The sequence below is a fragment of the Cyrtonyx montezumae genome, unplaced genomic scaffold (assembly GCF_038088225.1).
Source record: "Cyrtonyx montezumae isolate F1298 unplaced genomic scaffold, pur_monq_1.0 scaffold_3, whole genome shotgun sequence".
NCBI lineage: Eukaryota > Metazoa > Chordata > Aves > Galliformes > Odontophoridae > Cyrtonyx > Cyrtonyx montezumae.
This window is the reverse complement of record NW_027072034.1, coordinates 62082015-62226193: the sequence shown is the minus strand read 5'-3', so window position 1 is coordinate 62226193 and position 144179 is coordinate 62082015. Positions and strand designations below refer to the sequence as shown.

At 41.0% G+C, this 144179-nt stretch overlaps 1 protein-coding gene across 1 annotated transcript; it reads right to left on the bottom strand.

The window, feature by feature from the left end:
- Window positions 1–45027: 45027 nt before the first annotated feature.
- Window positions 45028–99217, bottom strand: CYYR1 (cysteine and tyrosine rich 1). The gene is made up of 4 exons (XM_065741823.1): window positions 99112–99217; window positions 97356–97461; window positions 48438–48595; window positions 45028–45899 (listed from the first exon to the last, which is right to left on the bottom strand). The coding sequence occupies exons 1-4, from the start codon at window positions 99185–99187 to the stop codon at window positions 45766–45768; spliced, it is 474 nt and encodes a 157-aa protein (XP_065597895.1). The 5' UTR covers window positions 99188–99217; the 3' UTR covers window positions 45028–45765.
- Window positions 99218–144179: the final 44962 nt, after the last annotated feature.

Genomic DNA, 144179 nt, shown 5'->3' with positions numbered 1-144179 from the left:
GTGCTTATTCTTCAACTACTTATCCTCAGAAGAAATATTCCTGTTTCAATAAATAATATTGGCTGATTTTTTAATGAGAAAGCACCAGTTAGCCTAAATTCTCTCTAATTTGGTTGGGCATATAGACTGAGTTTTCTGTAAAAGGAATAAAACAAAGAGTAACTCTATGCCTTGAGGCAGTAAGGATTATAATGGCATTTTATACCTTGCACATTTTTTTCTGATTTAAGATTATTCATTAGCATATTCAATCAGTAGTACATCTGGAACACAACCGTCTTCCTTCACTTCTATTCTCAGCACTTCTTACCTCTTGACTGGCTGGTTTAGAAACTTTAAGCATGCAGATGACCAAGTAAGATCTGCAAGTGCTTAGCTAACATTGTCCTGTGTCAAGAACAACACAAGTTTAGGTGGTGATACAGTGTACAATAAAGAAAGATTAATCTTTCTCTATGGAGATGACAGCTGGGACAAATTGGAGAACATGGTGTCCTGCCTCTCTAGGTCTGGAATACCAATACTCCCTTACTCCTCTTCTGCAGCTTTCTTGCTCAGGACCAGCTCAGACAACTCCACCCCACATATCATTACAGAGCGTCTGTACCTCAGTACTCAGATCTGTTGTTGAACAATATGCACACAGTACATTTCTTCTCCTGTTCTTGGAGTTCACAACCTAAGAGCTGGTGTCATCCTCATACTTCTTCTTAACTTGCTCTGCTGTAGGAAATTTATCCTGACATGTAGCAGAGTTGCCTAAGTCAATGCTTTAGCCTTTCAGTTGTAGAATCAGAATCATTAAGGCTGGAAAAGACCATTAGGATCACCTAGTCCAACTGTCAGCCCATCCCCACCATCAGTATCACATCCACATGGTTCTTTAACACCTCCAGGGACGGAGACTCCACCACTTCCCTGGGCAGCCTCTGCCACTGCCTCACTGCTCTTGCTGAGAAGAAATTGCTCCTAATACACAACCTGAACCTCCCCTGGCACAACTTGAGGCCATTACCTCTCATCCTTTCACTGTTTTATGGGAGAAGAGACCAACCCCCGCCTTGCTACAACCTTCAGGTGGCTGTAGAGGGCAGTGAGGTCACCCTGAGCCTCTTCTCACACTGAGGTGAGCCATATCCAAGACCTATGTGGAACAGAGCTTTTGCCCAGGTATTTTCACTGTAATTCCACATGTATTCCTTTTTTTTTATTTATTGTTTTTTTTTTCCTTGCTGGCTTACAGCATTTTTGCCAATAGCTTACAACATTTACTGCCATTTGACTCCAAGGACAGCTTATCAAATATTTATGTCATCTGTAGCTCCTCAGATTTCTAGTTTATGAACATATTTAATTAAGTTACTAAAAAGTAGGCTCAATACAATTTGCATGATAAAAAGGACATTACTGCATTAATGAAAACATTTTAATTGACATCTGACAGATGTTAGAGGAAATGCATTCCAAGGCTATATTAACTGCATTATCTTTTCTGAACTACAGAGAGACCAGTCATCAAATTATCTGCCTTGTGACAGCAGTAACAATCTCATTCTTTACAATATTTACATCAAAATCTTTCTTCGTTAAAAATCTATGGTCAATTTTGGAAGTCTAAAGAAAACTCTAGAAAAAGTTCTAAAAAATAACTTTTGTAGTAAGTTGGAAAGAAGTCTTATCAAAACCGGTTAGTGAAGAAATGTGAAATAGATAAAGACAAAACCTGCTCTATATCAGTGCTTTATGAATATTTAATCTCAGACTTGTGAGAACAGCTTTTATTGATTTGTCTTCTCTCTGGTGTGCCTTCCAAACCAAGCATCCACACACATGTACAAGGTTAGAAAAACAATTGCTGTATTGGGTAAACTCAGTGTCTTCCTCACCCTTTGCTTCCTGTTCTTCCTGTGTCTCTCCCTGTCTGCTGCTTTCCCTGTGATGAGGGAATTAAAACCAACCAGAATGAAAGGCAGATGGATTTTTCCATCCGAGTTAAAAACAAACTGTTAGAGTGATCCCAAAGGAGAACCGAAATCCATACGAAAAGCAATCTTTTCTCCCTTGATGTTTCACACAATGAACATTTTCAGTCAGGTTCAGTACTGGCATATTTGTGTATTTAGAAATGAAATCAATTCTTGTTCTCCTGCTTCTGCCCGCTCTCTAGAGCTTCACATTTAGTTTAGAGAGGTGTATTTAGCATCAGGTGCAACGCTTGCGAACAGGTAGGAGCTGCAATGATCATAATCATTAGATAAATGAAAATGAACATTTTATTCTCAGTTTAATGGGATGGTGGAATTTTTACTCCTAAATTTTGACTAGTATTCTGAAGATATCCACTTGTACCTACTTTCTTTTTTTTTTTTAGTTTGTATTTTTGTAATGGTAGTTTGAGAATTCAAGATTCATACTTATTTTCATCAGAATAGAAAAGGCTGCCACTGAAATCTTCTCCACATCTTCATTCTTCTAGAACTGGGGCAAAGTTGGACTTGTTTGCTTGATGTTCAGTACACACAGTATGTGCCCATATTCACTGATTTACCTGACTAACATTTCTCATTTCTTATGCAAAGATCAGACTAAATCCTCTTTCCCTTGGGACAACTTATAAACAGAAGTGCAACTAGGATGCTTCTGTAGTCAACCAGTGAAAATAAGTTTTCTTCAGAATCCTAATGTTTATGGAAGCCTTAACGAGGTTATACTCAAAGATCTGCATCTTTTTCTGCTTGTAATTTCACGTATATCAAAGGATCTAGGGCCTTTCTAGCCATATCTCTTCTATTCTGTCCATAACAGAGATGTATCTGTTTTCCTTCCGTTGGGTAGTGAGAGAAAAAGGAAGGTTATGCATGCATGTATAATTCAGAAACAAAGTTAAGATCTCTAGAGCTTTGTTTGACAGGGCAGAAAATCTTCCATAGAACCTTTAGTATCACTCCAAACAGATCTGGTTTGAACCCTATCTGTGTTGTCAAACTGTGGAGGGTGGTATTCCTGAGTCTGTACTTCCCAGAAGGAGGGAGCTGGGGCAGTCAGGCAGGGATTTGAACCATGGGGTATGAAGAAAACACTACTACTGCATTCAAGCTTTCTAATGTAGTTCCTTAGTTTTCATTTCTATTCCTTTCCTCTCTTGTCCCCAGTCACAACAGCATGCTGACTATGTGACGGCAGGTCTGCCAGCCAGTGCTAGAAGGGTGCTCCACATAGGCTGAGGATCTTGCTGATAGGGAACAGCAGCACATATCCACGCATATGCAGAGACTGATGATTTCCTGTTAGGGGCTGCGAGGAGCCATGTAGCCAAGCATGATTTTTCTTACACAAACCATCCACTCTCACAGAGGTTCATGAGTTTTTCACAGTGGCATTCTGTTTTGGACAGGAATTTTCTCCTGAAACTCAGCTTCAGCTTGCTGGAAGCAGTCATGACAGCTTGGGTCTCCCTCAGTGCTTGCTGCCTCCAGCACAGGACACATACAATTTGGAGGCAACCATGGGATGCAATGCCTTTGGGGTTGCAATCCTGTGGGGTGCAGTCGTGTTGGGGTCCTGCTGTTAGGCTGCACGACTGGTGGGGAATAAACATGAAAGCAGGAAGAGCAGCACAAGACTCGGAGCCTTTCTGGAGGCAACTTTGGGGACTTTGGGGCATAGATGGAGGACTGAGGGTGCTCCTCTGGGGTGGGTCTGGAGCTCTCTGAACAGTGGGTAGTATACAACCAGAGCATTCAGCACAGTAATAAAATAATTCAGATATTATAAAAATTCTCTATCTAAATCCATTGCTTTTTGCTCTTCAGATGCATAGATAAGCATACATAGCCCTCCACATGATCGCAAAGCGATTAGTGTCTGTCCATCAATGGAAGCAAAACACCGGCGTGTAAAGCATTTATGTCATATCTTGTCAACTAGACGTCTTGGACTATTACATGCCTAGAGTGCTTTGCTGAGCACACTGATGAGATGAATGTCCTAGCTGAGGTTTTCTAGAGGAAAAACAAAGATCTTCCCTGTTTTTCAAGGAAAATGTATTGTATACCTAGTCTGAAAAGCTGAGCACCAGCAGTTGTGCTACAAGGCAGCAGTTTTGGACCTCCTTGAAGTGTTGGCAATAAATGGAAGGCTACTTACAAGGCCGGAGCAATAGCCACAGTACTGTAAATATAGGGCTAGACTGATGAAAACAGATTGCTATGTACAATTTAAGTTTGCAGTTGCTAGCTAGCTTACAACTTTCCAAAAGTTTTTCTTACATTAAAGAAGGAAAAATAGTTAAAAACAAAAGTCTACAGCGACATTTTTCTCCACTTCAAAGACCAGTGCACTTATAGAGTTTATCAAGTAAAGCCTTTCTTTTGTGGGCAGCATTTACCTGTTATGACTCCTCCCTGTTATGTGGTAGTAGTGTAAAAACATCACTTCTTCCTGTATCACCTTTCATCATGCTGAATTAAGAAATAATTCAGGGTTGTTTGTTTCTCTTTCTATTTTCTTTTCTCTCCCCTTTTTCCTTTTCTTTTTTTTCTTTTTTTTTCCCCCAGAATTGTCCCTTTTTAGATACATCTCTATCCTCAAAAGTGAGTATATTATATATTTATCAGACTACCCCTGGAAAAATACCAGTATTATTTGTAGCATTTATGACATGAACATTTTGTGCATCTCAGCACACAGGTGCTCTTGCTGCAAGCTCATCAGCTTTCACTGAGAATGTCAGCATGGGGACTACCAAATTCAAAAGCTGACTTGGGCCCATGGAAACTATGTCACAAAAGATTTTAAGGCAGTTTTGGTCTCTGATGTTTAAAGCAGATGATTTAATCATGTCATATAAACCACTTGAGGCAAACTATAATGGCAATGGAGCAGGGAAATGTCTGCTAACAAATCAGTGCCTTCATTCACACACATGAAAGAAAGGAAAATGTTTTTTTTCTTGATAGCATGGTGAAACTTAAATAAATACTTACTCAGAAGATTAAAGATAATGAACTACTTATGGGTAATAATTACAGCCTCATTGCAATCAGGATATTTATTAGTATCTAGTAAATAAAACATCCTGAAGCACACGAAGAAAAATATCAATGTGTATAGGTTGCTCCAAAAGTAATGCATACTATTAATTTTTCAACATAATTGCCACCACTAGGTGATTCACGCAGTGTGAAAGCAGTGCATGGCCATCCAGAACATGGCTTGCCTATTGTATTCCTGTCAACACTGCTGAAACGCATGGCCCACCACCTCTCTGTGCTCACATCCACTGTCTGGTCTCCAGAAACATTTTTTGAGTGTTGATGAATGTTACTGGGTGCCATTTTTTCCACATGGAGGAATTCAGTGACACACCTTTGTTTCATACACAATTGCATGTCAGATGCTGTTCTGTCAAACTGCCCCTCTGCTGCCATCTGTTGCACGGCAGCAACAATTGATGGAATATTGGTGGGAAGGTTCAATTTCTACTGCCATACCACCAACATCACAGGCCAATGTAATGAAATAGGAGACATTAATCTCAGAGCAGCTCTTATACTGAAAATACAAAATAGGAATGCTACCACTTTAATAACTGCAGGAATAAAATAAAAAGAAACAAGTGAGGAAAGGAAAAAAGTCAACTGAAACTGTGTAATAAATATATTTCTGGTATGACTGTTAAGATCAGCTGAGCCACATCAGCTCACTGAACACAAATGAAGATGAAAAATCTCTCTCTCTCTTTTTTTTTTTTTTGGTAGAAGGAGGAAACAGACTATCCTTGGTAAAAAAATACAAAAAGTGAATTGAATGAAACATTCAGAGAGGGAAGAACTCATCTCCTTTATTGGATACATAGGGAAACAGATTAGTTCTAGGAGTTGGCAATTGTAGAATCTGCTTGTGTAAATTTCACAGTCTCCACAGCCATGGTACCCAGATCTCCACTCCTATGTATTCCATCAGCGAAGCAAAACAGAGGCTGTTGCTTGCAGTGAAGCTACGCTGTGAAGTTACTCAACTAGAAACCACCCTCCTCCACTGTCAGAAGTTATAATCTATAATTAATAGTTTCAGTAATGACAGCAACTCTTCCAATTTTTACTAGCTAGCAGGCTAGGAAAATATTTACAGTTATCATGAATTGCATCATAACAATTCTTTGACCAACAACAGACTTATAATTTAGGCTATAAGAAAATTAAATGAAAGTGAAGTGGAAAAGGCTGGAGCTGAACACCTACTTGAACTTACTTCCGCTTCTTAAAGCAAAAACAAACAGCTTTTTGAATGTTGGGAGGATCTAGCATAACAAGTCATTGTGTGAATCATCATTATATGATGTTCATCACAAGTGTGAATAATTTCATAACAAGCAGTAACAAATCAGAGCAATACCAGCAAGATTCCAACAGCTGCATGAAGTATAAAATTCCTGTACCTTACATAGTATACAATTTGAAGAACAAATTCTAATGTCATGCAGTCCTTACATCTACTATGCCTCATCGAATCTGCTAGGGCAAGGGCATACAGTGGGGACCTGAGACACTTTTCTTCTTCCTAGAATACACTAGTTACTCAGACAGGAGCACACATGGTATGTAGGAGTGTCTTCTGAGCTGTTTCATCCCTGTCCCACACACAGAATTTGAATATTATTACGCTAAAGTTATCATGTGGCCTGTGCTGATTCAACTCTCAAGCAATGGGACGATAAGGGCAAGCTGGGAAAATCACATTGCACAGGTAATAGCATCTTTCCAACAGACCTCCAACCTTCAATTCCTAAACTATTAATATTAAACACTTATCAGCTGTGTAACAAATGAAATTGTTATTTGCAGAGTCTTTTTTTTTCCAGTTAGTTTAATAAGCCAATGAACTAGCAAACAGAGGGAAACGGAAAATAAATTAGAACATCATACTTGTGTTTACATTAAATGGTCACTTGTATTAATGTTTATAGTTGGCTTATCATAGGGCAACATCCTAGTGATTCATTATTCATAAATACTAATGAAACTTTTGTCCTTTAATTTCTATAAAGAGGTTTGCTCATAATGGAACTTCAGTGCAATTCTTGAAGGATGTCTTGAGAACATCAAGGAGCTGAAATGGGAGAAGAGCACGGATGAGAAGGGAAGAGTACATTACAAAGATGACAAGGTTCCTACATCTGTAAATACAACTACCCCTGTTAAATATCAATGATGTTATTTTATCTACTGCCATTATATCAGCTACAAATCAATCCTTACCAGTGTCTCCTTCAACTCTTCCTCCAGCAGACTCTCAGATGGCACCAGACAGCCACTGACAGATTTGGGTGTGTTAAGAGCCTGCAGATTGTTAAGATTACAGGATTGGTAGAAGGAATGCTGCTACAACTCTCCGTAATACAAACTAACAGAATACAAAATATTTGATTCTGGTAGGGCCTGTTCATCTTGTTTGCTTCCCAAGAAAAAGGTCTAATCAACAGTCTGTCATGTATGGGAGAAGAAAAGAAAGCTCAATTTGTGGGATTTTCCAGAACTGTCTGAAGACAGCCCTGAGCAGCCCAGTCTGATCCTAGAGGTCGCTCTTCTTTGTGCTGGAGGTCAGACTGGTGAAACAGACCTCCTGTGGCCCTTCCATCCAAAAGGTTCCATGATGAAGAAAGCATAAAGATGAGGAGCCATAATCTCTATCCCTTTTGCTGGAGCTGTTAATGATCTGAGAAATGCAAATCTATGTAACTTTGCGTACAAAATATTTGTCTCTCAGAAAAATAGGATGACCCATGTTCCAATGTACAGGAGCAAAAACTTTCACACTTGCCTGTTAAAGCTTACAAAAAATAGACAAAAATAGTTTTGGGGCAGTTCTTTTAAAGATAAAAGAATCTTTGTTCTATTTTCTGCAAGGAAACAAAGAGAGCAACCATCAGATGCTGATCTGGGTCTTGGGATCCTAACTGGAGGAAGACATGTAGCCACAGATAAGCCCCAAAGCCCTAAAGAAAGATGGAATTTTTGAGGTGTCCATGTCCTCACTATTTTAAGTTCACATTTAGACAAAACACAGACTGAGAAGCTGTATAAGTTTTGGATCCCTTCTGTAATACCCAGCTCTTCTTACAGAAGGAAATGAAAAGCACTTCTGCACTGAGGCAAGGGTCTGGTAGTCCACTGTGGCAATATCCAACTTATGGGGACACTGCAGTCTCAGTGCTTAACAACAACAACAACAAAAGACCAAAACAAACAAAAATAAAAATCCCAACCCCACAAAATTATGTTCCACCCTCTCATTTGCAAAACTATGTTTTTAATGCAAAGCAGTGTTATTCTCTAGTCTGCATAGATAAATAGGAATAGGAGCTTAATAACCTCAATTTTATGTTGCACAGAACACCTTTTAGTTAGCTGAAGTATGTTCTGCTTGCTGAATATAGTTTGTTTTTTCTCATGGAGAGGCAGTTTAATTGGATTCCCTGTACTGCAGTAGACTAGCTCTAGAGTCAGAGGTGACTACTGTTAGAACATCAGTGGGTAAAGTAGTTTTCCTATGTAATATAAAGCACCTCACTGATATTTTCTCATGGAATAAGGTATAAAAAAGCCTGTTAAACTGACTCATGTGATAGCTGGTAGATGAAGCTAGAGAAATTCAGGAAGAAAATAACATCTCAGTATGTAAGGGGTGTTTATTCTTCATCCAAGTAAGTTTGTAAATCAGCATTATATGCTTAGAAGATATCTTCAGACAGAAGGTAGGGTTTGATGCAAAAACTGGTTAAGTTGTGGACTGAGCTGTGCAAGACAGAAAATTATTCCAGTAATGCCTCCGAGTGCATTAGTCATTTTGCTAGTAGCAGTGTTAATGCCACTGGGCTCCTACCATTAAAGCCTGCATGAAACAGAATATCACTGGAAACCAATGATCAGACTTTTTCTTTACAGACTGATCTGTTTTTCCAAACCTATGCAGTGAAACAAATAGATCTTTCCATCTCATTTGATCTTTCTTTAAACCTCTTTTCCTCATGAGGGATCCTTTTCCATTCACTCGGTGTCTTCAAGTAGGTCTTCTGGCCAAGCAATACATACATTCCTGGTGGATGACAGGCTGACCAGGAGCCAGCAGTGTGCCCTGGTGGCCAAGAAAGCCAACGGGATCCTGGAGTGCATTAAAAAGAGCGTGGCCAGCAGGCCGAGGGAGGTGATCCTTCCCCTCTACTCTGCCCTGGTGAGGCCTCATCTGGAGTACTGTGTCCAATTCTGGGTTCCCCAGTACAAAAAATCTGAGATATCCTCGAAAGAGTCCAGCAGAGGGCTACAAAGATGATAAAGGGCGTGGAACACCTCCCCTATGAGGAAAGGCCGAGAGACCTGGGTCTGTTCAGCCTTGAGAAAAGAAGACTCAGAGGGGATCTGATCCACATCTGTAAATATCTAAGGAGCGGGAGGCAAAGGGATGAGGCTGAACTCTTCTCAGCAGTGTGTGGCAATAGGACAAGGGGAAATGGTCACAAACTGAGGCAAAGGACGTTTCAAACAAATGAGCATGGGAACTTCTTCACAGTGCAGTGACGGAGCAGTGGCACAGCTGCACAGAGAGGTGGTGGAGTCTCCTTTTCTGGACAGATTCAAGACCCACCTGGATGCCTACCTGTGCAACCTGGGCTAGGGAGCTGCTTTGGGAGGGGGTTGGACTCGATGATCTCTACAGGTCCCTTCCAACCCCTACAACTCCATGATTCTGTGATAACACTCCTCTGTTCTCTTTACGTCTACAATTTATAGGGCTACATGCACTGGCTTTCTAATTGAGATCCAGGTCCCTGCAGATTGTCACCATGTTGCATGTTTTTTCTCTGGGCAGCCTCTTGTTACCCACAGCTTCCAATTACGTCCATCTCCATTAGCGGATGTTAAGTCACAAAAAGAACTTTAACTGTTGCATGAATTTCCTGTTTCTAAGAGAGTCTTTATGTGTATTATAACTCTATTTAAGTGCTTTTTGTGTGTGTTTGATTGTGTTAAGATTTGACTTTAGGGCTACAGTTTGTTCTCACCTGCCCTATTGTAGAGAATTTTGATTGTGAGTTTGTTTTCGAAAAATTTACACAAAGTACCAAATATGCAAACTTTGAAAGCTCTTTGATGCTATGGACAAATCACTGTGACAGTAACAAGAACTCTACAATTATTACACCATCAGGCTTCATAGAAATCGTTCACTGTACTTAACTCTGAAGAATGTAGTGTTTGCTTCTGTTTCTAATGGTGAAAATTAGAGGTACCTGATACAGACTTCCAAATTCTGCTACAGAAGTTAGTGTGGAATGCTTCATTTCATTCTTTTCTTCAGTGTTCCCAGTTTCTTCAAGAATAATTCTCGTTGTTCCATTGCTTCTGAATGTAGGGAGAGCTTTGTTTAAAACTGGTAAAATGACTGGTCCTAGGAATTATGCAAGGTTTGGATAGAAACCACAGCAGAGTTCTCAGGATGCAGACGTTTTTCTTCAGGAGTGCAATATACCGAGGTGGCTACAGTCTTCCTGTCTTCCTCATCTGCTCCTGTTCATATTTCATGGTTTATCACCATCTCAGATATATCCATGTGATACAAGAGCATGTTGCAATTCTGAAAAACACAGTGATCCATCTCCATGTAAAATGCCCTTCCTGGTGCAGGTCTGCCACATGTCTCAATGGCAAGTCTGAAAAGACAATCAGTTTAAAGAGGGCAAGAAAGGGCCTGAGCCTCTCAAAATTGCTTTGCCTCTAGAGAAATGGTAGTTTTGAAAGAAGTGATTCAATCTGAATACCACACATATGGATCCAGCTCCAATACTATGATTCTGCTGAGAACATTTAAAATATGATGGTAAAAATAGAGCTTTCAAGTATCCAGTTCAATAACAGCATTAACAGTAGATGCAAACCACCTCCTTTATCCCCATCTCTGTATTGTAGTATAGCTGCTGATTTAGTGAAGGGATAAAACTATGCCTAATTTTAAGGATATGAGGAGTCCCATTGGGTTCAAAGAGATCATTCATATGCTCAAGTACATTGCTGATTCAGTGCTGAAATGAAAATAGTTACATGCAGTAGCAAATGGGATGTTTAAAAAGAGAAAAGCTAATTGACAGGATGATAGGAACATTTAATTAGAGTGTATAGATGGAAGGAAATCCACAACCATAAATGATTATACAAAACACAGCACGTCTCTTGCAATCACTGTGGTGTCTTTAGCTTGTAAAGATTAAACTGAGAACCCAAGCAGGTGTATGAACAGCAGAGCACTGCAAGCATCTTCATGCACAGCTTTTGTGTATTCCATTTTTTACGTATACTTTTAGTGTAGTGTAAAAATATCTGCGTTGCAGTGTTCTTGGTTTTCTACACTAACGCAGCATCAGTTTCCTGGCACTGTACTGCTCAGATGGTAATTCTGAATTATTTGACAAGCCATTCCATTATTCCTGCTCTAGGATCAGAAATCTCTCCTGGACTGCTGAGTTATATTCCTTTCCCTAGTCCAAAAATTGGCAATTGCTGATTAAATCCAGCATCTTTTCTCCATGCCCACAGATATTCAGCCTTTCAGTACCTAGAGGGGGGCTATAAGAAAGAAGAGGACAGACTCTTTAGCAGGGTCTGGTGTGACAGGACAAGGGAAATGCCTTCAAATTCAAGGAGAGAAGATTTGGATTAGATATAAGGAAGTTTTTTTACAATAATGGTAGTGAAGCACTGGAACTGGCTGCCCAGAGAAATGGTGGTGGGTGCCCCGTCCCTGCAGACATCCAAGGTCAGGCTGGCTGGGGCTCTGAGCACCTGATCCAGCTGTAGGTATCCCTGCTCACTGTGGAAGGGTTGGACTAGTTGGCTTTTAAGGGTCCTTTCAAACTTGAATAATTCTATGATTTCAGGGATTTAATCCCAAATCTATCAATTGTAAAAGGCAGCCCTGGCAACCTTGTGAATGGAGGCCATCTTACATTGCAATGAGAGGTGAAATGAATGCCTCCCAATGCACACTGTGCCCTTTGCTCTTAAATTCCCACTTTTTCTCCTACAGGGAAGGGCAATTTGCTCATGAAGCATCTGAGCTTTGTCCACCACAAATTGCAATGTGATGTATTCAGATAAAACCTTTATTGGGAACTGCTTCAGGCCAGCACAGCCTCCATGCAGAGAGGGCAAATATACCATCTACTGTCCTATCAGAAGTTATCCTGTTTGTAGTTCAGATCCTTCAAATATGATCCAAAGATCAGAACAAAAGTACATGGTGTGCTCAAATTCTGTTACCCTCTGGATTTTACATCCCTGAATTATGACTACAGACAGATTTCTTCCTCTCATCTGTTTATAATCCACAGCCAGTGTCTGAAGGGAGAGGTCTACAATTATTCACTGAAAGAATGGGCCTGACCCACCTCCTGAGGTGCTTAGCAGGCCACACACTGCTCTTGGTCGTATCTAGTTGAGTCAGATACAAGGCCCCAATCTGACTTCAGCTGTGCTTTTGTACGTGCCCAGCTTCCTCAGCTGAGTAGCTGGTGGCTGCAGAGGATGTCAGCAATGTCTAACAGCATTAGTGAAGCTGGTTTGTAGCCGTGTATAATAAGGCTGTATGGCTGTGCTTACCTTCCTCTTTAAGTTTCTCACTGCTCCCTGATGCCATCCTATTGCACGTGGCAATCTGTCAGCGGATGGCAGTTCAAAAGTGGATAGGCCATCACTCCATTTTGCAAATCATTGCAGCTTGGAATAAACCTAGATAACATCTGTTTGTGTGAGGGTAGCATAAGTTAAAGCCCACAAGAAAACCTACTGCATTAAGAGGAAGTAATCAAGACACTCCTTATTTTGTTTGGTTAGTAGGCAGAAAAGGTTGGAGGTGGTTTTATGAGGGTGCCTGATGTGAGATACTTATTTTTATTTGCTCTTCAATTCCACTGAGCGCTGGCTCTCAAAAGACCACAGGGCTATCAAGCAGCCCCAAACAGTATAACAGTAACAACTTCACAATAAAGACTTAAAAATCACATCAATATGAAACACACTTGCAGAAATGCTTGGCAGCGTTAAGCTCTTTCATGCCTCACAGAACAGTTTTTCCAAAGAAACTTGCAGAAATACCAGCAGAGATCACCACGATCAATGGAAGTTAAGACAAGTGTTTTCTGTGGTAAAACTGAAACGTTAAAATCTTGTTGACAGATGCAATACATTGTGCCATATCCTTTACCTGTTAGAATAGCATCGTATCAGATTTCCGCTACTTAAAGTTATTGGAGGGCAAAATTCTGTTTTTAGAAGATGGATACTAGTTGCTGAACTTCAGAGTACAGATCTGGCACCGAACATTGATCTTTCACAGCTCGTTAAGCTTTTGCGACTTCTGTACTTGGTGTCCTCAGTTCCCAAATGATGTGGGATCTCATTCAGTTCTGAGAGGCTCTGGAACTAGGGACTGGTGACCCGGTTAGGAGTACACTGCTGCATTTGACACCCACCTTGTGACACTGTATAAGAACAGATGACTGAGAGTTCATTTAATCTAGCCATTTCAATCAAGAATATTTGTTGGCACTTTCTTGCATAAGCACTGCTAAAGAGTATTTTTGCTGAAGGGTGTGTTATAAGGTTTGCTAACTTTTCTTGTCAGACTTTAACTCCTGAAGAATTAGTATGAGAATGTGCACGTAAGTCACATTTTGCTGTTTCTCTTCTCCTGACTTACCTCCTCTAAATGGTGCAAAATGGTTGGTTTTGAGATGAATGAACTTCCTATTATTCCTGGGGGAAAAAAAAATACAAATCAAACCCAGCAGCCAGGGTTTCCCAGCAGGGAGTTCCGTGGCAGAGGGCTGCTCAGACAGAACCCCACAAAGTAGATGACAACTATCTCCAAATCCCCATATGCACAAACTGAGATCTTTATCTGAATGTGAAGAAAGCTCTCCATAAGTTAAAAACTCAAGGCAGTAAATCTTTAAGCAGCCTAATCCTCACAGAAAGAATACCTGGAAAAGTTGAAAGGAAGAGGTTTTTGATTTTAAGGAGTCCCTAATCTTCTGATATTCTCCCCATCAGGAACACAGCAGCAGCACCCTCATCTTGATTACAGGAATTACTGCTCTAGCAGCTGGCAAAAGAAACAGAATGCCTTTGTTTGGTCAGTCAGGAAGGGAGGAAGTTTTGAGATCAATTACATCCAGCCTCCACAGTTCAAGTTTATAACACCGCATAACAGTCCCCTGCAGCCTGAGATTTGCAAGCACTGAACAGATTTAAAGAAAGAAAAATAGCTCAAATGAGTTCATGCAAGCAAGCAATCTCTTTAAAGAAAAATATAAGCACTTAACTTTCATGAAAAAAGAGGAAAACAAAATTTAATGAGCCTTGCTTATAAAGCAAGTTTGATTTTCACAGTGTGAAGCCAAGCAAACTGCATCTTCATAGTGGGCTCTGATGTCAAATATTTCCTTAGGCCAGTGTCACTGCTCTGCTGTCCCAGAAACGTTCATCCCAATGAGAATCTTCGGAGATTCTTGGTGTTTTAAAGGTGAGTTTCTGGTTTTCCTAATTATTTTTTGAAAGTTAAAACATATAGTAAGTTGTCATGGAATAAGAAAGCACACCCCTTTCATCTTTCAATTTGTTCCCAGTGCCACCATTTTTTTTTTGTTTGAAATTGACTAAAGCAGTGTTTTTAATAAGAAAACAGCAAATTAAAAGATCTCTGAAAGACTTCAAGACAAGAGTTTGTACAAACTTCATAACTTTGCAATTTTTGCTTATGCCAGTAAGCTCTGATTAAAAGTTTCTTCCATATTTTTAAGTAATTGGTTAAGCTAAGTGTGGAACAGACAGATATTCTGCAAGCCATTCCTAGGGCAAAAGTGTTAGTTATAGAAAGGAAAGGAAATTCAGCACTTGAAATGTTCTTGCTCTATCCTGGAAATACCCTGGGTGTGTAAATCTATCATCAAATATCAACGATTCAATAACTGAACATCAAAGGTTCAACACAAATTACCTTCCTTCTGTGTATAAATTAGGTTTTCAGCCCTGGGATTAGGATGATTTTGATTTTTATTTTCAAAGAACAAACAAGCTTTTCAAAAACTCCAGTATTTCCATTTTTAGGGAGCTTTCATCACCCTCATGAGAAAGCCCTCATGAGAACAAGCTTTGCAGAATGCCAATTGACTGCAGAAGCATTAAGACGACTATCAGTGAAACCCTTCTAACTTTGCAATTATCTCTGATTAGCAAAAGGCACTTGAAGAAACACGATCAACTTTGCCTAGACATTTTGCTCCAGATTTCAGTGAGATGGAAGTAAGGGAAAGCACTGATAGAAAGGATTAGTTCTTTTAACAGAGTATGCTGTAGGTAGGCCAGTTTTCTCTGTTTCTGCCCATCTCTTTTGAGAGATTAAAATCTCATCAGGTTTTATTTGATGAAGAAATAAATAAAGCCCTTTATCATCTCTAGCTACCTCCTGTCCCCTTAATCATACTTCCATTTCCATTATACATCTGTCAAAGAGCAGCTGCCATCTCAGCAAATCAAAACTAGACCCCCCAAAGCCAGGGCTGATTGTGCAGGTTTTCTGGGTTTGTGGGCTCCAGTGAGTTTTCATCCCCAGCCTCGAGCAGTGGATTAACTGTGATTGCTGTAGGGCAGTGGTAGGCTAGGCATCAGCATCCCAGTGCAAGCACAATCCGAGCAGCTTGTGATAAACTTTCTCTCAGCAAGATGCATCTCAGCAGCCAGGAGCTCTCCCTCTGGCAGTTCACAATGCTTATCTTCCCTTGGTTTTGACAAGCTATCAGCATTCTTCTGGCCTCATATTATATCTGTCTGCCTGGCAGCTTCTGAGAGTTACAGTGAAGCTCTGAGCAAACAAATGGTGCATAAAATACTGTAAATTTTTGTGTGACCACCCAGGTGGGTCCATCTGAGTAGCAGGTGAGAACTGTGAAAGGCCCTGGGATTCTAGCCAGAGGCTGACCAAAGTTGTTCTGTTTGGTCTGTAGACCAAAACCTCTGAGAATCAAAAGGAAGACAAGGGAGAAGGGGAAAGGCTCTTGCTTCTTCCAGCCTCTCTCCAAGCCAGGGGTTCAGCAGTCCAAAGTCCTCTTCTTCAGTCACAGGTGTAAAAATATATACAGTTGGTAGCAAAAATACTGTGACTGTGCTACAAGGATGCCATTCACATCCTTGTATTTCAGGACTAGTAAGATAATTCATACCTAATAGGATACAACCAAAGCAGAGTATACACACTTGTATAATATACTTCCCTTCCAAGTCAGCTGTCTGCAGCCCAGCCACCACCTAAAGCCCAAACTGAGACTCCTCTGAAGCTTTCAAGATGTTCTCCTGATCTCTTACTTCTGTTGGGTCATGCATAAAAGCAGCTTTGTTTTTCAGCAGATAAAGTACCGTTCCTCAATAATCCATTTTACCTTGTATTTCCTTTAGGTACGTCTTCCAACAATATCAAAGTGCTCACTCTTCCATACTCAATTTGAACAGTATTAACATAGAACTGTCCCACAGAAGCCTAGCAGAAATAGGACTACCCTGCAGGATTGGGCAAAAGAAGAAAATTATTTTACAGAAATCCTGCAAAATCCCCGAAGTAAAATTCAGAGAAGTTAAATGAGATTTTTTCTTAAGGTGCAAGATTACAAGACTGGACATCTTTCTTTTCTGGTAAGGGCTTTCCAGGGACAGTAAAATACCCTCTTGTTTCTTGAACTTTCTATAACATATACAGCCAAGAGATCCCACTCACAAATGCAATGAGAAACAGAACTGATCTTTTTGGGCATGCACTGGTCATGGAATAGGGTGAGTTTACAGACTGTACTCAGCTTGTGTCAAGCAATACCATGCAGATCAGATTTTTGTAGTGGCTTGTAAAGAGTTAAGTATTAAACCAAGAGAAACAAGAACTGAGAAAGAATAATGCTGTTATGGCTACAATTACATCCTTTAACGTATGCTTCTGAGTTTACATATTTGGATGGGGAATTTTCAGACCATTAAGTACAATCCCTTCCCGAAGAAGACCTTCTTTACTCATGACATCTAGACATAGCTGATATTTGAGGCTATATATATATATATATATATATAACAGGAGCAAATTGCCTCAGATCAGGTTAAAGTAGGATTTGAAACCAATTCAACTACACTAGTGCAAAAAAAAAAAAACAACCGTGCAATCACCCTCATGCTGAACTGAATTGGATTGATGTTTTTAACAATATAACCGGTTGAAATGTCTCTGCTTCTTAACAAGGATGCAACAACAAATCAGAAATGCCAGAAGCAAAACACTTTTGAATGTATAAAAATAGGTTTTCTGTGTGACACAGTTATCAAGTAATGTATAAAAATCATATCAGCTTGTGCAAGACTGTATGCACTCTGAATTTCTTGGTTTTTTTCTTAATGACATTGTGGGACTTGTGAAAAAAATCCAAGCAGATAAAGAATACACAAAAGGGGTTAACACACTAATCATTAAATTCTTCTTGTAGGTATTTTTTTGTAAACACTACTAGAAAAGAGGGATTATAAAGTGTTTGTTTTCTGCTTCTCCTCAGTGTTCCTCCCTTCTCCCAGGATCATTTGGTAGCAATGAGAATACATGAGAGAAAAACCACCATTTTCCAAGCATACTGTTTTAGATCCTCCAAGGCCTTCAGCAGACACCTACCTCACCTTCCTGCTGAGCTCAGGAGGAAGGCATCAGACACGGTCAGTGGCAAGACTCACATTTCAAAAGACCTCCTTTTATAGAGGTCTGCTTATTTTGTCTATTATGTCTGCTTATTTTACTATTAAGATTAACGAAATAACATTTTACCTTACGCTTATATTAAGGAATTTAATGCTAGGAAAACACATCCATCTCTATTACCCAGCTCCATGTGTACACGCAGGATTCAGGTCTGAGCAGGCTGAAGTCATGCTGTGTCAAATAAACAAGACTATTGCGTTTGTTATTTCCTGGATGCATTTGCCCTGCTTCCTGGGGAGCAACTCATAGCATCAAATAACAAAGGTAAGAAGTTCTCTTTTCTGTGGTCCTACGAACATTCCTTCATAATGACTGAATCTTCCAAAATACAACACTGCTGTGAGTTCAATGGCCAGTTTGATTCTGAATGTGGTTTTGTATCCTAATGGGATAGGTACATCAGTCAAGCTTGTAACAAGGACTGCCTTGAGAATTTAGTGAAGTTGGCTTCATGCTTCCATTAAACAGAAAACATAGTTCTCCAGGTGTCTGACAATCACTTGAAAGGCAGTTTGTAGTTATTTGCACCCAGCTTGCATGGCATCACCCAAAGGGACAGCAGTAACAATGCAGGGCAACAGTGTAGGACAACATTGCAAGTGGGCTGCCAAAGAAAGGTGGTGGGGAAGCTCTTCCACCTGGAACTAGCAATTCTGCATTTCCACTCATCAGGACCCGGACTCACAGAGAACTTCATTTAGAAGCGAGGCAAAAATCACTAAGAGCTGGGTCAGTTTAGGATTCCCTAGAAGATCCTAAAAATAATTTGGTGTCCTGGATTTATTCCTAAAATTCTATTATCCTCCAATACCTATTGAGTTTTAACACTCACAGATTATCCTTATTACTCTTGTCTAGCTACTTCCTTTTTACAGTTCAGGGATTAATTAAGACCAGAAACTCCTCTTCTTCTTCCCCTGCCAGTAAAATAAGACCCCAAACAGTCATAACTATTTTCTTCTGAGTTTTACTCATCATATCCTTTTCATTTTCCAACAAGACACTGCTGTCACAAAGTCTGAGGTGATGCTACATTTGATTCCTGTTATCTTGTGACTTCATACATATAAAATGTACCATGAAATCCATTTTGTTTCTTAACAAAGGAATAAACTCAAAGTTAAAATTACCTATATGTTAGAGTTACATTCCTTGTTTACGTGGTTGTGAAGTAAACCTAAAGTGGAATGGTATAAATATATATGATTTATCCCCAAGTTTAAAAAAACAAGTCAAGTTGACAATTATGAACAAGTTATTCTAGCCTCTTTCCAGGTCATGTTAATCTATTCAGCATTCCTAACTTGCACAGGGCACCAGATGTGTTATCTGTATTTTGTGTCCTCTGACATCATTTGCACAGTCCATTTGGGGCATGATGAAACAGCAACCCTGACAGCAGGAAGGATGGAAAGCGTGCTTCAGAACACCTCAAAATACTACTAAGCACACCTATGGTGGACACTCCTAACCCTCCAATCTAGGTTCCCTATCTGTGGGGCAGATCTCTAAGTTGGGAGGGGGGGGTAAAGAGCATCCGTTGAGCTTCAGGTTTGGGTATATATCCCATTTCCCTTCCATGCACATGAGTTTTAGGCTTCAATCACCAAGAATAGTTTGATGCATTTGAGCAGACAAGCAGAAAAATCCCATGGCAGTCCCTTACCTTCCTCCAACATTTTCCTTGGGGAATGGGATTTGAGGCTGAATTACCAGGTGCAGCTATACCACCACATCCACGTAGCTTTCAACCTGCCTCTAGTTAAAAATGTATGAACACATCAAAGTTACAGAACTTACATTCTCTATCAACTCCCACAAGTAATAAGAATACCTCAGGTAGGTTAACGTGAAGTAGAAGAGCATTTAATGTAGCGGTTTGGTACACAGAATGAAAAAGGAGGCAAAACTGCCATCATTTATTCATTGTTCCTGGAGTCATTATCTAACATCAGTGAAATCCTGGGATAACGGCTCCACAGTATGTTAAGCTAAGTATCGCATACAGTATGCTTAACTTCTCCCCAGTTTGCTCAATACATTAGCTCAGAATCCAGATGTTAGAGTAGCAGACTTCATATCTTTTCCCAGCAACTTAAAGCCTGGCAGCAAATAAAACAGTAGCATTCATTCCTGAGTGAATGGTTATACCCAGGTTAAGGGATACAATCACCATGCTGCCAAAAGTTGGCTTTGGGGAGTATTTGGAAGCAAACCTTCATCTTCAGAAATATACTTGTCCTCCAGCTTGGACTCAGACTATCCAAAACAAACTTCTGCTTTAAATTTGTCTATTGAATATCCACTCCCTAAACTTCTTGTGAGCATTAGAAACAAATGAGAAGCCACATAAGGATAATATTAACCTTTGACTACATCCTTCTTTTGTTTTTAATCTCTATATAAAATGACAATCATAATGAGAATTTGCCGTGGTTAAAAAACAAGGTATTTCAGAAAATTGTTTCTTGATTTTATTAATAGAAATACCACCTCATCTTCTCTGGAAATAAAAATAACACTGCTGGTATCATGGTTTTCATCCATGAAAAATAAACTCTATTAAACTCTGATAGTTATTTTGATCTCCTACTCTCATTTCTCTTAAAAGACATTAAAAAAATGTAGTCTTCGCTCTGATATCTTAAAAACCACTAAGCTTATGGATCAGACAGAGAATGCTAAAGCAGTATTCTGGTGGCTCAGGCAGTTTCAAAGCTAAATTGTGTTCCCACAGAAAGTTCCAAGTGGAACAATCCATTTGATACAAATTCATCTCTGTATTTCCTTTTGCATAAGTTAAATGAGTAATTTCTCATCTTTGGCATCTTATGCCATTTTGACTGCCCTAAAGGGCTGATATTTCCTTCAGGAACTGGAGGAAAAAAAAAGGCTGCATTGGGCCATATGTTGGAAGAGGCTCTACACATGGTGAGAACCTGCTGTAAGAAGGCATCACAGTCCCTCTGTTACAAGGCAAAAAACAAAAAAACAAATAACATGTTCCAGACCTTACCTCATGCCTGACTGAAGTTGGTTAATACAGCCTGCATACCAGATCCCACTTCAGTATGATTTCTGGTTAAAAATAGGAGTGTTTGGACTAATCCCATTTTTTTTTTGTCTATTTAATTCCCAGACAAGTCATTTTCATGGGCTGAAACAAGGAAATACTAAACATAAGGAGATAGAAGTAAAAGGTATCCCAAAACGTAGTGCAGGAAACTCAAGGCATCTCAGAGGGCATTCTGCAGTGCACAACAGCTGAAGCCAGCCAGGTAAGTGACTATCCACTTGGCTTCTGTTGTGCTGCCAGCAGCAGCAAGGGCTGGTGCCAGAGAAAGGCAGCACTGTTGGCAGAGGCAGAAAAAGCAACCAAAGGAAAAACCCTGTAGCACCTAAGTCATGCTTTTTGCTGAATCTCCAGCAAGCAGCAGGGATGAATGTTAACAGGGCTTCAGCAGGTCAGGGTGCTCGCAGACCAGCTTTCTCCTCCTTTGTGTTTTGCTGGACCCTGACCTTGTGCCTTTGCATTTCAGGGTGCTTGCAGTACTCTGACAGTAATAAGATGGATACTCTCAGCTGCTCACACATTTTCCAGAATAACTGCTCATCCCCAAGCAGTATAGAAAACTCAATTAGTAATTCTTACAAGTCTCCGGAACATTTAGTTTCCTCTAATTAAGCTCCATCCCAAACTCAAGTACTCCAGCACTCATTTAGAGAGGCCTCTCCAAACAACTTCTTGTCAGGAACAAGAAGGAAGACAGTTTGTTGTAACAGACAATCTGATGCCTAGGAGATGTTTCATCAATTAGAGGCTTTGCTAACTCTAGGATAGCTTACACTGAGAACTCCTAGCATCTCTAAAGAAGCTCTCAGTATCTGTCTTAACTAAGGTGAACTCGTACTTATGTAACAGAAAATACAAAATACTACTTGTGATGCACGAGTGAAACAGTGCTGCTTAATGCCAGTTGACACAAGGCCACTCATTACTCGCCTTCCACGTGATGCCCCAAAGTACACCATTACCAGAATGCCCTTTTGTTTCCCACTGTGGAAAACCAGTTTTTTCTCCACTAAGAAAGTAAATGAAGTCATCATCTACACCTTTTCTATTTGAATTAACACGCTATTGCCTTCAGAATGATAGGGTTGAAGGATTCAGTCAGAGTTGTTTCCCTCTTCACCTAATACATTCCAGATGAATCAAAACAGTGCTCATCATGCAGTAATTGGCCTCCTGAAATAGTGCCCATCTGGTTTCTTCACACCAGCTCCTGGCTGAATCAAAGAACAACAAAATGGATGAGGTAAGAGTTCTCTCATCACTCGTGCTCATAAACACAATGTCTTAAATATGTACATCTTTGAAGACCTGGCCATGATTTACCTTTGAATCACAAGCAACTTTTCTATTCACCACTACCACTGTCAGGCATTCATGAATCATGAAGTGTCAGGAAAAGAATCCAGAGTTTAATAGTTTCATTGTTACCTGCAGACACAGGCTAAACAAGCACTTCCTTCAGCAATGATGTGAATGCAGCATCTGCAGTGACAGCCTTCTTTGACATCTCAGTTGATAGCTGCTCACCCCATATTAGTTTGTGAAACTGACACCCACACAACAGAGAGCACATTTTTAATCTCCACACTCAAAATGGATGATCAGTTTCCTCACAGTCATGGCTGTAAAGGCAAAGGGATCAGTGCAAACAAGAAGATGTTACAAAAGGAAGGAAAAGGCAATGCTCACCCATCTCCAAGTATCTAGGCTTGCAGGGAAAGAAAATCCAAAGGAGGGATCTCCAACAAGAGGTCCTTCCTCAGTGGCAGTCAACCCTTCAGTAAGGTCTAAGAGGGTTGGAGCATGGCTCCACCCCTTCCTGTTGCACAGGTGAATAGCTCTCACCTTGCTCCCAGGGCTGACCAGGTCTTTCCTTCAGGATCTCAATCATTACTTCAGGCTGTGACTCAGCAGTCTCCATACAATGATACGGAAACTATGTCCAACAAAATGCAGTCAGCAGACAGGGATATGCCTTACCCAGCCCTTCAGAGATCTGTAAGGCAAAAGCTACTAAGGCCTGAGTATTCATCCCTATTTCTGCACACAGTTCCTTGCCACAGCCCACAAAGCTGCATGAAACAGAGACACTGTGTGCAGCTTCTAATGGGCTGCACTAAGTCCACCATGCATTAGACACTGGCTTACATGAAGTGACGTGGGTGCACTGAGGATGTTCAGGGGCAATAATTGGGTAGCTAAACGCTTAAAGAAGGAGGAAGACACTTCACGGCATTCATCTTCCCGCCTCTTTTTTGTGAGATACTACTGGATTTGTTCCACAGTGCTCTCCTCCTCCAGGCTTACTCTCATTTTACTGTTCACATTGTTTACAATGGAAATGCAAAAGCATGAAAAATATGGTATAGAAAATGTCACCAAAAGAAAAATACAATTTTCTTCCTTATTCTTTGAACTTTTCCTTCCCAAGTACACTGGGGAGCAAGCAGACTTCATCTAATCTTCTGGGTTTTATGGGCTGAAGAGTGTGCTGGCAAGCAACTTATCTCCCAAGTATAGGGAAATTGCTGTCCATTTGAGTTAACATACGTAGGGTAAGACAAAAATGAATAATACTGAACGATAGAGTTAACCAAAATAGGTGGTACATCTTAGATGGATTATTCAGATGGTAAATAGACAACTGATAATAAAAGAAACACTCACCTGTCTCTGAAGAGTGAGGCTTGCAGTGGAAACACCACAGGGGAGGGATCTCCAACAGGAAATCCTTCCCCAGTGGTGGTCAGCCCTTAAAAGGGGTCTGGGAGCAGTGGAGTCAGACTGCACACCTTCCAGTCACATAAGTGAGCTGTCTTTACCTGTGCTCCCACAGCTGACTCAGGGCTCACCTCAGGTGATCAATCAGTGGTTCAGATTGTGATTCAACAGTTCCCATACAACATATCACTGTGTTAGAAAACCATTTATTTGTCTGTCTTTCCCCTGCCCCCTTCCAGTTTTCTATACAGGATTTTTACACACTTGCACACAAAGGTACACGGTTGCTCACCTTGCATATGTGGAAATACACATTCACACACCAAGCAGGTCTTCTTTCTGTAACTCTATAGCAAAAAGATTCAGTTGTATATCAGTCAATAAAACACTAACATGCAGTTACAGGTCTAAAACTAAATGGGAGACCAGCTACATTAGCATGTCATTAAAAATATTAATACATACTATTGCGAAAGAGCACATAACAGAGGAACTTCAGAAACAAAACTGTTGGCCAGCAGGATACTACTAGCTTTCTAGCAGAAGATCAGATTTAAAAAAGTATTTAGATTAAAAGAGTATTCTTGCTTTCTTAAAAAAATAAAATAAAAAAACAAAAAAACCTGTGAACTCAATAACTCCATCCACTTAAAGTTCCTGTACTCGTGATAGCACCTAAGAACTACTGCAATTTATAGATTCCTCCCCACAAACCCCTCATCATCTGATTTCAGTGCTGTCACAACAGTAGGGCTCAATGGGTGTTATTAGGACTATACAGCATACTAAGCACAATAATTGAAGTAGCAACAATTCCATGCAGCTTAAAGCGTGGCTTCTATTATGTATTAACAGAGCAAAAAGAGATCCAAATTACCTTCCTTTTCTTTTCAGGAGCTGTAGGTCTCTTATCAAGAGAAGATTTTTTTTCCCAGAGGCATACAGGGAGAAACCAGAGGAATACACACCTCTGCTAACTACTCTATTTCATATGAAAATCAACAGCAAAACCACAAACATTCAAGTACTTCTTATGTACTACGAGCTTAACCCATCTGACCTTCAAAACTACTGCTTCAGAAGAGAGAAAACACCACAGGTTACCCCTACCAGCCCCACACTGCTCTTCCAAGTAACCCCAAAGGGATAAGCTCATCTGAAGCCTTATATTTAAACAAGTGAATTCCCACCCCAGGTGTTGAGACTACACATATCACCCGGGATCTCCCTGTGGGCAATGAAGAGAGCAATATGTTTTCAGCATGTGATTTGTCTAACTTAACAGCTATCACATAATGAGTAGCTCTTTCTTCAGCTGCTCAAAGTTTTAACTAGCCTAAACAGGTGTATTTTAAAGAAGATGTGCCAAAACCTGCCATTTTTAGGAAGATCTGTAAGTTTTACATTTAACCACCTTAAAGATAGTAGTAAGAAAAGGAAAAAAAAAAGTCTAGGCTCTGGAAAAGCAGCATGTACATCCATTTCAGGTAATGCTTTCCTTTTTTATTTTTACATGAAATGTAGGTTGCCTGATATCTGATACGCATCAATAGTTCTATGTTTTCTTTTCTCATCAGTATAGCTTTAACAACATGACAGACACAGATTTTTGTTTTCTTGTTTAATTTAACAGCATGAGCATGACTGAAGGCCGGTTTGTTCGCCTATAAAAATAACATAAACACAAGGTGGTGAATTCACTGTGGTCTGAAGGAGACAATTACTCTGCTATTAAGTGTCAAATTGCATCTCTTGTTATCATACATCCCTGGGTATGTAGGCATCAACTTTTGTTGAAATTCTCAAACAAAGAGAACAAAAATGCCAGCTGTTCACTATGGTGTGTGCATTATATATATATATATATATATATATATATGTATGGTGCTAGGTGTCTCTTTTAAGAGTGGCTGAATATCTGCTCTAGAGACAAAACCACTCACTGGAGCTTGTGTGAAGCTCAGTACCCCCTGACCACCCCACTGAGGGATGGCTGTGGAGGTGAAGAGGACCCAAACTGTTGGTGTTGACCCCTGGTGATCTAAGGGCTGCTCCCCAGGAGAGTGAGGCCCTTGCAGTGGAAGGGATTTTGTGTATCAAGGAATGCATTGTGGGGGCATCTGGAAATAGACAGAGCAGTGAGATTTTCCTGATGTAGGTGAAATTCTAGCTGTGCAAAGGCTACAGCATTGTATGCTGGGAAAACAGGGGGTTCTTTACACCCTGGGACTCAGCAAGGTACTACTCAAAGTCTGAATGAGTATTCAGACATTCAGTAGAGGCTTCAGCAAAGCAAAGATTGTGGCTATTGGATGTGATAATAAATGAGATAAAGCAAATGAAGCTGAGAATGAAATCTGTGACTGCATTGCAGAAAGCACCACATGTTTTTCCTACCATTAATTTCTTAATTTCTGGAAGTTCTAGTATCTCAAGAATTCCTTGGGTTGATTTAAGACTTACAAGAATCTTTCTGCAGCTGCTTTATCTGCTCAACACTAATAATTCCAGGACCCTGTAACTCTTGTTATATGTGAACATGGGGATACTAATCAGGTTGGATGTTAGGAACAATTTCTTCTCAGCAAGAATGGTGAGGCAGTGGCACAGGCTGCCCAGGGAAGTGGTGGAGTCACTGTCCCTGGAGGTGTTCAAGAGCCGTGTGGATGTGGCACAGTGCGATGTGGTCAGTGGGCATGGTGGGGTGGGCTGACTGTTGGATGGAGCAATTTTAGAGATTTTTTCCAATCTTAATGATTCTGTGATACTAATAGGATTCAAAACATGCAAGACTTTTTTGTATTTGACTGAACTTTTTCATTTAAACTGGAGCAAATGTTGGCTAGTAGGACAAAGAAATGCCACAGCTGTTTAGTACAAATGATGTTTCATACAACTAAGAAACTACTGACAAAAAGCCAGTATTATTTTGCAATTATTTATTCCAGAATTCACTGAAGCTTTGTCTTTACCTTCAAACATGGATCAATTCCATGTGTCCCACAAAGTGTCTGCCTCTTCCGCTATAAATGTGAAATCTCATTCAGAAAAGAGGGACAGTTGTTTATTTTAGAGAACAAAGACTCACAATAAGAGCTCTTAGTTCCTCGGGCTGCTTATTTAAAACAAGGCTTACTGTATAAAAGAAGAATATAGAAATACCTATGTTTGAAGTGCAATTTCAAGGAGGACAGAGAGCAGCAGGCTCAATTCTAATAGTGTTACTTCTTTATACATGCCTTTGAAAATGTAATAAAGGCATCCTTTGTTCCCTCCCTATCTTGATCAGTTGAGGGAACTGCTGTGGGTCATAGTTCCTCAGATTTTTGACAAACCATAATCAGGAAGTCAAGAGAGATTTACAGCCATGCTACTCTTTTAGCCTCCAAATGATTTGTTTATTACATAATCACTTATGGCTAAAAAAAATAGATGTTGAAATTAATTCATTTTGTGTGTAGCATTGTGAATATAAATGGACACTTTGATCACTAACTGACACAATGGATTATATCCTTGAGAATAATTTGGGCATTAGACTTATGTGTGCTTGCTTGCCATCATGCCTGTAATAACTTAAGCTGCTTAATATGATTAGCTTCTGAAATGGAATTTACTGAATAAGAGAAGAAGAGAGAAAATGAGGAAATAAAATTTCCCTTATTGCTGAGCACTCCAAATACTGTGTGCTGTTTTGGCTGTACGAATCTGAGCTTTGTGCAGTTCTAATTTGTGGCAGAGGAGTCACACAAACCCTGTCTTCTCATCAGAATACAATTTAAATGATAGGGTATAAGAAGCTGAAATTCCAACTTAGTTTATGAAGAAGTAATTCACACAGTATGCTGGCTCTACCAGAGGCATCACAGAGTGAAGATTACAAGAATCAAGATTGCTGAACTGTTCAACCAAGGTTCATATCCTCTGGATCCACAGGGATAAATCTGAGACCATACTCCTGTCTCTGGTGAAATAGGCCCTTGCTGTTTGCCTTTCTTTCTGTCAAAGATCAGAGGCCACAGATGTTTCTCCAAAGAAGCAACCTTCTCTTCATGAAAAGACGGACCAACTTGTATTGCAGGGTTCAGCTTGATGTAGTTTCAGAGTCCAGATGTGAAATTTCTGTAATTAAATGAAAAGGAAAAAGACTTCCAGGTTTGTTAATCAGAACAGCTACACTGACCACTTCCACTGGCAGCAGTGGTATTAATTACTGTTGCCAAAGCAAGAAGTGGATTTATTTGTCATTAAAATTTTGCCAATAGTAGCTTCAATGCAAGCAACGTTCTGCTCAACTGAGTTCTTAGTGCTTTAACTTCCATGTATTTTTCATAGTAAGCACACTTTCAGGTTAATGAGGATCTAAAAAAGATGGAAGAAATGGGCTGGCCTGGAATACCCAGAAGATAGTCTTTATCCTGGAAAGGGTCAGACAGACCTGCTCTGGGGAGGCATTTAGCTGTACAGACTTCAGTTCAGCTGTGTGTGCCCATGCTGGTCAGTTTCCGGCTCCTGAGGTAAGGAAGTAGGAAGAACAAAATAAAAATAATAAAGAAATAAAAAGGAAACCTATTCTGAGGAGAGGCATACAACTAGCATAAATGCCAACATCTTGAGCCCCAGGGAATAAAGTTTTATGTAAATATAACCCATATTTTCTTAGTATTAAGGTTCTGGAGTTAGTCATTCCCCAGCTAAGCTTGTGAATAATTAGTCTAATTAAATGGAATAGAGTATGAGAGAAAACTTTCTTGCCACAGTCTTTTATATGGGGACAGCTTGTGACAACAGCATTTCAAGTAGTTGCAAACTTTTTGAAAATTTGTATTTGTTAATTCATTCTTTCAATCTCCACACTCTTCAGATGAAGGCAAATGGGGTGTCAGGGACACATGTAAATAACTATCAAGAGCTTCTAGGAAAGCACCAAGTCTTCTGGGAAATGCAGACTAGTAATCTTCTATTTTTGAGACAGAAATAATTATTCCAGTTCTGTTTGTACAGTTTCATATGAGATTCTTTTGAGAAATCATAATAGGAGGGAGAAAAAAAGATGGCCTTTCACCAAAAGCTAGAAGGCTCTGAATAATCTATTACTTATCGCTGCATAAAAGGCATACAGCATTCAAGAGAAGTCTGCAAGCTAGTTTCCCACTGCTTTGAGCCTAGTGTGGTTGGCAAGAAATAGAAAAAAAGTGCAAACATGATGTTGCACTGCAAAAATCTGCTCTAATGTTAACATGGACCTTCAGCTGGCATGGCTAAAGTTAGATGTTTCTAAAGGGCTGACTTGTACTGATGATGCAATGTTGTGAGAGTATTTGTCCAGTGAGTTCCTTGTTGATTTTTTTTTTCAATGTACATTATTTCATCCGTTACAGACCATTTTTCTTTCAGAGAAACCATGCGACATTAGACCGCTGTGAATTAGACTGCTGCCAAATCTCCTTTGTCTCTTCAATATTTAATTACAAGTCAGAAGAATGGCGCAAATGTAGGAAACTGTACTCTGAAAAGCTGTGCTTACTGCAACCCATTTTTCTCAGCAAGGACAACAGCTAAGTCACAGCAAGATTTTTAGGTGAACTGAATGATGAAAACCCTTTTGCAAGGATTTTCATTCACATTTTCTAAGAATTCAGCTGCTTACGCTTATTTTCTTGCCTTCCGTTTATTTCAGATTCCTTGTCAAAATGAATTTCTAAGACAAATGTCAAGAACATTCAAGAACATTCGTCTTGAAAATGAGATCCAGTAGGAATTTTGCTGACCCACGTAGCCAAGTGATCTGCGTGGCACAGCTGCAGATGTGACTACATCTCTGCAGTGTTCCCTCACTTGGGTCTCTCCTCTCCACTGGATTGCCAAGGTCTGCTCCTGTGACAGTCTCACACTTGCCATTACTTTAGCTGCGCTCGTGAATGTTGAGATTCACAGTGCTGCTGATCCAGTGGGTCTATATGAGTTCAGGTGTGTTCTCATCTTCCTTACAAGACCCCATGTACAGTTTGGTATAACTCAAAGAATTATTTTTTTAAACGGAAATGACACATTTTGATACACAAAGAGAAGACCTGAGTACAGATTTGAAGCTCATCGTGAAGGATACACCCATTTGGTTCTATAACTGATAACTTTGAAGGAAGATGAATTTTTAACATGTCACAGCCCACACATTCTTCTTTATTTCTGTTCTCCAGACCATTAAGTAGTAGGTTCCTAAAAGTACAAAGGAGATTCAAATACAATCTGGAAGCCTTTTTGCCCCCTTTCTGCCCATTTCCTCAGATCTTTTGTGCAATTTAATCCCTGGTGTTGCCACTGCAATGCTTCTGCAAATGTAAAACAGCAACTGCTTATGTACGCGTTTATGTCAGAAGTGTTGAGAACAAGAGAGGGGCAATCTGAAGTAACAAATGACCATGTTAATCTCAAGTGAAAGAGGGGACAACTTGCTGTGACGGGGATTTTAGGCCCGTGAATCAGCCTTGCTGGTGAGGCCTAAATACAAGCTTAAGTTTAGCACTGAGGAATCTCAGTTATTCTTCCAACGTTGATATTCACATCTTTCATGTTACTGTCCACATGAACAACATAAGCAAGCCTTTCTAGACCCAGGCCATCCTGGCCTGCTAACGCTCCTTTATGTGAGAAACACCTATTCTAAAGACTAAAGTTTTGGGGGAAGAAGGAGCTTCAAGAGACCTTGTAGAACATGCTACAGTTTTCACTGGGGATCATTATTTCTCCTGCAGAATCCTTCTATCTGTAAGCCAGGACTGGGGAATTCACCTTTTTGAAAAATACATTAAAATTACTCAGAATTATTCCATCTTCATTTGTTCCTACACAGAGATTTCCATGGAAGACAACTCACCACTGTGGTTAAAGACTGGTGGAGGTCCCTTCCACTTTGCATGGACCTCTGTACAGTCTTGCTTCCATTAACAAACACGTGCCCCCCCTTCTCCCTGGTTGTTACAGGTGTTACAAGTGATGTGGCTGGCATTCCCCTGAAATCTTTTTGCCTAGTGGATGGGGGCATGCCACTCCTGTAATCCATTCAAGTTTTTTAGCAGCCTCACCAGTTCCTGTCTCAGGTGATTCTGTTTTACAATAGCCTTGAGTAAGAGGAAAATATCAATCCTACTGTACAGACAGCAAGCTGAGGGACAGCAAAGATTAAAGGCTGAAAAATCACAGCTGTAAGCCAAGTTATGAGCAAAAGCAAAGTACTTCCAAAGTAAGTGTCCTATTCATTGAACCATCATATTAACAGTTATATATATTTGGAAAGAAAAACAAGGTTAAAGTAATGTGGGAAGGACACATCTATTAAGAAAGAGAGGAAATGTGGGAAAGAAAGATTTATCACCAACGTTTTGAAGGAATCAAGCATTTTTTTCTCCATTTTGACTGCTTGAAATCGTCCCTTTTTGCATAACTAAAATGGTATTTTGGACAACTTTTCATATTTCAGTCACTGCCCCCGAGAATGTGGGATGTGCTGAAATGACAAGGGACGATGAATGAGGTGTCCGCTTGGAGCTAGGAACTGAGAAGATGGCAGGAAAGGGAACATAACAACAGTGAGAAGAAAATCTCTGGTTACTTACTGAGAACACATCACACAAATGGGTTAAACCCTGACCACTGTCCGGGTGTTTCTCAGCAACGCAGTGCTAGGCGCTGTCTATTCAAACTGAGGCAATCTGAGGTCAGATTCCTGTTCTGAGGAAATATCTCAGAGCTTCAGGCACCCCAGCTTCAGAAGCTCAGGCCAAACACTTTAAACAGGAGGGAAAAAGAAGAACATGTAAGACAGGAATTCTCCAAAGTGAGCAAAATGAGTTATTGGTTGTCCCTTGGATATCTCATAAGTAGGGTTGTCCATGGACACTCACCTTTGGGAAGCTCTTTGAAACTCAAATGAAGGCTGTATTTAAGTAATTATGCACACTATAAATGTATAAACTACTCACACTCCCATTTTCCTCAAGTCCTCTTCTGCAATAGAGATAAGATTCTAGATATTAAACCACCATTTTCCAAGATAACGTTATTATTATAAATAAAAGCAGCAGGTTTAGGGAATTAATAATAAAATATAGACTGTGTTTTCTTTGGTAGAAAGAATCACTTTGTAATATATTGCTTGCAATAAAGGGTAATCCTCAGATTTGGTGCAGTGATATTAATTACTAAGGAGAGAATGGAAGAAATACATCAGATTAAGGTTCTTCTGAATCACAGAAGAGAAGGAGTGAATCTTCTAACAAAATGGGTTACGTTGCAGAGTTAAATTAGCAGACGATCCTCAGCTCTGCTAACGGCTCTAACAGTTCTCCACATGACTTCTTGTGGGCAGGCCCAGGGGAGAACAGCTGATGGCAGAATGATTATTTCAGCTTCCTCTATTATTGTGCTGTAGTCTCTCTCAGAAAGAGGGGATATTAACTATTCCACCTCTCCCCCGTGCAGCAGAAAAATCTGAGTTCAGATCAGAATGCAAAGCATGTGTAGCGCATCATTATAAAATCTTTTTGATACAAAGAATGGGAAATGTTACACAGAATAGGTGGCTTGCTGCTATATTACTGCTGGAGAAATGATATATTTCAAATAACTGATGTAAGATAAGATAACTATCAATCAAGATACATAATAGCCATGTTCCCATCCATGGAACCTACTTTACATGTTTCTGTGAGACTATTTCCACTGATTTGAGTGGGTTCAGCTATTGTCCAGACCAGGAAGCTGCCCCTCCAGAAGAGCACAGGGCAGTGCAAAGGAGGCTGGGCCCTTCTGCTCTTTTGGTATTGCCCCTTCTTGGGAGCTGTTTTTTTGTTTTTTTTTTAATTAACCTACACATTTCATCCCTAATAGACAAAAAGTTTGGGAATGCCCTGGGCTCTGGAGGCTGTCCCTGAAAAGAGCTCTGCTTCCTGCTGAAGTGACAAAGAAACTATTAATTCCCATTGTGCCTGAGCCTGTCAGTATGCAGACAACTTCCCAAAGCCCCTTCTGAAGCCACAACCCAATAATTACTCCAACCTCATGCCTTCAAATGTTTCAATCTTGTCTTAATGGTCTTTTTCATCCTGCTGAGAAACAGATCAGGAATCCTCAAAGGGGTCCGTGCTGCTGAGATGCATCCAAAGTGTGCTGGAGGACCTGAAGCATTGCTGGCCTTGGCGCTACAGTCCAGCATCAGGGGGTGGAAGGCAGGAGGGATGGTGCACCCCACCACAGGATGCTCTTGGAGCATGAAGTGCCACACAGCGAATGGGTGGGCAATCAGTGGCAGCAGGCTGAGCAAAAGCAGGTTGATGGCCCCGGAGGTAACATGAACTCAGTAGCAGGGAACAGAAAGATTTACCCCAGAGCTGCTGTACAGCAGGGTTGGGGGGGGGATAAGCATCAAGCTGCCAGTCTACTCTGGATGCCAAGAAATTTTGCCTATGTATGTAAATTCAAGAAAGCCTGCTGTTCACAGTGTATGTCTAAGATAGCCTGTGGGGAACTCATATTAAAACAAAACATATTCTGAAATACTAATATTTCCTTAAAATACAGTGAGGTTACACCACCTCATACCAATGCAGTGTTCATGAGAATGTTTGTTCCTCTTTTTCTTAGCTGTGTAGAGACCTTGACCTACACCATTGTTATTTGGTGAAAAGAGCGAGAAGCTGCATAGAAGAAGCTTCTGCTGCAGAGAAGCTCTTCAAGCTCTAAACTTTGGAGATATTTTTTTTAATGGCATGGATTTAACTGTCCCTCTTAAAAGATGAATAAAATGAAAGTACTGTTTTTCTATTCAGAGCTGGTGGGCAGACTATGCTGTACACTGTGCTGTTCTCTCTCTTTCCGAGTGGCAAGATTTGTTTATGCCAATTTGTGACAGAGCTTTTCTGTGAAGAACTATAATTTACCCTAGGTATTCCACGGAGTTTTATGTAACAGAGAAACTGTTACTGCCTAGAGATAATGACACAGCACTTTGCCCTTTAGTAGATGTCATTTAATGAGGATTTAATCAGTCTTTGAAAAATGAATAAAAGAACATTTTGGAGATATTTTAACATTGATGTTTAAATCCTTCCCAAAAGGAAGAGACTGGCTTACATTATCCTTGTAGAGGTGCCTTGCCCTGTATCTGGGTGCAAGAGCTCATCTAGTCTGTATTAAGTCAACTGGAGGCTGATCTGTCTCTGGAGAAGAGAGAGCCATGTAAAACCCCCAAAACAGAAAGCATCCATCCAGACAATGGGGAAATTATGTCTACCTCTCTACTCACTTTGTTCCCAAGCACCACTGTCCCTCAAAAAACTCCTCTCACAGCCCTCTCTGAAAATGATGATCTTCCATGAAGAGAAGGTAAAAGGGAAAGAGAAAACAGAAAGGGAAAGGAAAAGGAAAGAAAATAGTGACAACAAATATTCTGATTTATTTCTGAAGCTCTGATAGTTCTAATAGTTCCCAGTTATTTCTTCACTTTCTTTTCATTAGAAGGGACAAACAACCTATAAAGCAATGATATGGCTTCCGTGCTAGTTTAGAGCCTTTTTTTTTTTTGTCTGAAAGCCCCCAGAAAAGGGCAAGGGCTCTGCCTTGAAGAATAACTTAAAGGAGATGCACAGAGTTTCATTATCTTTTGGAGGTAGCATTTAAAACTAAATGGCACACAATGTATTTGAAGAAGTAGAACTTTCCTTTGATATAACTTACAGTATGAGGTGTTTAATTCCAGTATAGTTGCTCCCACCCAGGAAGAACAGAGTGAAGTAGCCAAATGAGGCATCCTTATGCCAATATAACTGTGTCCTCAAAAATCCTAAACATATGTTGAGGAGTGGAGAAAAGGAGAAAAAAAAATCTAACTTACTAAAGAAGCCATTAAAATAAAATGGGGTTACTTCAGCTCAGATGAAATCAGGAAGGAAATATTTGATGACATGGTGAACTGAACACTGGACTCCAGTCAGCCCCTAAATAACAGGTTAGATCCCATGCTCCACTGAGGGCAGGGCTCTTTGCCGTAGTAAACATGTTGTCTGTCATCATTCCTGGGGATTGACACACTTGAGGCTTGGGCACCCATGAACAGACTACCTGGTGACAGCAAATGTGCCCAGGTCTCATTGTAAAATATATCCAACTGTAAGTTTTCTTCTTGCTTTCCTCCATGTGTTTTGAAGTGAGTTAAAGAATTGATCCTATCTATGGATGGTCCAGACACCTTGTGTTGGATTTCACTAGTCAGGGCATTATTTACTCATAAAAGAGAAACAAAGGGCTTAATGCTGTTCATGTCACTGGAAAGTTAGACTCAAATCAGAAGAGTCGGGTCAAGGGGCTGCTACTTATTTGCTCATGCTTTTGCTCCAGAGGCAGCCTTCAGAGAAAAAAGGAGAGGGCACTGATGTGTGAAATTCAACAATGGACAAAAACAGGTAACTTGCCAAACTACCTGCTGACTTCAGCCTCATTAAACTCTCATTTCCGGCAGTGTTTCATGAAGAGACAGTCATTTTCCAGCAGGGTATGAGGTACCAGGTACGAGGGACAGAGGCAGCCCAAGGAGAGGGGCTTGTGGGGTACCTGATGCACCCCATGGCTGTGTGACAGTGCCACAGAACAACTCCAGGACCCCCAGCCCAGGGCCCCCAGCAAATGGGGATGCTAATGGAGCTGTCATGGAGAGCGAGGCAGGTTGCTGCTGAGGAGCCATTGGGATCCATCCAGTTGGGTGCATAAAAGTTGAACTCACAGCTTCAGCTCAGCTTTAAATAAGAAGAGAGCTTGTCCTTTCTTGAGCTCAACTGATATTATTGAGACTGTATCTTCCCTACGTTAAATGTATATTTGCCTATTATTTTTTTTTTAAACTGTGAGATAGCTAATACCTGGCAATCATCTCACTTAAAAATTTTAGGGGTCTAGACTCCTGTTGTCTGCATAGTAGGGCAGAGGAAAGTGACTGTCAATATTAAAACAGTCACCCAACCCTAACTTTTATTTCCACTTTGTTTTACAATAAGATAACAGTATATAAATTTTCTAGGAATTTCTGTGAGGATTCTTTAAGTCTATTTCGAAGATAAGCTTTATTTACTACAGTGAGCAGGCAATTGGCAGCATCTGATCTGAAGAGCTATCTACCTGCCTATTTCCAGGCCCATCAAGGCTACAGAGGGGTATGAGCAATTGCACAGCAGATGATGGCATCTTCCAAGCAGATGCAGCCTTTCTGCCCAGGACTAAACAGCTCTTGTGCAGTAGCACCAGTAGGTCAACTGTGTGTTCACAGCAAAACTTGGAAAGTCCTCATAGTCTGCCCCAAAAAGCCCCCTAGATGGATAAAGAAGAGACATAAAAAGGCAGGAAAATTTGAAGACAAGGCAGTCTTAGTGCAAGTGGGCTACAGTAATTCTTCCTTTCACTAACAGTCTTAGTGCAGACTTGGTAGTCTGCAGTCATCACAAAAATTAACATTCACAGTAGCCTCACCAAAAGTCTAGGTAGTTAAGTTTCTGCATTCCAGGAAAAAAAATAAAGTTAAAGACCAGTGAGGAGAGCCAATGATGAACTTTAGCCATGCTCAGAAATCCCACACAGGTAACAGAAAACTTGTTAATCACCAGCAAAGGCAAATGCTCCATAGGAGCTTCACCTTTCACGTGAGTGGATGCTCAAACCAAAATGTTTCTTCAAGTAACATTACTTTCATTTTCACATCTACATTTGATGGGATGCAGATCTCATTCAACTCAACATACCAATCACAAATTTACCAGTAATGATATGAATAATGGCAGCAACAGAGGTACAAGAGCAAGGAACTCACAGGAGTGATCCTGGACCACATTACAGCCCCTCCAGAGCCTCTGTATGTGCCCCCAGTGGCTGCTCTGCTTGTCAGATCCTCCCTACTGCCCTTCCAGCTGTGATACAGCACGGGGAAAATCACACCTCCATGTCACCAGTGCAGACTTAACCTGAAGTCTGGCTGGCACATTTCAATCAACAATGCTAGCAACACATTTTAGCTGTTAATCCTGTATTTAATACTTCCGTGGGCAAAACTAAGTATTTTGTTATGCTCTATTACATTTCTAAGTTCAAGTTTTTACTCAGCCCTTGACAAGATGCTGAACAGCCTTCTTCCTGAATTACACAGAGAACAGAAAATCATACATAAAGGAAAAAAAAGAAGAAAGGCTATTTTGTGATTACACTGTCTCTATTAAGCAGGGACTATGAAAAAGAGTTACGCTCAGTATTGGTTATTCATACTTCCTACAATAAACTGTCATATCCTCAAGTAACAACTACTATTCACACTAGCTATAAAATACCATTTTCACTATGACTGGAATGGCTGCTACTGACTGTCAATTAAAATATATATCATGTGCCAGGCAATAGAAGCTGACAACACCAGGAAGAAATAACACTTGACAGCCACTTGGGAAATATACACAAGAAGGCAAGAGAAGACTGAAAATTGCTGAAGATCTTTATCTGCAGCTCCTTACTTCTAAACATTGACCTCCAAATATGAAGAACACAAAGATTTATCTGTACTCAAAGACTTCCCTTACCTCCTGTTGTTCAGTTTCCTTTTCATAACCAGGATGACTGAAATCTTTCCAAATTCCAGATTGCATTAAGTGTCTTTTAAAGAAGCAACACCAAACTCACTCCCACCGCCCAGCATGAGAAATTTTCCTTAACACAAATCTTTGGATGATGTTTTCCAGCTGTTGTATCCAGGATCCACTGGAACTAATTACCTTAAAGTGAGGAAGTGTTCAGGTGAAGCTAATTATCTGGAGCAAGAAAATCTTCAGGTGGAATCCAGGGAAAGTTTAACATTTTGTTTGGCCTTAGAGCCACAAGAATTGGACTATCACAGCACTATGTCATTTGGGCAGCAAGGAGAACTCTACTTCAGAAGCTGAAAATTGGAACAAAATTTTCTCATGTCTCCTGTAGCCACACAAGCGTAAGAAGCATTATACAAAGAAGCTATACTACGTCTCTTAAGTTCACAGTCTAGAAACTGCAGAGCTGTCATGTAATAGTCTAACAGTTCCCATGACTGTACGCAGAGCATCGCTCTCTGGGGATGCTCAGAGCAGCATCCCCTCCCTCTCTCTGTGCTGCTGCTGGGCTCTGCAGGAGGGCAAGGACAGGCAGAGCCACTGCCAGAGGTCAACTCCACTTTCTTACTCTTGAGGCACGGAAGAAGCAAATGGCAAAGACTTAACTGCCCTTTTGCACTTCAAAGGTCAAAAATACCAGCTCATAAAATTGATGTAAAATGAATAAATATATTTCTGGACATAGATCCCACTTTGCTTAATCCATCTTCATCATGCATGCAAGTTGTATGCAAGGGTCATGGTGAACAGGGCACAGGGAAGCCAGACACTTTGTCTAGACCAGCAGAATTATTCTCCTGTTGCAGACAGAATGGATGACTGTTGTCCTATTTCATTTATGAAAACTCTTATCAGATGCCTTGACTATCAGGATCAAAATAAGTCTGACACACACTGATGGGAAAGTGCTTTAAAACTTCTGTGAATCTTGAGCTCCAGCTAGTGGGATGCTTTGCTTTGCCTCACTTCCCACAAGCCAAGATCTACGATCTGAAAAAAAATTCCACTTATTATCCTTATTAGAATCATAAAAATCACTGTCTAAGCTTACCAATGAGCAGATCAGGCTTGGAAAGGAAGATTTTTGCACACACTTGGAGAGAGAAAACATGTTTGGCTCCTGATCTTTTTAAAATGAGTATGATGTGTGTCAGGGATAGGAAGGTTAGGATGCTCCCTTTTGGCTTCAGACACAAGCATTAATAAGCTACATGTTTGTGTTGTGTTTGTGGGTGTGCCCTGGGAAAGTGGAGTCCTTATCTCAATCCATGAGCCTTTTTCATTTTCTCCCTGTTTTTGAGGAATGCGGTGAGAAAGCAGTATGGTGGAGATGAACTCCACATCACTGGAAAACCACCACACCCACAAGGACTCACTGAACTGCTCTATTTTCATTATAATGGTATGGTGATGGCAGGTGCTAACTTTATTTTCTTCTACCAGTGATCCCCCCACCGTTCAACCCAGATGAGGAGCACCACCAAATGAGGAATAGTAAAACAGTTCATCTGCATCAATTTTCATTCCTATTTCTACCTCAATAATTTACCTGATTAGATCATGGCTGAGGCACATTAATGGAGACTGCAGAACCACAGCACTTCTTTGATGAATGCCCACAAGAGCCTTGCCTTGTTTTTTTAAACACAGAACTAATGATGATGATAATTGACAAGGGCAGCCTTGGATGATTTCATAAATTCTTGGTACGTGAGGTAGCAGCTACAGAAGCAACCTTGTCTCTTAGCTGCCAATAAATGGCAGGTACCATGATATCCCTTTATGGCTTGGCATGTAGTCAACCATTCCAAGCTCATTATCCTAACAAAGCAGCTCACTGCTACCAGTCTCTTAAACAGGACCAGTCACAAATATACACATTTATTCCATGTATATGTTCTGCATATCCTGATGTACAGCTCATATAATCTGTAGTTGTTAATATTCAAATTTCAAAGAATTAGGAAATATATATTAAATTTCCGAGTCTCGTTACATAGGTTGACTGGATTCCCATCCATAGATTAACATTTTGTGCAATTAAGCACAGGACAGTCACCAAGTTACCACTTGTATACAACCCAGGGATGTTAGATATATAAAAAATAAAGCCTAGAAGTGTATTGTATTTCAGAAACTACAACAAAAATGAAATTTTCCAGGTTGAGTGTCTGTTCACAGAAATCCAAACGCAAAACAGGGGGCCAGAGGTGCTGAAAATCACAGCATGGTCCAAGGTGATAATTGTGTTTCAGAGCTGTGCGGATTGCTGAAGTACACTCCCCTCATGTTTAGCTGAGCACTGACCAGCATCCCCAGGTCCATTTCCTCTGCACTGTATTCCAACCACTCTGTCCCAAGCCTGCAGCATCTCCTGGGGTTGTTGTAGCCCAAGAGCAGAACCTGGCACTTGGTCTTGGTGAACTTCATCCCACTCCCCTCAGCCCAGCTCTACAGGGAAGGCACTAGATCCCTGTTCAGAAATCAGGAACATCCTGTCAACTGGATACCTGGAAATACACAGAGCAAAAGGCATCTCTGGGAGCTGAGATAATCCTGAAGACAGATGTGGGTATGACTTCTTTTTCCATTTCCATTTACTCTCCCTAAACTTACTGCTCATATTCAAATTTGGGGAAAACCCAGAGAGTGGAGGTTGATCACTACAGCTCAGGATGAGGGTGATCTCAGGATACCAGGCAAACAGCTGATGTTCCTCCCCTGTGGAGGAGGTGATGCTTAAACCTGGGTACAGATTACTCCTGCAGAGCCTGATCCTCCCACACAGCTCCTGAAAAGTGGTAATGCAGTGGGGGCAGGTGAAGGGGCTGCCTGCAAACATCTTCCTATGATCAGCACTCCTCAGAAAGGCTCTTTGGCAAGTGGCAGGAAAATAAGGACACAGCCCAGAGGGATCTTGAGGGAGTGTGTGAAATGAGGTCAGTGAGGTGAGTCACTGGTGAAGGTGCTGTAATAGAAAAAGATGGGTCAATTTGGATAATGGTGAAAGGCAATGCCAGTGCTTAGACTGACCTCTGTAACAGTACTTTCAGTCAACACAGTATGGTATTTCCTGAGAGAAATTTAGAATCATAGAACCATAGAACTGTAAAATCACCAAGGCTGGAAAAGACCTCCAAGATCATCTAGTCAAACTATCCACCCACCAACAATATTTCCCCACTAAACCATGTCCCTCAGTATAACATCTAAATGCTTCTTGAACACTTTCAGGGATGAAAGTAGTCACCTCCCTGGGCAGCCTGTGCCACTGCCTTAACACTCTCTTGGAGAAGAAATTTTTCCTAATACCCAGCCTGAACCACCCCTGGCACAATCTGAAGCCATTCCCTCTTGTCCTATCACTAGTTATGTGGGAGAAGAGACCAACCCCCCCTTTGAAGTTCCCCTTAGCCACTTTACCTAAGGACTTGTTCTCCAGACCCATCACGAGTTTTGTTGCCCTTCCCTGGACACATTCCAGAGTCTCTATGTCTTTCTTGCAGTGAGGGCCCCAAAACTGAATGCAGTAGTCTATGTGTGGCCTCACCAGCACTGAGGACAGGAGGACAATCACTTCCCTGCTCTTGCTGGCTGCACTACTTCTGATACAAGTCAGGATGCCATTGGCCTTCTTGACTACTTGTTCTCACTGCTGGCTCACATTTAGAGGAGCATTGACGAGCATCCCCAGGTCCATTTCCTCTGCACCATCTTTCAACCACTCTACCCCAAGCCTGTAGCATTGCCTGGGGTTGTTGTAGCCAAAGTGCAGGACCTGGCACTTGGTCTTGGTGAGCTACATCCCACTGGTCTAAGCCCAGCTATCCAGCCTGTACAGATCTCTCTGAAATGTCTTCCTATTCTCAGGCAGATTGACACTTCCTCCCAACTTGGTGTCATCTGCAAACTTTCCGAGGGTACACTCAGTATCCTCATCCAGGTTATCAATAAGGATATTAAACAGGAAAGGCCCCAGTACCGGTTCCTCTAGGGAACATCACTCATGACCACTCACCAGCTGGATTTAACTCCAATCATCACCACTATCTGAGCCAGGCAATCCAGTCAGTTCTTTACCCAGCAAAGAGTGTACCTGTCCAAACCATGAGCTGCCAGCTTTTCCAGGAAAAACTGGGGACTGTTTCCTAGCCATGGAAAAATGGCTTTGCCTGTGTTCCTGAAAATGAACACACTTTATATGTGTGGTGAACACATTCTTACAGGCTAGAATGGCCAATCTGGCATTTGTGCAAGAAACAAACACTGCCTTGAGCCCTCACTCAAAGACTGAGGTATTACTCGGCTCCTGCTTCAGTCTCACTCCTTTGGGTACAAGCTGCTTCACACCAGCTGTCTGTGCTGGTGGCAGGTCATCTTGCCCCTCTTAGGAACTAGTTCCATGGTTCAGGTTATCAAAAGGCACTTTGTTCAGAAACACCTCAGCCTTTGCCTTTCCTTTTGTTTTTGTTGATTTAGTTCATTCTTAATAGCAATAGTACCCAAAGGCTGCTCTTTCCAAATCTTCACTAAGGATGCAAAATACTAGTCACACATACAGTATCAGAAGTTAACATTTTTCCTTTCCAGTGCTGTGCAAATACTGACCAACTAGTCTTCACAGCAAACCACACAGACCAACACGACTGCTCTAGGTACCAACTCCAGTCCCTTGAATTACATTATCCCTGAGTGTAGACACCTGAGTCTGAGCTTCCTGGGTTCTTTGGGCTTTCCTCTGGGTTGCATATCAGTTTATTAGCACATATCTCTCAGTGACAATGGCAGTCCACAGCAATAATGATCCATCCTTCACTGGTTGCACAAAGTTAAAATGTCTCAAGGTGTATTTTCCAAGCACTGCCATTCTAGTGAAACTCAAGGAACATATTCAGTATCTTCAAACTGTTTACTTCAACTCTACCATGAGGTGTTCCGTGTGCTGTGAAATACCTGTTGTTTTTTATTCCAAGGTGATCAAGTTACTAAAGCATCCGAGGAGCTTCCAGGATGAAAACGAATACAGAAACACAGAACATTAACTATTATAATAGACAGCTGTCGGTACTTTATGAACTATCATATTACGTCGACAAAGGGACTTGAGAACGTCGGCCTTAAACTGAAGAATGTATTTTTACAATACCAAGAATGCTGCTAGTATCGATTCAAGTGGAGCAATCTAATCTTTTCATTGTGGCACTACTGAAAATCTGGTCTTGTATATCAGTGAAACTATGTCTTTCAAAGCTAGGAGCTCTGAAAATATAAATCCTTACATGTTTCATTAATTAAAAAAGGCTTACAATTGCATTAACAATCTTTTCACTGGAGTGTGTCATTTGGGTAATGGCAGCCTAGCACATTAACTTCCCTTGGCTTTGCCTTGGCCTTGTCACTCCTCCAACTGATTATTACCTAATTTGTAAAGTCTCCCAAATGGGTCATTAGCTCTTAAATACATTTCTCCTCCTTCTTGGTATATACCCTAGAAACAGCAGACTGACAGATAGACTGGCTTGGAGGTAGGGAAGTGGTTTATTCTGGGGGAGAAAAACTTACAAGAAATGCCAGATTAAAATTAAATTTGTGAAATGAATCATGTCTTGAAATATCCTTGATACAGGATAAAATAAGATGCTACACAGATTTTTTTTCCTGCAGGAGAGGACTGGCATCAGAACATATGCAAGTATATGCGTTCTTGCAAGCACGTGCAGTTCTGCTGCTTCATAACAACAGTCCATAACCACGAAACCAGGCAATCATCTAATGTGCTAGGCTATGAAACCCAGAAGATTCACGGGACCAAGTCCTGTGCCCCAGCCACAGTAACCTTCTCTGTCTGTCTTCCCAATCCCAATTAGCAAGTGCTCCCATTTGTTTATGCAGGTCATATGCTCATGTTCTCTTCCTTCACTTCCATGAACCTTTCAAACTCTCAGTTTACTTACTTATTTTCAATGCAATCATTGTTTGTTTTTCAAAAGAGGCATTAGTTTTACCTAATTTGCCTGAAGAATGCCATCTGTATGTTTTATGCACTTAGAAAGGACAAGACCTGACATCCATTGAGAAGTAAGGTCATTGTTTGGCATAGCCCAATACATATGGTTCTACAGAACATATTAGCAGACTGAAATCAACATCCTCACTAGAGTTTTCATGTCAAACGAATAGCTAAATAGCTCTCAGTCACTGTGAAATTTTCAAACTGTTATTTCCATAATTTTCCCCCGGAATACTATGTATACATTCTTGTCAGCTATCTCACCATGACCTTTATGCAGTATCATCTGAGGAAACATACAACCTCAAAGCTGAAAAGCAGGACTCTGTGACCAAACTCTCAGTTGTTTTCCAGAAACACTTTTATTCAAGAAATCTGCTTTGTAACTTGTCCTGACAACTGTCACAGCTGGAGAAATTCTTCCTCTAAGGGGAGATTTATGATTGTTTTCTTTCTCTGTATTTTTTAGCTGACTGGATTCATCACGTACAAACTGCTCTTCGATTGGTGTATCTGAATGCTCGGTTCAAAGAAATGGAATACACATATGGGGGAAATGACAATATTTGTTCTCTATAGGTAACTTTTTGGCACAGAAATACCATCTGGTGCTGAGGTAGAAGTGTAGAATGATGTGGCAGAAGCAGGATTTCCTGAAGAAAAAAAAACATGCTTCTTCTGTTCTTCACACTGACCAATAGCCCAGATGGGAAGGTTGGTAGGCACACTCAACACCACAACAGATGATTCTGAGTAGGGAGTGGCAAAACCTGGTGCACAGAAAGTTGCACTTCACAGGAGGATTTCAACTGAGGAATATCTGTATCATAGGAGAGGTCATATTAGCAGCAGAGATGTCACAGGACGAAGTTCAGAGCAGAAGCAATTGTGAAGAAAACCTAGTTCAGGATTTGTTATCTCTGAACAGCAAAACAGAAATGAGAATGTAACTGTCCTTCCTTGGGGAAATCTCCAAGGGACGCCCAGCAACCAAAACCTGTGACACAGCCTGGGTTTCCTGATCAATTCGAGTCTCTAGTGTGATTTTTAAGGTAAGGATAGTCAGCATGGAAGGGACAAATAAATAGGATTACAAAATCTGAGCAAGAATAGTCACTTAGGTCTTGGATGCAAGAAAGCTACTGAATGGCTTCTTTGCTCAGAGTTAAAAGGCTATCCAACTCAAAATAAGAGAGTTCTAAATATCTTGAAAAGTGCCTTTGTGGTTTGCATATACAACTGAAAACAATGCAAGTTTTATCACTGAAGGATGATGCTTTTGATAACAGGATACTCTATTGCAAAACAGCTGCTGCTGAATAACAGCCCAATATGCATGTGGAATACCTTAAGCACTCAGGTTTGTACTTTTTGCAGTAGAGATTAAATAACTTTGAACAACGTGCATGACAAATGCAAAAAATACTGTTTGGTGAATAAGTTTTAGAATGCCTAAGACAACATTTGAAAGTAATCTGATGTTCACAGTCAGTCTTCTCACATCTTAGGTTAGACTGGATACCATTATTACTAGAAAACAGTGTGGGTTTTTTTTTAAACACCTTCATGCAATCCAATTGAAAGATAAACCTATGATGCTTTAATAATTGATTTATTTTTCTTCTCCCACTTGTGAGTATTCCTGAAACAACATTCTTTTTAAAAAAAATCAGCATACAATTTGGCTTTAGAAAGGCACCGAACCTTGTCTGATGTGCAGAGTTTTTAAATCCAGCTAAAAGTTCATCAGCTATAAATTAGTGTAATTCACATATAAAAATGCTCTTTACGTTTATATTTTAGGCCATAAACTAGTCTCAACTTTCTTAAAAGTAGGCACTTAAAACAACCTGTACTTGGCCAAAAATAACTGCCATCAGTTTTTGGTTGCTAAATAACTCCAACAGCACTTATCAGATCTTATCATACAGCTGATGATCATATATTATCATCCCCAAGTAGAAACTGAAGCTTCAGTCTTCCTTGTTCTTTCTTATTCCCCTTGTTTCACACAAAGGTGTAACACGTTTGAAGATAACAGCTGAAATTTTCCTGCAGAATAAGTCACAGCAGCTGTCTCCTGGGCAATTTGAAACAGACCTTGTGGAACCAACCACCTGAACCATGTGCATGTTCTTAAACAGGAATACCCCAACACCCATCTGCTCTAAGGGGCTGCAGCTAAGGCTAAGCACCAATGCTAAGCACTACTCATCAGGCACTGACTTATAGGAACTGTTTCTTTTGTCACACACAGTTTAGCCAGGAATTGTGATGGTCCAAAATGGACAGTACTTTTCTTTGTCCTGAGCCACAGGAAACCTCCTTGGTTACTTCGATGTCTGACCAGATATGCTGATGCAGAACCCATCCTACGTGTCCCTGAGCCAAAAATATTTGTTCCAATGGTGCTGGCTGTTTCAACAGGCAGTTAACATCGGGGTGAAGCCATGCCATTATTTTCCCGAATAACCAGGGTAAGGAGGGGGTGGGGGGTACTGTATCGAAGTCTGTGGAGTTGGAGTATAAGGTGGAGGTAGATCAACTGGGTACTCCATTTCATGTTCATAGCTGTACGGTGGTGGAGTCACTAAAATGGGAGAAGGAGAAAGAAACATTTAAAAAATAGTACTTGTCACACGCACGCATTTTCTAGTTGCCATTCAGACTTCCATAGAACAGACGTAGAATCTACTGACAGGGATTTACTTCCTTCAGACTCACTATACTTTCGCTTTATGTCAGTGCAAGTCGTTGTTCATTGCCCTTTTTCACTGCTTTATCCTTGTGATCACAGACATGTGCACAGTGTTAGAGTGGCCATATGGCAAATGATACCAGGATGATGTGGCAGAGAAACAAAGTTTTTCAGAGGACAAAGACTGAGTTTTCATCAGATCTTTTCCCACTCAACCTCTTAACTAACACAGATTAATGTTGCCTAAAAATGATGCTGTGTAGCCAGAGCCTTCACTGATCTTTGAAACATCCTTTGAATACCCAGGAGATGCATGACATGCCATGTCAAGCAGAGCAGAAAGCTCCTTGCAGCACAGCAGCATCATACCTTCTGGGGCAAATGTGGACATCTTTCTAGGATGCTCCCAGGCCTCAACGTGAGGAAGAAGAGACCCTTCATTTTCCCCCTGAAGGAGACTTCTGAGGAGAGCCCTGTGTTTGTAAACCAGATTACTCATTCAGGAAAAAAGCCACAAAAATACTTGGAAATGGCTGAAAATCTTTTCCTCAATTACTTCTACTAACCTTAGAGGAGGATTAATTCAGTGATCAAAAAGACAGTAAGTGCTGTGAAATTACAGTGTGGTAGGAACTGAAGGCTCATATAAAAACCCCATTACATTAGTGTATGTATTTTAAGCTTGAGTCTGCCCTTTCTCAGTTCATATCACCATGGAGGCCTTTCAATCCCGGCAGACTGGAATCAAAATATCACTTTAAGAGAAAGAAAACAGAAAGATAGAATGTTTGCACTAGGGAGAAGAGAGTCAAGACTCAGTGCAGCAAGAAAAGCACTCCCTGCTCTCTTAAAACCTGTCTGCTACTGTAGCTGAGGCCAAGGGAAAAGCATCTCCTCACTTGCTGTTCTTGTCCAAAACTGACAATGGCAGGGTGAAATACTGGACACAAACCTTACAGAAAAGCCAGTTTAGTCATTATTACAGAAGTGGTCATGACAATGGGGAATAAATATACCATTTTGCAGCTTGGCCCATCCTCCCTAAAGTGCTGTTGCTGCTGAGATGAAGAACTGCTCAGACAAACTGGGGGAATGCAGAGTCAAACTGCCTGGAGGCGGAGAGATGGGGGTGAGTCACAGAAGGAGCAGACTTGGGGAGGAAAAGGCTACAGCCCCAGAGCTTTCATTTTGCTATCTTTTTTACAGCTTGTGGTGACTGCTAGTTTCTAAAGTGGCTGTTCAGCAATTCATGGCAGGGAATATTGCAGTTTTATTTCATTATTCATCTCTCTATGCAAAATAATGTTGCCATGATAAGGATGATTACAGCTGGTTTTGGTTTAACAGAAAAGAAAGAGGATGAGGGAGAGAACAGACACTAAGAGCAGTGGAAGTAATGAAGGAAGACATATTAAATATTGCTTAGCTTGCCTTTAAGTATACTTAATGCATCTGGGGGTTGCAGCAACCTTTGCAACTGAAGGGAATATAAAAGCAAGGGATCTCTAAGAGTGGGAGGAGGGGACTTCATCTGTGAAAAAACATTGCCTTTTATTACAGTGAACTCTTAGTTGTCCCTAGGCAGTTGCTCCCGGATTTGTAATTAATCATGTCACCAAAGCAGAGGCATAGCTGCATTGCATAAACACTGACAATGCTCCTAGATCAGCTTCGCTCTTCAACAACATAACCATGTTCATATGGTGGGGGTCCCAGAAAAATGACCCTGGTAGCCTGATGGAGAACTATCTTCAGTGCTCCTATACCCAACTCCTCTAGAGCAGTGAGCTAAAAGGTGTGGTGGCAAAGATAGCTCAGAAACTGCCAGATGTACCAGCTCCCACTCAGCAAGGGCACAGCTACACAGGAACAGATGTATAAGGGGACCCTACTGTCCTTCGGGGTGCCTGGCTCCCCTGGTGCTGCCCTACATGTGAAAAACTATTATGTCAAAATTGTGTAATCCACTGACTCGCCTGTGCTGAGCACATCTGGTATTAAGCTAGAGCTGATATGCACTGTCAGACCCCTGCCATTCCACCAAGCACAACAGGCATCTCTGCTGCTAGCTCCAAGTTCCCATTGGTTCAGAACAAGGAAGAAAATCTATCGATTCCTCACTAGAGAGCTCTGGCATGTGGAGAAAGCCTGTGCAACACAACACAATGCTGCACTGAGCAGGGCTTGAGCATGCTTCTGCCATACAGCTGTGCTGATGTGGCATCTGGCCAGACCTCATTAGCACACTGCCCTAACAAACCCTGTGTACACTGAGCTATCTGACGATTCCCCAGCAGGGAGCTGTGCCATTCCCTGCAGATCAGGAAGAGCCCCCTCCTGCACCCACATCCCTGTTCCCTGTGAGGCCAGGACTACCCACAGCTACACCTCACCAGGAGCTCAGGCCCCAGTGGCACCTGGGCTCCTTACCTGGGTAGGTGCTGATGGTGTTGATGTGCGTTGTGCGGATGACCCCCACTCGGGTGCCACGGTTGTTCTTCATGCACGTGCAGATGCAGATGGCAATCCCAGCAATCACTCCCATTATGAATACGATGCCGAAAACAATTCCAGCTATTGCTGTGCCTCTGCAAGGGGAATGGAAATATGCAGTAAGTCTCAGCCAAATAATGTTTAAAAATGAACGGGATTCCTTCCTCAGGAGTGGCCTCCCTTTGAACCAAACAAAAAACAAAGAAGTGCATACTGATTACTGCAAATGCTACAAATTTTGGCTCATGAGGATATCTGAATAGAAGAAATGAAAGATTTCAGAGACCAAAAGGAGAGACTGTTCTGAAGTCACCTTTGTAATTGTGCTAGATCACTCTCCTGACTTACTGTACATGAAATCTAATTCCAGGAGCTTCTGCATTTAAACAATTAAATATTACCAAGAATAATTTCCTCCTTTTCTCCTCATCACAAAATACTTCTTTTTCCAAAAGGCATTGGTATGATTTGGTAGGAAAGTGCAAGCTACTCCCAGTAATATATTCCAGAAGCATCCCAAAGTGCCTGCTGTGCTTCCACAAGAATGTTTTTGTATTTATTTTATCTTGGGTCAAAAAGTCCTTCTGAGCCCAGTGATTAGAGAGCCTGCTCTTTTCAAGGGTGAGCAGCAAAAAGCAAAGCAAGTGCCCACCCTTTTGCACATCTGCTGCTGCAGCCAGCACAAGTATTTGAGGCTTAAATGATTTCTTTTAAAATGGTCCAAGGGAAGGAATTTAGCTCAGTCCCTGAAGCAACAAATCAGACTTTCCTTGAAATCACACAGAGAAAGGACAGGAATCCTCATCACATTGACACACAGGAGAAAAGCCTCACTAAGTGGCATCAAAGAACTCCCAATAACACTGAGGGCAAAATGAGCCTTTCTGATGAACATACAGTTTGCTGGGGTCTGTTGTTAGGCATGGGAAGAGAAACGATATGTGAACAACAGCATGTATAGCCTGTCCTTTTATGAAACAAAGCAGTGACCTGCCAGAAATGTTTTCACTCTGTGAATGACTTCTTCCAGCAAAGACTTCAGGTAGCAGTCTTGGTGGACACTTTATTTACTGTACATTTTATTCAACCCAAATTGACAGTTTAGTCAACAGGAATAAACTTCACTAGGAATTACTGTAGTGCAAAGAATCAAACAGGTACAGCAATACCACAAAGATAAATAATGAAAGGACTCTAAACACAGTTTAGCTTCCCCACACCAACATGGCAGTAAGCAGCAGGCCTCGCTTCCAACATGCTGGTAGCCCATTAGCTTCCACAAAGTCAACAAGAGTCAGGGTACACTCAATATTTGAAAACTCAGGATTGAAAGGTCATTTTATTTAGGTTCCTAAGTAAGGGTTTGTTTTTAGGTATCAGCTATTCAGGAACTTGGAGATGATTTGCAGTACAAATACAGTTGTACAGCACAAGCAAACACAATTTGTTATCTCACTAAGATACACTACTGGGGAACTAAATTGCTCTCTGTTGTTATGTAGCAATAAATGAAGGGTGTGTAGGGACAGTAAGCCTGTTAGTATTTTGCAGAACACATAAAAGTTGAACTTATGAAATGCTAACTCATGGCAGCAAGCACTTGGCCACAAAACCAGCACCTTAAAAGCCATTTTGGAGTACTGCTGAGACTAAGCACTTTGGTGTTCACCAGTATGGACAACTTCTTGCAGACATCTCCACTTCACCTATACCAAGAGCATTGTGGTGACAGGAACTCTTACACCCAAACCACTGCTCTCCCAGGAAGAAGAAACAGAAGCAGCTACCACTGACCACTGGCCTCGGAACCTTACCTGCAACCCAGGTAGGCCATGCCAGGCCAATCTCTGAGAAATCCCAGAAATCACAATGATTTTGTGCACTCCTGACTGGCTGCCCACTGAGGAAAATGTAAGCCTTCCTTGAAGCCCTGCAGGTTCCCCCTTGGGCAGTGCTGGCTGACTGGCCTGTTCTCCCCCTACACAGAGGCAAGGGCAGGGCAGGATGCAGCTGCTGACAGTCCATCCATGTCTGCCCGAGTCTAAAATTCAGAAAGAGCTAGGTTTGACTCCTATGTACATATGCCTGAAATCCATGGGCAAAGTTTCCAAGCCTGAAATGGTCTCTCAGTCTAAACATAACTTCTGCCAAGCAAGAGAGCCTGGATCAGTAAGCAAATTAAGGAGTATCAGCTAATGGCTTCTTGTGCTGGTCTCCAGCTTGGCTTCTGCTGGTACAACTACCAACTGGAACCAAAAATGGTCACCAAAGAAAATATTTATTTGCTTGGCTCTTTTGACAAAGCTGGTAAGTGCCAAGTCTTGTTTGCGGCTCTGAAACCAGGACAGAAAGTGGTTTAAATAGCCAGGCCTACTGCTGCTCCTGGATTCATATTTTCACACCGCAGTGGTAAATTTAGACCATCCATGGGCAGTTGCGCAAAGAGAGCCTGAGATACAGACAAGGAGATGTAGGTCACTTTTTAAATCTGGTTGCAGCCTGAGTATCAGCAGAGAGGCATTTGCTGGCTTTGGTGGGATTCAGATCAGAGCCAGAGTCACACAGGTTGAACTGCTACAGCAACTGAGCGTTCTACTTTAAGGGGCACTGGTGGGGATGACAAAGGGAGATGCGCTCTGACAAGGGAGCACTGGCAGTGATCAAGCAACATGCACACCCTGGTGCAGGGATCTGTGGCACCTGCCCCTCACAACGGCTCTGGTAAAGCCCTGTGATGTTATTTTCCATTTTATCTCCACCAAGGAGCTTTTCAAGGGAACCTGCTTAAGAGATAAAGCACACCATAGTGCAAAAGAAGACCTAGAAACCGCACAGCAGAGTCACGTAGCAACTAGGAAGTTTGAAACAGAGGGAAAACTTTGAAATTGAACCATTTAAGGGAAAACATTATGCAAAGTCATGGAAGCAAAAACATAGAATGAGAGAAAGTGCTAGAGAAGAACGATGCATGGAAAAGAGGGAGAGGGAGAAAACAACTTTAAAGTATGGAAATGTCAAGAGTCAGGGTAAAAATCACATACAAAGAAGCAGCTTTGGGAATGTTTTTAGCAATATCCCACTGGAAAGAATATGAATCTCATTTATGGCTTAATGATGCTGGTCAGAGAGAGCCCTGTGCAGGGGATCAGAGCCACGGGAGGGCTGGAGCCAAGCAGAGGGCATGGCCATGGTGCCCAGGGACAGGCATGCTATTGCATGCAGGGCCTGGTGACCTGGATGTTTCACACAGCTGACAGGGCATCACCAACTGCTGCTCCAGCCTAGCAACCCTGAGTGCTAGGGTTGAGATGACCAGAGAACAGGAGAGAGACTGAAGAGCAGCCTTGTTCCTTCAGGTCATACCGAGCAGGAATTTTATGAGATTTTATGCAACTATTCACCACAATTCCAAGTCTCATTTTTGAGAGGTAACATCAGCTTAGAGCCCATTGTTTTACGTGGGCTGTTTTTTTCCAATATGCATTAGGTAACGTTCATGGGCTCTGGGTTTCCTGCTATGAGGCTTGGATATGTGTCCTCTGCTGGAGAACATATGCTACTAGATCTTGAAAAATCCAGCTCACTACACAGCATTCTGTCAATTTAGAAACTATCACTGCAGAAGTGGTAGAGTGCTGGACACAAGATGCATTGCTATTGGCATAAAGGTCTTTTCATCCTGTAATAGCTTATGTTAGCAACCTTACAGAAATTTGACCGACTATGGCAAGTTGTGAAAAGCATCTGAAGATAAGTATTCCTACTCTGCATTCAGTGTATTTCATTACGCTTTGACTGCAAGAATGATGTGCCATTTTCAGTCTTCACTTTGCTCAGTTGATCTATTCCATCTCATCATCTTTCCTAATTTCCAGTACTTTTTTAGTCCTCTAATTAATTTCTTGCCAATCCTCTATGATTTGCTGGCACTGCATCTCTAGGATAAGAATAATAATGCACGTAATACATTTTGGAATACTATGGCTAATACTAATATACACTTTATTTTTTCTTCCCTTTCAAGCATTCAAAAAGGAATGGATAAGGTTTTTTTTTTTTTTTTTTTTAATTTAAATCATTCTGTGGGATAAAATAAAACATAAAGAAATCAATGATCTTTGATCTTCTGAGCCAGTGATCAACATTTTGAAAAACGTACTCTTCAAACTTTTAATCAGACTTGATGTTTCTTGTAGGGAGGGGGTACTATTTATTTAATTTGGTTGGCAAACCTGTTTACTCTGATAGCAGAAGTGCAGCAGTACCAAATGCAGTCTTCTCTTGAGTGCACTGGAGCAAGCAGACCTGCTCTGGGCTTTTTTCCCATCTTTGCAATTGCTCAATTCTTCTAATAAATGCAGAACCACATAGTGAGTGCTCCTCCAAGAGGCTTTGCTGCCAAGGGCAGTTTGACTTTATGTCCAGGGCACCTCAAGAGACCCTCTGCTAAAAATGAATTACAAATATTCTGTGGATTTTGTACTGGGATGCTGGAAGTCAAAATCTAGTACTAACTATAGCCATATTTAACAGATAAAACCAGCTTCCTGCAACTTACAACACTGCTATCTGGTTGAAGGAAGGGACTGCCCCATTGCTCTGCGCTGGTGCGGCTTCACCTCGAGTAAGGTATGAGACCCTGTGGTGGGTCTCTTCCAACTCAGAGTGTTCTAAGAATCCATGTTTGTTGATGATACTCAGCTAAGTGGTGTACTCAGTATAACAGAAGGAATGGATGCCATCCAGAGGGTCCCGGACAGGCTTCAGAAATGGGCCCATGAGAACCTAACGAGGTTCACTAAGGCCTAGTGCAAAGTGCTGCACTCAGACTGGGGCAATCCTAGACATGAATACAGGCAGGGAGAAGAACTCACTGAGAGCAGCCCTGTGGAGAAGGACTTGGGAGTCCTGGTGGATAAAAAGTTGGACATATACCAGCAATGTGTCCCTGCAGCCCAGAAGGCAATGGTATCCTGGGCTGTAACAAAAAAGGGGTGGCTAGCAGGGAGAGAGAGGAGGTTGTCCACCTCTGCCCTTGTGAGGCCTCATCAGGAATGCAGGGCTGGGGCCCCCAGCACAAGAAGGAGTAGAGCTGTTGGAGTGGGTCACGAAGGTTAGATGTTAGAAAGAGATTCTTCATTCAGAGGGTGAGGAGGCACTGGCACAGGCTGCCCAGAGAAGCTGTGGGTGCCCCAACTCTGAAGGTGTTCAAGGCCAGGCTTGATGGGTTCCTGGGCAGTCTGATCTAGTGGCTGGCAACCCTGCTCATGGCATGGGGATTGAAACTAGATGATTTACGATGTCCCTTCCAATTCAAGCAATTCTATGGTTCTATGATTTCAATGAAGCTATGATATAGCTATCAGTCCCCGGTATCTATGGCTGAGCCTGCAGCCTTCTCACCACAGTTCTATTGCCATAGGAGGAAGAAACCAGGATAACACAGAATGAAAAATCGTGTAATTCAGAAACCAGTGAAACAGCTGGATGCTGCCTCCTGTTTTAAATGAAATAATTAGTTTGCAGAGTAGCAGCTCATATAATCTGTCCTGCCTTTGCAGCTAACTTTGCAAACTGTACATAGACAAAATTCCTACCAGAACTTCCTTTAAAGGCAAGTTTTACAATACTAAGGAAGACAGTGATTGTGTCTGTAAACAAATCTTGTCTATTAAATCTGGGTACAAACTGTATTTGGATGGCATCCCCTTCTTTTGTTCCTATTCAGTTGGGTCTAAGGTGTGCAATTAATGTTTAATTCCTTCAAAGTTTTTTCCTCTTTGTCCATCTCTCTCTGCCTTATTATTTTCACAAGATTACTAACTCAAGCAGCAAAATATCCTGAGTCATAGGTGTACAATGAAAAGGCAGTGTGTAAACATTTTGACCTCTTTCTTTCCAGGTACTGATGACAGGTCACCATTTGAGACTGCTCCATATTGTTAAGCAACATAATCTTGCAAAGGGTTAAAGGCTATTACATTCTGTCTTTTCGTATTACCAATCCATGAGCAATAGGGTACCTTCTACGGCTTGTTAAGAAGCTGCAGAGCTAATGAAGTGTAACTGGTGCACTTGCAAAATCACAGAGAAAGTCATATAAACTGTAAAACAAAAGGCTGTAATTACAGCTTGCTCTGGTTTGGGCTATCCTTGCAGAAACTCTTTGGACAACTTGCCTTTTGAGAAACATGTAGATGTTTCATGCCTACCTCCTTTTTGCCAAACCATAGGCTTTTCTGCTGGAGCTGTTACTTGACCAGGAGGGGTGCAAAGTGCTTAAAATAAGTGATGTAAAGGAGTGTATGGCCCAATGTAGCAGCTAAAGTAATGGAAGAGTAGAGAAAGCAGGCAGAAGCACCCTTTTTCTTGTCACTGTTTCTGAACTTTTTCCTCTGCCTGTGTTCCATGAGACTGACACCCACCCTGCTCTTAAAGTGGAAGGCAGGTATCAAATCACTTCTGTCCATTTTAAGAGTCAGGGCCTGGAGCAGGGCAGACTCAGAAACAATGTCATAGACAGAGGGAACAGATGTATGAAACACATCTGGGAGGTGCACATTGCCATACAGCGACCACAGCACTTAACACACAGTAGTGTTATTAACTGACTGTGGTTAAGCAAATACATTTTGATCAGTCTCAGACTGTCCAGCATTTTCATCAGACTGGTTCTGAAACTCGGAGTCAGTCTGACTGACAGTTCAAAAACTTCAAAATGTTAAAAAAAATATATAAAAATGCACATCTGAATTAAAATGAGATTTAAAAAAAAAAAAAAAAAGAATAGGAGGGCGAAGGGAAAAAGATTTTTTTTAACTTATCTGAAGGAATTCTAATTAAGACGCTGTCAAATTTTCCACCTTCATCTCAATTACAATTTTCCACCCTCATCTCCCCTTGCCTTCCATCACTTCCTCTTGTTCTGCCTTTCCCTGTTCAGATATCCTCTCCTGTTCCCTGCAGTCATGACCTTCCCTCACTCCGTAACGTGCCTCATATGTTTTCCTGGAAAGGAAGCAGAAGCCATAATGCAATTTCCACTTTTCAAAATGTTCCCCATTGTGCTCACAAATTCAAGGTCCAGTCCAGTGTTGTCCTAAATAGAAAATCATGGCACAACTGCACCTAAAGCACCTTTCAGGCGTTTTTATTCTCTTCATGCCTGGACATTGCTGACTGAGCCTGCCTTTAAAAAACTTTCTGAATCAACAACAATGAAAGAGGTTGAAATTGCTGCCCAACTTGCAGTCCTCTGAGAATCAAAGTGCACTATGTCAGGATGATGTGGTAGGTTTCCAAGAAGATCACAAAGTTAGCAAACCCAGTGATAACTCACTTTTGGTACCAACTGGCTTACTGGGTAGAAACACTTCAGGGAAACCCATGAATGTTATATTTCTGGTAATTCCTAACATACTCTTTCTGACAATAATTTTATTTACACCAGATTCTGCAGATGTTTGACTTTGCAAACTCCACGAGCTCAGTGGAGGAGAATCCTGCAGTTCCCCTCTTGGGAAGTTCCCTCTCTTGCTCTATGAGCCCAAATTACTGAACAAGTTAGACATTAGGATGCAATTAATTACTCAGAGGGCAGTGATGTGCTGGCACAGCTGCCCAGAGAAGCTGTGGTGCCCCATCCCTGGAGGCACTCAAGGCCAGGTTGGACGGGGCCGGGAGCAGCCTGAGCTGATGGGGGCAGCCCTGCCCATGGTAGCAGGCTGGGGCTGGGTGGGCTTTGAGCTCTCTTCCAACCCAAACCATACTAAGATTCCACAGCTCCAGACATCTTGCCAGACAGATCCTGAAATCTCTGAGCATTTAACAGTCAGACCTATCTAGTTTTACAGGTTTTTTTTTTACCTAGTTGCCAGGTTTTTTTTTTTTTTTTGTTATTTTTAGCACACTTGCAACATGCTTTGAGCCTGTATCAAACCCTGGAGGCAACCAGTGATCTGCCAGGCAACAACCTGCACAGGGCTAACCAGCTGGTTGGTGGAATAACTGAGAAGTCACCCAGGGCACATAAGGCTCTCTCTTTCTTAGCATCCCTGCATGTGTGACCTAGATGCCAGCCCTGAGCACTGAGACACAAGCCAGAACAACTCTGAGCTAACTGTCCTTTACTGCCCTCTGAACAGAAAATAAGGAAAGACAATAAAGTACTTGTTGGAAAAAAACAACAAAATGAGTAGTGCTCTCCTCTATGTTTCATTTGGGTAGCAGGGTGAAAGAAGGCAGGCATCAGGGTGACCTTCCTCAGCTGCTGAGAGCTGGGACCTGATTCCTGACCATGGCACCATTCAGGCTTTCCCAGAAACACTTATGCCAGCAGAGTAGAGCACGATTGGGTGGTCTAGGAGGGCAGTGCTAGAAAAGCCTTCCCCATTCCCAGTGGCAGCACAAATTCACAACAAACTCAGATGTCCATGTGTTCCCTTGCCAAAACTCTATGACTGAGTCAACTGAGGTAACTGCACTTTTTTTCCTTTACAGCTAAATCCTTTTCAGGATAGAGCTGTTTTTGAGAGGCAAAATGACACCAAATATAACTCTGAGAAAGGGCTATTATTTGGTTTGCTAATGAGAAACCTGTTTGCATTATGTAAATGTGCCTCTTCTAGGCTGTGACCCTGAGGTTTCCAGGTTCCCTTCTGGTGCTCCCACGCAGGCTGTGCTTCATGTATTTCACCTCAAAATACTGTATAAGAGGGAAAAGCTCAAACTTGGTATCTCTCATTCAGTCCATGCTTCATAAAAATAAAATGCATGCTGCTGACTCAAGATCTTCTTCCCAATTATGGAAAAGTTGAGGCCAACTGAAACATTTTTTTCCTTTTTCGTGGTCAGTTTTGAAGACAAAAGTAACCTAGAAAAAAGTCTAGTAGTTCATGTAAATTGCTAAGTAAGACATATTTTAATATTGAAAGATTTCTGCCTAGATGCAGTGTAGCCCCTAAATACATACTTGGTGAATCACTGAAGAGAACTGCACTATCAGCACCCAAGAGAGACAGCAAAATCCAAATGTGAGCTTTCAGGGCAATGAAGACTGCAGTGTGCAGATGGAGAAGCTACCAAACAATTGCCCACAAACCAGATATTACAAAGCTAATGGCAGCTCTTTTCTTGTGCCAACTGGACTGGAAGAGCATTACAGATCTTGTCATCCCTGAAATGCTCCCTGCTCATTCAGCCCATTTTCGGGGAGCTCATCATTGTTCTGGCATTGTATATATATATATGTATAATAAAAAGCTGCATGGGACCTCAGGTTGCCCAGAACATTTCTTTGCAGGGGAGCATTTTTTCATCACAAATTACCTCCCTCTGAAACAAGTACTGTCCGGCGGTGCTGAGAGTGTTATTTTAGCACCCAATGGCTTGAATAATTGATAAGTCTACCAAGTCTCTTTCACTGGCAAGATCTTGAATTTTACCAAAACTGTACTTTAAACTAATGTTCCACCATTTTTGTTACTTCTACTTCTTATTAACAACAGCTCCTGCCTCTCCTCACCCTCCCTCCTTCAAGATCTTGGGATGCTTTTGGGGATGTCCCCCTTGGACTGTCTGTTCCAGTCTCCCCTGCTCTTTGGGCACTACTGCCTGCAGCTTCATCTGGGACAATAACAACCAAGTGAAAATAACATAAAATAAAGTAATAATGTAATTGAAAATGAACAGATGACTCCAAACAGTGCTACTTTCTGGATCTGAAAAAATGCTTCTGACTTTTCAGAAATTTGACTCAGAACAAAAACTGTACCCTCAAAATGCATTTATGATTTACTAAATTTCAACTCAGAATATTTTACTACTTACAGAACTCTGCCTGGTAGACAGACAAATGAAAAAGATGTAGGATTTGTTTGTTTGTTTGTTTTGAAATGAGTAATCTGAAGTAGCTCCTGGAAGATCTGGAAAGAAAAATCTGGATTAAGAGATTAAACTGCTTCATACATTATTTGATTCAATTTTAAAAAGAAAACCATAATTTATGTGCACTGTCTGAATAACAGTGAAATAGCATTTAAAAAAGGCAGTGCTAGCTAGTGTTTTTTGAGTCTGAATAAATCTATCTGGGCTTTGAATTATCCAGCATAGGGGGATTTTTCCCTCATATCTTCCAATAAAAGTAATAAAACACTGAGATTTTAATTTTAGAAATTCTGCAGCAGACAAAGAAAAAAATGTTTTTCATCTTCTCTTTCCATCTCCTTTTTCTAATGCACTTTAATATTCAGCTTTCTTACTCCTGTGAAAGCAATAAAAGAGCCATTTCTGCATTATTTTCTGCATCAGATTTATAGCACCAATTGCATTTTTCTTTCTCATTTTCTCTTTCAGGTGCTCTGTTGGAGGACCACAGAGATACAGGCCAGTGGACATTCTGGATGTACCACAGATCACAGAATCACACAACTGCAGGGGTTGGAAAGGACCTCAAGAGATCGAGTTCAGCTTTCCTGCTAAATCAGGTATCCTACAACAGGTTGCAGAGGTAGGTGTCCAGATGGGTCCTGAATATCTCTGTAAGTGGAGACTTCACAAATTCTCTGGGCAACCTGTTCCAGTGCTCTGTCACCCTTACTGTAAGGAAGTTATTCCTCATGTTAGTATGGAACTTCCTGTGTTCAAGGTTTAGCCCTGTACTCCTTGTCCTATCGCTACACACCACTAGGAAGAGCCTGGCCTATTTGCCTTCAACTTCCCTTCAGATATTTATAAATGTTTATCAGATCCCTCTCAGACTTCTCCCTGAGTAACCCAGGTTACTCAGCCTTTCTTCATATAGGAGATGCTCCAGGCCCTTAATTATCTTTTGTGGCCCTCCACTGGACTCCTTCCAGGAGATCCTTGTCTTTTCTGAACTAGGGAGCCCAGAAATGGACACAGTATTCTAAATGTGGCCTCACCAGGGTAGAGTACAGGGGGAAGGATCACCTCCCTCAACCTGCTGGCCATGCTTTTTTTTAATGCACCCCAGGATACCACTGGCTTTCTTGGGCCACCAGGGCACACTGCTGGCTCATGGCCAACCTGCTGTCCACTAGGACCCACTTTGTACTTCTCCACAGAGCAGCTCTCCAGCAGGTCATATCCCAGCCTGTATTGACGCATGCAATTATTCCTCCCTAGATGCAAGACTGTACACTTGCTCTTGTTAAACCTCATCAGGTTTCTCCCTGACCAACTCTCCAGCCTGTCCAGGTCTTGCTGAATGGTAGCACAGCCTTGAGGTGTGTCAGCCACTCCTCCCAGCTTTGTATCATCAGCATACTTGGCAGAGGATGCACTCTATCCCTTCATCCAGGTAACTGATGAAGATGTTGAACAAGGCCAGGCCCAGGACCAAGCCCTAGGGAACACCACAAGTTACAGGCCTCCAGCCATACTCTGTTGCTGATGAAAACCCTCTGAGCTCTACCAGTCAGTCAGTTCTCAATCCACCTCACCGTCCACTCATCTATCCCACACTTCCTAAGAATAGTAACAAGAATGTTGTAGGAGATGGTGTCAAATGACCTGTTGAAGGTACACAACATCCACTGCTCTCCTCTCACCTACCCATTCACTGATGATATCATAGAAGGCTATCAGATTGGTCAATAATGATTTCCCCTGGGTGCAACGCTGACTACTCCTGATAACCTTCTATTTCAATTGCTTGGAGGTGGCATCCAGAAGAAACTATTCCATCACCTTTCCAGGAATGGAGGTATTGCTGACTGGCCTGTCGTCTGACAGATCCTTCTTGCCCTTTCTGAAGTCTCTGGCTATCCTCCAGTCTTCAGGCACCTCTGTCATTTGACAAGACTTGTCAAAGATAATAGACAGAAGTTCAGCAATTACTCTGCTAGTTCTCTCAGCACACATGCACATGTGCATCCCGTTGGGGCCCATGGATTTGTGTGCAGTGGTTTTGGCTAGATGCTTTCTGACCAGATCCTCCTTGTCCACCAGAAACTCTTCTTTTACCCAGATTCTCTCTCCTACACTCCATGGTCTGGGATTCCTGAGGGTTAGTCTTAGCATTAAAGACTGAAGCTAAGAAGCATTCAGGATCTCTGAATCAGCATCCCCTGTTACCAAGGCATCCACTTCATTTAGTAGGGGACACACATTTTCCCTAGTCCTCCTTTTACTGTTGACATACTTTAAAAAAAAAAGCCTTTCTTGTTATTTTTTACCTCCTTTGCAAGGTTTAATTCCAGGAGGGCCTTAGCCTTCCTCATTGCATCTCTACAGGTCCTGACAACATTCCCATGTTCTTCCCAGGTGGATAGGCCCTTTTTTCACTTTTCATGGACCTTCTTTCCTTTCAGTTTATCCATGAGTTCCTTATTCATGCCACCTTTCCCCAGTTTCTTAGCTTTACAGATGCACCGGTCTTGACCTTGAAAGAAGCGATGTTTAAGAACCAACCAGCTGTCATGGGCCCCCTTACCTTCTACCATTCTAATCCATGAGTCTAAATAGGTCTTTGAAGAAATCAAAGATGGCTCTCCTGAAGTCCAGGGCAGCAATTCTACTTACTACTTTGCTTCTTCCACACAAGATCTTGAACTCCACCATCTCACGACTGCTGCATCCCAACCTTCCCCCAGCCATCACGCCCCTGACCAGCCCTTCCTTGTTAGTAAAAACAAGGTCAAGTAGCACACCCCTCCTTGTTGGCTCCTCCACCACCTGTGTCAGAAAGTTATCATCAAGGCACAGGAGGAACCGTCTGGGCCTTGTGTGCTTGGCCATGTTGCTTATCCAACAAACATCAGGATGGTCGAAATAGGTGAAAAAACCTACAATGAACTTATTTACATAATACTTCCTTTGCAGGATTCAAGCCTTATTATGCACCATAAGCAAATTATGGTTTTAGTGATTTGGAATACCCTTGTTAAGTATGCATGAAGTGCCATTTACAAATTTAAAGCAAGTCAAGTGCTTCGGTATATGAATCATTTTATGCTTCTGAAGAAAAGAACCATGAGTCAGAAAACTGAAAAAAACTGAAAAATAAACTTTAATTACAAAAACGTTCTGTAGCTCTTGCAGGTTCCACAAAGTGGTAAAAGCTGCTGTAGTTGAAGGCTGCTATGCTGAGAATGCAGAATTCACCATGTGATAAAAACGTATGCACATGCTACATTAAGTAATATTGAGTTAGACATGACCTCTTTCACCTCACAAGCTCTTTGGGGGCTGGAGAAGAGCCAGTTCCTGATGCCTCAGCCGTATCTTCCCTTGCAAGCTCAAGAAATCCTTACTCACTTGCCTGCATGAACTCAGCAAAGGACAGGGAAAGCCCCCAGGCAGTGAGGCAGAGCAGACAGAGAACCCTTCCTCTCCTATCCCAGGAGATGAGATATCAGCTATTCTTGTAGAGCCATGCAGCAGACACCCTGTTGCCTCTCTAGTCCCTTCCACCCAGTCCTCAGCATCATTTCACCTTGCTTTTTATGCTAACGAGATGCAGCAAAGTATCCTGATGCCTTCAGGCACAGATCCCAGTGCCTTCTCCCTCCCATACAGGAAGGTGAGAAGCACTCTCCCTGAAGGCCCCACTTGGCAACCTCAGGAATGAACTTAAACATATGCTTAGGTTTAAATATAACTCTCTCAAGGATGTAACAGACTCCATGTACTTTGCAGAATAGAAGCTTAAATCTGCTGTCTGTCAAACAATTAAAATGTTATCCTTCCATTTTTGTTTTCCCTAAGGTAACTGCTTTGATGCTGGCTCAACTATTTGAAAAGAAATGCACTGCTCCCCATCTCTGCAAGGCAAGGCAGCCTGGCAGAGGGCTCTCCCATGCTGTCATCATCACATCTGACAGCAGTTAAACACACCGGGGAACACCGAATGCAGACAACCTTCAGGTGTCCTTTGCCACACTGCACGCTCTAGTAGGTTTGTCTCAAACAGGGCTGGGTGCTCGGTATCACTCTGCGAAACAACAGCATCCGTGAGCCAGAGGTGCTTTTCTCCATGCAAATATTTCTGGCAGCCAAAACAGTGATGTAGTGACAATCTGAGCTATTCTGACAGGATGATCTGTGAACATAACATTTTTTGAAGATTTCCTCAAGGCTTTAAGTACTGCTATGTCATGACCTGTTACTAATCTAAACTCTACACAATTTTGCAACAGTGTGAAAGAAGTAACTGAATACCATTATATGGCTTACAAAGTAGTCAAAATCAAAAGCATTCTCAACCACTAAACCACATATTAATACAGTTTTTATTAAGATATATGTTCATGGGGTAAATTTTTTTTACAAGTGCCACAGCCCATTACAGTTACTTCAGACATATGTGTATCTGTTGGAAGGAGTAGCTTGGTTGATCAACACCATGGTGAGGTAACACAGAGAAATATTTTCCCAGAAAAATGGATTGAATTATGTCTCTAGCCATAAGCAAACCATATGTCACATTGATTAAACAGGAATTATATTGCTTAATGAATAAATTCATATTAGCTTGTACCATTTACTTACGTACATAACAAGAACACTGTGATCCACGCAAGGGCATACACTGACACAGAGCAACTCCCCCAGACCATCCCAGTCTGGAAAACCACCACTCAAGAAGGAATGAAAAGAGCTATTTCAACAATTGCATATCAAAATAGGATATTCAGGGTCAGTTTAGAAATGTATCATCAGAACTAATATATTTGTAGAGGAAGCTTGCAAAATAGATTTCCAAAAGTCAGAAGAGCGCAGCTCTGGAACAGCATTTTGGTAGATGCAGCTGGGGTTAGCTTATGAGGTGTGAATATTGAGCTTGGCACATTTATAACAGCAACTATGTGATGCATTGCCTGAGATGGCAGGAGCCTGGTCACAGTGACCTGTGAGTGCAGAGCAAGCAAAAGTTCTGAATTCAAAGCTAAGCTGCAGCAGGTTTAAAAAAGAAAAAAAAGCAAAGACAGCAAAGACATCAAAAGGACTCATCCCTCTCTGAGTCAGTGCTAAGTCACCAAACCTAGGGGAAAGCTCTGGGCTCAGAGGCTGAGCGAAGGATCTAATTAGCAACCTCCATTTTACACTCTGACAAATTTTCAATACTTCTCTTTCAGAAGCATCTGCACACATCAACTGATTACATGCAAAACATAGGAAAGCTTTAGTATCAAGCAAACATGTAGGCCTGCATGTATGCTTTTACCCTGTCAGGACAAAGCATGGTACTGTCAGATTGGTTTTGTTGTGACATGAGAGAGCCATTCACATTTTCAGCTGCTGGTTGTACCAGAAGCATGGCATGGACCTGCCAACATGACCTGTCCACTCAATTAAACTAACTGTACATTTCATTGTCTGAAGCTCAAAATGGAATTGTACTTCCCAGCTCCGGAGGAGTGGTAAATAAAAGCAGAGTACTGAGAAACAAAAAGGCAGACAACACAATATGGCAGACAAAGCAAAAAATGGGAATCTAAGAGCAACTATATTAAGAAGCCAAAAAGGCTAATAAGAGGAAGTATTAATTGGTACACCGTGCCACTGAGAATCCCTCTATGTGCCTTTTAAACTTCAAAGGATACTTGCACTGAAACAGGCAGAGCTGAATGTGAAGGTCCTGACTCAACGAAACACTTCATCGCTTCAAGCTGAACATATGTTTAAATGCTTTATTGCACCGGGACTCCAGCACTTAAATGGAATGAGGAAAGCAGGAACAGAAAAATAAGCAGCAGTATGTTGGGCTTGGCAGTAGCAGCAGAATGCATCTAATACGTGACATTAACTGTAACAGAAGAAGGCTAGGAATAGAGTTAAGAATTAACAGGCTTTTAAGTACCAGTGGCCTAAATGACATAATGGCCTGGAAGGGCTAACGTGTGGTAAGGGAAACTCACGAGGCACAATGATTTCTCTAAAGCAGGGCTAAGTTTTACGAGCAGCAGTGCTTACTTTTGGTTTGCGCCTTGCTTTTCAAACAGAAACCTTGTCACTTCTTACCCTTTATGTACATAATCAGCACTTGAGCTGGACTGAAGGTTTGCACAGGCGCACCTTAGGGATGTGACAGCACCCTTGCACACAGATCAGGGCAAGGTGTAGGGTGGGAGTGATGGGAATGTCTGGATTCTGGTTGTCTGACATGAGACCATTGGGAAGTAGAAGAAATGCAGCAGAAACCTGTGGATCTATCATCAGATACATACACACTCCTACTGCAGAATGAGATCCCCTGCTAGGCCACGTGACGAAAGTACAGTCAGTCACAAACTGTGGGAAGGGCCATGGAGAATGGGAACAACACCGAGTAAGGTGTCAACTGCATTAATTGGCAAATCAGTCATTTTCCTATTTGAGCAACTTTAATCACTGCACAAAAGCAAGGAACCACCAGGAACACGAAGGAAAATTTTTAAAGTTTGGAAAAAGAGGAAAGCAAAACATTACTGACTATAGTGAAGCAAATAGAAAAAATAAGGGAAAATATGTTTCATGACGCTGTACTCATTTTCAAGCTTCTGCAATGGACAGCTTACACTCTTGAGAGTGTTTGTTTTCCCAGTTCCACAATTTCACATTTTCTTAATGTAATGCCTGAACAAAAACCATGACTTAGCAATCAGGTAAATGCATTTTTATCTGCCTGCCTTTAATGCCACCCTCTTGACTACAGCACTGAGTAGAAGGTGAAATAGATATGAAACCCATAAAGCACGAGAATACGGTGACTGGTATAAATGACTTAATGGTGCAATTTAAGGGAAGTATATCCTGCCATAAAAATGCACTTGCACATTTCTTATCCCCTGTCAACTTATGAGTAACAAAGTATGGGAACTTTAGTTACTTAGTTGTTGTAATGATTCTGTAGGTTGCTTTGCTTAGGAATTCTAACAGCTATTTATTTCAGAACTACTGTTCAGCACATGCCACGCAGTGCAATCATCACAGTAAGAGATAAACACTGCAGCTGCCAAAGAAGTAGCATGAAGCATCCAAGGGATCATTTCGGTTCCTCAGTGCTTTTGCTTTCCTTTTCCAGCAACTTCTCTTGAAAGGTGTTTCATCTATTTCAAAATGTTTTTACAACCTCCTCATTTCTTTAATGGGTTTGAGGATTATGAACAGACTCTCCTATCACTAGGGAATCAAATAATGCTCAGATAAACATCTGTTTCGGAGACTCAAGGTTGTGCTAGACCCATTACCAGATTACGGGTGGTCTGGAGACTCCGTTGTAAAGACTAATTTTTTTGGGGAAGCATAGAAACAAATAAATTAAATCCTTCCATTTCAAAACATCAATTAGGCAAAGTGCTTTTTTTCTATTTTTCCCCTCAAAAATAGGGTTCAGGGGATTTTAGAGGAAAAAGTTTTCACTATTAATGTGCAGCTCAGCCGAAAGCTCTTATGATTTAAACTATGGTGTTCATTTGTTCCTATTTAATTGTCAAAGAGAACAGTCATGTTTTACTTCTGGCTTTTCCTCATTTACCAGTTGCACAGAAAGCTATTTCATTTAGCTTATTACAGAATTTAAACTCTACAAAACCAAAAGGTGAATCAAGCTCAAGTAACAACAGTTCAGAAAACCAGCAGGTAGGCCGGACATGAAGTAAGGGAGAAGTTAAATGCATATCCAGTACTAAAGTCAAGACCAAAACCCCCTCTTTCCCTAGCCTTACAATCATGCTGTGTTTCCAGAGATGACAACCAAGAGACTTTTTTTCTTTTTTTTACATAATTCACTGACATTTTGCACCACAGTCCTGGTCCAACTATTCAACTTTTAGCCTCAGGCAAGCAAGATACCTTGGGGTGAGGCAAAGCAAGAGGCAAAGAGAAAATTTCTTTCTCAGCTTTCTAAGAAGTCTCACCATTAAATGACACAAGTCATATTACACCCATATACCCCGATGACAGAATGTGAAGGAGTGGTGCAAAGCTTTGCTGGGGAGGCTCAGAATGGGCATTAGGAAAAATTTCTTTGTTATGAGTGAGTTCACACTGGAACAGGCTTCCTAGAGAGGTGGTTGATGCCACATGGCTGTTGGTGCTCAGTATGCATTTGGATAACACCCTCATTAATGCACTTTAAGTTTTGGTTAGCACTGAAGTGGTCTGGCAGTTAGACTTGACATTTGAAGGTCCCTTCCAAGCTAACTATTCTATTATATATTTGAAGATATTCACAGTATGGAAAATAGCTTCTCCTTTCTTCTTTCCAAAGGACAAAAGTTCAGATCCCTGGGTGGCAGCAGAGGATACAGGTCTTTGAAGGTTAACAAATACTGCTGCAGATATTCACCAGCTAAGGATCTGCCTCAGAAGGTTTTGGCATACCTTTTTCCTCAGTAGCATCCAAATAACCTTTTCCTCACTTCCTCCATATAAAGTGATGGTAAGTGAGAGCACAAATAGTTCCTCTAATGCCTACAGCACTCTAACTACTGCAACTGTAGGGAAAAGAGGGAACATAACACATGGCAGGGAGAGAGGAGGAATGGTCCTGCAGCGCCCAGGGAAGAGCAGGAGGGAGTAGGAGGGGCTGCAGGTGCTGAACAGAGATTTCCCTATGAACGGAACATGGGAGAGCAGGGGAAATGCGTAGGAAGGAAGAAGCAGCAGATGAGCAGTTAGGTACATGGTCAGTTAAGTACTGAACATGGTCCCCACTCCCCAAGTCCTGAAGGAATGGCACTGGAGTTTTTATCTTTGTTTCTCAACATCCTACTCTACATTTAATTGGCAACAAACTACTATTCAACAAGTCTGTTACGTCCATGACAGTGATCTGTCTGCCTTTATCTTGACCACGAGCCTTACCATTTTATTTAATTCCTCTGTCCTGTTGAAGAGGGAGTGTGAGAATGGCTGAGTGCGCAGCTGACTGCCAGCCAAGGTCAACTCACCACAAGCAGGTAAATAATAGAAAGCTGTAGATCTAATTTTCTTCAGTGACTCAGACTTCCAGACTCACATGGCCTAGGATATCTATGTGCCCTGTTCCTATGCCTGGAGAAGACAGATTTTGAACTCATTAGCAGAGTACACCCAGCACTGGGTTGCTCCACCTGCTCCACAGAGATTCCCATCTTTGCTGCAGGGGCTGTTTCTGCCAATCACTTATCCAACTACCACAGGTAACAGCGTTGTGCATTAAGAAAACATGAAACTGGAGAGAGTTTACCTTAACTGCGCAGAACTTGACTGACATTTTGAGGCAAGGTGCAGTGGTAAGGCTTAGTTTTTCACAGAAAGTTTGTTTCTTTCTTTGTTTTTGGTAACCTTAATATGACCTTCAAATCATGGCGATGTAAAGTTCTGTCCCTTCCAAACATTTCTGCTTGGTGACAGAAAACACAAAGCAGTCCATTACAGAGATAGCAGAACTTGCACAGCCCATCAAAGAATATGCTATATTTAAAAATGTAACACAGGTGCTCTGAGGTTAAGCTCACCTATTCTGGTCTGCAGCTGACATGACATAAAATCAGAGGTAGAAAAGCTTTTGTGAACTGAGCTGAGGGAACAGGCCATTCATTAAAATGCCATACTGAAAAACTGCAGGTAAGTGACAATAGACTAAATAGAAAAAAAAAAAAAGTAGAATGAGGAATAAAATAAAAACCCTACTCGGCAGTTGAATAACTTTTAAAAAGACTTGATAGTAGCTGGTTAACCATCATTTCCAGAAAAACAAAAATCACCATGATTTAATGTGGAAGAAGAAAAGTAAATACTGTCTCAGTAGTACAAAACTAAAGGAAACACAACTCTTAAGACTAAACTTGGAAAACATCTGCATTGGTATCATCATAAAGTCATGAAGATATAGCTAAATCACATTTGTCATAAATAACTGTGCCCACCTTATTAACCTCCCACAGTGAAACCTCAGGCTTTTATTTTAGGATGTGTGCAGCTCTCCTACTATGTAGAGTTGTAAAGAAATTAGTCAGTGCCAGAAGTACAGCTCTGGGAAATGCGGCCAAGAAAATCATAGCATGGAAGCTACTGCGGTGGCAGAAAGATTTGCTCCTGTCCAGGGGCTAACAGGAAGAAGCAGATGATATCTAGACTCTTCCTGCCCTACCAGCCTCCACTCCCGAGGACAGGATCTCCATAAACCTGGCTGAAGCAATCAAATGAAATGGAGATATTATGGTGGAAAGTGCAGCATAGCTGGACAAACTAGAGGTCACAGAGTGAATTTCATTTTCAGTGCATGTCTTCTTGCTATCTGAAAAAAAACAAATGGACTCTTTATACATTCACTCCAATGAAGCAGGTTTTCTTTGCCAAGGTAAACATTAAGTCACTTTTTTTTTTTAAGCTGTGGAAGGTGATGCTGGTGTCCCTAACTGGGTTTTACAAATCTTGACTAGGACAGCAAATTAGCTTTATAAAAGCCCTCCTTTCAGATAACCAAACAACAAGCCTATTTTACAAAAGGAGAAAAGGAGACACAAGAGGTTGAATTGCAATAGTTCCTGAAAAAGAATCTAGGATTTCCAGTCCTCATATCAGCTGTTTCACACTGCGAAACTGCAAAACAAAACTTCACAACTTCCAAGTGTTTTACAGCACATGAAGTAGAGATACTGTGAATACTGAAAAGCTGCGTTCAACAGTTGGAGCACAAAGGCCTGAGGAGGAATGCAGAGTCTGATGCAGCCTGTAGAAACCTTTCCTTTCTCTTCATATATGAGTTCAAAGGATCTAAAGTTTAAAGAATGTGCTCCAGATATTGGTGTTGAGCCAAAGAGCCCTTCAGTGATTCAATCTGATTGCAGGCTTCCATTTCCTTAACTACTCGCAAGGAATTCTCAACCAAGAAGGCCAGAGGTCAAAAATAAAAGTACAGCTATTTGTGCCCACCAGCACATTTCCATGATGAGTCAGTTTCTATCTGGGCTAAATACAAAGCAAAGCTGGAGAAGTTACAGGTCAGGGCACTGATGTATAGGCAAGGCTGGCAATAACAAAGTGCACCCGCAGAACACACTATAAGGCAATTTCAACCTCTTTCAGGCAATCTCCACTCAAAATCAGACTTTGGGTTTCTTGGGTGCTTCTCCTGCTTCAGGTATGGTGGCAAACAGAAAGCTTCCTGAAACCTGGTTGTGCTCAGTACACAAACACCGCGGGCTGCAGACAAAGTGAGCACAACTGATGGAAGTAGTGAACTTCAGGCACTTTCCCTCTGCTTTGTACAGTGACCCTTCAGACTTTTTCTCCTCCTTTGACAGAAGGATGAATGGAGTAATTCCAAGGCGAAGCTATGCTGTAGATTTGCTTGTTGTGGTGAGGGTGAGAAAATCCTCCTGCTTTCCTGCAGTTGAGGTAAACACAGGTTACTGCTCTTATTTGGTAGTAAGCCATAGGGCAAGCAGCTGAGTGGATAGGAGTCATTCACCTCTTCCTGATAAGGAAGAATGGGGAGAAAAAGACAAAACATTTCTTATTCATCTGTTAATAATCAAGAAGAAAATCTGAGCGCATATCTGATAGCTTCACAGTGTTTTGCACTTCAGTGTGGTCATTTACATTCATGTGAAATGACAGTAAAAGGTCTGCAAATAAGAAAGGTGGGAGTTCACTCCATCATGCCCTACGGGCTATGCATGTCCCAAAGCCCCAGTCAAATCCCTGTGAAGCTCCTTCTTTCACACAACTGGTACTGTAGCAGAGGATGAGTTATCTGACAAGCATATATATACTTCACAGATCATTATTACATGCTCTGACCTTAAAAACCAGGCGTGAAATGGTGGTGAAAATGTAATACAAGAAGACAGCATCCATTCCCTGGGGAAATTTAATGGCACCGCTGTGCACTTTTGAACCAGGCAAAAAAGTCAGGAAGGTATGTAATAAAATATGAGTGAGCTTTTGTAGAACAAGTCCCATCCAAACCCCCAACAATGTGTTTTTCCCCCTTCAACATTTCAGTTCTTTTAATCTTTGTTTCAACTTCCCGAGTTTCAAATAAAGCAGAAATTATTACTGCATTTGCTTTGCTTTCATGAGCCAGGCAGGCTCTTGGCTCAAGAACTGGTGACTGGAAAAAATTTTCCCTCAGCATTGAGTCTTCATGAACATTAACATGCTTTGGAAGCCACGATGACGTTGGCAACATAATTCTTTCTGTTATCTACATGGTATAGATCCAATCCTTTTTTGAAATTCACTGCCTGACAGGCAAAACTCTTCATGCATAAAACATATCTTGGAGTTGGACATGAAATTACTCACATTATATTATTCACTATTTCCTTTGTCACGGAAGCTCTGAATTGCTGGTGAACAGAAAAAAAAATCTCTTACATCTTGCCTAAAGAAAGAGCCCTCAACTATTTTTGTATATGCTATTACTACTGAGCACCAACTCAAGGGTTGGCATCAATCATCAAGAGTTGCTCTTGTTCTTTTTTATAAAGTTTTAAATTTGTTTGTCTTGTTCATGAGCTGCCTTTGAAATGATGTTAAGGCAGAGCATGCTTTACAAAAAGCATAATCACAGTACAAGTAACAGCATGTGTTATGAAAAAGGTGCATATCAGTCATTCTTTAGGGTAATTCTAGCTGTAGTAAAGTAAAATGTGAAGCAACTCTGAGCTTAGCTAGTTAGTTCCTTTATAAGTGTACGCTTTGCTAATATTCTTCACACTTTTATAAGGCAACACAGAATCACGCTTGAGCTTTGCTTTGTTGTCTTATTGATCCTAAGTTTCCCGTTAACCACCTTGAAAATAGGCATTTGTTCTCAGGAAGAAATGACTGTGTACACAGTGCTGTCATACATTGGAAGCACAGTGCATACTCGATACAACAGGGCTGCAGAAAAAATGACTTAAAGCCATGCAAAACTAACTGCCTCTCTGTATGTCATTTGGTTTTGAGGCATGAAATTCTTAGCTCTGAGCAGAGATGATCACAGGTTGCCCAGTGTGGTGTTCATGATGGAAATCCTCCTGGTTATACAACATCTCAGGACCTAGCATCAGGTCGGCACTATGATGGCCCATCCCTACTCCTCTCACCCCCGCATCTGTGATAGCAGAATGGTCACAGGTGGATTTGACAGATGACAGTCTTCAAGTTACTTCTAGGGGACAGAACGGGTCAAATCTGAAAGAAATTAAGCTTTTGGAGTTTTTAAGACTACCTGTAAGTGTGTTCATCAAAGTGGTCTCACTGACTACTTGGGAGCGCAACTATTCACCTGATCCAAGTTTTTTTTTTAAGGTGTTTCCAAGAAGGTGTTTTTCAGGAATTCAGTATGATTTAAACTCTTAGCTTTGTTCTAGAAAATATCCTGCTAAATATGCAGAGTTAAATCATGGAGCAGAAGTCAAGCTGGAAACAGCTGCTGGCATGGGCCTACCTCTGACCCAAGTGTATAGGTATTAGTCACATTCGAGTTGGTATTTCTTTGAATATTTGCATGGAATGACATAGCCACATAAAGGAATTAATGACAATATTTATAGTAGCAAATTATGCACAATATAATGTGACAATTTTTTGTCAGTTTCAAAATGAGGAAATAGAGCTAGGAGTTCTTTAGCTTAGCTTTCATTGGGTAGTACAACTGCTGAGGAGATATTTAGCTACTCCATATTACCACAGTGATTTTTTTAAATAGACTTGTCAAAATCCAGTCTACTTCCACCTCAGAATCCCAGATGACAGAGCTCAAAGATCTTGCTGCTTGGCTTAAGTTCTCCTTTACTTCACTACATCTCCTTCCTCCTGATCTATATTCCTATGTATGGAGGTTTATTAGGTTGAATCCTAACATGAAAAGAGGATATTTCATTGGAGCTTCTTGGTGAGAGCAGTCTTGGGTCTGCATAGCACAGTTGTGGCAGGCCTTGTCTGCAGTTGAGTACTAGCATGCAAGGTGAGTTCACAAGACAAGTGCTGCTTCCCTCAGAAGCCCTTGTGCTCAGCTTTGTGGGAGATGTGGGGTTAAACAGGACAGGAGGACAATCAGCACCTGAAAGCACCTATTCCCACATAAAGATGGGCTGCAACAAAGGCCACTGCTGACTGAGGCACCTGGCACCTCTCCAGCATCTGAGAGAACACAGCTAGGTGAAAAGAGAATTTGAAGCTGTGCCAGAAAGTTACAGTTTTTCGAAGGATGAAATAACAGAATGAGCTGCTGCAGTGCCCCAGTCACGTTACCTGAGCTGTGGTTGTGCCCTTTGGCCAGTGGCCATGAACTTTTTGAAGGAAAACAGTCAAATGTGCTGGACTTGTGAAGAAGATCATCCATGCAACCCTGAACAACAACTTGCATTATTGCAGAGTGAACACACAGCTCTACCTGGCACAGCTGTGTTTGCTTCTCACTTAGTCCAGGTCTCAATAGCCTGCCTTGGGAAGCAAGAAGAAAATCAGTGGAGAAGATGGACAGCAGGGCACTATGCAGGAAGGCACAAATATGACTGACAGAAGAAAATAAATTCTTGCATGCCTTAGTTACTTTTAGTTTTATGCAGGAGTAAATTTAGTCCTACATCAGAAATCGCTTTAAATATGTGACACTCCCTTACCATTTTGTCAAAATTGTCTTTTCCCTCTAAGCAGCCTTTCAGGATTATTATTGTCCTGCTGACTTCCACATTTGGCTGGGCTGATCTCCTACTGCTGGGCTGCTGCTAAACTCTGTCTCTCTGATCCTCACAGCACCTCTATGAGCCCTGCCACTCAGCTGAGCATCAGGAGCAAGAAGGTGACCTGGACTAAGTCAGCTCTGAGAGAAGAAGACCACTACATGTGCCAACCAAAGGGAGACACACCATTGCAAGAAGTGCCTGAATTGATTCTCATGTGGGAGCTGTAACCATTTAAAGTCTTCCTACCACACTCACTAGAACATTTCTTGCTAGTGACCCAGGTGGAATAGAACTTCAGGACCAATGCCAGAAGATGAAAATGTAGCAGAAGACACAAACCACGTTTTTCCAGGGATAAAGTGACACAAAGAAAAGAAATTCAAAACCAGAATTTTTCATTAAAACATACACCAGGATTTGCAAACACTATACAAGCTCATGATTTTTACTGTTCTGATTCATAAATCAGTGATTTCCATCCCAGTGGCAAATAAAGGATTTATATTTGAAAGCATATTTAGGATTTATTGGCAGCATTTGTGCTGTAAAGGCAGGGAAGGATCTGTAAATTTAATTTTTCACTCATAAGGGCTTCTGAGGATTTTTGTGTGGTAAATCCAATTAATAAAATTTTAATATGAATAAAAATCAGGCAGCTCTGCTCCCCAAATTTTGAACTATGCCATATCCTCACCATAGCAACCCACTGGAATAGTGAGGAGGCCCTGCAATTGTGACAGCATGTCTGGAAAAGCCTCACGTACCTACTACGGAGATGGGAGACAAAGACCATGGCTTCCAGACAGATGGATACTGATGAAAAAACATTAATGGCAGACAGGTCCTTCACTTTATTCACAGTAACTCCCCTGTTTGCTCACCACCACCTTCTCTAAGACCAGAGAAACAGATGCAGTTCTAGCCCCACAGATATCGATGGGAAACTGTCTCCTCTTGTGCACCCAGCTTGCATCCCAGTTCATCTGGTTGACCCTGGGGGACGGCAGATACCAGGGATGGAACGTATCTGGTGGGTGATCAACCTGTGGTTTGGGACAGCTGTGGGCAGAGCATTTAAAGGAAGGGTTGGCAGATGATCTGTTATGGACTGATTGCAGCCCCTACTGCCCATCCATCGAGCTGTGAGATGGGTGGAAGAGCTGGGAATGAGCACAGATCAGCTTGGGAATAAAAGGGAGGTATGTGGAGGGTGTTTTCAGTTTTTATCTTTGTTTCTCAACCTTCTATTTTTAATTGATAATAAATGATTGCAGGTTGATTCTGTTTTGCCCACGATCATAGAATCACAGAATCATTAAGGCTGGAAAAGACCTTTAAGATCAACAACCAACCCCAACCCATCCCCACCATGCCCACTATGATGGTGATTGGTGAGTGATCTCCCCGTCCTCATCTCAACCCACGAGCTTTTCTGTCTTACTTTTCCATTTCACTTTCTCCACCATCATGTTGGGGAGGGCAGTGAAACAGCAGCTGGGTGGGCAGCTGGCTGCCAGCCATGGTTAGCCCAACATCTGCTACATGAAGGCAGATGCTGGCACAGTTCAGGCAGCTGAGATAGCAGCGCCCATGCTATCTGTCCTTTTTCCACCACCGAGGCTTTGCCAGACTGCCAGTGCTTTTACTTGTTGAGCAAATTATGAGTTAATATTTTTTTAGAGAAAAACAACTGTCACCCTCCTCAAGATGCCTGAAACAGCCGGTGCAAGACAAAAGAATGAATTAGAAATGAGTTGATTACAGTAATGTTAAAAACAACCTGTGTCATGTATGCACTTGGATTTCAACTCGTGTCTGTTTTCTGCATTCAGATTTGCCCATTGGTTTCAAAGTCTCGTGGGTCAGCAGCTAAAATGGCTTGTTTCTTTTCAAACAATGAAAGTGACTTATAAAGAAATAAAATTCCAGCTTTAGGACCAGCTGTCTAGAGGGTAAGATCATGGACTGAGTACATTTACAGTGTCAGAGCCTGGCAATTTGCATCTGGTAAAGATTTGCACAGAAATGCAGTTATTGCAGCAAGGGACCAGATATCAGGAGAACTGGATTATGTGCGGTGATATAATTCCACCCTTTGTTCAGTTAAAATATTTAGACAACTCACTTCATCTCACAGTGCCTCACTGGAAACACTGGGGGAAAAAATGATTTTCTGTTACCTCCAAAAGGAGCTGTAAAGCAGTATCTGGTTCCCAGCAGCTTTGGGATAGCAAGCAGTATAAAATGTGGAGGTAATTCTGATTTAATTTCACTCCTAAATTCTGTCAACGTGCATCTAGTAAACAGGGAGTATGCTTTATTATGACTAACAATACCACAGGGTTTCAACTGAGGCTATGAACTCACTGAGCCAGTAAAAAAAAATAGAAAAGGATACACACACACATGCTCATAGAATTGGGAACACTTGATTCCTTTAAGGCACTTGCAGGCCAAACTGACAACAGACTGCCCAAGGCTGCCCAGGACACCAGTGTCAGAGCCAAGCTTTCACCTACACTTTTCACTAGTTGATCACCCAATAATTCAATCCAAATTCTGTCCTTGATACTTTCACAAAAGGAAATCCCAGTATTAGCTGAGATAATTCTGATGAATCACAAAAACTACAATATGGCTAGAACATGTGTTTCTCTCCCACGCATCAGAACAAGGGATGATACAGAAAATCCCCAACAAACCACTGGCTTGGTAAAACAATTAATTACTGACCTTATAAAGGTTTAACTGGACAAAAATCCTGCTAACAGAGCAGCAAAATGTACAATTAAGTTTTATCTTTTGATGAAGAAACCTAGTTTGGGCTAAAATATCAGATAGTTTCTATTTTCCATTTCAACAAATCATTTAAGATTCAACAGATTGCAGAATAAATCGTTTAAATATGCAAATCATCTGGGCATTTTGTAGTATTTCTCCAAGGACTTTTTCCTTGTAGTTTTCACCAGATCATGCAAATTGCTAGTGATTCAGAAAAGGGAGCATATTATATTTTAATTGACAGGGTGTTTATTTCAGCTCCAGCTCTTTCACAGATTTTCCCTCACAGATAACTAGAAACAGATGACCTCCAGGAATACCCATATTCTGTGGGGCTCATGACAATATAGAGCATTGGGAGAGATGGAGCGCAGGAAATTAAGTGTTTTACATAGATAAAACGAGCTGACTTTGGAAATACAAACAGTATTCAATTGCAGAATACAGTGTGCCCTGTACAGCTGCATGGTAAGTAACGAGCTGTAATAGGCATTCATGCATTCATTGCACAGCATCCCCAGAACTCATTCTGCCTCTCCCAACGTCCAGCACAGAGGCAGCAGCCTCCATTTCCCCCTGCCCAGGGGCATCTCTGCCAACGCAGTGCTGGGTTCCCCACTACCTCGATGCTCACCCATCCTTGGCTTCCATGAAGCTTCAGTTCCACAAAGCACTCTTGACTTGATGTTTGGGGAGTCTTTTTTTCCTTCTCAGAGCTACAAAAAGGAAAGGAGGTTTTCTTCTTTCCCATAGCTGGCTCCTGAGTCTGCTTCTTTAATTACCCTAGTTAACCAGCAGCTCAAAATCTGAACCTCCGGGCCAGAAAAGAAAAATAAAAGACAAAAAAAGACAGCTTTTTCCTTAATGATTCATTCACTGATTTCATTTACTCACCACCTGGTGAAAAGGGCAATGCATTTGTTATTACATTACAGAATAACATTAGACACAACTTCTTTTTTTCCTGTTTTCCTAAAGCTCCTCTCTCTTCTGTACCAACCTAGAAAGCAAGTAACACATGCACTCAGTCCTCGTTAGCCAAATTGTTTTCCTAATATGCTTTGCTGAGAAACAAACCCTACTGAGGCAGATTTGGGTACGCTGTTCAGCATAAGCTCAGTTCCCCAGTGATCCACTTCAATCAGAATCTGAAAAGAGTGATGCCAGCCCTGCAGCGTGGTGTGCGCTCTGCTACCTCATGCATTATTTCTGCATGAAATATTTATAAATGAGAGAAAAGGGGCAGGCTTCATCTTCAAGAAGTATAATGATTTTTTTTTTAAATGTACAAGTGCAACTTGTAAGAATACACAACTTGTTTGACATCCTGGGCTTAGTAGACCAGTCCCCACTCCTCATCCATACTGAAGGAGCCAACATTTCACCTTGCTACTGACTTCTCTTTAAAAATAGAACCTGGAATAAACAGATATTTTTATATATGGCTAATTTTGCCTTTTTTGTTTGCTTGTTTTGATTTTACATTAGCTCTCCACAGTACACGTGCAACTCTTTCTGTAGAAAAAAAAATACTGCACTGTAACTATCTTTCCACTGGCAGCAGTTTGTTTACTGCAGTGAAAACAGTAGTCGCATTCTACAATGTCACGCTGTCACAAAGCTGGTCCCTGGAAGCCACCAGGGGACTGAAGGAGGAGGATCTGACCACTTAAGGGTCAATCCAGTAACCCTATAACAAATAGCAGTGTGGAAGAAGTCACTGACAGGTAGATCCCCGCGCTCTACCTGATTACACCCGTAAAATGTAACTCCTGTTTTAGCTGAAATCCAGAGCAAAACAGCAGAAGGTAAATGGGTCCCCTGGGGCACTGGGGTTCTGAGCAAGGGCAGCAGCCTCACAATGTGGAGGACCTGGGGCTGAAGAGCACAAATCTCTGCAAATTAACCTTCTGTCTGACGTGTAACTCGCTAATGAATTCTGCAGAAACAGTTACACAACTGACCTGCTCTCCGTAGCGCAGATGAAGCTTTACTCTTTTTCACCTGTAGATTTAGAATATTTACCAGTACACAACTAATTGACTCTCTGGAGAAGAAACCCAATTCTGTTTCCTTTGAAACATCAGGAATCTAATGCTGATTATGTGCCATCTTGCAAGCAGGAAAACAGAGCTTGTTACTGCCTAGCATTTCTCAGGTCATCTATTTAGGGAATAACTAGCTACTTTTATTTTCACAAAATAGGGTGTGATTTATTTATTTATTTACTTACTGTTCAACAAAACAAAAGGTCAGCTGACTCCCATTCAGCCCCAAAACACGGCCTGTTTCTGTCACTACCTAGCGTATGCCTTAATTTATATTTCCTTCAAGCCTGCATTATAAATAGTCTTCTACGGAGGTACTGTGTGTGCAGATACTTATAAATGCCAGAACCACTGTGACTCCAGCCCAGGGGGCCAAGAGACGTGCACAGAGCTGAGCTGAGCAATGGAGAGTGCTGCACAGCCCCTGCCAGCTAAGGGAACAGCTTTCTGAGGGCACGCATGAATCCTAAATGTACTGGCTTAAACAGATTACCAAAAAAATACCCACCAAAACTTAAGTCCACTGAGAATGCTAAACATTCCTTACACGAACTACCTGTGGAATAATAAATTCTGGGCTTGGTAGCTCTTCTGTTTAAACATCAGGACACAGAGAGTGCATTTGCATCCCCCTGCCAAGAAGATAATGGGACACCACTGTAATGAGTTGTTAAAAATTTTTCAGGAAAGCAAGCATTTTGCTCCAGTTGATACCATTTTCCCCACTTGCAGTCATTATTCCCCTTTGGTCACTCATTTCTTCTAAGTATTGTCTGCTTGACTGACAGATATTGCAGGGAGAGGCATTATGTGGGGAATAAAAGTCTATTCCTAATGTATTTCTATCTTACTGGATGTAGCCTCACCGACAACGCAAAAGGCTCCATTTCATTCAGTGCAGCACAGGCTGTGCTAAACCTACGCCATCTGGTGCAGAGGCACACAGTAAGTACCTATTTAAATTTAGAGAGTAGCTACAGTATGACCTACAGATCTCAGCAGTAGATGATCATGTCTGAGCAACATTACGTGCTTCCATTATCACCCTGCCTTTTAAATGGAGCCCTAAAGCTGACAGCACATTAGCTATTTTTGCAAGCGTTGTCTTATTACACATTGCCTTCTTCATGGCACTATAACTAATTCACTGGAAACTTCCAGACATGGACTATACTTTGCAATATTCACTGTCCTGTTTCCTGACATTACATTAATAAATTCAAAATGTAACAGCTCTACATCAAAGCACCTCTCTTAGAGCCAAACTGCAGCCTTGCTTTCAGTATATGACTTTGCTTCAGGTTCTGAATGGAGATTACACTGATTTTTAAATGTGCTGCTTAAGGGGGGCTTGAGACATCCAAGGGAGCTGTAATAAAATATACCTCCATGTGATTAGTTCAGAAATCGCTGCTGGTCTTAAAGCAGAAGTGATTTGATGGCTTCAGTCCACTCCAGAATTGAAAGGGATCCAACTCCCAACAGCCGTAACTGGCCATTAAGCCACCATAACCAGTTCCAGTCGTGATGCTGACCGTCCAACTCAGCAGTAAGACTGAAAAGCAAATGCCATTTCTGTTCAGATGGAGGAGGAGAGGGTAGCATTACCACTAAGGAGATGATAGTCCTCTAATCATTGCCACATCCCATGAAATACAGCAGGAAACTTTCCGCTGAATTTGCTAGGAGCTGGACTGGGACCCAGGCTACAAAACAAGCAGTGTTCAGGAGAATTTCATTATAAACAAAAAGAAAACAGAACTAGTCCACATGGTTTACAGCAAAGCCATACACCCTCAGCATAACCACTTGTATTTATGAAATTAACACTTGTAAAAAACGCTTTGTGTTCTGTAAAACAATTCAGGAAATGTTACATCTCCAGCAGTGAATGCTTACTCTTTATGTCCCATTCCTTGTGAGAACCACAACAGGCCATCCTCTCCTGTTGAGCTGACCCCATTAGAGTAAAAAGTTTCCTCCTGCACCTCTTCCTCCTCACTGCCTGGGTGAGGTGCTGCTGGGAGGCCATGTGTTCGAGTGCTCACCCTTGTGCAGGCACTGGCGAGCCAGGCATGCAGAGAAGTGAGCTCCATTTCCACACTCTGCTCATGCAGGTGACGAGACAGAAATCTGGCAGAAAGAGGAGCTGATTTATAAAACAGCTCTGGACAATTTCTCATATCCTCAAACCAGACCAGGCTTCCTGGAGAGGGATTAGGTGGCTAAGATTCCTCCAGCACCCCCATTCAGTTCCCTCACGCTGTGAGTTGTTCCACACCAGAAACGAAACATTCCTGGGAGCAGACCCTTCTCCTTGGAGAATGACAACTTCTGGCACCCCTTTCCTGCCTCTCTTTGAACACAAGGGACATCTAGAGGGGGCAGATGTGCTCCACTATCACCCTACATTTCTTGTACCTGCCTGTGGAGCCCTGCCGCCTCTGCGGCAAGCTCCTGAGGACCAACTGTTACCATGGGCTGATACAGGTAATGCAGAAGAAGAAGTAGTTACACGCTTTGAGAATATAAAAGAAGTGTAACAGTAAGAGTACTCTGACTTCCGGTGGGAGAGGCCTTATGCCAAGGCAACGTCTTCTTAAGGGTACTAGATCTGTGGAGCCAACAACGGGGAAGGCAGTCCCCTTCAGCGTGCAGCCTCTGGACAAATTTCTCCAGCCCATTTACTGTATGAAGGGGGAAGCTACGAACCCTGCTTCACAAACGCCACAAAGACACCACACTGATACTGAACCGCTCTGATGAATGGGCTCCAACCATCACTTCTGCCTATGTACTTCGGAGATTAAAATGGCACACGTGAACAATGCATCAACCGCTGCTGTGCACATGGTCCAGAAGCATTTATTACCAATTCAGTTCTATAGCCTTAACGAGATTCCTACCGACTTCAGGATAAATCAAGTTGGCTTTTCCAGGACCTTTGCAAATCTGTTTTCAGACTGTAGAAATTAAGCCTGAGACAGACATATAAAGGCAGATTCATTTTTTCAAAGAGTCCTGAAAATAACTTGCTAAAAATGCAACTAAAAAAATCCTATTTCATAGCTTAAATATAACACTGCTATGAAAAAATATGCTAAGTAGCTTATAAGAAAGAATATATTGTTACCGGAATCTATTTCAAATAGGATAGAGCTTATTTTCACTCTCATTCTGACCTTTATTTGAGAAGATGCTATGAAACTCCAGACAATTCCCATGACTTGAATGTGGCTATTGATGGCTACAAGCTGTTCAGAAGGGATAGGCAAGGAAGGAGAGGAAGAGGTGCTGCCTTCTACCTCGAGGAAGGAATAGAATATGAAGAGCTGTCCCTTGCCATGAGCAACATGACAGAATATGGGTGAGAGTCAAAAGACAGAGGCAACAAAAGAAGCCTTGTGGTTGGTGTCTATTACAGGCCACCTGATCAAGTGGAGCCTGTTGATGAAGCCTTCTTCCTCCTGGAGGCCAACAGCATCCTGGGCTGCATCAAAAGAAGCATGGCCAGCAGAGCAAGGTAGATGATTCTGCCCATCTGTTTTGTGCTGGTGAGACCTTACCTGGAGTACTGCATCCAGATGGGGAGTCCTAAGTACAAGAGAGATGTGGACCTGTTGGAGCATGTCCAGAGGAGGGCCACAAAAAAGACCCAAGGGATGGAGCATCTCCCCTATGAGGACAGGATGATGGGGCTGTTCAGCCTGGGGAAAAGAAGGTTGAGGGGAGACCTGAGAGTGGCTTTTCAGTATCTAAAGGGGAACTATGAGAAAGAAGGGAACAGACTCTTTAGCAGGGTCTGCTGTGACAGGACAAGGGGTAACAGCTTCTAACTAAAGGAGGGGAGATTTAGATTGGATGTTTTGGAAGAAGTTTTTTTACAATAATGGTGGTGAGGCAATGGAACAGGCTGCCCAGAGACATGGTGGATGCTCTGTCCCTGGAGATATTAAAGGTCAGGTTGGACGGGTCCCCGAGCTCCTGATGGAGCTATAAGTGTCCTTGTTCACTGCGGAGAAGATGGACTTGATGACCTTTAAGGGTCCCTTCCAACTCAAACAATTCTAGGATTCTATAATTCTTCATGTTGTATTGCACCTGATGGCACTAATTCAAAGAAGTTTTCAGCCTATATTCAACTATCAGAGATCACAGCACAATGCCCTTTACTCCACTCCCCAATTTAATTTTCTGCCTTGGACTGCTTTCAGAAATAAAACTGCAGTCACATCTGATTAAGAGCTTATTTATTATATTTCATGGATTAACAGAAATAATATAAAAATGTTAGCAGAAAAGTATGAAGGAATGAAAAATCTGAGTAACTGAGCCAGCGGAGAATGAAAAGGCTTTTCAATATCACAGAATCATAGAATCATTACAGTTGGAAAAGATCTCTAAGATCACCTAGTCCGACTGTCAGCCCATCCCCACTGTGCTGACTCCATCACAGAATGGCCCTGGTTGAAAAGGACCACAAAGATCATTGAGCTTCAACCGCCCTGCTGTGGGCAGGATTGCCAACCACTGAACCAGGCTGCCCAGAGCCATATCCAGCCTTGCCTTGAATGCCTCCAGGGATGGGGCATCCACAGCATCTCTGGGCAACCTGTGCATCACCACTCTGAGTGAAAAACTTCCTCCTAACATCCAATCTAGATCTCCTGTCTCAGTTTAAAACCATCCCTCCTTGTCCTATCTCTTGTTATTTTACATGTTTACCCATGTAAACAGTCATTTCCACTCATGTTCATACGTTCCCTTCAAGTACTGGAAGGCCACAATAAGGTCTACCCAGAGCCTCCTCTTCTCCAAGCTAAACAAGCCCAGTTCCCTCAACCTTTCCTCACAGGAGAGGTACTCCAGCCCTCTGGTCATTTTAGTGGCCCCCTTCAGGACCTGTTCCAAGAGCTCTGCGTCCTTCCTGTGCTGGGGGCTCCCAGGCCTGGATGCAGTACTCTGAATAGGGCTTCAGAAGAGCTGAGTAGAGGGGAACAACCCCCTCCCTCTCCCTGCTGGCCACCCTTTTTTTAATGCAGCCCAGGATGCAGCTGGCTCTCTGGGCTGCAAGCACACACTGTTGGCTCCTGTCCAGCTTCTCATTCACCAGAACCCTCAAATCTTTCCCTGCAGGGATGCACTCCAGAAGTTCTTCCCTCCAGTCTGTATAAACACCTGGGATTGCCTGGCCCAAGTGCAACATCTTGCACTTGACCTTTTTGAACCTCATTAGGTTCACATGGTCTCACTTCTCCAGCCTGTCCAGGTCCCTCTGGATGGCTTCCCCTCCCTCCAATGTATTGACTGCACCACTGAGTTTGGTGTCATCTGCGAACTTGCTGAGGGTGCACTTCATTCCATCATCTATGTCACTGATAAAGACGTTGGAGAGCACTGGTCCAACACTGGGGATTTTGGTCATGGACAGCAAGCATTCCAAAAGACAGAGGTGACTCTGGATGCCTTCAGCCCCAGGTGGTCACCTACAGAATGTCTGAGTTTTCTGCGACTTCCCAGTGCCTATTCTGTGTAAGTCTCTTGCCAGATGTATGAAAATGGGATCTGAGATCCCTAAGCACTTCTGAACAGAAAGCTGTAAAGCCATTTGTTATGTTTCTAATTAAGTTGCATAGATCATCTCTCTTTATACTGTCATTGAATTCCTGAAATATCACAACAAAAAAGACATTTAATTAGATTGCTGAAATTTTTATTACCATTTCTGAACGCACTAACATCACAGAAGAGGGACTCTCGTTTGTGTTCAGAAAAGTCGTGCCACAGAGAAAATGAGAAAAGCATCCCTGCACTGTCTAGGTATTGTCTGCTCTGATCAGGAGATACTACTTCTGCAAGCAAAGGGCATAAGCTATTCTATGGCCCTTCAGATCCTATTTTGAGCAATCCAAATAATATTTCATCTGGCACCAGCTGTGACATTTTGGTTGTAATCAGCAACAGCTGGAATGAGGCCAGCAACATATTTCATATGAGCTAGCTGCCAGCATCGAGACCTGGTGAAGAATTTTGGCCATCAGTGGCCCGAGATACAGCTCTGAAATGTCTCATATTAAGAATAGAGAGGAACTCTTTTGCACTACTACAAGCAATATTCATTAAGAGCCAAGTTTAAATCTGTACGGAGATGTACATATCCTTACACATTGAAAATTTCTCTGTCAAAGACATACAAATGTTGTAATCCCACTGCTGCATGAAAAAGATGCAATTGCAACCTATACTAGGAAGTACACTGGAAAGGAACAAACCAAGCTTACAGGACCCCCTTACACAAGTCATCTGATTATCTTCAAAAGTGCATTCATTTAAAGTGCATCTTTGTCACACAGAGACATACACACACTCACACACATTTTCAGCCAGGGATTTTGCATTCAGTTCCTAGGTCCTGACTGGCATCGGAAAACATTCAGTGCAAGTACTAATCCCCAAAGAACTTCGCCGCAAACAACCCTCATTACACAGTAATTCTTTGCCGCCTCTAATTTCTGACGTGTCAGCCAGTTCTTAATCCTTTTAACTTTTTAATGAAGGAGTAGTTACACAATGGCATCATCCTGTGGATGGTCACCGATCTTTCTCCAGTGAACACTTAGCTGGCACATGGCAGGGAGGAACAGGATGGGACCTGCTCACAGGGATGGGCAGCTCTGGTAGAAACACACTCTGCAAGGATGGGGCTCTCAAGATGGGAGAAGCAGTAGCAGGCACTTTGAGCACAGGAGAAATACTGACAGAAATCCAGAATTTCCTCTGAAGAGATCTCTGCTGGCAGTGACAAGGACAGGGACAGCAACAGCTCCCACAAAAGGCTGCAGACAGATCTGCCCTGGGATGGCCACGCAGATTACTACAGCATGAGAGGCTCAGCATGGTCTCCCTTGGGGAACAGCTGCACTTTCCAGGCCAAACTGTTTTTATTTTGGCTTCTGGGCCTGTTTGGAGCTGCTAAAACAGAAGAGCATGAGCCTGGTGAGGAAGCTCTTCCAAGCAAGCTGCTCGCTGCCAAGGCTTTTGTGTCACTGCAGACATCACAAGGGCCTTTCCAGCCCACTGGCATGCCAAGCAGGTGGACAGAGACAAAAAGCAAAATAAGCTGGCTGTTTTGTGAGGAAACAGCAGCTAAAAACCTTAGAATAAAACAGCACTGAAAATACTTGGCTATGAAATGAGGGTCAGTTTGAAGTTCAGCCTCAAGCAACTTCCTAAGTAGGTTAGACCATAAAATCCAAAGCATATGGCTTAAATTGACAGGGAGAAAACCTCCAATCCCAGTTTTATGGCTCAGGCTCCTGGTCAGATGGGCTTGTGTTGCTCTTGGGAAACTGGTCTGAGAATTTTGCTGACACTACCAAGAAAAAAAATTGCTTCTCCATTCTGAGCACAGGCAGTGGAGCACCAGGAACCCATATGGCCACGGAGCTGGTGCAGACCTCTCCTGGACAGGCCAACGATGGCCCAAATGATGTTGCCAGTCAGTTACAGGGGACAATATTGTAAATTCTCTCACACTGGACTGTATTTTCAGCCAGTGTAAGTCAGTGCAAATCAAGTGGGTTGACAATTTTGCTCACTTAATCAACAGCATCTCCCGATACAAGTTGAAAAAAACAGGACAGTGAGAAAAATAGAGAAACAGCCATAGAGATGCTACTAGAGATTATGAAGGAGCTGTTAGTTCTGACAGTTTTTAAAACCATTCAAGTGACAGATAACAGTGACATATCATCTGACTTGTTTCACAAATTCACACACCCCATGTTTTCTGTGAGCACAGCAACTACTCAGCCTAGAAAAACAATGACATCTCATCACAAAGCCCTATCAGCACCTGAAACATAGATAAAATTATCAATGCATGACGAGGCTGGAGTGAAAACTGTTCCCTGAGGCACAGCTCTTTCAGGTTTAAACTACAGCTGCTAACTGCTAACTGACTTCCTAGGTACTGGTCTCACAAAGCAGTTACTGTTTTTATGTTGGCTAAAGGACTTTCTGCATCTTCTCTTAGTGGCAAGGGTGTGTCATGACTGAGTGGCTCTGGGAGATAACTGAGAAGGTGCAAGAATGCACCCATGAAGCAAGCTTGCCCTCTCCACTTACAAGATGCCAACCTCTCTGAAGGGCCCCATCCCTGTCGCAGCCAAGAGGCTGAGAACTGGGCTGGATCAACACAGCCCCAGAGACTTTCTGCATCAGACACCAGGTGTCCCCATGGAAGAGTCACCTCCCCATGTTTTATGCACCAAGAACTTTCAAGTAACACAACTTTCTAACAGAAGAGACAAGTCAGTCTTTGACAAGGGCCTAACTTATTGGCTGTAAGCTCCTGGGGTAATCTGGGATTGATGGTAGCTCTGCAATAACAGCTCCTCTCTGGAAGGAAAATGAAGCAGCAGAAGAAACTTAATTGATGTCATCTCAAAAGTACTCCACTATAACTTAGGACAGATTTCAAATTACACAATCTACAGGTGTTACTTTCCTGAACTTGTTAAAATGTCTGACAGTCTAATGAATACTCAGCACTTCTTGATTCCCAAGGGCAGCAGCCTCCCTGCAGCTTCCCACTACTCCCCGCCCAAGCAGGGTCCCGTGGGATGGCATCAGAGGGGTCCACAGGGCTCTCCTGATGCCCACTGGGACATCCTTCTGGGTAATCGTTCACGGAACTGCAGAACAAAACCTCTCTTGTCAGAGGTAACAAAATTTTCCTCTAAACAAGGATGCATGGCTCAAAAACCAGAGTGACAAAGTTGCTTTATGACTTGCTAAACTGCAGTGATACAAAGCAGGGCTGCTTATCTAGCTGCACGCAGTCCAGCTCACACTCAGAGGTGACTCTGCCTGAGAGATAAATAATACCAACCACTGTCTGCCATGCAAACACCAATCTGGAGGTCAGCTTGTAAATAGCTGCTGTCAGCTTGCAACTTCACAGGACCACAGGATAGAATCCCTGTATCTACCAGCTGGACCAGAGCATCAGAAGGTGTGAACAGCCTGGACTCAAAATTCTTACTTCTGTGGCTAATGCAAAAGGACTTTCCTAGGTCATCAGATCCATTCCCTGTGGCACCAGGCAGCCAGGCAGTATCAGCCATCTCCTGAGCTGGCTGCTCATCCCCACACTGTGTCTGGGAAGAAAAGTTGATCGGGGATGGTGCAGGAAAAACATCCTGATACAGGATTTTAATTTGAAATAACTTAGGTTCGAAGATAGTGACAGTGTAAGTTTACTAAATACAGATGTTAAATGCCATAGCTTCCCCTTTAATTTCAGCATATTATCTTATTTTCTTGATGCAACGTGGTATCAGAAATGCACAGAACACACACCATCCCTGTAATACAGCGACTTTGAAAGTGTTACTGTCAAGCTGACATTTTATTACATTTCTAGAAATATGCTAATTTGATCACTGAGTTTCATTCAGCAGTACGAAGGCTCAAGAATGAAGATGAATTGTGCTTTACTTAAAACAATTTTAAATGGAGAATATAGGCATAACTTCTCAGCCATCCCCCATCCCCTTGAAGCTCTGTTCTTTTGCTCTCCTCCAGAATTTAATATCACATTATCTCTGCAAGGAGCCACGTGAGGAAAGCAATGCGAGGTAAGCAGACTGGCGATTCTGTCATCCATTTTCATAATTTCAATTTATGTAAATAGGCCATCCACTGCCAAGCCAAACACAGGGTTACCACAGTGGGCTGAACAAACAATATTAGCTTTCAGACGAGTAAATACATTAGCTATCATTGGACACAGCCTCACTGAGGTCTTTGGGGACAAGGACCACGCAGAATAGCAAGTGGTCAGCACACTGCAGTGCTGTCAGCAAGCAGAAAGGCAGACAAAAATAACTACTGCTGTTGAAATGTGCAACATCTGCACATGAGATACTCTGATGGAAGTTCTAAGGGAAGGTTGCTAACTCCTCAGATTAACACTATGCATCTCATTCACAACTGCAAGAGCTTTTGTGCTGGTCATGACACTGAAAGAGCCCTCACATGCAAGGTCACTTTCTGTCCCAGGAGGTTTTCATTGGAATATGCTCATCCATTGCATACTCAGTGTCCAAATTCACACATCAAGCTTTGGCTCCAAATAATCAAAAGTCTGCCCATGGCCTAGATAATCTGCCTTTGTTTGAGATCATTTATACTGTTTTATAATTGACTAGTCCATTCTACGTGGATAGCAGGCGTGCAATGCCCAAACGTTGTTTCTCTGCCTGACAGGCTACTGCGAGTATAAAGCTGTTTTGAAACCTTTGGATGATTGTTTCATTTTTTAAGTTGCGTTTTTTAATACAAAATACCATAGTAACAAAATTCTCGCCATTCTTCCAGGAAAATCTCAAACATTCCAAGTGATCTATTTCACCAAGGTCTTGTACAAAATATGATTAGCGTTGCTTTAGTCCCAACAATAATACATAAGTGATAAATCTGTGCTGGCTGCTTATTTCTTTTCCTGTTGGTTTACATTTCCAAAGCAGCAGATAAGGAGAGGCCTTAAAGCTCGGGGACTTGCTGAAGGATTTAATCCAAACAAAAGAATTAAGAGCTGCTATCATGTAACATTTAAACACCATCATATTTATAAGCGCTACTTGTAAGTAATTAATTTTGGGTCTTTCCAACGCTGTCTTCTGTCCCTGCATTCTCAGTACATTATCAGAGTGTTTCTGTTTCTTGTGTTCTCCATGCTCAGGGGTCTGTTGCAGAGGCATTGTGAAAGGAAGGAACACTGCTTACCTCCAGGTTCTGTCTCACCCTGCTGCTGGAAGGAAAAATACAGATGCACAGACAGCACAGGAGCAAACAGTGCTGGGGAATCACTGATCAAAACAGCAGTAAATGGCAGAACATCAGCACATGCATTAGGGACAGAATTTTATACGTTATTCCTTGTCTGCAAACACTGGTGTCTGCAAACACTGGTGCTCAGCAGCTGGAAATAGCTACAGGGCAACAGTGCCTTGGTTGTGCTATCCTTGGATCACCTTGACTATGGAAGGAAGGGGGTAGCGATAGCTTATACAATCCCTTTATGCTTCGAGAGCTGTGTAGGAAGACCACAAGGTACCCCAAATAAGGCTTACTGCAGCTCGGCTAATGAACAGGTGATGTTTTAACAATAGGAGATCCTTAGTACCTCTGGTGTTTGTTACAAACTGTATCACAGTACTCAATACAGAGAGAAGCTAGAACATTCATCATTAAAGCAAGCCTCCCTTGTGCGTAAAAGGAATAATTCCATTTAATGATATTAGTAAAAACCATTTATCTGTGTGGATGGGCCAAAATAGGGAGCTAAGATGATGGAGCATGCCTGCTGTCTGTGCTATCACTGCCTCGCCATCCCGTAATAAATACACATATAGTAAGAACCCAGACAAATCCTGAGTTTTACAAAAAATATTTCATTAAAGAAAAAAAAAAGAGCTTTCTGATATTGTAAGTTATTCAAAATGTAAATGCCATGATTTTTTTTTAATGGAGAAAAATCATTATGAAAACTTCACAGAGTTTCTAAAGATTACATTAACTACAGAATTTCCATCTAGTTGTAGTTGTCAATCTCAAAGGAACTTGTGACTGCCCTGTGAATTAGTTGCTCATTTCCTTTAATTTTTAATCACTCACTTACATGCTCCAAACTTTGTTTCTGTCTCTTGAAGAGATACATTTAAAATCACAATGAGAGTTTATCTTCCTAGGACAGTACTGTTCAAACATTGAAGGAGCGCTACAAGTTTTACTTGGACTAGTTGCCATTACACTGTGCACAGCATCATATGGCCCTCTTGCCTAGTTTTTGACCCAGAAGTATCTTCATTAATAATTGTGCTCTCAGTCAGCTTGATATTACTTACTACAGGGAAACCAGTACAAAATGGAAAGACTAATCCTCTGAGAAACCTCCAAACTCTGTGAAACTCAGAATTAGCCAATAAAACAGAAATTGCTCAGCTGAGGGTAAAGGCATGCCTTTATCTGCGAAATGCAGGGAATGGATGAGTCAGCTGAGGTGGGATTTGTCCCATGTACCTCCTGACCTCAAGAGTGATGCACTGTGGTAAGTAGCACCTGAAGTGGGAACAAGGGAGCACGGAGTGGCAGAGAACATTGATGTGAAGGAAAAAAAGTGTTTTGTTTTGTTTTTTTTTCTTTCTGACAGCTGGATTCAACAAGGTACCTGCGCTTACAAACTGTCCCATTAGAGCCAGTGCATGGAGTCCCCACTGAAGTACGTAGTAATTAGCTATTGATTTTAACAGGACAAACGATTCACTGCAACCACTCACTGCCTTGAAGTTATACACGCACTTAACTACCTTGTTGAATGGATGCCTTGCAGACTATCAGAATTTTCTTGAAAGCTTTGGATGTACAGATAGCTGAACAAAATTACAGTTTCTTATTGAATGCAGAGGTGTATCTTTCCCCTCCAGGATAAAGAAAAAAAAACAAGGAAACAACGAAAAAATAACAGACAGAAGATAACATTCTTACAAAGGACAGTCCACTTGTGATCAACAGACTCCTCCAGGCCTAATCAGACCACTACAAGTGATATACACAAAATTACCTCACCTTTTCACTGAAAATACCTTTTAGAAACAAACAGTGCAATAAAAGCAAGTTCATTTCACTGAATCCCTTAAGAATGTTTATTTCCTCCACTTCAGTGAGTCTTCTGTAAGCCACAGAGAGCATTACAGTGATTCATACCACAACACATCCATGTTCAGTCCAAATTCTAGCAGTCTTCTAAACGATGTAAAACAGATGATCCACAGAGATGTCAAGAACTCAGAACCACGCTGGCCTTTTTTCTCACTAATAACACAACTTGCATGCTTGCAAAAGCTTCCAGGTCATTCTAGTTCTTATGACTACTTAATAAAAAAACAACAACACTAAACTTCCAAAAACAAACCATCAAAAGAACTCAGTTTTGTTTAGTCCCAAACATTTACAAAACAGTTACTCAGATGCCCTGTGCAAAATAAAAAAGAAAAAAAAAAAGAAAAAGAAAAAAGAGGTGAAAAACAGGAGCTATCTTTTGATACTCCCTGTTTGGCAAGCAAAACAGTTTTTTTTTTCCATTTTAAGCTGCTTGTCCCAACACAGAGTCTGAATTAAAAGCACAATGGGCTAAAGAAGAGACGCCCTGTGTTTTAAATCTGGTGCTGACAAGGGTTTCCTCTGCATCCATCATAGGAGCAGACACTGCTCTGGTCGTAAATCTGACTGCACATTCTCTACTGAAGGATATGAGCTGGAACAATAGGCACGGAACAAAAAACAATGGAAGTTCAATCGCTTTGCAAAGGTCACATTTTGACTATCAGCTCTTTCTCCAGCAGATCCTACAATGAAAACGTGATTTCAGGTCTTTCTGTAAGCTGTAGTTAGTTAATCAGCCCCCTGCACAGAGCAAGCTGGATGCCCCTGTGGTGGAGTTTTCCCCAGGCTGAAGCACAAACAGCACAATTCCACAGGTATGGCACATGGTAAAGACCAAGGATTAAAAATCTGAACTTCTATCCCTCTCTTACCCAGAATGAAGGGAAATTGTTTAAGTCCACTTATTGGAGTCTTGTCCTTCCCAGCAACATGTTTACAGCCAGCCCAGTGCTTAAAAAACCAGCCTTGGGCTTCCGTTCTGTCATCTAGTAGTTTAAACTGCACTGCATGATCTTTTGAGGAGACAGTCCTGACCAGAAGCATCAACACGAGCCAGATGATTACTGAATCAAGCTTTTGTCTCACCTGCTGGCATTGTATCAGAAATTACAGAGCCAAGGGTATGAAATGGTAACTGTCAGGCAAAGTGCAGTTTTCCATACTTTCAAGAAGTGCTCCAACCACAAGAAATTTTGAACACTGCACCGATGAAGAGGAACCCATTTTTATTTTAAGCAGAATATCAAGCAGCTGAAGAGCAGCTACAGAACTGTCCCCGACCCATATGTTGCTTCACATATTTGTTGTGGGACGCCTGAAAGTATCTAATTTTAATTATTCAGAATACACAGTGAATACTAAGCTTCCTGATTTTTTTTTTTAATTCACTATAAAGTTTAGAGGCTATGCCTCTATATTCTCAACTCTTCAAATGTTAATCTATCCTTCAGTGTGCTCCTCCTCCACTCCCACCCTCCATTCCATACTGCCACATCAGGTAAATCAGCTTAAGGGACATTCTTTCTTGCATGAAGAAAACTGTCATTCTCTGAGGTCATCTACATTTCTCACAGTACTACTGGATGTGAAGTATTTCATATCAAATGCCACACCTAGAGATACTCACTCACTGTATACGGTTTTTAATTCAGCTTTGCAGGCTGAGGCCTGCATGTGATTTTTATGCTAACTGTACTTTCTGCCTCCTTTCCTCCCATTCTTTCTTTCTGCCTTCCTTCCTTCCTGCCTACACCATGCAGTCTCTGTACCTTGGAGCTTCTGAGGGGTGCCCAGATTTGAGGCTGGAGCTGAAGGCAGTAAGCAGATGTCTTCAACTCCTCTGAGTGACAGAAGGTGAAACACTTCTGGTTGGTTAGTTATGAAGATACTTTTGCTGGAGGCAAATCTGGAGCAGGTTTGAGAGAAAACGCACTGCAGTCCTCTTGGTCCCTTGCCTGACAGCAAGCTGCAGAAGCAGATGCAACACAGGCAAGCTGATAAAAAGTCAGTCACCCGTGATTCAACAGACACTGAAACTAGCTTCTGAGGAGGAAGGGAATTTGAGTTTCTTGATTCCAAGAGCTGGAATTATGCTGAAGGCGGGCAAGGGTGTCCCAGTGCTACCTTTAGATGAGAAGTAGAAGGCTGAGCAGGAGGAACAGTCCAACCATCCAAGTGTTCCTGCATCTTTTCATTTATTGATTATAAACAGTTCTATTACATTGCCCGTGTCCAAGCAGAAATCTGTAATTTGTCTAAGAAATACAGCATTTTTAGAAGGACTAACTATTGAGCATTAAATGCCTAAAAAGGAGGAAATGCATATACCTCAGAGGAAATAATGTCAGTTTATAATTAATGAAAACTCGTGGGAAGGGAAATATAGCTGGAACATTAAGGCTGTAACAACTTGCTCTGAAAGGGCATTGTGAAAAGCAGGGGGAGGAGAAGGAAGGATGGGTCATTTTACATTAGAGATGCTCATGAATTTACAGATCACAGATCTTAAATGCTTACAGATTATACCTGTAGTCCAGCTAAATGTGGTGTTATGGGATTCTCACAGTCCTTGAAATCCTAATACTAGTAAGCTGGTAACTCTGCATCTGTTCTACATGTGCAGAAAGAAAAACAGGCTAATCACAGATGCACACAGCCTGGAGGATGTTTGCAAAAACTTCATCTGACTAAAGAAAAAAATTCCCCGATGCCTAAAAAGATGACAATTTCCTCAAACAGAAAACTCCAGAACCCTACATGGAATATCTCAATGTTTAATCTCATTTTAATGAGTGAAGAGAATTAATCACCTAAAAGCTAAAGGCTGCCTAAGTATCAGTGATGAAGATGGCTAGGGAAGTGATCCTTCCCCTCTACTCTGCCCTGGTGAGGCCCCACATGGAGTACTGTGTCCAGTTCTGGGCTCCCAGTTCAAAAAAGACACGGATCTCCTTGAAAGAGTCCAGCGGAGGTCTACAAAGATTATAAAGGGCGTGGAACACCTCCCTTATGAGGAAAGGCTGAGAGACCTGGGTGTGTTCAGCCTTGAGAAAAGAAGTCTCAAAGGGGTTCTGATCCACATCTATAAATATTTAAGTGTAAGAGGCAAAGGGACAAGGCTGGACTTTTCTCAGCAGTGTGTGGCAATAGGGCAAGGGGAAATGGCCACAATCTGATGCACAGGAAGTTCCACACAACTGTATGTAGGAAGTTCCTCACAGTGCAGTGACGGAGCAGTGGCACAGCTGCACAGAGAGGTGGTGGAGTCTCCTTCTCTGGAGACATTCCAGACCCGCCTGGACGCCTACCTGTGCAACCTGGGCTAGGGAGCTGCTTTGGAAGGGGGGTTGGACTCCATGATCTCTAGAGGTCCCTTCCAACCCCTACAATTCTGTGATTCTGTGATGATCTAGTCACAGTGACTCTGTTTTAAAATCAGGAATCGGGATACATATTACTGGCTGGTGTTTCTATTCTGTTTGCACAATTGTTGGCATAGAAGTCTAGAAAAAGAAGATTGAAAAGCGTAAAATAAAACATGGAACTGTTTTAAAAGTCAACTTACTGCATGTTGAAAGGCTTTTCCAAAACTGCAAGGGAAAGTTACCCTTATGAAGAAAAAATGCCCTGGAGAAGATAAAGAACAGAAAGCTCAGAAAGATATGCAGAGAACGGAGAGGAGAAAAGTTAGTGGTAAACAAACAAAGAAGCACTGAGCATCTATAAGAAGCAGATGAGCCAGTAAAACACTAAGAACTACTAACAGTGTTTCAGACAATAAAAATGCACTCTAAAAATAGCCATGCAGATAAAGTCCACTCTTTGGAAGCAGCAAGATCAAAAATGATGATACAGGAAAACAAAGATATTGAAAGAATATAATTATGTGGAACTATCAGGGTCATAGCTTGCTGGATTAAATCTCTAAAAGATTTAAAAATTCAGTTGTTCAGAGTAAGACATCAAAATATGTGTCATTAGCAGTGATTTCCAGATTCCAAGGATTGTGTCCTCCAATGTAAATTCATACGTTCATCATTCTGGGGTGAGGTAACATGAAGCTTTTTCAGGAAAAGATGTCACATAAAACAAAGGCCAACATGGTGTGAAATGGGATGGTTATTGTTATGGTTATGGTTATAGTTAAAATTAGAATCTAAAGTCACTGGCTCTACAGTAGCACTAGATGCAAAGCTGGTAACAATAGCAAAGAGCAATCTGCAGGCTTAAAGTAGCAGACATGCTTTGAGGACAGCGACTTTAGGACTCAAACCTGGAAGAGACTGTTAGGTTCATTTATGTCTTCAGTGATGCTAAAATACAGAAGAAAGATACTTTCAAAACCCTGTGCTTAGCTCTGACTGCCCCATTTCCAGAAGGAAGTGAAAATACTGGAGCGAGCTCGAAGGAAGGCTGAAGAACTGACCCCTGAGCAAGACAAAGGAAAACAAAGCGAATCTTACATGCGAGGCTGACAGAGTTCAACCAGCCTACTGATAAAGTTAAGAACTGTCACAGTGATTATTTAGGGCCACATTTCAAACTCACAGATAAGTTAAGAGCTGACATTAAGAATTTCAGCCTTCATTTCCTGGCGGTATCTCCCTGCAGTGTTAGTAAATTAACTGCAGAAGAGTTTACCAGGGCAGATGGTCAATTCATTAATGCCTGAAGTTGTCAAAACGAGATTATGCATGTTCAAGAAGGCACACCCCATAGAGCTTTTAGTGAAACAAACAAACAAAAACTATGGCTCAATCACACAAAATGTCAGGTCAGAGGAGTAATAATGACTTCTGACTTGCAGAGTTCATTAACTGAAGTACTTCCCCATAATAAAATGAGAAGAATGAACTACCTCCTTCAAGTCACACTGAGACAAACAGCATCTGTAAAAGCCACTTCAGCATGCATACAGATACACACAAACCTTTCTAACATGCCAGTGTCACTTGCACTTCAGTTCTAATTCAACAGCTGCTTATGCTGGTTAAATAAGCGCACAGAAAAGTAGGTGTGAATGTGGTGTTAAGCATGGTTTGAATATCTCTGCAGTCACTCCAAAGAATCCATTGGTCAAACCTTTCCACAGCACAGCTCTGACGTCAGGCAAGGAAAATGCCAATGATGTTCACGCACTGCTCTGCTGCTCTATGGGAACCTTCCTTCTTACAATGTGATATACTGTGCTACTGTATCCATCTTTCTTAACCATGTATGAACAGGAATGAGTTATTCAAACGCAGTATATCTTCCCATGCATCTAAACAGGATGGTGATCTTGGATGGAGAAGGAAAAAAAAAGTCAAAGTAGATATTCCCTACATGAGAGGAAAATAAATCACTTGTCATTGTCCAAAAGTAATCAATCTTAAATGCACGCTTTTTTACTGCCAGAGGAATGAAGGATTCTGATGCTCCATCATCATTTTATTTACTTTAGCCCAGGAACTGTCTGATCCTCTTTAAATGCTGTGGATCAATTCTGTATTAAAATGCCATCTCTAAGCCTGCTCTTTCAAGATGCTACATAATAAGCTGAAGGCAACAGTGACACGTTCCCCAAGTACACCGCTGAAACAAAACCTGCAATGAAGGTGTCCTTCTAGAAAAAGCTACTACCTTTGCACTCACTCCTTCCCAAGCACTGAGCAGTCCACTTGACATACTACATATTCCTTCTCTGGTTTCAGCTAAGAATACAAACCCAAGATACATAGTCATGGAATCACTAAGGATGGAAAAGACCACTAAGACCACTAAGGTGTCAACCTACCACCACCATGCCCACTAACCAGTCCCTCAGTGCTACATTTATATTTTTCACAGTCTGAATGCTAGAGGGTAAAGAAATTATTGAAGAGATTAACAAAATACAAGGTTAGACGCCCTGTCTTGGAGAACATTTTATGTTTTGTTTAGGTTTGTCCTCACATACAAACTAAATACTTACGAGTTTTAACTTAAGCCCAGAGCCTGGAGTCAGGTCCACTAGAACACAGGCTTTTCTCTTCTTCCTCACCAATGCAGAGCTAACACCTGCATTGAAGACTATGACTTTTATCAATAGTTACACTTGAAATACTCATACTCACTCCATTTCACCTGCTTTGGTTCTCTCAGCATTGTGAAACGTGCTACTCACACCACAGCGTTAAAGGATCAGATTACCCTCACCTTGAATCTATTCAACAAACCCCATCAAAAGCCAAAATGCAATGTAGTGAAAACAAGCAAGTCAATAATAAGAAGAAAAAGATAGTAATCAAAACAAAAAGGATCTCAATTCCAAGATATTTGAATAGCAACTTGACTCAGGTATTTTAACCAAGCATTTCAACTAAAAGATACAAGTTTTCTACATATAGTCCTCTTAATTTGAAGAACTTGAAGCAAAGCTTTCAGAATGTCTACAGTGTGCTTCCAAAGGCTCCAGCAGGGTACAGAAGTTAAGGAAATAACCTTTAATTTCAGCAAGCTTTTGGTATAAGCATGCCTCAAAAATGTATGCAACGTGAGACCTTACGGGATTAACAATGTTTGTTAGCAGCAAGGAAAGAAACAACTAAAAACCCCAAACCCAACCCTGCCAGCGTTTATTGCCAAACATAGTTTCCAACAACCTGAATTCACATGTCCATGAACAGTGGGCATCAGTTGTTCTGGAAAGCAAATATACTTACGAAAGGACATTCCCAATGTAGGCATAATATGAACAGCAGTAGGGAGCGGTCCCATCACAGCAGTAAGCCTTGCAGTCATTATCACACTGAGCCAGACAATCTTCTGCTGAATAAAAATAACATTCATGCAGTCAAACAGCAGCAACAACAAAAAGCCATAGAGTACAGCTTTAAAGAAAATGCAATCTAACAGTTTTATACAATCACAGGACTTCACTTGAGGCTTGGCCTGACCCCACAATTCAAATGGCAGCCAATTCCCTCTCATTCCAAATTTCAGTCAGGAGTTCATATTTAGATGCATTGTGTACGGGTATTTTGTAGCTGGCTGTATCAATCTCTTCTTGTACTAAATAATTTAAAATTAAAAAAATAAAAAAGCATTTCAAAATGTCAAGACACACCAGATTATCTTTCTGTATTCCAGTGAAGATTTCAGAGAAGAACCTGAGGCCAAACTACCTCCCACACTGTGTTGCTGGGTCGGAGGAGAAGGGAATGAAGCCGTCTGCAGGCTGGATCTTGCCCCACGTCCCTGCTGGAGTGCTCCAGAGTGACACTTAGGGCTGCTTGGGGTTCCCCAACCAGCAGCCAGCATTGCCCTTGCTCAAGTACCAGCTCAAGCCCTGCTAGCCCAGCACAGCAGCCCAGCGCTCACTGCAGCCAAACCTGGGCTCTCACTCTCCCAACAGGTTTCACTCACATTCCCACTCATAGAATTACAAAATCATTAAGGTTGCAAAAGATCACCAAGGTAACACTGTCCAACCACGATGCCCACTATCCATGTTCCTCAGTGCCACACCTTGAACACCTTCAGGGATGGTGACTCCAGCACCTCCCTGGGCAGCCTGTGCCACTGCCTCACCACTCCTTCTGAGAAGAAATTGCTCCTAACACCCAACCTGAACCTCCCTGGCTCAACTTGAGGCCATTCCCTCTTGTTCCATCACTTGTTAACTCAAAGAGGCCAACCCAAATCTTGCCACAACCTACTTTCAGGTGGTTATAGAGAGTGATAAGGTCTCCCACGAGCTTTCTCTTCAGACTGAACAACCCCATCTCCCTCAGCCACTCCTTACTAGACGTGTTCCTGCCTGTCATCCATTCTGACCCAGTTTTTGATGCGCTGGGGTCTGGGCAACCCAACCTCATCATAGCAAGTGCTGTGGCCACCTCCTGCCCACAAACTCCCACATTGCAGCAAGGCTCCTCTACAAGTGGTTGCACAGCAATCTGCCCATGCTGCTGATCCATCCTAACCCTCACCATCCTGATTTCACTCAGCAGATTTCAGCAGGTCGGCTCCACCGACTGCGTGAGCAGTCACCCCTTTTAGAGAAGGGCTACACACTACAGGGCGGCATGACAGCCGTCCCCACCAGCCTGCAGGCCAGCAGAGCAGCGGGACAGGACAGCGACCCAACGCCTTTGCGACCCAGAAGGGCTTTTAGCACTGTACGAGAGAGGGACGACGAAACACCCCTCCTAATTCAAACAGCCCGCGCCCCGACAGCAGCGAGGAGCCCTTCCTCCCTGGAAGTTACCGCGAGTGCTGAAGTTGGGCAACGCTCGGTGTGCCACGGCAGCCCCCCAGTCCACCCCGCGTTACACGGGCCGTCCCTCCCGAACCGCACAACCACTCCAACCACGAGAGGCACGGCATCTCCCCCCCCGCCCGCAGCTCGGACGGGCACCTGGCGGCCCCGCACCGCCCCCATCCCCGCCGCTCCCCCGGCGCCCCGGTCCCGCTGACCTGCGAGAAGAAGGAGCAGGAGGAAGGCGGGCAGCGTTACCCCCCGCGCCCATCCGCGCCGCCCCGGAGCCTCCATGCCGGCAGCGGGCGCGAAGCCGCCGCCCGCCCCGTCGCGGCGCGGCGCGGAGGCGGGCCGGGGACGGCGGGCGGGCGGGCGGTGCCGTCGGGCCGGGCCCGCTGCCCCCCGCCGAGCCGGGGCCGCCCCCGGGCTGGGCCCGCGGCGCTGTGGGTGGTGGCGGCGGGGCCGCCCCGTCGCGGCCCGGCCCACGGCGCTTCCCCGCCTCCCCTCCTTTGTCCGCCCCGGGGCAGGGCCGCTCCTCTGCGGCCGTCGGGGGGTGAGGCGGTGGGCGGCCGTCCGTGCACGCTCGCCGGGCACCGGGAAGTTTGGCGGAGCAGTTGAACGTCGTATATGGAATCCCCCAGCTCCCAGCTTTGTTTTGTTTTATTATCTTTTCCGCTGCTGGGATCAGTAGTTACACCTTGTTTGGAACCGAGCGTCAGTGCACGGAACGTGATGTACGCGTGAGATAGCGGCTGTGGTAACCACAGCAAAATGAGACCTCTCCATGCGTGACCGCCTGTGCCTGCTCTGCTCCCAACAGCGGGGCAGTTGAACTGAGGGTACAGCAAGCCCCAGGCCAGCCCCACCCCGCTGCTCACTATTGGAATTGCTCCGTGATAAGACCTGAACTGTAATCTCCGAAGTAATTTTCAAGAGTGATTTTTGATAACCATTTAAAATGCTGCTGCAATTAACCCCGTGCAAGGATTCCCATCAACGGGGCCCGGAGGCCAAATGTTTGCCCCAAGGTCTCACAGAACAATAGGGCCGAGTCTGACCTTGCACAAAGTCATGAGTCAAGGAATGCACTTCGGGACACTGAGGTATGCACACAAAAATGAGAAAAATCCACAGGTGTTTCTGCTCATAAAGGGTTTCCTGCTCTTGGCAGCTTGGACGGGAAGGCTGACACAAAAATATCGTGATTTTTTTAACAAAAGGTTCAGCTATTCTCTTCCATTGACAACCCAACCCCCAGAGCACTGCATCAGATCAGCCAAAAACCAGTCGTGTTTATCAGTGCACAAGTATTTTTCAATATACAGATATACCTGAATGTAATCACCGACAAATAAGACCAACTCTGTGTGTTTAACTACCCTCCAGTGTGTATCCCATAGTTGATGTAACAGCCTGAATAAAAGATCTCAGTTATGTGTTAGCCATGGCAAGTAAAATGCCAGGTGCACAGCTTCGTGTCAGAGTGATCACATCAGCTCCCTGTGTCCTGCCTGGTCACAGGCTGCAGTTTGTTACTGAATAACTCCTTGAAAGAGCAGCTTTGCCATCAGACAGCAGCAAATAGCAGTAAAGGAAAAGGATTTATCCTTTAAAAATGAATTTCAGACCTGGTGGATAAATCCCAGCAGCTCCAGGTTTTAAATTTTAATTAATCATCTCCAGTCACAATTCCAAACTGTCTCAGGAAAAGCTTTTGTTGATATTTTTTATCCTGTTTTCCTTCCCTTTGCATTTGTTTTCCTTACAGATTCCTTCCCTTGCATGTCACATTTCAGCATTACCCCAAAATGACTTGGTACAATTGTCCAGTGCTTGCAGACCAGTGTAGTACATTTGAATTCAGTACTGATTTGCACATAACAGGTTTACAAACTTAGTGTAATCCTTTTTTTTTCTTTTTTATGTCTGTTGGTTAAGTCCTTTGTGCCTCTCTCAGGTTCCTCATCCCTAAATGCTATGTCCCAAATGCTGTCTTTTGGACAAATGACTGAGGCCCATCTGACAACAGGAAAAATGGGATAGTGTGATCAACTTTTCTGCTGCTCTGTCACATTTTCATTACTCCCAGCATTTTGGAGAACATTTTTAGAAGGCTGGAAGGAAGGAGCACCATTCGAAGGTGGTATCAACTACTCTGGATGAGGTGAGGGTATTCTGGGACCAAACAGTTTTATATTTTCAGGCAGAGATTTTAAAGGTAGACAGATTCGTAGCAAAGAGCAACAGAAGAAGGAAGACATAGATTAGATATTGGGAGGAAATTCTTTCCTCAGAGGGCGGTAAGGCACTGGCACAGGCTGCCCAGAGAAGCTGTGGTGCCCCATCCCTGGAGGCTCTCAAGGACAGATTGGATGGGGCCCTGAGCAGCCTGATTTAGTGTCTGATCTAGTGGTTGGCAATCCTGTCTGGAGCAGAGGGTTGGAACTAGATGGTCTTTAAGGTCCCTTCAAACCCAAGCCTTTCTATGAAACGATGGGAACTAAGGCCCTAGCCATGACAATCCTTACACATCACAACCTCACATGATACAAAATAATTTCTGATCAGAGATGGGTTTTGAAAGATGGTTTTGAAAAGCATGTGGGATTGATCAAATGATGATGCGTACCAACTCTGAAGTGCTCATCTTCAGGTGGAGTTCAAGGATAAAATCCTTCTCCCAGTGCACCAGTGTTTTGAAACTCACTACAATCAAGCATTTCTGTCTTCAGAAGCTTAATTAGCAGTTTAGAAACAGTAATTATCACACGAAGAGCACTAGAGGAAACTTAGTATAGAAAAAGGCTTAAGGCGAGCATTTAGACTTTTTTTTTACCTCTGCACTAGCTCTAGAGAAATCACTTAAAAACAATTACCAGTATAATTTTTACTCATGCTAAAGAGTTTCTTGTTGAACCCAGGCTGCTGGCTGGATGAGTGTGAGGAATCATAAATAAGTCCTCTAGACATTTTCCAGAACGAAACCAGCCAAGCAACTTCTCAGTACCTCCACAGAAGCCCCAAGTGCACTGTGTAGTGTAGCTGCTGATTTGGTCAAACTCCTCATTCTGGAAGGAATGGAGCCCACAAACACATCTGTTAAGCTCTGTCCCATGTTATTGTGTACTGGCATAGAATCTTAGAATCATTAAGGTTGGAAAAGACCTCTAAGATCATTTAGTCCAACCATCAGCCCATCATCACCATGCCCTCTGAACACATCCCTCAGTGCCACATCCACGTGGCTCTTGAACATCTCTGGAGAAGGAGACTCCACCACCTTACTGGGCAGCCTGTGCCACTGCCTCATTGCTCTTGCTGAGGAGTTGTTCCTAGTCTGATCTGCCATGTGTCAGCCACATCTGAGCTGCTCCTCCTGCCTCTGAAAGGTTTGTGTGGGTGCTTCCCTACCATGATTGTTGTCTGTATGCACTTCTGTACCTAGCACAAGTGTGAATACTACCCTTGTTTTTCAGCAGGTTCCTTGTTTCAATGTCCAGGCAACAGTGTACTTCAGATAGTAAATATGATTTCACTGTATGTTTAACTTAGTACCTTCTCTGTTCCTGTGTCAGGAAAGAACCATCATAATTAGCTGACAAGGATCATGTGCCATCCCCCATTGAAGTTAATGAAAGGCTTCTCAATGACACTGCCATTAGCCAGACCTGGCTTTTAATGTCTGATTATGTTCTGTCTCCTTATCCTTCTCTCACCACTGGTGAAAAACTCTTAATCTTTTTGCCTCCTTTAAATGAAAATCTTTTCACACTTCTGATCAGTTTCATTGCTATTTTGGGAAGCTCTTTCTGCTAGATCTTTTTCTGAGGATGGCCTAAATACTAAATGCACTATTTAAAATTGATTTTCAATGTTGAATTCTGTCCTTGTCTGAGAAGGTGCCATGTCTTTTCCTGACTACTCCATTAGCACATATTAGCTCTATTGCAGCATTGGCATATAGTTAGTTTCACACTATTAATGACTAACACAAGTGTACATGCTTTCTGTTTCACAACTGTTGTCTGTGATTACATTGCTTATCTCCACACGAGCCCCTTTATTATCTCTTTTAGGGTTTCAGATTTTTGCCACTATCTTTGACATTGGAGAATTTATCACAGAGTTCCTCGAATGCTACTGGACTGTTTCTCTTCTCCACAGACTTCCAGTCTGTCATATGATGGATGTGCTAAACACTCCTGCTGTGTAAAGCTCAGAGCACACATTGCGGGAAGTAATTCCTGTGCAGCAAGCTACGTATCATAGGGCCCCTTCAGTTACATCTGCCATGTGAAGGTGGATGTAATGGTGGTCATGTTCTATGGAACAGAACGATTCCACAGGTAGAAATGCATACTATATTCTTGTAAAAGGCAGATCAGTCTTTGCTTACATTTGGGATACTGAAAAACTCAGGACAGCAGAGGAATTAGGCATTTTTTTATGTACTATTTTCAAGTCAGGTATTTCCCTGTTCGTGTTATCTCTTATAATACTTAAAGCGTTTGCCTGCTGGATGGGAACTAATAGAATACCTTTGGCATTGTTTCTAGCAGGAGCAAGGTGTGTCTCACCCTTCTGGTTGAGCATCAGGCAGTTGTGTATGCATCTGCTGAAAGACTAACTTACATTCAGACTTGAACAACACTATTTAGAAATACAGGCATTTGCGTGCTTTGTTGGTTCCCTTAACGAAACATTTATTTAATAAACTAATCAGTAGTGCTTGGTAAAGCCTAGAAAACAGTAACAATATCTTGGGAAAATTTGTAGTCATGGAAGTCTTGAGTTTAGATGTTCACATTGATGTTTTCTGTCTTCCAAACTCTCTCCTGCTCAAATTATCTTTTTTTTCTCTCCCCATCCCACCCTGCCTTTCCCCCCTCCCCTAAATTCTGTGTCAGAATCCAGAATCTGAGTAATAACATTTCTTAAATATCTATATATCTTTTGAGGATGTATGATTTAATTGGATCAAAATCAGAAATGCAGTTAGTTAATCTAAACTAGACTTCCACTTTTTTTGAAATTAAAGATTATGTGTTTAACACTGATCTATGACATAAAATCTGTGGTTGAAATGAATTAACTTGAACTAAAAGGCTCTATAAGAGGTAGTTTATTATCTGACTCATAATTCTCTTTTTTCTATTAATTGAAGAAAAATTCTTTTTTTTTTAATTTGGACATTTTATCTTGCACGTGGTTTTAGAGGACAATATTTAGCTTTTATGAAAAGTATCTGGCTTTGGAATGACAGTACGTGAGAAAGGTGCTTAGGTGAATGGACAACCAGTTGGAGATTACCAAAGTTAAATTTGGTCACAACGCCCCAGTTGTTGTTATTTTCCACATTTCATCTACAGAACGTTTTAAAAGATCAGGCAAACCTTCAATTACTAGGATGGGGAACTCTGTATCCAGTTATTTATGTGACAGGATAAGCAATGTACACCAAGAACCAAGCAAATCTCTGTAGTTAGCCAGGGGCTATTACCAGCAGCCAAGATTATAGCATTACTTTAAAACTACTTAGTTTTGTAGCCTTAGGAAAAATCCATCAGCTGAGGACTTGGGGATCCAAGAATATGCTGATTCAAAGTTGACCATCTAGATCTAAAATTTTGTCCTGGAATTTTTAAATGAATCTTTTTTCTTTAGAAATATTTGTAGAAAAAAAAAATAGAAAATAGTAAATATTATTTTTTCTTTAATGAAGTTGGTTGTTTACAAGCATACAGTTCTGTGCTGTAACCATCATAGGAAGTGCAAGTCTCTCCCATGTACATGCAAACAAAGCAAAACCTGAAATTAAAGAACTACTTTCAAGAAGCAGATGATGAATTTCCTACTTAAAGAAATAATGAGCTCTGTAAACTTCATTTTCTGCTCCAAATGTAGAATGCTTTCTTTGTTTAAGGAACCATTTGGAGCACAAGCACGATGCCTCTACCTTTCAGTGCTATGTTGCTTGAACTTGACAGGAACCATTACACTGGAGAAAGCTCAACTTTTCTGCTTGAAGCCTAGAGCAATATATACATTGCCAGCCTGAAAGGAGAATGATCTGACATGCTGCTTGTGTTGGAATTCATTAAGCCCAGCAGACGTTCAGTGCTCAATGACTGGAGAATAGAAGCTAATAACATCATTTTATTAAGCTCTCTCACAAGAAAAACTTGGTTAGCTGTTAGCTGGACGCAATGCCTCGCCTTTCAAAATTATTTTGGCCTCGACAGCCACACTTCACATTCTTACATAAATTGTTAAGTGGAACAGCAGTGGAAGACAAGGAGTTGGTGGGATGGGAAAGAGAAAAAAGCCTGACTACCATAATCAAAGTTCTGCAGCTATGGAAGGGCTTCAGATCGTGTCTGACAGCAGCTACTTTCATTTCCTTCATTGCTTTGGTTTGCTCTAGTCACAGTGCAGTTCTTCCTTGAGCAAGTTTAGAGTATGGAATCAAATCTTTACCGTTTCTCTCTTACATAAGGGGTGCTTTCAGAAGTGACAGCATGCTTTATTGGAAAACAAAACAAAATGTTCTGAACTTTTTTGCTAAAGGAGATGAAAAATCTTTTGGAGTAGAGTAGAACTCATTCAAATTGAAGGCAGAGACGGGGGTCAAGACAGCACCATCTATATTCAGGAGTGTTCCTAATCATCATCACCAATGGCCTTGGAATTACTATTCAGACTGCACGCTCATTAGCACCTTGGCAGCCTGCTAGTTTACTAGAACTGGCAAATAGAAGCAAGTGCTTGGTATTAATAAGCTGCAGGAAGAAAACATCCTCAAAATTGCTAGATGTTTTCCAGCTTCCCAAAAAAGCTCAGCTGAATAACCTTCAATTTTCCATGCTGTATAAAAGCATCTTTGTATTGATCCCCATAACGTATAGTACATTAGAATAAAAATGCTGTTAATACTTTGGCAGTGGTGTTTCTGCTCCCTGATCAGTAAGAAACTGAGGTAGAGAGACTGCATGACTTCTGGAACTCAACCAGAGTAGTCAGTGGCAGAATCAAGATTTGAACCTAAATGATCCTGAGCTCCTTCTTCAGGAGCAATCATGAATGATACCATGCAGAGAGCATTAGGAATATCTGGTATGCCAGCTTCATCAACAGGTTCTGGTGAGAAACAAAGACAAAACTGTCAATGCACTGGCTACACAAATAGATTAAAAAGCTACTTCAAGAACTATGACTGTTATGGTTCCAAACACAGACATTTGTAATACCTTATAAAAGCTACAAGTGTGTTGTTGATTGGACTTAAGGAAGTTTTTTACAATAAGGGTGGTGAGGCTTTGGAACAGGTTGCCCAGAGAGGTTGTGGATGAGACATTTGAAGTCAGGTTGGACAGGGCTCTGAGCAACCTGATCTAGCTGATCATTGTTCATTGTAGGGGCATTGGACTAGATGACCTTTAAGGGTCCCTTCTGACTCAAACAATTATGTGATTCTATGGTTCTACTTTATTGTTCTGTTATCTAGATGGTAGGCAGTCCCAATCCTTACCCTCCCACTTTCAAGCCTTACAAAGTGTTACATCAAGAATGTGGAAGAGTGTATAGTGGGAGAAGTCTTCTCCATAGCAGATACTGGGGAAAAGTTAGGATTAGTTGGGTTAGTTTTTTTGGCTGTATGGACTCTGGGTACAGGAGCACTGCAAGATGCTTGTTGTGGAGACCCAGTGCTTCCAGCTATGGCAAGATAGGAAGCACTGGAAGATTAAATCTCACCCTTCTGAGAAATGTCCCACAGTCATTTCACAATGACCTCTTGCAATAATGACTTGCTGGTATCAAAGAGCTGTTAGTGCAATTAAAAATATGGTCAATAACAAAATGCCTAACAAATGGTAAATACCCTTTCTTTATTCTTCCCAAACATTTGGGGCTTTGGAAGTCCAGCTCTCTCCTGTAGTGTTCAAACCCTGCAGATTTTTGTTTAAAGAACAGCATTTGAAGTGGAAAACATTTTCCAGAGATTTAATGGCTGGCTGCCATAATAGTTCAGGTGGTCCATTTTCAAGCAGTGACCACTTTTCATGCCATACCTTAACTTTGGGAGGGGGTTCAATCTCTTAATGTTTTTCTTTATTGCAGGGTCTTTTGAATGAAAGGCAGTTTGCAATGTCCCCCTTGCCAGCAGCACAAAACCTGTTGATTGTATTCTGCAAAGTTCATCATGTGGTGAAAGATGATTTGGAACTGGAAAACAAAGGGTTGGAACAACACAGGAATATAATCAAAAGGGGGAGGGGGGGACGACACTTATAATCATGCCAGATACATTCAGTTTTGAAACTGGAAAATTATTTTTCCAGAGTGATGAAAAACTTTGTAATATGGATTTAAAGAGCTACGCTAAGAGATTACTAACTTAATCAGAAGAGAAGGCATCTCTGTGCTCATTTGTATTTAGTTGTATCTGTCCAGAGTGATCTTGTTATAATGGAGCACACAATGGATTACTCAGTGTACAATTGCTATTTTTTTTTCTAAAAGGCACATTAAAAACAAGCCTTTTCCTCATGTTCTAATCCATATGTACCGGATACTGTAGTGGCAGTGTTTTATCAAGTACTTCAACCCTCAACCCTAGAGACACTCTGAAGCTGCTTTTTCAATATCGCAATGGGTCAACGTATGTACAGAACTTTGTCCTCATGATATTAAGAAAGCAACAATCTGTGTACACTTAGTTAGGGTCCCAGGAAGGTAAGTGGCAGAGGTTGAAGCGATACTCTATATCCTCGCACTGAAAATTGTGCCTCTACAGGTATTAATTTAGCCATCCAGCTTATCCATTTGTCAAATATGGAAGGTATTTTATTTTTTCTGGGAATACATCAGTTATATAATTCACTTATAGGAGAACTGGCTAAACTCCCTACCAACTCAGGACAATTCTAGTGAAGAACAATGGAATTATGTAAACACAGACGTCTGTAACTCAGCTCACTCCTGTCAATACCTAACACTATAATTGCTTCCAAAATAAGTCACTTCTTCATCCACTCGTGCTGCCACTCTGCTCTTTGTATTTACTTCTTTTGTTCTCACTTGGGAATGGGTTGGATTGTCTAGTGAGCAGAGCTGGGGAAACAGCTCAGAGTTAACCATTGCTTTATTTTGTTACTTTTTTATTTTTAACTTTTCTGGTGGAGTGATCTGAGAGCAAAATGAGGCCAGATGACTATACAAGGCACAATGTATATAATATCCATATCCACATCCATTTCCTTTGCTCTATCTGGAGTCTCTGTGCATCTAAGATACCAGCGCTCTATATTGTCTGCATTATTTCCCTTCCTGTCAGACATTCCCATGATAAAGCATGAGTTTGAAATTCCATTCACTTTTTTGTGGTGATCAGAGGTAATTTTTGCAACTGGTTGATGACCAGTGAGGTTGTGTTCCAATCAGCTGGAAAACAGAAGCTATATAAGGTCATTTTAATCAATTTCTCTCCTGAAAATCTTCTCCAAAGGTTTCTTACTTCTGGTAGTATACACAGCTGGCAATACAACATTGATTTAAAAAAAAAAAAAAAGCAATGAAAATAAGTAATCTCAAAGACCTTTCATGCATAAGGTAACATGTCATTAGTCGAAGTACAGAGATTGTTAATAAAAATTAGGATTTGTAGACAGTTATCACACAATTATTGATGTTTTCTCTGTTCATAGCAGAAAATATTTTACTTGTTAAAAACAGTTGGCATCTTAATTATAACTGTATTTCACTAGCTGGCTAAATACAGTTTTACTGAAACACACAAAAAGGAAGCTGGGACAGGTAATCCATATGTGTTCGTAACTGTAATACTATTTTGGCTTCCTGGTCACCAATATCTGTATCCTTATGCCAAGCAGTCGAGGGCTGACCTCCTCAGGAAACAGTGATATTCTTCTAACTCCTGTTTGACACAGATATCTTTACAGAGATAGTCATGGTCTGCAGGATAAAATAAATGAATAAATTGAAAATGTCCATAAAAAAGTAGTGTTCTTGAGGGTTAGGTAAATCCTACTTTAGCATTCAGATAAAAATTCCTTTAAATTCATGAAAGATATTTGAGATATGCCACTCATGTTTAGAATTTGTGTCTAGAGCCTCTTCTGATGTAAACAGCTGTAGTGCCACTGAAATCTGAGCAGTTACATCAGTCTACAGCAAATAATGATTTGGCTCATGATGTTTATACACAAAGCCTGCAGAAGGCACAAACTGCAGTAGTACATAAATGTGAACTCATAAACTGAGAAGATATTGAACCACAGGGTCAAATCTCAATTACTTTTTGGAAGCCAAAATGAGAAATTGAAAGGATAATAGAAACAGAGGACTGTAAGTCAGCAAAAATTGAGAGCTCTTCTGAGAAGGATTTCTTTCATGAACTCCCCAGTGTCTCTGTTCCTTGTTTATCAAACAGTAAATTAAATTGTCCAATAATAGCTACCCACCTCTGTAAGCACTCTTGCTTAGTTCTCTGTAGTTTTATATGATACATTGAAAACTAACAATAGAATCTGCAGTGGAAAGTAAGTTAAATCTTATGGCTGAAATTCTACAGGTATGATAAATCAATGAGTAATAAAATTGAATGCATAATGCTTTTAGCATTGTCAGCATGATAGTAGGAGAAAGAAGGATTTTGGATAACAACAGGTTTGCTGATGAGCTTGAGCTGTAGCAATAAACATCATAACCAAAATCCAGAGAAGAAAAATGTTGGTCACCTGCCAAATGAGAATGTAAAAATGAAGCTTCTAAGAATTTCCTTATGGTTTGTTCCTTCATTATACCTGGATAAAAGAAGTACATACTAATATACTATGTAAGGAAATGCATTTTTATGGTAGCATGTGTGTCTGAAGGTTAGAATGCGGTTGAATATGTCCAAAGCTATTTGTTATTTAGAGGAAGAAAATCAGCACCACCCATGTTTTCCAGAACAGAACAGAGGTTATTTTACAGATTTTAATAGGCTTTGATATTAAAGGTCTGTTTCTGGAAAGGGCTTTTTTAATTAGTATGATTATTGCTATGCATTCTTTTGAGCAAAGAAAAAATCTGTAACACAGCACATACTTTGAGCCCAAGTATTCCTGTTCAGTTTCTCCTTCAAATTCTACAACAAATACCATCACCATCATCCTTCTAGTTTCCAAAATGCATCTTGATTAAATTCTATTTCACAAAGGTTCCACAAAAACCTTTAGGAATACATGTAAAAATATAACTTGTTATGCTGAGGGAGGGAGGACAGTGTTAAAAATCTACAATGATATCTCACTCATTTGTCAAACCTAACTTCTTTTCTTTTTCTTGACAGGAAATGACTTGTCTGACTGTTGTAAGCTGCTTACAGCTCTCTGGAATATGATGGATCTGAGCATTCATTGATTTGAAAATACTTTTATTCTGCGCAAACTTAGAAATAGGGAGAAGCCTCATTTTTTTATAGTTCTAGGAGTGTTTTGACCTCTTCTGGTAATATGAGTGTGGTACTTACTTAGTCAAGTTAAGCCTAAAAAAATTGATAAATATATTCACAAAAGATATTTGAGATATGCCTATTTAAAATGGCATTTTAAGGCATTTTTGCATATATAATAAAATTAGTAAAATCAATAGATTTTGGAAGCCTCTAGAAATTATTTAAAAGTGATTATTCTTCAGTGGTGATGTCTTGAAAATTTGCAGAATGGATCAGATTGGAAAGACATTCTTGTGGTTATCTGGTCCACCTCTGCTCAAGCAAGGCAACTTAGAGCAGGTTGTCTAGATGGCTTTTGAGTATCTCCAGGAAGGGAAACTTGCAACCTCTCTGGGCAGCCTTTATCACTGATTAGTCCCAGCTTTCTCAGCCTTTCCTCATATGAGAAGTGCTATGGACTCATATCCGTTTTAGTGGTGGCCTTTCATTGGACTCCATCCAGTAAGTCCATGTGTTTCTTGCACTGAAAAGCTTAGAACTGGGCACCACACTGCAAGTGTGGCCTCATGACTGATGAGTAAAGAGGAAGAATCACCTGTCTTGACGTACTGGCGACACTTCTACTAAAGGAGCTCAGAATAACATAAGCTATCTGCGGCAAGGGCATGTTGCTGGTTCATGTTCATCTTGGTATCCACCAGCACCTCCAGATCCTTTTCTGCAAGTCACAGGGCTGCTTTCTCGATGTTATTGGTGCCTGGGGTTGTTCCTCCCCTGGTACAGGACTTCACACTTTCTGAACTTCATGAGGTTCTTGTCAGTCTATTTCACCATCTTGTCAACATCCCTTTGGATAGCAGCATGATCCTCTGGTGTGTCAACCACTCCTCCCAGTTCTATCATGTATAAAATGTCTTTGTCTGTACTGTAAGACATTCATATTCAGCTCTTAATAGCTGTTAGTTATTTTATATTTATTTTATCATTAGTCAGGAAAGGAATACCATAGGTTTATACCTCTTTCGCACATTAAGGCAGATTGTTTTTTGTGTCAGATTTCTGTAACTTCTAAAATGCTGCTATATGCCTCTCAGAAGTGATTTGGGAAGCTTGGAGAAACCCCAAGAGAGGCATCAACAGAAAGAAATGAAGTGATGTACCCTAGATGTAGTCTTTGTACATCACTAAGACTTCCATGACATATTGGATAACATGTATTTATTCATGCACACTTCACTAACAACTCAAAATGTATGCTTCAGTTGATTAGATGAGATATATTGTTGCATACAAAGATGAACAAGAGTACTATCTGTAGGAAACTTAATGGACTTGAATTATTTTTTAAAACGGTAAATAAAAATTTAAATAAAAGTTATAATTGCCTATTTAACAGATAGACGAGTAACTTCTGTATTGTCATTCTGGTCTGATGAGTACATAATATGCTTTAAAAAAGCATAATTACATACTTAGCTGATAGACTAATAGCTCCATTGGGAGTAATTTTGCCCTATTAAGTATGAATAAATATGTATTTACCCAAGATGAAGCATTGCTAGTCTCCTGAATGAAGGATAAGAGTTATTGCTCTCTACTTAAACATGAAAGAGTAATAATAATAAAATAAAAAATAAACAAAAATATAGAAAATGGGCCAAAATAAAATATTTTTACCTACTAAAATAACTACATAAAATAAATACAATAAAAAGATTTCATAGACAATAAAGCATTAAAGCACTTCTCCAGGATCTCCCCAGATACAGTCTTCCAGCTATAAATATCTGCAGGTGAGAAAGAAATTCTCCTTCTCTGACAAGAGCCAGAAAATAATTTCCTTCCTCATAGGACAACTTGTGCTACAGAGAAGAGATGGACCTGCCAGCTGGGACATATTTATTTCTCTAGGGCTTGGGTAAACATCAAGAAGTGGCTTGAAGAGATCGTCCTTCCAGATGTTCTGAGCAGCTGCATAAGCAGTTCCACACTGACCCAATTCTCTTTGAATACACTAGGGAAATGCCCAGCATCCTTTGCATCTCAGGACAGCTAGGTACTGTGAGTGTAATTCAACTCAAAGTGGTGCTAATTTCAAAATCAGATCAAGTTGATGAGGCATTGCACAGTCAAGTGTTGAGTATTTCCAACGATGAAGGTAGGATAACTCACATGGCAATACGTACCAGTGTTGAGAACAGCCTTATTACTATCTTTTTAGCTTATGGCTATTTCCTTCTGACTAGTGAACATTGCCTTCTACTCTTCTGCTGTGCACCTCCAACCATTCTGACTGTCTTTTCTATAAACCCCATAGTCAACTGAGGAAGGCTTAATTGGTCCCCCTGAAACCATCTCTTCCCCAAGCTAAACAAACTGAATTTCCTTAGCCTTTCACTGTGCAACACGTGCTCCAGCTCTTCTGTGTCCTAGTGGTCTGTTCCCAGACTTACCACAACGTATTAGTATTTCTTGTCAGTCCTCCAGGTGAGGTCTCAGAATTGCTGCATATAGGAGAAGCATCACTTCTCTTGAGCTGCTGGTTACACTTTCACTAACTTGGCTCAGTATGCAACACTGCTGCAAGGCTGCACTACTGCTCATATTCAGCCTATCCGCTATCAGCACCTCCAGCTATTTCTCTTCAAATCTTAGAATTATAGAATCATAGAATACTATGAGTTAGAAGGGACCCATGAGGATCATTGAGTCCAACTCCTGGCTCCACATATGACCACCTGTGTATGAAGATGCTTTCCAAATGCAACCCTGTCCGTGGCAGGGAGTTGGAGCCTGATGAACTTTACCTCTCTCCCAACCAAAGCCATTCTATGATTCTATGATTCTATTCTGCGATTCTTGAACTCTGACTACTTGGGACCGTGACCACTGCCCTGATGAGCCTGTTCTATGCCCACCACTCTCTGATGAAGAACTTTCTCCTGATATCCAGTGTGATGTTTCCCTGATGCAGCTCCAAGATCCATCAGGTCCTGTTGCTGTCAGCAGAGAGATTAGTGTCTCCTCTTCTCTGAGCTGAATAAACTAAGAGAGCTCATCCATTCCTGATATGTCTTGCCCTTGAGACCCTTCTCCATCATCACAGGTCTCCATGCGCATTCAGTACGTTTCTCAATGTAACTGTACACCCTTGGACACATATCATTTCTGTGATGAGACACTACAATACTAAATGACCAAGACTGTGACTTCCTGTACAGAAGCTCAGGAAGATGAAAATGGTTCTCCATCATCATCAGGAATGCAATCACTAAGATTGTTTTAAACCATTTACTAGTCCAAATCTAGACTGTCCCAAGTCTAAAAGTCTAAGATACCTTTTAACAATAAAAGGAGTTTACCTGCAGCTGGATTTTGACTCTGTTTTTCCCAAGAGTTTGCTGTGGAATGATGTACAATACTGGAAGTAGATGGCTAAAGGCATTCATGGTGTCTAACAAAAGACACATAAGATAGAGCACAAGGATGAGAAAAAAAACACTGTAATGTTTCCTCATTCTGAGATTCAGGCTTATTTTCTTTGATAATCCTTGAAGAGCCTGTTTTGTACTAAATTGTGTCAATTTCTTTTTGAATCCCTGGGAATGCTTATGGCACTCGCAGCCTTCAGTGGTAAGGGACTTCACTCCTGAGCAACACGTGGTATAAGGTGGTAACTTGTTTGCCTTCAGCCCATCACTTTCATGACTCATTTGCTGGCCCTATGTTTTATGCTGGAAAGCAGTGATTAATCAACTTTATTTATGTCTGTATTATCATGACTTTATAAATATCATAAAGGTCACATATCTTCTAGGCTGACAGGTTCTAGTCTACATAATCTCTTCATGTATGGAAGCCCCAAACCTTAAGCAGCTTTGTTACATTTTGCTTCACCTTTTCTAATAGTACAGTATTTTCTTGTGATGGGGAGGGAGAGGGCTACCCTCTACTAATGAGGATGCAGCTACCATCTAGATCTATATACATCAGCCTGGTAACATTTGTTCTTTCTTTTGTTCTCTCTTTTATTTGCCTTTTTGACCACTGCCAAGCTTTGAGCTGATATTTTCACAGAACTATTTATTATACTTCTGAGATCTCTTTTCTGAACAGTAATTGCTAGTTCAGAGCCCCTCATTTTATATGCAAAGTGCGGGTTGTTTTTCTTCTTGCGAATCACCTCACAAACAGTGAAATTCATATGCTGTTTTATTCACCTATCCTTCTTCTAAGAACCTTCTGCAGGCTGTCGTAACTGATTTCTTCTGTGCCATGAGTAACTTAGTATCTTTGCAAATTGTCACTGTACTCTACTCATTTTTTCGATCATTTGGGGTTATGTTTGTTGGCATAGGTCCTAGCACCAAGTTCTGCAAACTCTCTCTGATTGCAAAACTGTCATTTGTTCCTACCTATTGTTTTATGCCTTTTAATAAGTTAAAAATCCTTGAGAGGACTTTCTCCTTTTAGATATTAGCAACTGAGTCTGCTGAGTAGCTTTCTGCTTTGGGATGAGGAGGAAATCTTGCTGATATCCTTCCGAAGAGGGGGTAGGCCATGGGTCTGTGATTCCCTTCAATCCGTATCAAAGGACTCATGGACTTATGAGGCATGACCTCTCTGTTCATAAAAATAATGTGATCTTCCCCATTGTCATATCTGACTGTGCCTTTATGGATTTGATTCTTTAGCACAACATCTGCCACTTGTCCTCACAATGACATCAGGTCTGCAGGTCTTAATTTGCCAGTATACAAAGAGAAAACAACAGAAATGATGCTGCTAAAAGCAGTTAGGAAAACAAAGTGTCCATGATTTTCCTGTCTGATTGATTTGCTTGTTTTTTTTTTTCTGCCCTGACTCATCTTTGGTGAGTTCTCTTCCAGCATATCTATCCCTGGCTTCTATATAGTGTAGAGTCTTACTGTAGCTATTCTCCCTTTACTAAGATCATGTGAGATGCAATTAAGAAGACTGAGGAAACTCCTCATGTAAGGTCATGGCTGACTTTGGAGTCTTCATGCAGATCTTATACAATACTGTCATGAATAAAAGTTTTTCACATGTAGAAACTGATAGAAAGGCTTCAGATTTGTCTTTTTATTTATGGACGCATCTTTATATTGATGTTTATTGAAGCACGCCTTAAGATGTCTGTTTCCTTGTCCTTCAGTATTTTAAAAAGGTAAATAGTATTTTCATAGGATACTTGGAGCTTTGTGTGTGCCATATGACAATAAGGTTGCCATGGAGACTTCTGATCTTGAATACTGGTGTAATTAATGTAGAAGTATTCAGCTCCTTTTATCTGCATGAGACTTACAAGACGGTCTTCTTTTTTGAAGACTTCTTTTTCCCTAGTGAATATGCATGGTTGGTGTAATAGAACAAGGCATGTAGATCTGCAAAGCTTCCTGGTCTCTGAAACATGGCAGAAAATATAGAAATATAGTGTTCAGTGCTACAAGTCAAGACTAGGATTATAGCCTGTGTGAAAAATGCATCAGTAACAGCACAAGAGCAGCTACTCGCAGTTGGATGCATACAAAGCAGGAGGAAAGCCGGAAACACGATGAATCACAAAATGGCAGCTCCCCCACGCTTCTTTTCCTTGCAGCATCTGTAATAATTTGTCACATACGATATGAAAACATCTAATTGATTCTTCAGTAGCTTAGTAGTCACTGAGCATATGGAAACATGATCTGGAAAATTTCCTTTACTCAACATGACATTAGTAAACCTTGTTATTTTGACATGATCACCAAAAGCAATATTGTATGAACAATGTAATGTTCTGAAAAAACCTAAAGTTTCACATTTGAGGGACGCTGACTTAAAGCTACAGGAAAGATTCCTGTGCTATTGTGCATTACTCTTTACTTACATTTGAGATGCTCTCCAAATCTGGAGCAAAGTTATGCATTAAGGCCGCTTCATTTCTTCTTTCCACCTTATCTATCATTGGGAATTCAGATCTTGCCTGAACTGGGTGATTCTTTTTACTGCAGAAATAAAGAAACCATGCCTGCACAAGAGACAAGAAAAAGAAGTACCACAAAGCAATAGAGCTTCAATACAATTGTTTAAAAGTAGCTTTTGTTTTGCTTTTTTAGTACCTACTTAATTTTGGTACATCATGTTCCATATAAATCATCAAGGTGCTGTTAAAATTTCTACACTCTTAACATTTTACTCAAGAATTTGAAATAAACAGCCACTAGACTGTCTCCCAACAAATCACCCTTTATTTCTGGTTTTATATATTCCAACATATGCTGTTAGCAGAAAACAATATATGTTCTCAATTCACATTAATTAACTCAATTCAGATGTGAAAGGATAGTTCTCTCATGCTGAACTTATATAACGGTCATTTTTTCCTCATGGAGACATAAACCAAAGTACAAATTAGGTAGAATTTAAGAAGTGTAAAAAACATAGAAGGCATTGCCTTTCAAACTCTTTGATATGCTATCTGATTCAGTAGAGCTTCCAGCATTCAGAAAAGATTTCCTATTTCACTTGTATACTTCCATCTTTTCTGCTATTTTTGACGTGGAAATACAGGAGAAATAGCTACTGATAAAAGCCATGTAACTGCCCCTGTAATTTTTTTTTAATGAGATTAATTGAATTAAGTGAACCTCAGCTTTTCCTTCAAAATATGCCCCAGTCTTACATCTGCAATGAGTACATCAAGAAGACTTAGAAAGGAACAGAATTCAGGGTTAGCAGTCACTTCTTGTGTACAGCTAAGAGAGGCCAGACAGGCCAAGGCAGGGCATATTAAAGGGGCTATTGCTAAAAACGTGCTTTGAGATGACATTCCACTTCTGCTCCTTGCTGGCCTTTTGAGTAGGGAATATATTGGAAAACAGAGGATGCAGTCTCAGTTTCTGGCTTCCTCACAAGATTCTTGAGACCCATGTATTCAGTCTTCAAGGACCTTACACACAATGAATAAAGATGCTCAAAACCATGAGGGTGCTGGTGCCAGACTGCCTGGGCTCATTGAAAGCAAGCCTCTTATCTCTATCTCTTATCTCTCTAGCTTTCAACTTCACATTCATCCTATCTGTTAAGACTGAAAGTGTAATTTTTTAATCCTTACAATGAAGAACACCTCATGTGAATGAAACCCTGCTCTCTAATTTTATGGATAAATTAGCAGACAATGCAACTGGCACACATGTTGCTGTCCCTTGCCTTCATAACAATTATTGTGAACCAGATGGCTTCAGTAGTGTGCCTCATGCCATCAGCATGGGATTCCATTGTTGTCATACAATAGTATGGAAAAAGCACAGAAAGGCTGGAAATAAATCCTTTTAGGAGAAGGGAGTTGTCAGACCTTTGCACATAGGGTTACATTCAGGTATGTTGAACCTTGATATTAGAGTTACATTCTCTGTGGACACATTTGGAGGTGAGAGACAAGACAAGAGGAGGGAAGGAATGTCTGAATTCACAGCTGTGTCTGATTGACTGAAGTGTTGTTAAGGTAACCATAACTTGTCACCAAATACACAGCTTGTGTTTGCACTTGATGCTATTCTGATGTAGCCATTAAGAAACTTAAAACATCAGATTCAGGTTTCTGCAGTCCACATAGATTGTCACAAATGAGCTTCTCTCATGAAACGGACATACCCTGTATTTTCATTTCCTTTTTTATTTAATTTCTGAAGCTCCTTCTGTCTTCATTTGCAGAATTCTCTTGAAACGAAGTTATTAAATGATCTGATAAACAATCAGAGCCAGCCACAGACTGTCTGGCACTTGTAAGGGAGACTAATTACAATGATCCATATGGAATAAGTGATAGGACAGACCTTTCTATCTGAGGGACTTTTACTGACAAGGGTTTTGAGATTTCATTTTCCCTTGCAGAAAAAAGTTGCCAATAGAAGCAGATCTTGTTATACATTTAGATAGAAAGGTTACTAGCAGCATTTGTTGTCCAAACATTGCAGGCAGAGAGCTCAAATTGGGGAAAAGGGACTGTTGTGTGGTACATGTATAAAAATAAATAAATAAATAAATATTTTTTCCTGTTGTTTTTCTGCTCACAGAAGTTATGGAAAAGAGATGCAAGAGTTAGTGCTTATTATTGCTGCAAGGAAGGTGTATGGCCATGTTGGCAGTTACACAGCAAAAGCTCAGATAATACCAGTGAATTTTAAAAGTAAGTCCACGCTAACAGCCAAATTTCATTTTGTGAGCAAGAAACCATAACTGCTATACAGATTGATGTGAGAAGTTGGTATCAAATAGGACTGCAGAGAGGCTGTTGCTTGCCTGAAGCCCAGCTTTGTTCCTCATACTCGCTAGACCTAAATCTGCTTTGCTTTAAATCTGATCCTGAATTAGATTTTTCTGTAAAATTCTGTATCTCAGCAAATCAGACCTTTTAGAAGGAAAATGGCACTATTGCTAACCACTGCCAGTTGCCAAAGCAGCAAATATCCACCCTCAGGAGCCATCAGTGATGCTTGTTCTACCCTTGGGGACACTGGAGTCCCCAGCAGCAGTCACTCCTTGCTCTTTCCCCAGTCTCTGGCTAGTTGACCCTGTGCTGCTGCAGCACTAGGGAGTCACCAAATCACCTCATGTTGGCAGACACCATTGACACCCAAAGTTGCCATTAAAGCAAAAAAAATAGTAAGAATCAAAAAGTGAAAATGAAATACCTCTCCTACTCCCCTCTACCCCTGGTAGTCAAAGATTACATTGACTACATCAGCCACATGAAAGCACATTCAACTGATCATTTGCTGCCATCCTAAATCTTCTAGTTAGTCTACTCTCACCATGCTGTGACTTCTAGCATGATTCCCAGATGTGTGACTGAACTGCTCTGTACTGGGAGAAGTGTTGTCTGTTTGCCTCCCTCTTACCCAGGCAGCTCTGAATCAGTGACCTTAACCTTTTCAGGCTTGGCTGCTGTCCTGGCAGTTGCATCCATGGCAAACTTTGTCAGCAATGGTATTACAGAGCCCTGCAGGTCACACTTCAAATGCTCAATTGCACGAAACCAAGGTCACTGATAAAGACATCTTCAGAGAGAACCAGCAACACCATGAGTTGTCCTTTTTAACAATTTTAAGTTACGTCATCACTTAGACTACTTGATCCTGAGTGATTCTAATTTCTTGACCAAAGTACAGAATAGTATGCAGTTGTGCAAACTGCGTGAGCCTAAATATATTATCTATCTCCATATGTTCTGATTTACTTATAATGTTTTAAAAAGATCTTTAAGAAACATGCCTGTGCAAGTTCATGTATTATGCTGCAAGTTCAAAGAAACATTATTAGATGTACCATCTTTTTCATCATGAATCGGACATCCTTCCTATTGAGATCTTTGTGCTTGTATCTAATCCGGATTCATTCTGTGATATACACCTATATTAAGCTCCCAAGGATGGGGTAGTCATTTGAAGGATCTGGAACATTTTAGTTTAGCTTATCAAAAAGTAAAATCCCAGTTGTGCTACCTTCAGTCACAATCATACTTTATTCCTGAAAAAAATTACTTGAAATCAGGGAGGAAATTCATGAATTATGATCACACAGTGCAAAAAAAACCCAAACAAACAGACAAAAAAAGGATCAGGGCTCAGTTCTACATAATAGAAGCGTATTAATGCACATGGTATTTAACTATTTCATTGAAAGTAAAGGATGTCCATTAACCACTGAACAAGTAGAAGTCAGTACCACTGTCACAGGTAGAACAGCTTTTCTTTCTTAATGGATCGGTTCATAGGAAACCATCAAGCTTCCCTCTGATCTTTTCTGTCCCCTGCCTCCTCCTTCTCCCTCCTGTTTAAATAACTGAGCAACACTTCTGAAAATATCTACTGAAGTCTATATACCATATGCTTTAAAAAACAATAGGAGTGTGGGTTTCCTAATGCTGTTTGATTTCTTTTACAGCATCAAAATAGTTTCAAAAGACAGTAGAAAAGCACTCTCTGTGGCAGAAACAACCATTAGGAGCAAAAATATAATGATAAAATCAGTTTCTAATATGCTGACAGGCAGACACAAATGCAATACAAATCTTACATTTTCTCAAAGCTTTGCAATGCATTTTACAGCTTTAAGCGTTTGCTCTTCTCACCATGAATTTCCTCCTTATCTCTCCCACTGCTTTTTTCCATTCCCATTATTTTCTTCGGCAATCCAAACTCTTTATTTTCTAAGTGAATTGTCATTTTGGTAGAACACAGCAGATTGTTCACTGAGTAAACAACTTAGGAGGATACTGAGAGATGCATCTGCCACAAACAGGGTCCCATTCTTCAACTCTCTTCCCTTGTAAATAGCCTTACTGAGTAAACAGGATTGCATTCATTGCAGGGTTCTGAAAAACAGGTATAGTTGATCTCATTGCTTGGGCCCAGTTTTGCAGTCAAGTCCCTGTGGCAAGGGAAAGTCTGCACTCCTTATTCCAAGCCCCAAGGAAGACTTTTTTTGAGCAACCACTGGGTAATGCTTACTGACAGTGACAAAGCAGTAATAGAATAATGCTGATAACTGATCTTCGGTATATTTTATCTGTCTGGCTTGAAAACAGTGAGGACACACATGGCTAAATACAGTTTTGGTTCTTCCAGCTCATTCACAGAGCTTGGAAGGATTGCAGCTGATTTTCTGATGTTCCCTTTAAAACTCTCATCTTCCCTTACTTGTATTAATCACAAAAATTGTACAATGCTTATTTCAAAATTACTTTTAACAATCAGTTCTGTTCTGAAAGCATGCTGTTACTCTTTTCTAATGCATTAACATTTTGTATTTTATGGGTCACAGACTACAGTACGTGAAAACTTTCCCTTGTGCTGACAGTACATGACAGCCAGGCACAAATCCCCCCCCTCAATCTGAATTAGTCCGTCAGAACACAAAGTTTCTCTTTTGCTTCATTGCAGCTGCTCAGCACCCTGGCATAATTTAGAAACCATCCCAGTAATTTTATTCAGTTGATTCTTGCATTGTTGTGAGAAAAGAGAGTTGAGAAGATGAAAACACAGTTACCTTTGCTACAACATTCACTTGTATTTGGGTAGCTAAAACATTGGTTGTAGATGCAGGATATTTGGATTTTCTATCTGTTTTTCCTTGGATCAGGAGGGTTTCGGTACCTCACTGAGTCTCCCTGTACCTTGATTTCCCAGCCATGCACATGGGACGTAAATATTGCCTCTCTTATTGCAGAGTGCTAAGTGGAGAAATCTCCAGCTGCAGTAACAACTACATTAGGAAAAAACATTATAAAATGCCACATCTGTAACATGAGGCTCCACGTAGGTCTGATACCTTTCTTTCATAACAGTATGGATACACGGCCTATTCATAAAAGACCATAAGTCAGAATCAGTGGAGAGGAAGAAGTCTTTGGTTGTTTCTACAGATAAAGCAAGGTGATACATTTTGTTTTCCATTTTTTTCTAAAACTTGCAGTAGAGGTTTTTTTTGAGCAAATCGCTGGTCAGAGGAACTATGATGATTTCCTCCTGCTGAGAGGTCTGCCCATGCTGGGTTTCGTGTGGTCCCTGAGCTGTATGATGTGCTTTTAGAGTAATATAACTTTTGGGCTAACATTAAGTTCTTTTATCACAAAGTTGTTGTCATATCAAATACAGTGTCAGCATGTGTCAGAAGGAGAATCGTGATAATAACAACACTGAAAAAGACCATAATTCTATTTTTAGTGGGAGTAAAATCTCTTTGAAATGATTCCACATGACAAGAAATGCAAAAAACTGAGTCATACTGTAATGATTACAAAGAGATTGCTGCCTCTGATGAAAGTTTTGAAGCAACTGGAATTGCCAGGATCTTGGCTGTTAATTTAATACTAGTTTGCAATAGCAGTCTTTTGGACTATTTTACCTAATGACTCAGAATTTTGTCTCTTGCAGGTAGAAGCCATTAGCCACCCCAGTCATGATTCTGTCATTTTAAAGCACTCCAACTGAAATTCAGGAGAGGCTGTGTCAGTGGTTACCCAGAAAATTTATGCCTGGGCCCCAAGGGCATTGATGGCCCTGGCTGTCCCTGCTCAGACTGTGGCAGGGCCCAGGACCCCACATAAGCCACAGCCCCAGCAAGGCCACAGCAGGGCTGATCTCTTTCTCCTCATAGCCCTGCCCTGCTCAGCCATGGCCATGCCCAGCTGGGCTCAACACAGGACTGTATCGTCTAGGCTTTGTCCCAGCCTTGTCACTGGGTAGATGCCCAGTGCCCCATTATAGAGCTACCCCAGTGTCCCTGGCTGCCCTGCTGTTGGCTGGGGCAATGGGTTAGGCCTCAAGGGAGACCTTACCTCATCCAGTGCCCCGGTCCCCATGGAACTGCTGACCCACAGAGAGCCCAGGGTCAACCTTCCGAACACAGGTTCAATATTAAAAACAATTCTTGGCCAGACTGTTAGAATTCAAAGTTAGTGCAGATTTGCAAAACATTTTAATCACGGAATTGCTGAAACTATAAATAAGGAAAAAAGAAGTAGTCTCTATAAACCGTATTTCAAATTATCTAAGGAAGCTCCAATCTCATCATTTTTCAATATCTTAATAAGTGGTCTTATTCAGGACAGGTCACCCAAGTACTGCACGTGTTTGGAGAAATCTCATTTTTCAACTATGAAGCATGTAAATACAGGTTTTTATTTCAAGAAGTGTGTGTTCACCTACAAATGGTGATCACAGAGTGTAACGTGTAGTTGCTGTTGCAAATAGGAATTACATTTTACCAAACCAAGACCAAAAATTAAAAGGTATTCCTCAATAAAAGTCTTTGACTGTAAGGCTGAGGCACATTAAGAAGAGAAAATCTCCCACAGAACAATTGTGATTATTTAGAGAGTGGCCTCTTAGTAGAATATCAATCTTTAAAAGAGCTAACCTCTGGACTAACTTCTTCGCTTCTGTGTTTGTAGTTCTTAGGAGAGATGGGAAAAGTTTACAGAAGGCACATTTCTATAACTTGGCAATCTCAATAACTATATAGATAAATGTTTCCATGAATCAAATAAGTGTGTAATGGTTTAACACGAAGCTTTTGCATGGACACAGTGTTATCTGGAAGCTGATACTGCAATGGATCTGTTAATGAAGAGTCAAGCATCCATGTACTAAAAGAGTTATCAGTTAACAGTGATGTGTAATTTCAGCTGGATGAAAAACATGGTGGAGTGTAGATGTCAGAGTGACAAAAGCAACCACAAGTATTATAGTCAAGAATATCATTAAGCAAAGCCTAAACATGTAAACAGAAAGAGAGCATTTGCTACACTGCGCTACGTTTCTCTGTATAGGTCAATCATACAACACAGGAAAATGTGCTTATGAGAACACTGAGTGTGGAGGAACTCATGCTTTGTTTTATTTACTCGTCCTGTACTTGGCATGGGATGTGTCACTTTGGAGAAGAAAATGCCTAACACAACTTCCACGTTGCAAACACATATGCTGCACTATTATTTTGAGAACACAGCATGGTGCCATTTCCCCGTGGTGGATTCTTTCTGTTAGAGAGGAAATACATGGATATTGCCAGACTTCATCACTCCCTTCATCTTTTGGGATGGTTCCAGGAAGGAAATAGTAACTTTTCTACCCCTTAATTAGTAAGAATTTCTCATTTTCCTTCTATCATATTATGTTTTGGGAAACATGGAATTAATTCCTCGTTGATTTTTACAAAGATATGTGGTCTCTAATTAGATTCCAGTAGTTATATGAACAAATCAGGCTCCATTATGCCTCCAAAATGCTGTTAGGAAGAACATCAACTACAAGGAAGGTCAAGGATGGAAGAAGTTCCATAGAAAAGAGAAAAAGACTCAAGCACGCAGGGCTATTCAGCTATAAAAGTGAAGCTGACATTAAATTGCCTCTGGGAAGCGGCTGTCATATTTAAATGGGGAGGTGGAGGCACGAGCTGACTTTGAGGCAGTTAGGATAAGGACAGATAGTCTGCCTTGTGAGCAAATGAGAAAATCATAAGAAACCTCACAAGAATCTCATTAAAAAAAATAGTGGGCAAAGGTGTAAGCTCACTTGTCTGTTAATCATTTGTATATAATTACAATTTCTTTCAGACATGTTTTTTACTAGAAGTTAGCATATGACACCAGAAAACATTGACACGTGGACACATGCTGGAGACAAACTAGGAGAAAATATTGATGTATGAAATAAGCTGCTTGAAGGACCATGGTGGTGGAAACTGAAAACAAGCTTGATATTTTGGATCCGAATAAGCACTTCCTAGGAGGTCAGAGAGGCTTGCGTGCCTTTGAATTTGAAAACAAGGGCAGTAGTTATAGATCAGAGGTCAAAAATAGTGTTAATATATTTCCTTCTTTTTGCTTTAATTGTTCAGAGACTGAAATGATAACTGCACAACAGTAAATACCTCAGAAGCTGCATTCACACATTCAGAAGAATGATCATGTACCTCTTTATTCAATAACAGTCAGCAGACCACAAAAGAATGGATGGGAACTTCACAGCATCTTAATAATGAATCAGGAATATGCCACTGTTCCTTAACAATGACTACAATCTTTTCAGTTCCATGTAAGCAAGTATCTCAAAAGTACTGAAAACTTACACTGCCTTCTGAGTTATGCCTTAATATCTCAAGAATGTTAGCGGAGAAGTAGAAGCACCAAGTATTATATGACTGAGTTAATAAGCAAAATCAATAACAAATCTAGAAACAGAAACTGGGGTTTGTGATTTCCAACCTTGTTTTCTCAACACTTCATTGAAAATGGGATTGTTTGCTCAGCACTCTTTCAAAAATTGGAGCAAAAAGCAATCTAAATGAACATCATCTCGCATTAGGTCTGGGTAGGTGTTTTGTACAAAAATCACCTTTCCCAGCTATCTGTTTATGATTAGAGTAATGTATATTTGCATTGGCAGCTTCCCAAATGAGATAGGAAGAGTAATCAGTGTTTCAAAAACAACCTCTTATGCACCAGGGCTAAAGAAATTTCAATAACAAAGAAGAGAAGCTCATGTTATTTCCTGCTCTATTATTTGTGCATGTGTTGGGTTGAAAGTTCAGAGTCTGTTTTAAGTTTTTCCACACTTAGAATGGCTTATTTCACAGAATTAGAACCATGCAAGCCTCAGTCCTTCCAAAACACCCGTAAATGTGTTGTCATATGGAAACCTGCTGACGTTCGCCGATTCAGTGTGGATACAGTGCTTGACACTGCTTCAGGTTAAGAGATTCTGAATAGTTCTGATTAATGCTCCTTGACTGGTTGAAAACATACAGAGAATCACTGTACATTCGGGTGATCAAATTCCCTCATGGAATATGAATCAAAATATAATAGAGTTACTAGTGATCATAAGAAGAGAGATGAGGAGCCCAGAAGCTTACTTTTCTACTTAATGTTCCAAATCCCTTGATATCTAGCAAATTGCAAAAGATTCCAGGTTTTTGCCCAAATGCAAGCTGGATTAAAATGTGAAACCTCACGGTTTACTGGATATAAGATTTCATAACCCATTTTTAATAGTTTAAGATTAATTTTAGTTTTGTATTTCCCATTAATCTGCTCAAGTCTGAAACTGTAATCTGGAAAGAAATAAAATATAGTTTGTATTCATCATGCCGTTATTTTGCCTGGACTCACTTCTCTTGATTTCATTTCTGAAATTCCAGGAATAACGTACAGGTCATTCTAAATTAATTATTGCAGACTAATTATTTTTAATTAATTATTTTAACACCTTTTTGCTAGTAAGTCTTCCTATAAAAACAAAATGAACAAAACAAAACAAGAAAAAAAGAAAAACTGCTGCATTTAAAAACTCTCCCAATTTTACAACAAAGTATCCTATTAACTGCTTTACTATAAAATTTTACATCTTGTACAGATGGCCTCATTTTCTTGATTGTATCTGATTTTCTATTACTGAAGTCTACAAAGGATTTCAGATGTCTAAGGAAGTCAGTGACTGTACAACATGCTGCAGCTTGTTGTACATGTTAAGTGTTGGGCACAGTAGCTATACTTAAGCAAGAAAGTACCAAAGGAAAAAAGTAGGCTTCTATACTACCATGATTGCCTGCATCCACAACCTGACCTACATTATTTAAAACCACCTCTAATACTACTATATTGTGACTGTAGGGTATTGTATATCTTTTCTTCCACTGAGAACTTCAGGGGGAGTCATACAACTTGCCTTCAAAATTGTGTTATTTCCTTCCCAAAGGGTAAAATAAATGATAAAACATGTTTTAAGTTCATGTGCTTTAAATGCAGTGCTGTTCAAAATTCAAAAGAACCTATTCAGATGTGGCCTGCAGTGACACGGCAGGATAAAGATGAACCAGTCTGGCCCAGAAAAGAAAGCAGAATTTGGACACAAATTACGATGAGTTTAATACATATATTAAAATATAATAAATAAAATAGAACCCACCCATACCCAGTCAGTGATGCACAGACACAGGAGAAGAAAAAACTCTTTACTGACTATTCCTTTGCTTGAAAAAGCAAGAAATCAAATGATGTGCATGGGAGATTTTCATAAAGGATTCACATAAAGCCTCCTCTTCTTCAACATATTGCTTAGAGCTCCTCAAGAGAATAGAACAAAAATTGTTTGAACTAAGAAGAACTTCCTCCCCATTATACTCCCAGAGCACGGTCTATATTATCTTCTACTAAAGACTACCCCCCAGAGGCTCTGGAGCACAGTGTGTTCATCTTCCCTGCTGTGGCCAATCCCTCTACTTAAGTATCGCTACTGCAACAAGGACATAATTTATGCTGACTTTATACCCACATACATAAAATGCACGACAGAGAATCTACCCAAAGTGCTGATCTTAACTTCTTGCCTTAAAAAAAATAATATATATATATATATATATATATATATATATATATATATATATTATATATATATATATATATATTTATATATATAAAGATGCTAATACTGGATCTTTCTGATCCAAATCAGAGGATCCCTATGAAACAATTAAGCCTCTAGGAAAGATTGTTAGTGATAATTTACCTGTAGGGAAAACTGTAGGGAAAACTGTACCCTTGGTTTGAGTTGGCAATGTTGAAGTGTTTAGTGCAGCCAACTATATTGTAGTAATGTTGGTATCATTGTGTTATACTATTTGAAGATACTATCTACTACTAAATATCAGCAAGATAATCAACTTGTCACACTTGAGCACTCAGTGGCAGATGGCACGTCGTTTTTGAATTACAATAAATCTAAAGAAAAAAATTGATCTGTTAAGTGTTTGTTGAGTTACTATTCATTACAATATGAGCGTTAAATGTGGGGATTAACTTTCTGAAGGGACAAATACAAACCTTATATACTTACAGTTCACTTGTTTTGAAATATGAATGAAGAAAATTAGAAGGCAGGACTCAGTTGATGTTCCTGCATAATGTTTTGAGCTTAAAAATTAGATCAAACTCCAGAATACAAAACAAAAAACAAACAAACAAACAAAAAATGACAGACAAACCATCAAACAAACAAACAAACAACAAACAAACAAACAAAAACAAACAGTGAAGATCTGAGAAACTGGATGTTATAGCTCATCCAGAATTTGTGCTAATCTGGGCCTTTTTCATCTTTGCATTCTTATTGCAGCTGAACCCTGGAGTCCTACAGACTAGCACTTTGTCCACAGTGATAGGGAAAGGTGGTGACTGTGTTCTTGAAACTAATCCTAAACTTTTCTTGCTTTCTCACTTGCTCTTACAGGAAAGGTTATTTGCTTTGACCCTATGCCAAGAGGAAGATATACCTATCTCCTTTTGGTTCAGCCACATTATTTTCTTTAGTGAAGGAGTTAAAAACAGGTGCCTATGTCATCTTTGCTTTTTCTCCTGCCGAATCATCGCCAGATAGAGGTAGGTTTATCATCCTACGAGATGGAATCAGGCTTCTGCTACAGAAAAGCTGCCTCCTCCACTCCCCCCATCTCACCATAAAATATTCTTTGAATTTTACTTTGGTAATATATCTAGCGGCTATTAATTGCTGTTAATTCCATCTGCTGTGGATTATGCTCTTGTGTAACTCCTTCAAAGGCTGCATGAAACTCCCCACCGCATCTTGAAGACAATAAAGGTGTTTACCCTGTGCTCTCAGCAATTCCCACCCTGGCAATCTGGCAGCTCTCACCTCCCTAATGACCCATGGAGAGATTAGTTAGAACAGAGGGAAGGGAAAGAAAGGCAGAGAAAGATCCTGGAATTTAAACTGAGGAAGGACTGGGGAGGAGAAGGAGGAGGAAAAATTTACAGATGAGGCCAGAATTGATGAGTGTAGTATTCAGTAGAGAGGACTCAGTGCATGTTTGGGGCGCTAGGATGTATATGGATCAGTATTAGTACCCTGTATAGAGATTAAAAGGTTCCCAAAAAATCTTTTTCCCTCCACAGTTGCCTCACTTACGTTTATCCTTGAAATAACAGATCATATAATCTGTCAGTTCACTGCTCAATTCTGCAGTCTTTAGTCATGTAGGTTGTACCTGGAATGTAGACAGTACTGAGGAAGTCAGGTTAGAGGCAGCAGACTAAAATTCAAAATCATTTAAGGTTTCTTGCTCTTTGCCAAATAAAATTTTCAAATGTCTTAAACATGCCTTCATAGAGCACTATTTTTGCCATCTATTTTTCAGTTTCTACAATCCCAGTCATATGAATAAAGGAACAAAAAGACCTGAATGAAAATAGAGGAACAGTCAATACTAAGCATGGGCCCGAGAAGGAGTGGCAGTACAGCACAGGCCTTCTCATTGCTTGTCACAGCTGCATTTATTCCTGTCATATTCATAATAATAGAAATTGTGTGTACTAAATTCGGCTTGAAAACCAGAGAAAAGATAAATATGAAAATCAGAGAAAAGAAGATAAAAACAGTATTAATCCCATATTTTTTTTCATTACTCTTCATTGAAAGAAAAAGAAAGGGAAGGGAGGTTAAAAAGTGAAATTGTTTTGTGCCTCACTTTACAAATAAAGCCCTTTACAAATCCCAGCCCTCCTCTCATAACTCCAATTGCCAGATGAGTCTTCTTTTCAGCTTTCAGAAATATCCTTTATTGGATATTTCTGAAGAAAGTTACTGTCTGGCACTTCTTCAGGATCTTCTTGTTAAAATTTACTGTAAGAAAATAAAATATTGCTGATACCCCTTTGCTTGCCTTGAACTCTGCAGTAAAGATGATAAAGATCATAAAAAGGAAGAAAACTAAGTCTTACCTCCCCTAGCCCCTAAATTTAACCCAAACTTATGACCTACTACCATGACAGAGAACTTCTTCTACTTTCTCTTTTGTTTGTGAGTGCAAATCCAAATCTGACAAACTGAATGGTTTGTATTTTATGAAGTGAAAGAAACAAACTGTCCAACAAAAATGTCATTCTCTTGCTGTTCATAGCTGCAGGCTGTGTTCACTACTCAAATACCTTGGGCTTACATGGTCACTGAGTGACACAAAAATGTGGGAAATCATGAGTTAAAAAATGTAGGCCTGGGTGTAAAAAGGCTCTGTTACCCCTCTTTATATGATCTGACAAAGTGCTGATAATATTCTACTAAATGTTAATGGTGCAAGTCCATCAAAGTTAACAGTATACTTAATATTACAAGCCCATGCTAATAAGATACACTCTGTGAGGCCCTTATTATTACATTATGCATTGCTATCCTTAAGACATGAAGAGAAGGGCATCCATTAGTCATTTAATGTGTCTTTTAGGTTCCCAACGAACCTTTAACAGAAGCAAAATGTTTAAAGCCCTGATCCATCACTGGAACTACTGGGATGAATGAAGAGTGTGGAACCCAGCCATCAAAGAAAAAGAGCACTGGAGTCATCCTGGCTTGTCCCCATAAAATGTGCCTCTGTGTGCTGTCAAAGGGAAGTGATCTGCAACTAATTCCTTGGGAGAAAAGTTCATGGGCCTGCATAGCCTAGGATCAAACTTGGGTTTGTTTGTAACATAATCATCTAGAATTGACTATACAGCCTGCCTCTTTCATGTTTGACCTATTTACATTTTATCTTTTAACACCCCTGTAAGTATGGTGTTTAAGAATGACTTTTTCAGTACCACAATAACTTATTAAATCCCATGTGTATCAGAGAAGTCTAGGTGTTTAAAGGAAGGAGGCAGTATATAGAAAGTCAGGGAAATGATGTTCTGCTGATGTAGCCTGAGTGGTGCTGCACAACCATCTTCTTCTCCCTGGACCTGTGGGCAGAGGCTTGTGTGTGCTCCAAGTGGTACAGTGGACATCTTGGTCAGAAGGGATTTCGTGGGCATGCATCAGCACAGTACAGGACTGTTTCTTGTCTGCTTACTCTTTGCAAACTGAAGTAATGTAACATGAACAATTAAAAATGTTTATTTTCTTTTCTTTGAAAGGCTACTTCAGAGCCTTTTGAAAAGCTACTCACTGACAGGACATTTCTTCTCTTAGGCAAATATTGCTCCTTAAAATGCAGCTACTTTGGGAAGAGTTAGCAACTTCTATAAGCTACACAAAATACTGTGAAAGAATGATAATAGAAGTACAGCGTAACACCGTAAGTGTGCCAAGCAGCAAATAAAATTGTCTGCTTAATCTTGAGCTGGATCACATCCGTCCCTTTAAGCATCATAGCCTTTTCCTCCACTGGATGCTCGGCTCCATGGTTAGCATGGGCAGAGGCAGGCCAAGAGTGTTAAGGAAAATGGAGACAGAGTATAGGCCAGAAGCATTAACGGCACTCTGGTCACCTTTGTAGGATGTTTCATAATTTTCCCCCTAGAATCACAATTACTTTTACAAAGAATGTCAGAATCATCATTTTGTTGAAGCTGACATTATGCAGTCTACTTTCTTCATTCAGCTCTGATATTTCTGCAGAATCAGAAGTGAATTTTCCTTTCAACACATCAGCCATGCTGAGGTGAGGCTCTGGGAATGGAATCCAGCTGGCAGGAGAGAGCAGCTGTCCTTTTTTTCCCATGGTGTGTGGGACTTTTGAGTAGCAGTGGAAAATATGGCTCATTTGTGATAACTTCAAGATGCACCATGATGCCAGGAGGACTTGCAATTTGGTAGTTCAGAGTGGGTTCTAAGCTTGTCAGTTTCACGATATCTTGTTTTCTTTAAACCCAAAGCTCTGACAAAGCTCTGGCAAATGATCATAGACAACATAATTTAGTAGTATTTTTTTCAACTTAGCAGCCATATTATAGAGTTTACACAGTCACGACACCAGAAACCCTCAGCATCACTGCACATTGTATTGGTGTAAAATGACATGTGTCTTTTCTTCTAGTATAGATAAGGCTATGAATCATGCATATGTCACAAAATTTCAGGTTCTGGTATTTCAGATTTAACAGCTTGGTAATCATACTGTTCAATGCATGTACTTATGGTAATATCAAAATTACTTGCAACTTTCAATCTGTGAGACTAATTACACGAAGGGCAACTGAACATATTTATTTCTAAGTGCACAGATTAAATCCTAAGCAATATAAGCCAAATGTGGATGTTCTTACTGAGACTTACACTGAAATCAGTGACTATTTTGCTGGAATTAAGGTCACAAAAACATGATAACGAGAGAGCTCTCATGCTGTTTTAGAAATACTGATGTCTGTAAAATAATAAAAGCTATTCATGATGTGATGTAAAAATAATTTTGACTAATTTAACTAATTAAAATATATGGCCAGCTGCTTATGTCTTTTTTTATGTCTTGCAGAGCCGACAAAAGGCAATGTTGGCCACAAGGGTACCTCAGCTGGGAGGTAGCGGTTCATTTTTCTAAGAACAGCATGTTATTTGCTTGAAACTGTTCATTATTCAGCTTTCTCTTAGTTTATGAGCAATCTCTTGCGACTCTCTTGCATTCAAAATTCAATCAGTTGTGCTGGATCTCACTACTGAAACCACTTGGGTGAACAGTTGTGGCCACAGAATGCAGGATCAGGGCATAGTCTACTTAGCCCAGACCCCAGGGTCTCTCTGCTTTCCCACTAAATGCAGTTCTTAGACTTTTAAATGATATTTATGAATTCAAACATCATTTTCATGGATATCTTCTGTAACTGCACATAATTGCAATGCTACAATGACTGTTCCCACTTGTAAACTCATTTGCTAGAATATTCATGGATGCAAACATCAAACTGCAGGTAAAGCCATTTCATTTTCTGAAAAGCATTTTCCCAGGTTTTCCATTCAGTAATTTGACAATAAATAAGCACTGAAATGCTTGGTATCCCACGGGGGGGAGAACTGAAGTGATCAACCGATAGCTGGCTTGGGGCTGTTTATCTATGTAAGATTTTTCCATGCTGCATTTGATTCTGAGCTTTGCTATTTATGAGAGTGGAGAGCAAATGCGTCTTGCCCCAAATTTTCATTACATCCCTCTGCTGTGCAAGGCTCCAGGCCTGCACCACTCTCAGGTGGACGCACTGCTGCTATACAAGGAGGAGCCCACAGCACCAGAGACCAGAGCTGTTAGGGAAAAACGAGGTCCTACAGGCATGGGGGATAGGAGGGAAGGAAGGACAAGGACCATGTGTCCAAACACACCACCTCATTAAAAACATCTTAAAGCTGTATTAACCAATGAGTGAGCTATGAACTCCATTCTTACTTCCATTTTCATTATCTTTTCTCCTTTCACACAGTCCTGGCCTTCAAAAATAACCAAACTAAAATAGTAACTCTTAAATCTTTCTGCCCCCCTACTCTTCTCTCTTAAGACTCCATGTGGAGTACTGTGTTCAGTTCTGGGGCCTCCAACACGAGAAGGACATGGAGCTGTTGGAGCAGTTCAAAGGAGGGCCGTGAAGAGGACTGGAGGGCTGAAGCACCTCCCTTATGGGGACAGCCTAGGAGAGTTGTGGCTCTTCAGCCTGGAAAAGAGAAGGCTCCAGGAGGACCTTACAACAGCCTTCCAGTACCTGAAGGGGGCCTACAGGAAATCTGTGGAGGGACTTTTTATAAGAGCAGGTAGCAACAGGACAAGGGGAAATGTCCTTAAACCAGAAGAGCATAGATTTAGACTAGATGTTAAGAAAAAAATCTATTTAGTGTGAGGATGGTGAGTCACTGGAACAGGTTGCCCACCGAGGTTGTGAATGCTCCCTCCCTGGAAGTATTCAAAGCCAGGCTGGATGGGGCTTTGAGCAGCCTGGTGTAGAGGGAGGTGTCCCTGCCTATAGCAGGGGAGTTGGAACTAGATGACCTCAGAGGTCCCTTCTAACCCAAACCATTCTAAGATTCTATGGAAATTATCTACCCTGTTTGATTAATGCAAATCTTTCCTCCTACTAAGAATCTTCATTGTCTTTTGAAAGAAGAGATCAGAATACCTATTTAATGAAGATTTTTATTCCTCCATATCAATAGATAATAGTAAACATCATATAATTTTTATATCACTGATATGATTGTTCTTTGTTTCACAGTTGCATTGGCAAGAAGCAGCAACTTCGAGTTTTTAGTGTGAGGTGCCTTGTGCCTTTCTCGGTGTATAAAAGTGCAATAATAACAATAATAGCAAGAAGTAACATCATGTGGGCAAGAATGGATAAAGTACACCCTCTAACTAGGAACAAGTTATTATCACTAGACATTCAAATTAGTCATAGCTGACTTCAGCTCTCCTCCCACAGGTCCGCTGTGTCTACAGAAATTACTCTGAGTGTCAGGCAGACAGCCAGTGCTACCATTACTTTTGCTTTCAAACCTATTCTCACACTCCTTTACAAATTGAACAACTGAATGTATCCTAAGGTGTTTCTGTCTGAGGAAAATTGTAAAGTTGACTAAATTTCTTCATTTTTCATCTTTTCTGTCATCTTTGTAAGTGAGTTCTAGTTTGGCTTTAGCTTTACCACAAAACTTCTAATGCAATGGTGTTTGAGTACTGATACCTTTTTGAAAATAGAATGTCATTTAGAAATACAATTTTCTCTCTTTTACATCACCAACTTCCATGACATTACTGATGAACCCGAGAAAATCATTAAGGATCATATCTATTTTTTAAAGATTGGGTTATACATCTCTCAAAATGTTTTATTTTAATCTTACTGTTCATCCTAGAAGGTTGTGGGTTGTTAACATTGACTAATCTTTCCCTGTCACTGGAGGGTCATATCTTTATAAAGTAAACTGTGCCAATCACTGCACTGTGCAGCATTAAGAGATGTGGGAGGAAAAAACAGCATTTTTCACCAAACATAATGATTGATAAACACCTTTTCTCATTAACTCTGTCAAAGAAATTTTAACTGTCCAAGAAACACAGGAACTAAAATATTAAAATCTCTTAAAGGATTCTCCTTAACAGCTTGAAACTGAAAATCTGTAATCTTGAAGCACGGCAGGCCTGACTACTGTACTACTGACTACTTTTCCTACTGTAGTATGAAAGCATGACTTCAAGGAGAATTTCTCCTGGGAAATATGGGACGAGAGCCACTTCCTGCTCATGACTGTTCTTACTGATTAACATCGTTTCCATATTATCTTCTCTGTCCTTACTACTTCATTTTGTTCACTTGCTGTGTCTCAGCCTTACAGCGGTCAGGTTTCTCTGATATTTTGTGCCAGTTACTTAGATGTCATTATTTGCAAAAAGTAAATCTCAGTCAACATCTCTTAACTGCACACAATCAAAAAGGGAGGCAATGGTCCTCCACTGAAACTAACAGCTCTGACCAAGGGAGGTGTTTGTGTGAGTGAACAGAGCATCTCTAGGAAGTCGTCCACAGCCACCAGGTCAGCACGATTACAGATACCAGCTTCTGCCACTGGGGCCCTGGTTCTTTGCCACACAGGGCCAGCCACAGTGGGAATCCTATCCTCTGAGCTGGCACATCAGGCACAAGTAGGAGTAATTTCAGTCATTTGGCTTTTTATCAGCTTTATTTACTACAGACTCAGTTACGCCCTTGTGCTGCTTATACGTGTCTGGGATACCAAAGGCTGGCTGCAGAAAGATACAGGCGAGGATGTATCCCCTATGTGAAATACTGTTTAAAGTGAACATTTTCCTCTTCTGTCTGTCTTTTAACTTCAGAGATGGAGAAGAAGAAATTGTTTGGCCATGCTTGCCTTCTGTGTGTATTTACTTAACAGCCTTAAGAGATACTTAAAAAAGGACACTGTGGCAAAATCTGTTTCCAACTCGTTTTTTTTTTCCCTTTGATTATTACTAGCAAGCATTCCATGCTACATGAGCAGAGCAGCTTACACGATCACCTACGCAATCACGCTGATCATACCTTCAAAGTTTATAGCTGTATTAGACAGAAAGAAAAATGGGGAACACAGTCTAGAAAAAAGAAAAGTGTGTGGGAGAAGATGCCAAAGATGATTTATTATTCTCATTATTTTATATAAAACAAAGGCTACTCAAGAGCTCTTCTTTGTGTTTATGAGACAGCTCCACCAGCACACCAGGAATGTCCCACATCCCTTGTATCTAATACAGGCTTGCACTCGTACTACACATCCATAGCAGCTCTCACTTTTAAATAAGTGAATGAAATCAGGAATAGAAATGGAGAAAAGTCAGTTCTATATGCTGGAAGTTCTTCAGTGCAGGGACTAACTTGTTAGTGCTCTTCACCAATATGTGTGAGCACAGCACAGCAGGCCCTACTGCCCAATTAAAGAATATAAGTGGCTGCTGCAATAGAAGAGTACAACAGAAAACCATAATAACACTGGGGTAAGGAAGGGTAGTAGGGGAAAGAGTACATAAGTGGTTGCTGAAATAGAAGAGTGTGGTAGTAAACAGTGATAACACTGGGGTAAGGCTGTTTAAATGGTACTCAACTGTTCTTTCTGTTTGCTTGGTCTGGCTTTGCAAATTGTATTAACTGTATGTGGTTTCATATTAGGCTCATTGATCTCTCTTCAAAAATTCTTTTTTATCATTTACAATGTTTGATGTGATTATTTTACTTGTCTTTTTTTTTTTTTTTTCCTTCTGTTTATTGGACTGGGAATGGGAAGAATAGAAGAGAAGTTGGGCTCTGTAACATCTGTTCATCATCCTCTTACACGGGACAGAGACATTTCATCTTTCCCAAACAGAAACAACATGAAAATTTCCAGTCATGAGGAACAGACGCAAAGAAAATAACAAACCAAACATGTATTTCTTATCAGCGATTTTTATAGATTGTATCAGCAACTTGTGCCAGTGAATTTGTATTCACTTGAAGCTTCAAATCAGCTTTTAAGTACTTGTTACCTGTAAATTCAAAATCAATCTTTTTTTTTCAAGCTGTGGTGAGTCCGCATAGGAAGGGAAAATATGATGGCGTTTCTTTGAAGCTCTGATACTTGAGAAGTGCTAATGGCAGAACTTGAAAGGAAAATTTACATTTTTGACATGGCCTTGCTTTTGGTACAGAATAACACCTAAGGAGAAGAAGAGCTGTTTGCACTGAAGTGTTATTGGACAAGTGTGAAAAATTCTACTTGAAGGGAAGAAGTGTTTTGTCTGAGATCAAGCTTCATCTATGAGCTAACAGTTGTTTATTGAGTTCTTATTAGAGATTTCTTGACCTGACTGTATCCAATTCCTACTGACTTTCTCAAATTGTTTAAGAAGCATTTCAGGTTCAAGTAAGATTTAACAGCAAGTAGCATAACTTTAAGCAATTCAGTTTCACGAGTTTGATGATGTTATTGCACGTGACCAGTAAAACTCTTTTTCTGAGACAAACAGAATTATAGTGACAATCTGACCTAGCTGAGGGGGGAAAAAAAAAGAGTAATCAGATTAGAAAAGCAATTTTCTCTGACTGCCTTAGTATTTAAATTTGTGTTGTTGTGGCCTAGTATTTTGTTGCTCTGTGTAACTGTCCCGATGTTTAGGATTGTCTTAAAAATAATATGAGTAAAAGTACGAAATAAAGTAAGTCACTGCTGTGTAAGGATTCCACCTTTCCTTTTGTGACTCCTATTAAATAAGTAACTAGAACTGCCTTCTCTTTCCATAGCTTTTTATAAGTTTAGGAAACTTTGCATTTTCAGTTATGCTGAAAAAGTCAGATGGGGCTTTTCCACTACTATTGCCTGGTGCTCGTCCACACAGAAACCAATGATACTGCTGATGGAGATATGGAGCACATCTGGAGTGACCACATGGCTCTGGGAGTGGGGTTCAAGGGCACAAAAAGTGGCCTCTCCTTGGTACTGTTAGTGTAAAGAAAGGTTTGGGAAGGAGTAAATGCATCTCATGGGCCATACATACAATATATGTACCTTATGAAAAATCATACAATACTTTGGATACAGTCTTACTGCAAGACTAGGGGTTAACTTTTACCACTAGCACAGTTCATACACTACTACGAATATATGCTACAAGGATTTTCTTATTGTCTATGAAATTCTGAGATAAAAATTAAGAGACAGATCAGTGATTTCTGACATGGTTTTGACACCAAAGACTTTCTCCAAAGCACTATTTATGTTCAGTTATGAAAATATTTGTTAATTTGCACGTATTTCTGCAGTTGATTATACTGCTGTGTCAGCACATTCATTAAAAAAATCCATACACAATCCTTCTATGAAAGGACAGGCTTTGAATACACTTTGGCTGGCTTTTTATTACAGAGAAATGCACATATAGCTAGAAAATGAGACCATAACCTCTAATTCTGTTCATTCAACTATTTAGATTCATCTTTGTGTTCTGAAGCCGTATTTATAAGTATTTATATTTGTGTTCTGCTGCAGGTATTTTTCTTTAATGACATGTGAGCCTTCAAATAATAGTCAATTTTCCTTTAGCAGAAGTAATAAGCTGAAAAATTCTCAATATCTTAACCTAAGCCAATACAAGTAAGACTTCTAGAGAAAATATTGTAGAAGCCACAGGGAAATACTAGTCTGGACAACTGGATATTAAACACAATAAAAATCAACTCCCATACTAAAGCTTTGCATTGCCATATATCTCAGTTTCTTTTTATCTCCTGAAGAGGCAAACAGAGCTCAGCACTCAGCACTGAGAAACATCTTAGCTCAGTATTGCTAATTACAAATATTCCAGATGAAAATGTACTTTCCTACTGCCCCATTCCCTCACTGTCTTGAAAAAGTAAACACACTTTAGGTATATTACTAACTTCTTGTTATTTCTGTCTTTGTTTACACATTGAAAAGTATTCTTACCTTCCAGTTTCCTTCCAGACACATGAGGCTTGGAAGTTTTTATTTTGATAAATAAGAGTCTTATATCCACACGATGCAGAAAATATGACATCAAAGCAAAAGAGTGAAACCATAAAACTCAGTAAAATTGGCAGTCAATCACAGTACTGTCAGTCAAATATCATGTGCGCTTATAAAACAAAGCAGTGTGATTTCCCAGGTGGGAAATCACATGGGAACTAAAAATGTGTGAACTAAACAAGTGTTCTATAATGGTGTTTCTAGGGATAATACTATAGAATCATAGAATCACAGAATCATTTGAGTTGGAAGGGACATCCACCACCTCTCTGGGCAGCCTGCTCCACTGCCTCACCACCCTTACTTTAAGACAGATTTCCTTAGATCCAATCTAAATCTCCTCTGTTTTAGTGTGAAACCATTTCCCCTTGTGCTGTCCACACCCTGCTAAAGAGTCTATCTGATCTGTCTGCACTGTTAAGTACTGCAGAACCCCTTGCCAAAATGAAAAGAATTAAATGAAAGGAGACACTACACAATCACCTATGTGCTCCCTTAAGAAAGGTGAAGTAACATCTCCTTAATCTAATATCTGATTTTTATAACAATGGAGAAGGCCTCAGTCTTTTATTTTGCCTCAGAGGAAGGTTAAAGTTGTCTGTTAAAAATTGTCTCTGTAGAGAAGAGAGGACTGTGGATACGTAGATCACTCCAGACGTAAAGCCTACCTATTTCCATGGAAGCGACAACAGACACAAAGAGCAAAATAATGATATTTGATAGAGCAAATTCAAGTGATTCTATTTTTATTTGTCTCATGACTAAGTCTTATTCTGACTTCTTATCTGGGATTTTTGTTTGGCTTTCGGCATCACGATTATTAGGCAATTTTTCATTTCTTGCCTGATGTTACTGATGTTCTAGAAGAAGAGTGACTTTTATATACAGGTGACACTAACATCTTTATTGTATATGTTTCTAATAGGAAACAAAATTCTTGAAGTAGTTAAACTGCAGCAAAATTGAAGTTGAAAAAAGCAAATCTTATGCCAAGTTGCTCCCTTCAGTTTGTGAAGGTGAAATTACCTCCAAAAAACCCTGAGGAAGCTTTGTACTATCTGCTCTAACATTTTCTGAGAAGGCAGAAAGTACATAGCTAGTTTTCTAGCTAGCAGCCAGCAGCCAGAAGAAAGGTATCCCAATTATTAATTCCCTCCATCTCTGGCACGTTGTTTCAGAGATGGCACTTTCCTTTCCCTGCACTTTCTTCCTTCCCAGGAGTTCTGAGGCCATGACCCAGACCAACTGGCCTGGGGAGATGGCAGTTCTGAACCCATAATCATTACTTCAGGTTATTTCTCAAATCTTCTGCTCTGATGTTAAAGATATTGAATTTAAGGCCAGACAAACATCTATGCCTGCAAGAGAGTGATGTGGTTTCCCATCTTACAGAGCTATCTTTCTGTAGATGGTTGTTAAGCTTCAAGCATGGGAAGTTCATAAGTTCATAAGTTCATAAGTTCATAAGGTTGGAAAGGACCTATAAGATCATCTAGTCCAACCATCCTCCTATCACTATCTCTACCCAACTACTAAATTAAATCCTTTAGCACCTCATCTAAACGCTTCTTGAACAGCGCTAGGGATGGTGCCTCAACTACCTCCCTAGGCAGGCCAATACCTCCCTAGGCAGGCCAGAAGGCTGCAGGCCACAAGACCATCTGTATTAGGTTGCATGCCATGATCCCTGATTATTTTAGAAATCATTTAGTAAATATATTGCAGTTTCACTTGTGCTCCCTAGCCCTTATGACTTTTTTTTTCTTTTTAATTCTACTTTGCCCGTATCCCGTTTGAGCTCATTGACTTTTATCATGCCACCCTCAAGTCACCTCTCCTCTAAGCTGTACTTTGTGTCTCCACCATCATAAACAGTAGCATAGCAGGGTCATCCGGTATTGTTCTCTTTCCTAAAACTTTCCAATGTGCTGATTTTTTGGTGGACAGGCAACAAGGACATGTATTTAGAGCGCTGTCTGTAGCATCTATAACGTCTCCAAAACGACTATTTTTCTCAAGGACTTATGATTGTGTATATAATGTTGGAGTCATTTCATTTTACACGTGCTTCACATTTTTTATACTGACTGCCATCTGACACTTGTTTAAATCACAGTGCTGTGAGATTCCTCTGCTGCTCTTTAAATCCCTTGAAGCTGATTTTTATATCTTTAGCGAATGCTGTCACTTCACTATTCAATTTCTTTTCAGGTCTCCTTTGTCTGTGTCGAACTTCATAGAGTTTCTGCACGTGTGCTTGCAAGGGCTGGCTAGCTGCAGGGTGCCTTGTGGATGAGACTGCATTTAGGATACACAAAGGTATCCAGCTGGCCTGGATGGCTCCTTCAAAACTAAACAATAAAATCAACCCAAAGTAAAACCAAAACCTAAGATGAACTTCTTAGCAATAGCTGACATTCGTTCACGCTGTTTCTCCTAACATCTGCTTTGCAATCTTATGGATTATATGAGGGCTGCTCTGAAACTAATGCCTCGTATTTTATAATGTTGGCCCACAACATCAGGGGCAGATGATGATGGTATGGCACTAGAGGCTGAATCTTCCCACCAATAATTCAGATCATTTTTTTTGCCATGTGACAGATAGCAGTGGATGAGCAGTCTGTCAAAATGATATTTGACATGGAAGTGCATATAGTTCAAAGGTGTGTCACTGAATTCCTTCATGCACAAAAAAAAAATTGCACCCCCTGAAATACATCAAGGCTTTCTGAATGTTTATGGAGACCAGACAGTGGATGTGAGCACAGTGAGGTGGTGGATGGTGTGTTCCAGAAGTGGTGACAGCGAAAGAAAAACAACATTCCAGATGGACATGTAGATTTTTATGATCACAGCATGCAGGCTCTCATTCATGACTGATGAGAACACATATCTAATGGTGGTGACTATGTTAAAAAATATCATTTTGTAGCTTAGAATTTGCTCTATCAAACAGTGTTATTACGCTGTTTGTACCTGTTGTAGTCCCTGTGGAAATAAATAGGAGGCACCACTTTCTGAGCAACCTATGTAGAATAATTGGGGTTGGAAGGGAACTCTGGAAAACATGTGGAGCAATGCTCTACTCAGGGCAGTCTTTTTGCCTAGCAAAGGACAGCACTCCAATGCCCTGAGCATCTGCCTTGTCATCACCGATCACTCAGAAATACTGATTTCAATAGATATTTTTTTAATTTTTATTTTGTGGAGAGTAGATGAAATTCAATATAAATAAAGTAGAATAAAGTAACTCCAGCAACACATACACAGTGATAGTTCTGTAAGCACTCCAGTACTATGATAGGTACATAAAACAAGAGGACCCAAACTGATCCTGGCTCACTTGCTGTTTAAACATAAACTTTAGAACAGTGCCCATTGTAAATGGGCTAAATAGTACACGAGTCTCTTCTGATGACGCTTTTCAAAAGCACAAAACCCTGGCCAAATTCCAGTCTCTGAAATGTCCAGTAGCTTTCCACTGTAGTACAATGCTAGATAACACTGAGCATTCAGCAGTATTTCAGCAGGGGGAAGAGTGCCTTCACATTTTATAAAGGATCCATTTTGTAGCTGCAAGAAGATTTTTGAATGACTAACGTAGTCAGAGGCTTTGCTATATTTAATAACAGTGTTTTTTCATCCTTATTGCACAAACTGGCATGTGTTTACTTACAGACTATCATTTACTATAAAATATGGATATGAGTTGACTACAAAGAGACAGACACACTCAATCTTTTAAAGAAATAGCTGTACAAAACAGCTGCATCTTCAGAAACGATCAGCAGAATGTTAAATACTATCATGTAATGCAGTGAATATCCAAAGCCAAACATGTACTGTGACTGATTAATAATATCAATCCATTTAATTCCAAATGAAATTACACTAATTTCAGAAGAGGACATTTAAAAAAGAGTAAGTATAGCAGCTGAAACACTGGGAAGCAAGCTCTGCCAGCTTGAATTTAAATCCCTCTATAACATCAGCTATGCAGGAGATATGGGATAAAGCTATGTCATTCAGACTGGCTGTACAGAAACACTAGCACGGCTGAGCCCTGTGTGAATGCTTTGCCACTGCACACTGTAGTATCTGTAGTTAACACATCCCAAAAGGAAAGGCAAATATTTACAAACATTGGAGCCTTCTGCTTCTAATCAAATGATTTTCTTCTTGACATGCAAACTGAAGTGTGGGATGGCCTGCAGCATGTAAGAGGATCAAGCAAGGAAGCAAATGTGAAATCTGCTGTAAGGGCATTGCTGATGTCCTGAGCTCTGCCCATGCTGGTCACATGCAGCCCAGGCACACGCTGAGTGTGTACATACAGCCATAGCCATGTGGAACTGCTCAATTAAATTTCTGATTTACCAATACTGCTGTTTCCCCTGCCCACTTACAGAGATCCCATAATTAAAACAGTGTCTGAGATCAGTCATTTAATCTGAAGACATTCAGCTGGCAATATTTAGCAGCTGAGGTTGAACAACACTCCTGGTATTTAGTCAGCGTTCACTGTAATCAGAGGTGATATTCAATGTCCTATGGATCACTGCAGTAACAGGTCTCATTCTAGGGAGAGTGCTGGGAGTGTGTTTTACTGCATTCATCCAAGTTTGAATGCTGAAGCCTTAATGTTCAAATACACTTATCCTCCAGTGTGTGTAACACAGTGAACGCAGCAGAACGGTGTTGCTGCAGTGGTGCTGGAAAATTTACATACTCTTGAGGAAGGAAAGAGGATGAAATTAAAGATACTTGATTTTATTTATCTTCACTGAGGTGGCATGAAATTTATGACATCTACCTACTAATATGGGCTCATTTTTATTGCACTGAACTAATTTAGAGGCTCATCCTTAGTCCAGATACCAGTGGGAGGGTTTTCATTAGTCTCAGTGTGCATTAAATCCACAGTTCCCACTGTGCTTTTCTCTCCTAGAAGAAAGCAGCTGCAGGTATTAGACATTCTGCAGGGGAGGCCCTGGGACTCAGCACAGCATTTCCTGTGATCAGCTGAATATGAGGGATCAGTTCAGGTTATAAGAATAACCTTTCTGTAACACACACAGTGTGTGTAAAGTCAAGCCAAGTCAGCCTTCATCTGAAACAATGAGAAATGAGGATTTTCAGGATTAAACAAAATAATTTTTCAGGATATTCCATGAGAACCGGCTAACTCTCCTGTGAAAATATACTCCCAGAAGTACACGCTACTTCTTTGCTTTCCATACACTATGTCGTTTTCATTCCTCTCTCTAGGCTTCCCTTCTTGATCAAACTGATCAGCCATTGTACAAAGAAACATCTGTGGAAAACATGTACATTTTGAGTATTAGTTGAATCAAATTAATTAGTTTTAACTTTCTCCCCTCCACAATCCTATCAAATCAAATTCTCTTTCCAAAATAAAAGACATATATATGCACTTTGCATCTACCTTGTTATGTTTCAGATGGTCTGTTCTTACTTATGGGATTTTTATCCTGGG

What these genes read in the sequence shown, in the direction of transcription:
- CYYR1 (XM_065741823.1), bottom strand. Translation starts at nt 99,187, where the DNA reads ATGGAGGCTCCGGGGCGGCGCGGATGGGCGCGGGGGGTAACGCTGCCC. An exon ending in CCTGCTCCTTCTTCTCGCAG is followed by an intron (nt 97,462 to 99,111) that starts GTCAGCGGGACC and finishes ATTTTTATTCAG; the next exon opens with CAGAAGATTGTCTGGCTCAG. An exon ending in TACATTGGGAATGTCCTTTC is followed by an intron (nt 48,596 to 97,355) that starts GTAAGTATATTT and finishes TTCCCCTTGCAG; the next exon opens with AGGCACAGCAATAGCTGGAA.